This window comes from Carcharodon carcharias, chromosome 21 (genome assembly GCF_017639515.1).
Source record: "Carcharodon carcharias isolate sCarCar2 chromosome 21, sCarCar2.pri, whole genome shotgun sequence".
Classification (NCBI taxonomy): Eukaryota; Metazoa; Chordata; class Chondrichthyes; order Lamniformes; family Lamnidae; genus Carcharodon; species Carcharodon carcharias.
In genome coordinates this window covers 86,149,840-86,291,188 of record NC_054487.1, presented here as the reverse complement: position 1 = coordinate 86,291,188, position 141,349 = coordinate 86,149,840, and the positions used below count along the sequence as shown (strand labels likewise).

At 43.4% G+C, this 141,349-nt stretch overlaps 3 protein-coding genes across 3 annotated transcripts; 2 read left to right on the top strand and 1 right to left on the bottom strand.

Annotated features, from left to right (window-relative positions):
- The first annotated feature begins 7,319 nt into the window (after positions 1–7,319).
- Positions 7,320–20,515, top strand: igf1 (insulin-like growth factor 1). The gene is made up of 4 exons (XM_041215922.1): positions 7,320–7,491; positions 9,339–9,495; positions 19,149–19,315; positions 20,251–20,515. The coding sequence occupies exons 1-4, from the start codon at positions 7,405–7,407 to the stop codon at positions 20,314–20,316; spliced, it is 477 nt and encodes a 158-aa protein (XP_041071856.1). The 5' UTR covers positions 7,320–7,404; the 3' UTR covers positions 20,317–20,515.
- Positions 20,516–50,109: 29,594 nt separating this feature from the next.
- LOC121293225 (PARP1 binding protein) lies at positions 50,110–95,282 on the bottom strand. Its single transcript, XM_041216072.1, has 11 exons — positions 95,248–95,282; positions 89,006–89,163; positions 86,252–86,485; positions 83,314–83,418; positions 78,892–79,062; positions 75,610–75,764; positions 60,894–61,077; positions 59,487–59,668; positions 54,048–54,132; positions 52,525–52,690; positions 50,110–50,500 (listed from the first exon to the last, which is right to left on the bottom strand). The coding sequence occupies exons 1-11, from the start codon at positions 95,273–95,275 to the stop codon at positions 50,184–50,186; spliced, it is 1,785 nt and encodes a 594-aa protein (XP_041072006.1). The 5' UTR covers positions 95,276–95,282; the 3' UTR covers positions 50,110–50,183.
- Positions 95,283–95,363: 81 nt separating this feature from the next.
- Positions 95,364–133,807, top strand: nup37 (nucleoporin 37). The gene is made up of 9 exons (XM_041216058.1): positions 95,364–95,662; positions 103,846–103,970; positions 108,657–108,729; positions 111,920–112,014; positions 124,722–124,812; positions 129,261–129,442; positions 130,897–130,947; positions 132,113–132,206; positions 133,546–133,807. Exons 1-9 carry the CDS (start codon positions 95,498–95,500, stop codon positions 133,657–133,659), a joined length of 990 nt encoding a protein of 329 aa, XP_041071992.1. The 5' UTR covers positions 95,364–95,497; the 3' UTR covers positions 133,660–133,807.
- The last annotated feature ends 7,542 nt before the right edge of the window (positions 133,808–141,349 follow it).

Below are 141,349 nucleotides of genomic sequence, written 5' to 3'. Positions count from 1 at the left end.
CAGATAGACAGATAGATAGCTAAATCGACAATCAGATAGATAGATAGATAGATAGGCAGGCAGACAGACAGATAGACATCTAAAAAGACAAACAGATATACAGACAAACAGATAGATAGATAGATAGATAGATAGATAGACAGACAGACAGACAGACAGACAGACAGACAGATGGACGGACAGGCAGACAGATGGATAGATGGATAGATAGACAGATAGAAATTAGACAGATAGATAGGCAGACAGACAGACAGACAGATAGTCAGGCAGACAGACTGACAGATAGATATTCAGACAGGTTAATAGATGAACAGTCAGACAGACAGAAAGATAGACAGATAGGCAGATAGATAGATAGACAGACAGACAGGTACACAGAGATATATAGAGGCAGAAAGCCAGAAAGATAAATAGATAGATGGATAGATAGATAGATAGATAGATAGATAGATAGATAGATCAATAAACAGACAAACAGAACACAGACAGGAAGATAGACAGACAGACAGGCAGATAGGTAGCCAGCCAGACAGATAGACAGACAGATAGATAGGTAGATAGAGACAAACATACAGATACACAGAGATACATAGTGACAGATAGCCAGAAAGATAAGTAGACAGATAGATAGACAGATAGCTAGCTAAACACACAGATAGATAGATAGATAGATAGATAGTTGGATAGATAGATAGGCAGGCAGACAGACAGATAGGCAGATAGACAGATACACAGAGAGATATAGAGACAGATAGCCAAAAAGGTAAATAGACAGATAGACAGATAGATAACTAAACCGACAATTAGATAGATAGATAGATAGATGGATAGATAGATAGGTATTTGGATAGATAGATAGGCAGGCAGACAGACAGATAGGCGGATAGACAGATACACAGAGAGATATAGAGACATATAGCCAGAAAGGTAAATAGACAGATAGACAGATAGATAGCTAAACCGACAATTAGATAGATAGATAGATGGATAGATAGATAGATAGGTATTTGGATAGATAGATAGGCAGGCAGACAGACAGATAGGTGGATAGACAGATACACAGATAGATATATAGACAGATAGCCAGAAAGATAAATAGACATATAGACAGATAGATAGCTAAACCAACAATTGGATAGATAGATAGATAGATAGATAGATAGGCAGATAGACAGATAGAAATCTAAAAAGACAAACAGTTAGACAGACAGACAGACAGATAGATAGACAGATAGATAGATAGACAGACAGATAGATAGACAGATAGATAAATAGATAGATAGATAGATAGATAGATAGATATATAGATAGACAGACAGACAGACAGATGGACGGACAGGTAGATAGATGGATAGATAGATAGGCAGACAGACAGACAGACAGATAGTCAGGCAGACAGACTGACAGATAGATATTCAGACAGGTTAATAGATAAACAGTCAGACAGACACGAAGACAGACAGATAGGAAGATAGATAGACAGACAGGTACACAGAGATGTATAGAGACAGATAGCCAGAAAGATAGATAGATAGATAGACAGACAGGTAGAGAGATAGACAGACAGATAGACAGACAGATAGATAGGTAGATAGATAGACAGACAGGTAGAGAGATAGACAGACAGATAGACAGATAGATAGGTAGATAGATAGATAGATAGATAGATAGATAGGCAGATAGACAGATAGAAATCTAAAAAGACAAACAGTTAGACAGACAGACAGACAGATAGATAGATAGACAGATAGATAGATAGATAGATAGATAGATAGATAGATAGATAGATAGACAGACAGACAGACAGACAGACAGTCAGATGGACGGACAGGTAGATAGATGGATAGATGGACAGATAGATAGGCAGACAGAAAGTCAAAGAGATAGTCAGGCAGACAGACTGACAGATAGATATTCAGACAGGTAGATAGATAAACAGTCAGACAGACAGACAGAAAGATAGACAGACAGGCAGATAGATAAACAGCAGACTGCTTGACAGATATATAGGCAGACAGACAGGCAGATAGATAGACAGACAGTCAGAAGACAGACAGAAAGATAGACTGACAGGCAGATAGGTAGACAGACAGCTAGACAGATAGATAGACAGACAGACAGATAGGCAAGTAGATAGATGGACAGACAGGCCAATGCACAGAGAGATGGACAGCCAGATAGACAGCTAGACAGACGAACAGATAGACAGATGGATGGACGGACAGACAGACAGAGACAGACATATAGGTAGACAGATAGATAGACAGAAAGACAGACAGGAAGACAGATAGAAGTTAGACAGATAGCTAGCCAGACAGGGAGATAGGCAGACAGATAGATGGACAGACAGATAGGCAGATGGTTACATAGACAGACAGACAGATAGATAGATACACAGGTATGTAGACAGATAGACAGACAGGCAGATAGATAGACAGATAGATAGACTGATAGGCAAACAGACAGATGGACAAATAGACAGACATTTAGGCAGACAGACAGATAGATTGATACACAGGCAGGCAGATAGATGATAGACAGATAGAATGACAGATAGATAGACAGGCAGTTAGAGAGACAGACAGATAGATAGACCGACAGATAGATAGACAGATAGACAGACAGACAAATAGGCAGGTGGATAAATAGACAGGCAGATTGATAGATAGACAGGTAGATAGAGAGAGAGCCAGGGAGACAGATAGACAGACAAATACATAGGCAGAAGATAGACAATCAGACAGATGGCAGCCAGATAGATAGACGGACTGACAGACAGGCAGATAGATAGACAGACAGGCAGATAGAGTGATAGACAGATAGATAGATAGATGGATGAATGGATGGATGGATAGATAGATAGATAGATAGATAGATAGATAGATAGATAGATAGATAGATAGATAGATGGATAGATAGATAGATAGATGGATATATAGATAGATAGATAGATAGACAGACAGATAGGCAGATAGTTACATAGACAGAAAGACAGACAGATAGACAGGCAGATAGATAGACTGATAGGCAAACAGACAGATGGACAAATGGACAGACATTTAGGCAGACAGACAGATAGATTGATACACAGTCAGGCAGATAGATGATAGACAGATAGGCAGATAGATAGATAGATAGACAGGCAGATAGAGAGACAGACAGGTAGATAGACCAACAGATAGATAGACAGATAGACAGACAGCAGATGGATAGATAGACAGATAAATAGATAGATAGACAGATTGACAAATAGACAGAGAGACAGATAGACAGGTGGATAAATAGTCAGGCAGGCAGATAGACAGACAGACAAATAGCAGGCAGATAGATAGACGGACAGACAGATAGAGCGATAGACAGATAGATAGATAAATGGATGAATGGATGGATGGATGGATAGATAGATAGATAGATAGATAGATAGATAGATAGATGGATAGATGGGTAGATAGATAGATAGATGGGTAGATAGATGGATAGAGAGACAGATAGGCAGATAGTTACATAGACAGATAGATAGATACACAGGTACATAAACAGAAAGACAGACAGACAGATAGACAGGCAGATAGATAGACAGATAGATAGACTGATAGGCAAACAGACAGATGGACAAATGGACAGACATTTAGGCAGACAGACAGATAGATTGATACACAGGCAGGCAGATAGATGATAGACAGATAGGCAGATAGATAGATAGATAGATAGACAGGCAGATAGAGAGACAGACAGATAGATAGACCAACAGATAGATAGACAGATAGACAGACAGCAGATGGATAGATAGACAGATAGATAGATAGAGAGACAGGTGGATAGCTGCCCAGATAGATAGACAGACAGAAAGATTGACAGATAGACAGACAGACAGATAAGCAGGTGGATAAATAGTCAGGCAGACATGTAGGCAGACAAATACATAGGTAGAAGATAGACAGACAGACAAATAGCAGGCAGATAGATGATAGACAGATAGAATGACAGACAGGCAGATAGAGAGGCAGACAGATAGATAGACCGGCAGATAGATAGGCAGATAGACAGACAGACAGATAAGCAGGTGGATAAATAGACAGGCAGACTGATAGATAGACAGGTAGATAGAGAGAGAGCAAGGCAGACAGATAGACAGACAAGTACATAGGCAGAAGATAGACAGACAGATGGCAGCCAGATAGATCGACAGACTGACAGGCAGACAGATAGATAGACAGACAGACAGGCAGATAGATAGATAGACAGGCAGATAGAGCGATAGACAGATAGATAGATAGATACATGGATGAATGGATGGATGGATGGATGGATAGATAGATAGATGGATAGATAGATAGATAGATGGATAGATAGATAGATGGATAGATAGATAGATGGATAGATTGATGGATAGATAGATAGATGGATAGATAGATAGATAGATAGATAGATAGATAGATAGATAGATGGATAGATAGATAGATAGATAGGCAGACAGAGACATAGGTAGACAGAGAGATAGACAGACAGATAGGCAGATAGTTACATAGACAGATAGGCAGACAGACAGATAGACAGGCAGATAGATAGACTGATAGGCAAACAGACAGATGGACAAATGGACAGACATTTAGGCAGACAGATAGATTGATACACAGGCAGGCAGATAGATGATAGACAGATAGGCAGATAGATAGATAGACAGGCAGATAGAGAGACAGATAGATAGACAGATAGACAGACAGCAAATGGATAGATAGACAGATAGATAGGTAGATAGATAGACAGACAGACAGATGGATAGCTGCCCAGATAGATAGACAGACAGACAGATTGACAGATAGACAGACAGACAGATAGGCAGGTGGATAAATAGTCAGGCAGACAGATAGGCAGACAAATACATAGGAAGAAGATAGACAGACAGACAAATAGCAGGCAGATAGATGATAGACAGATAGAATGACAGACAGGCAGATAGAGAGGCAGACAGATAGATAGACCGGCAGATAGATAGACAGATAGACAGACAGACAGATAGGCAGGTGGATAAATAGACAGGTAGACAAATAGACAGACTGATAGGTAGACAAGTAGATAGAGAGAGAGCAAGGCAGACAGATAGACAGACAAATACATAGGCAGAAGATAGACAGACAGATGGCAGCCAGATAGATCGACGGACTGACAGGCAGACGGATAGATAGACAGACAGACAGACAGCAGATGGATAGATAGACAGATAGATAGATAGATAGATAGACAGATAGATAGATAGGTAGACAGACAGATGGATAGCTGCCCAGATAGATAGACAGACAGACAGATTGACAGATAGACAGACAGACAGATAGGCAGGTGGATAAATAGTCAGGCAGACAGATAGGCAGACAAATACATAGGTAGAAGATAGACAGACAGACAAATAGCAGGCAGATAGATGATAGACAGATAGAATGACAGACAGGCAGATAGAGAGGCAGACAGATAGATAGACCGGCAGATAGATAGACAGATAGACAGACAGACAGATAGGCAGGTGGATAAATAGACAGGCAGACTGATAGATAGACAGGTAGATAGAGAGAGAGCAAGGCAGACAGATAGACAGACAAATACATAGGCAGAAGATAGACAGACAGATGGCAGCCAGATAGATCGATGGACTGACAGGCAGACAGATAGATAGACAGACAGACAGGCAGATAGATAGATAGACAGGCAGATAGAGCGATAGACAGACAGATAGATAGATAGATAGATAGATAGATAGATAGATACATGGATGAATGGATGGATGGATGGATGGAAAGATAGATAGATAGATAGATGGATGGATAGATAGATGGATAGATAGATAGATAGATAGATAGATAGATAGATAGATAGATAGATAGATAGATAGATAGGCAGACAGAGAGATAGACAGACAGATAGGCAGATAGTTACATAGACAGATAGACAGACAGACAGATAGACAGGCAGATAGATAGACAGATAGATAGACTGATAGGCAAACAGACAGATGGACAAACGGACAGACATTTAGGCAGACAGACAGATAGATTGATACACAGACAGGCAGATAGATGATAGACAGATAGGCAGATAGATAGATAGATAGACAGGCAGATAGAGAGACAGACAGATAGATAGACCAACAGATAGATAGACAGATAGACAGACAGCAGATGGATAGATAGACAGATACATAGATAGATAGACAGACAGACAGATTGACAAATAGACAGAGAGACAGATAGGCAGGTGGATAAATAGTCAGGCAGACAGATAGACAGACAGACAAATAGCAGGCAGATAGATAGACGGACAGACAGATAGATAGACAGACAGACAGGTAGACAGACAGATAGGTAGACAGGCATATAGACAGATATGCAGATAGTTGCAAAAGTAGATATATAATACTAAGAGCTCTCTGGCTCCCTCTAGCCTCCACTGCGGTACTCTCTGATTCCAATGAGCTGCTGTGAATGAATCAAGGATCGGGGTCTGGTACTTTTTTGCAGTTTGTGGTGGCTTGGGGACAGGATGAGATGTTGAAAGAAGTCCCGTGTGGCGGCGACTGGAGTTTACAATCGTGGCGTGCGGTTGGGTGGCGGTAGCAACTGTGCGGATCCCAGGTTTTGCTGCAATTGTTGTGTGGCAGGGCGAGAATGTCAGGACAGATTGTAACTCACGGGGAGGGAGAATCAGTTAGAAACTGTCCGTCCGGGGGCTGCCCGTGATCATCCCATCCTCCCCCTCAAACTCACTACACTGAGCATTAGCAGGTGTGATCTGGAACTCGCAGAGAGACTCTGCACAGACTGCAAACAAGTCACCAGTTTTGAATATTCAGTCTTCCCCACTACAGTCTCATCCGGTGAACTCAACCACACACAATTTGTAAAAAAAAAATAAATAAATGCATTAGCAAAGGTTAGACTGTTTTGTATATAAACCCCTGATTTGTAAATATGGACTGAAGTTTAAGCTGTATTTTAACTAATGTTAAGCTCCCGAAATTCAAAACGTTTTAATTTGTTATTTTACTCTTTGACATTTACCAACTGGTGAGTTTCTGTTCCATCAGCGGCTCCTGGTGTGTTTTTTTTAAACAAATTCTCAACGTGCCTGGAACAGGACACAACTCAACTTGAAAAAAAACCTCACTTCTTCAAAGTATTTTCATTTTGCAATCTCAGCTTTAAGTGCAAGTTCCCGCTGCTGTTTCCTGTCTGTGTCTTGGGGAAATCTCTTTAACTGGAATCCCACTGTCCTTGAAATGGGATCAGATAAGAAATGTGCGCAATCGATCAACCTTCCGCACCCCCGCCCCGCTCTTAGTGTGAAACAGCCAGCAATGTAACTCCAGCTCCGGAACTAAACTTGTCTCTGCATCTCTCGGGCTAGCGGAGCACGATGGGGAGCTCATCAGATCTACAGATGATGGAGGAGCCCGAGAAACTAGCAGAACTGTCTAAATGCTGCCTCTCAGAAGTCTTTGAGGTGACTTTTCTCTCATGTTTGGGTCTGTGTTTGAGTTCCCACCGAGTAGGTGAAGCTAAGACAAAACCTAGTGTGTGTGTGTGTTCATAAGGGGAGAATGTTGCACAAATAACCCTTGAATTTCAAGGACGGAAACATCAAGGAAATGTTCGAAGTGAAGGTAGCATTTAATCAATTGCATGCATGCAGTGATCTGAAAGTCCAGCAGTTGATGCAAAGACACAGTTAATGGTGTATTATTTAATAATGTTAATACTGCAGTCAGTTTTATGCAGCTTTTTGGCATCAGTTCCTACTCCAGCTAACATTCACAAGTCAGCTGTGAGAGTTCATGTACTGTAAATTGAAACTATTTCATATTTTAAAATGTTATTAGTTTTCATCACTTATTTTTAAATGTACTGGGCCAGATTTTGCTCTGAAAATAACAGTGAGGTTAATTTGCTTGCACTGGCATTTTTGGATAAATGGTACAGCCATGAGCAAATGTGTGGTTAAATAGAAATTGCAGAAGTTATTGCCCAAATTGTGTCATTCTGCCATTAGGTTCACAAAAATGGCATTGAGCTTCTGCCTTGCCATTGAAATGCATTGAATGGTGTGAAGTTGGTGTATTTGTGCAGAAGATACCAACTTACCTCACCACAGAAAGTTGTCTTCTCATTACATGTCCAAGTATCTTTTTAGTAATGTGACAACTGTCAATTACTGACAATCAACCTCTTTGGCACTGAAAATTAACTACACAAGTGTGGAGCCTCATTCATTCAAATTTATTGTTGTTGGAGTTTTTGAAGTGTAATTTTTATTTCCTTTCTGTCTTTTTTTTTCGCTCACTCTTAATCCAAGCTTTCTTTCTCTCTCTTTATGTCACTTCCTGTATCTGATTTCACTCTGATTCACCAGCCCTCACTTAACACTTCTTTCTCAGTCCTTGCACTGTTTATTTACCAATCCTTCAATCTGATTGGTTAAGGAGATACCTTGTTGGCTGTCCTCTGCACTCATTCAGGTCTCAGTTGACCCACCCCACTCGCTGTGATTTGATTGTCTCATAATTCTAGTGACATATCACACAAAATATGTAAAAAATCTAACTGTGCAGTGAGCAAGGTTAACAATTGGCAGCTGCCATTAGATGTCCTGCTAAAGCAAACTCTGGGTCATTAATGTACTTTACTGAGGTAATTGTGACACAATGCAACCAGGTAAGTCCTTTCTAAACTTTACCAAATAGACGAGCTTTCTGAGAGTGTTGAGCTCTTTAATTTTGATTGTAGCCTTTGTCCTGTATGCTACTAGTTTTTAGAGAGTTGGACAGGTCTAAGTTTGGGATTCACATCAGATGGACTTTGCGTTGTTTGCCTTTAACACTGACGTCTTTTGTATGAAACCGATTGATGAATGTGAAAGGATGAGAAGTACCTGGACTGACAGTGGGCTAGTATTAAGTGGCAGAAGGCAATGGTTACTCTCTCCTTATGGGAATCTGATATAGCCAGTCTCTTGTTGCAAAACCCTAACATGTTGGGGAGTCCTCAGCAGGGTCAGGGTTGCCAAGTCTTTTGAGTGATAGCCTAGATTTTGTGCTCAAGCCTCTGCTGTGGGACTTGAACCTACAAACTTCTGGGACGATGGTGCAAGTGCTACCCACTGAGCCATGGCTGACTCCTAATTAGAGTACTAGGGAAGTGAGTGGTCAGAGTGGGGAGAAAAGCTAAACTGGGACGCTAAGCCCCAAGTACCTTTGTTAGACTTGAACTCTATTGACAGTAGCCTGCATTAACCAAGCATCAGTGACTTGTTGGTCTGGATTTCAATGCCAGTTGTCTTCATTCTCTCCACAGTTTGTTAGGATTTGTCTTGTCTCCTACCCTCATCTCTTCTACCTGATGCTGTGCGTGCTAACACTGAGTGGGGTGAATGCCAGTCCAGAGACTCTCTGCGGGGCAGAGTTGGTGGATGCTCTCCAGTTTGTGTGTGGGGACCGAGGCTTCTATTTCAGTAGGTTTATCTCTTTCATTCATTGGGGTTAATAGTCAGTCACTTTCTGTCAAAGTGTGAGTAAATGGTTCAGACTGCAAGTATACAACAAATGGGATCCTCACAACAGCTTTGGGATTTTTTTTGTGAAGCATTCATGAATGTAGCCACTGATTGTGCTTAAAGATTTAATGATAAGGAACAGGTGATTTTGGACCAATGATTCCCAAATCTCTCCATCACTGGGAGTTTTCCTCACCTCATGTTTGGGTCTGTTGTAGACTCATTGATAGATTTTAATCACTGTGATTGGTCAACAACTTCATCATTGTTAATATTGCGTGACTGCCAGGATGGTATAAGATGAAGGAGGTGGACCCGAGTCTTTTATCATTCATAGATTATCATTGAATCATGCTCAGCAGGAGGCCATTCAGCACTTCACATCTGTGCTATCTCTTTGAAAGAACTATCCAATTAGTCTCACTCCTTGCTCTTTCCTCCATAGCCCTGCACTTTTTTATTTTTAAAGAATATATCCAATTTCCTTTTTAAAGTTACTCCTGAACTTACTTCCACGTTCCATTCAGGTAGTGCATTCCAAATTGTAACAACTCGCTGCATCACCAAAGAAATGCACTTCATTGCCAGCATGTAGGAGTAGGAGGAGATCAAGGGTAGATGCACGGTGGACAGCAGAGGTAACATTGTGGGAATGCTGTTATGGACAGGGGAGGGATGGGAGGATGGTTCCCCCTTTTTTACCAACTCTCAACCAACTGCAACAAGATATGTTTTAAGGAGTACTCTAACACCTATGAGTGATGTAGCTCTCAAGAACTGATACAGGACAGGTTTTCTTGTACGTTTGAAAAAAGAAAGAATAATCATTTATTACTCACCACCCAAAATGTAATCGCAACAGCAGCCACACACTCATTCACACAAGACACACACATACATGCAAAGGTGATTACAAAAGAGATAGCATGCACTTAGTGTTGTAAAGAATCCAGAAAGTCACTCTACTATTGTCTTTTGAGATGGAAGCTGGAAACATTGCAGGCCTGATATTTTCTTCTTGGTTCACTGAGGAAAATGGAGATTGGAAGTTTCTGGTGATGAAGTGGCTTACTCCTTGCAACAGTAGGTTTTTGGCTTTGCTCCAGTTAGAGTTGCAGTCAAGCCCCAAAGTATGGCTTGGTTCTGTAAATCTGCAGGTAAAATGATAGCCTCACATCTCTGCCTGTTAGTGAGATTCTAGGCGGCGCCCTTCCTTTGCTGGGCACAATCTCTTCCCTTTGAGTCTCTGTCTCCCAGATAGACTGACATGAAACTGCTGCACACAGATGTGGGTTAATAAACGTTTCTTTTCAAAAGCTGGTTTCTGTCAAGTGGCCATAATATTGGTGTTCTCATTGTCCACATGAATGGTTCCTGATGACGTTAGCACTAACATACAATGAGGTTTGAATCTCGGCCATTTGCACCTTCTTATGATAGCGTGTGTTTCCTTTATACCCCTCCTGTGGAATTTCATTCGGCCACCAGTAGGTCTGTATGGCCATTGTACATCAGTTTCTGTAGACATTTAGACAATGGTCACTATTAACTGCACAAGAGAGATCTGTTGCATTTTTAATGTCTCTTCAATGGAATGTCCCAAAATAATTGTTTATATTTAATGTCCTGTTCAGACAAGCAGGTTACTTTCAGTCTTGAGCAGTTTCATGTATATTTTCAGACAAGGATGAAATGTCATCTGGCCCCCTTTACTCCATCTTGTTTTAACGCAGATTTTTCATTCTCCATGTTATATTTTCTAAAAAGTAGTGTCCATTTTTCCATGCTTTTGTGGGCATAACTATGTGGGGCATGACCACAGGCAGAGAAATCACTGCAAATGTTTCTCTGGCTTCGACTGGATAGATAATAACGGAAGCAAGTGTGTTAACAATCAGCTAACATGGAGACTAGGCTAGGAAGTTAGGTGGTCAGCAGTTTAGTGGGAATAGAGTCAAGGGAGCAGGAATTGGGTCTCATGGACAAGTTGAGCACAGAGAGGGCAAGAGGGAAGAAGGGAAAGAAACTAGAGAAAGATGTGAGTTCAGGTTGGGGGCGATGAAGCACCTTAGAGGACGTTTGGCCCATTAGGATGGGGAAAGGGAAGGATGGAGCAGAGGCTTCTGATTGGATGGTCCTAATCTTAGTGACAAAGAAGTCCATGAGTTCCTTTCACTTACTGTTGGAAATGAGAGTGAGAGGACAAAAGCGAGAGGGATCTAAGCAGGCAATTTGCAGTAAAGGATTATCTTTGCACTCCAGCAGTGAATAGTTATGCCAGTGGAGAGCAGGGCCTGCTCATATTTATTGTGGTCCAGCCAAACCTGGCAGTGAGTGGCTAAACCAGTTGTCCACCATATCATTTATCCCTCTTCTAACAGTGGAAGAACCATCATATCTGAAACCTTGACGAAAGCACACATTTCCTTTCCAAAATTAGGTTTTGTACAACACAGCATTTCTTCTGCCAAATGTATTGTTTTTTGGCACTGATCACTCTCCTTGGGACTTCAAACCCATGGCTTCTGGCAAGGTTCTCAGCCTATGTCTCATGGCCAGGGTCTCAGATGATGCATCAAATCATAGGAGTTGTTGGGTTTCCAACTGTCAGCTGGTCAGAGGTACTTTCTTTTCTAGATGTAAGAATATATTTATAACATAGAAATACATAGCACAGAAACAGGCCATTCAGCCCAACTGGCCTGTACTAGTGTCAATGTTCCACACAAGCCTCCTCCCACCTTCTTCATCTCACCCCATCAACATTTCATTTGATTCCCTTCTCCCTCATACATTTACCCAGCTTCCTGTTAAATACATCTAGGCTATTCCCGTCAACTATGAGGAGGAAGTTCCACATTCTCCCCACTCTCTGGGTAAAGAGGTAGTTCCTGAATGCCAGACTGGATTTATCAGTGACTATCTTACATTTATGGACTCTTAGCTTCGGATTTCTTCACAAGTAGAAACATTATTCCTATGTCTACACTATTGAACCAGTACATAATTTTAAAGATATCAATCAAGTCATCCCTCAGGTCTTTTCTTTTCTATAGGAAAGTACCCCAACCTGTTCAGCCTTTCATGATAAATATTTAAGCTTTCTATTTTGTATTGCTGCAAAAAGAGACAGGCTATTTACGCTTTCTGTCTTGCATTCATCAAGAAAGCTCACAAGAAATGATCAGACTATAATGGGGGAAACAACAATTTATACTGCATGAAAAGAGAGTGCTGATTGGTTGACAAGTGGACTCTGGTTGGTGGTGGCGTTGCTGTGGAGAATGCAGCATGGAGCAGTTAGCTTCCAACTTTGTTCAAATTCAAACCGAGCGGGTTGACTCTGATTGGTCAAGGTATTGCCCTAGGGAATGAACCAGGGAATGACTGTTCCTGAAACTTTTGTTTAGATGAAAAAGTTGTGAAGTGTGCACATGCTCCTTCTGTATGCGAAGCACAGGGCCCAGTGTGTGTGTATATATATATATATATATAGCATCTAGCATGTGTGAATGAGCCACACTGTGAGCCTGACTGACAGTTTTAAAATTGGTTTTCAGTGTAATATTAGCACAACCAGGATTGTTTAGCAAGTGTTGTCCAATTGTGGTATCACATCTAATGGTGGACACTGCGTTTTGAGTTTTGGAAGCACGGGCAGGTTGGTTTTTTAAAATTGATTCATGGGATGTGGGCGTTGCTGGCGAGGCCAGCATTTATTGCCCATCCCTAGTTGCCCCTTGAGAAGGTGGTGGTGAACTGCCTTCTTAAACCGCTGCAGTCCCTGTGGTGTAGGTACACCCACAGTGCTGTTAGGGAGGCTGTTCCAGGATTTTGATCCAGTGACAGTGAAGGAACGGCGATAGATTTCTAAGTCCGGATGATGAGTGACTTGGAGGGAAACTTCCAGGTGGTGGTGTTCCCATGTGTCTGCTGCCCTTGTCCTTCTAGATGGTAGCAGTCGTGGGTTTGGAAAGTGCTGTCTAAGGAGCCTTGGTGAATTCCTGCAATGCATCTTGTAGATGGTTCACACGGCTGCTACTGTGCATAGGTAGTGGAGAGTGAGTGTTCATGGATGGGGTGCCAATCAAACGGGCTGCTTTGTCCTGGATGGTGTCAAGCTTCTTCAGTGTTGTGGGAGCTGCACTCATCCAGGCAAGTGGGGAATATTCCATCACACTCCTGACCTGTGCCTTGTAGATAGTGGACAGGCTTTGGGGGAGTCAAGAGATGAGTTACTTGGCGCAGCATTACTAGCCTCTGACCTGCTCTTTAGCCACAGTATTTATATGGCTAGTCCAATTCTGTTTCTGGTCAATGGTAACCCCCAGGATGTTGATAGTGGGGGATTCAATGATGGCAATGTCATTGAATGTCAAGGGGTGATGGTTAGATTCTCCCTTGTTGGAGATGGTCATTGCCTGACACTTGTGTGGTGTGAATGTTACTTGCCACTTGTCAGCCCAAGCCTGGATATTGTCCAGGTCTTGCTGCATTTGGACATGGACTGCTTCAGTATCTGAGGAGTCGTGAATGATGCTGAACATTATGCAATCATCAGCGAACATCCCAATTCTGACCTTATGATGGAAAGAAGGTCATTGATGAAGCAGCTGAAGATGGTTGGGCCGAGGACACTACCCTGAGGAACTCCTGCAGTGATGTCCTAGAACTGAGATGATTGACCTCCAACAACCACAACCATCTTCCTTCATGCTAGGTATGACTCCAACCAGTGGAGAGATTTCCCCCTGATTCCCATTGACTCCAGTTTTGCTGGGGATCCTTGATGCCACACTCAGTCAAATGCTGCCTTGATGTCAAGGGCAGTCACTCTCATCTCACCTCATGAGTTCAGCTTTTTTGTCCATGTTTGAACCAAGGCTGTAACGAGGTCAGGAGCTGAGTGGCCCTGGTGAAACCCAAACTGAGTGTCAGTGAGCAGGTTATTGCTAAGCTAGTGCCGCTTGATAGTACTGTCGATGACCTCTTCCATTACTTTACTAATGGAGACTAGACTGATCGGGTGGTAATTGGCCAGGTTGGATTTGTCCTGTTTTTTGTGTACAGGACACACCTGGGCAATTTTCCACATAGCTGGGTAGATGCCAGGGCTGCAGCTGTACTGGAACAGCTTGACTAGAGGTGTGGCAAGCTCTGGAGCATAAGTCTTCAGTACTATTGTCGGAATGTCGTCAGGGCCATAGCCTTTGCAGTATCCAGTGCCTTCAGCCGTTTCTTGGTATCGCTTGGAGTGAATCGAATTGGCTGAAGACTGGCATCTGTGATACTGGGGACCTCCAGAGGAGACCAAGATGGATCATTCACTTGGCAGTTCTGGTTGAAGATTGTTGCAAATGTTTCAGCCTTGACTTTTGCACTGATGTGCTAGGCTCCTCAATCACTGAATAAGGGGATATTTGTGGAGCCCCCTCCAGTGAGTTGTTTAATTGTCTATCACCATTCACGACTGGATGTGGCAAGACTTCAGAGCCTAGACCTCATCCATTGGTTGTGGAATCACTTAGCTCTGTCTATCACTTGCTGCTTTCGCTGTTAGCCACTGTTTGCAAGTAGTCCTGTCACAGAATCACAGAATTGTTATGATGTAGGAAGCAGCCATTCAGCCCATCGTGTCTGCATTGACTCTCTGAGCATTCTAACTTACTGCCAATCTCCTGTCTTTTCCCCGTAACCCTGAATATTGTTTCTGTTTAAATAATCATCCAATGCCCTCTTGAATGCTTCAGTTGCACCTGCCCTCACCACATTTCCAGGCAGTGCATTCCAGATCCTAACTACTCACGGTGAGAAAAATCTTTTTCACACATCGCATTTGCTTCTTTTGGAAAACACTTTAAAACTGCCCTTTGGTTCCTTTTGGTTCTCAATCTGTTTATGAGCGAGAACAGTTTCTCCCTCTCTACTCTGTCCAAACCCCTCATGATTTTGAAAACTTCTATCAAGTCTCTTCTTAGCCTTCTCCACTCCAAGGAAAACAGTCCCAACTTCACTGATCTTTCCTCATAACTGAAGTTTCTCATCCCTGGAACCATTCTCGTAAACCTCTTCTGCACTCTCTCTAATGCGTTCACATCCTTCCTATAGTGTGGCACCCAGAACTATACACAATATTCCAGCTGAGGTCTAACCAGTTAACCTCCCTGCTCTTGTGCTCTATGCTCCTATTAATGAAGCCTAGAATATTGTATGCTTTAGTAACAGCTCTCTCTACCTGCTTTGCCACCTTTAATGACTTATGTGCATATACACCCAGGTCTCTCTGCTCCTGCACTCCGTTAGAATAGTATCCTTTATTTTATAATGTCTCTCCATGTTCTTTGTACAAAATGCATCACCTCACACTTCTCCGCATTGAACTTCATCTGCCACCTATCTGCCCACTCCATCAAAGAGTCAATGTCCTTCTGAAGTTCTACACTGTCCTCTGCAGAGTTTACAATTCTTCCAAGTTTTGTGTCATCTGTAAATTTTGAAGTTGTCCCCTGCACACCAAGACCTAGATCATTTATACATATCAGGAAAAGCAAGGGTCCCAATACCAACCCCTGGGAAACTCCACTACAAACCTTCTTCCAGCCCGAAAAAAACCCTTAAACAATACTTTCTGTTTCCTATCCCTCAGCCAATTTTGTATCCACGTTGCTACTGTCCTTTAATCCATGGCCTATAACTTTCCTCATAAGTCTGTTGTGTGGCACTGTATCGAACGCCAATTGAAAGTCCATATACACCACATCAATGGCCTTGTCCTCGTCAACCACCTCTGTTACCTCATCAAAAAATCTCCAGCAAGTTAGTCAGACACAATTTTCCTTTAACAAATGCGTGCTAACTCTTCCAAATCATTCCACATTTTTCCATGTGACTATTAATTCTATCCCGAATAATTGTTTCTAGAAGTTTCCCCACATCTGAAGTTAAACTGACTGGTCTGTAATTGCAGGGCAGATCTTTGCAACCTTTTTTGAACAATGGCATAACATTTCCAATTCTCCTCTGTTGTAGCTTCACCAGGTTGACACCTCATTTTTAGGTATGCCTGGTGCTGCTCCTAACATGCCCTTCTACACTCTTCATTGAACCAGGGTTGATCCCCTGGCTTCTTGGTAATGGTAGAGCAAGGGATATACCAGGCCATGAAGTTACAGATTATGATTGAATACAGTTCTGCTGCTGCTGATAGCTGACAGCACCTCAAGGTTGCCCAGTCTTGAGTTGCTAGATGTCCCATTTAGCATGGTGGTAGTGCCACACAACACGATGGAAGGTATCCTCATTGTGAAGGCGGGACTTCATCTCCACAATGACTGTGTGGTGGCCACTCTGCCAATACTGTCATGGAGAGATGCATCTGCAGAAGGCAAGTTGGTGAGGATGAGGTCAAGTATGTTTTTCCCTCTTGTTGGTTCCCTCATCACTTGCTGCAGACCCAGTCTAGCAGCTATGTCCTTTAGGACTTGGCCAGCTCGGGCAGTGGTGGTGCTACCTAACCACTCTTGGTGATGGACATCGAAGTCCCCCACCTTGAATCATACTCACACATAATGTCCCAGACACCATCACCATCCCTAGGTATGTCCTGTCCCATTGGCAGGGCAGAGGTGGCAGCACAGTGATATACAGTCGGGAGGGAGTTGCCGTGGGAGTCCTCAACATCGACTCCCGACCCCATGAAGTCTCATGGGATCAAGTCTAACATGGGCAAGGAACCATTCTGCGCTCTTGCCACCGTCAGTACTTCCCCATGTTGAACACCACTTAGGGTGAGGTGGTGGCATAGTGGTATTGTCACTGACTGGTATTCTAGAGGCCCAGGGTAATGCCCTGAGGGCCTGGGCTGGAATCCCACCACGGCAGATGGTGAAATTTGAATTCTATAAAAATCTGGAATTAAACGACCATATTGTAAAAACCCATCTGCTTCACTAATGTCATTTAGGGAAGGAAATCTGCCCTTAACTGGTCTGGCTCCAAGCCTGTGGTTGACTCTTAAATGCCCTCTGGACAAGGGCAATCCTACGAACTAATTTTTTTTAAAAAAAGCACTGATTCATCAGCTGAAGAGGGTGATACATGGTAATTAGCGGGGGATTTCCTTGCCCACGTTAGTCTTGATATCTTGAGACTTAATGGGGTCTGGAGTCAATGTTGAGGACTCCCAGGGCAACTCCGCCACCCTCCCCCCCTCCCCCGACCATATACCTCTGTGCCGCCACCTCTGCAGGTTCTGCCCTGCCAGTGGGACAGGACATACCCAGGGACGGGGATGGTGTCTGGGACATTATATGTGAGTATGATTCTGAAAAGTATGACTATATCAAGCTGTTGCTTGACTAGTCTGTGAGACAGCTCTCCCAATTTTGGCCCGCAGATGTTAGTAAGGTGGACTTTGCAGGGTCAACAGAGCTGAGTTTGCTGATATCGTTTTCGATGCCTAGGTCAATGCCAGCTGGTTCATCCGATTCCATTCCTTTTGGTCAGTACTGGGATGTACAGCTTCCATACTTGGCATCACACTGACACTGAAATTCATATACCACACTGCTAATGTGTGTGATAGGCAGGACATAGTTTTGGCTTAACGGCAGCAACCTGTTAGAGGCGAACATCACTCATGTTGCTGCTGCGCGGTAACAGCGTGAAACAGTTAGCTTCACCTGCTGCTCAAATTTTTGAGATACCCTGCCCTTCCAGGGTAATCTGAGGTAAACTGGGCCCTTTTCAGGGCCAAAGGTGGCAGCCTTAGGCCCGTTCAGGAGTTTGCGCATTATAAAGTGAGTGATGATCTGATCAGGGTAACCATTATCTTGTAGGATGGCTTTGATGCCCCTATTTCAGCATCGCGCTTGCATGGTGAGCAAATGGCTCAGGCTCTATGAGGTTGTGATAAGACCAATCCTATAGTACATAGTGCATGGAACTGTAAGCACCCCAATGCATATATTGACCAGTCAAGGCAGGCTTGCGGTAGACCGGAGTAGAAAACCCACTGGCAGATTTCCGAACTAGCCACATCAATGAAAAGGATCTCATTTGACTGCTCCATTTCAAAGGTGAATTTGAGCTCAGGATGGAGCCCATTAAGGCATGTAAAAGTTCTAACATGCAGCTGTGGATTGCAGACAGAAGGAACATGTGCACACTTCACACCTATTACATCTAAACAAAAGCTTCAGGAACAGCCATTCCCAGGTTCATTCCCCAGGGCAGTACCTTGACAATCAGTCAACCTGATTGGTTTGAATTTGAACAAAGCTGGGCAGTTAACTGTTCCATGCTGCATTCCCGATATCAACGCCTCCACCAATCAGAGTCCATTTGCCAAACAATCAGCACTCTCTTCTCATGCAGTATAAATTGTTGTTCCCCTTATTGTTGGTTTATCTTGAGTTGCTATCCTGATGAGTGCAAGATGAAAAGTTTTGATAATATGTCTCTTTTTTCAGAAATACTCAAGTTCTGCACTACTAAAAGACTTTCTGTTCTACTATAATTTTTGTGAATCTGTTATGTGCCTTCTACAGGTCTCTATCTCCTGTTTATAGTATGGAGACCAAAATTATATAAATGTATTTTTGCCCAAACAGACAAACCCACAGGTTACAGGTCGAGCGTGAGGCGACCACACAGAGGGATTGTGAATGAGTGCTGCTTCCAGAGCTGCGACCTCAAGTTGCTCGAGATGTACTGTGCAAAACCACAGCGAGCAGATGATCCTGTACGCATCCAACGTCACACAGAGAAAGGACAGAGGGTAAGGAGCAGTCATATCCCACCCCAACCCCTCCCCCTGTCACTGCAGTCCTCAAAGAGCCCCCGCAACTCCATTGGCTCAAACTTAAGAAAACCTTGCCTTTAGCCTAATCGATTCCAACCCCTTTCCTAGCGACTGTCTCAGACTGTTTGCAAACTTTGAGTCTTATCTGAGCCAGATCTGAAATTCTGCCCCGTATCTTCTCCATCCCAAAGATCAAGTTCTCCACCTCCAATATATCTCCAGAATCTGCCCCTACCTCAGGCTCATCTGATCTGGAAACCTTCATCCATGCACCTGTCACCTCCAGACTTGACTGTTCAATACTGCCATCTTCCACCCTGTATATGCTTGAGCTCATCTAAAATTCTGTTGCCTGTATCTTAGTTTGCAACAAAGCCCCATTCAGCACCGCCTCACATCTCCACTGTGCTTGTTGACCTAAATTGGCTCCTGATCCACCAACTCTTTGAATTTAAAATTCTCATCTTCCTATTCAAATCCCTCCATGACCTTGCCCCTGTCTATCTCTGTAACCTCCTCCAGACCCAGAATCTTCCGAGAACTCTGTTCTTCCAATTTTTACCTCTTGCACACCTGCTACTTCCTTCAGTTCATCATTGGTAGCTGCCTTCAACCCTAAACTCTGGAATTACTTCCCTAAACCTCTCCACCTCACTACCTCTTTCTCCTCTTTTAAGATGCTCCTGAAAATTGATCTTTTTTGACCAAGTTTTGTCCCAATAATTCCTTCCTTCACACCCCTTTTTCATTGCTTATGCTCCCTTGAAGCACCTTGGGGCATTTTTACTACATTAGAGGTGCTACAGAAATGCGAGTTGTTGTTGTTGTCATTGTTAACCTTCAAATAAATGTGTATCTCTGTAATTACAGTTTAATTTCCACCGCTTCATGTAATTCTTTTGGGGTTACAGGAGAATGTCTGGAGAAACCCCAATCGAGCCAACACCAGCAGTGTCAACCGGAATTATCGAATCTGAGACATGTGAAAATGAACAAGGGATCGCTGGCAAACCTGGTCTAATATAACCCTGGTGTGGGCTTACTAAAAAAAAACCTGCCAATTGTCCACAGTCGGAGTCACAAACTAGTCGCAAGTTATCAAACGAGACCTGTTAGGTGAACTCATTTTCTGAAAAGTATGAATTTTCCCCACCTTATCATCATTCCTGGGTTTTTGTGGTGGGTGCTTGGGCGGTGTGGTTTGTGGGGGGGGGGGGGGTGGGGGGGGGTGGGGCGGGGGGGGTGTGGGTGTGGGGTGGTGGGGGGGTGGGAAGGGGGTGGGGGTGGGTGTGATGAGCAAGTGGGTTTGAATGGATTCTGCCACAAGAGAAAAATTGCCTTTCCAAGCAGGAGTTTCATAGGGACGATGGCTCAATCGACTTGTGTGTGGACCAGTTAGAGGGCCAGCGACTAAGAAACAGATTTCATTTTAACTTACACCTGAAGATTTCAACATATTTCATTGTTAATAAGCTGATTGTAACCTCTGACAGTGCTGGAGCCATGTTTGATATTTTATGTAGCAAATTAATTTGCATATAAGCTGCAGGTTTGTAAAAAAAAATACATTCAATTTAAATTGGGGGTGCAGTTTATAAGCAAATTAATACTTATATTTCCTCCCAGGATAGGACATGATGTGAGTGGAGGAGGGCAGGTGGTGGAGATGGGTTAAGTCTCTGGCTTGCAGTTCAGCCTATGTGCAGTTATGGCATGCATGCCTGCCAATGTGGTAATTAAACTGTGCACCAAAAACGCAAGTCAGATTACAGGTATTTTCAATATTTGCACACTCGCGTGTTGACTTTTGTAACTACAGATACCATAAGACTACAGGTCACAATCTGATACGATTTCACCATTAACCCTGGATTTCAATCAGTACAGTAAGACCACTGATCCTCAGTATTTCATTGTTAAGAGGCTGTAATTCTTTAAAGTTTGCATAGGGAGCATATTTTTCTAAATCAATCCTTAAGCTCTACTTTTATAGCTCTATCTCTGACCTGTGCAGCCTTAAGACTCCACATTAAGAGCAGAACTTCACACAATGACTATAATAAAAGCAAAATACTGCAGGTGCTGGAAATCTGAAAAATAAACAGAAAATGCTGGAAACACTCAGCTGGTCTGACAGCATCTGGGGAGAGAGAAACAGAGTTAACGTTTAGAGTCTGTATCACCCTTCAGAGCTAAAGAGAGGTAGAAATGTAATGAAATTTATACTGCTTAAGGGAAGTGGAATAGATGAAGCTGGATAGAAGGCCAGCGATTGGTGGGGGCTAAGGAGAGATCGACAAAAATGTCATGAGCAAAAAGACAAAGGGAGTGTTAATGGTGGTGGTAAGGGCTGAAGAAGGTATTGATAGTTGCATAAAGGCAAGAAAGCAGAATGTGATAACAGCAGAACAAGGGTAAGCACTCTGTGAAAGCCTGTTTGCCCTTGTTCTGCTATTAACACACTCTGCTTTCTTACTTTTATGGCACTACCAGCAGCTCCTTTGGCTCTTATCATTACCGTTAACACTCCCTTTGTCTTTTTTGTCCATGACATCTTGGTCAATTTCTCCTTAGCCCCCACCTATCGCTGGCCTTCTATCCAGCTTCACAGGCACCACCCACCTTTAAACAATATAAATTCCGTCACATTTCTACCTCCCTTTAGCTCTGAAGAAGGGTCATACGGACTCGAGGTGTTAACTCTGTTTCTCTCTCCACAGATGCTGTCAGACCTGCTGAGCTTTTCTAGCATTTTCTGTTCACACAGTTACTCTTTTGTGAATGTGACATAGTTTAAATGAAGCCTCACCTTCTTCTTCCATCTTTTTTTCTGAAGAATAGAATTTCCAGCGCGCAATCAGGGCATTCAGCCCAACCAGTCCATGCTGGTGTTTATACTCCACACAAGCCTCCTCATGCCCCACCTCGTAGCAAATCCTTCTATTGCTTTCTCCCTCATGTGTTTGTCCATCTTCCCCTTAAAGGCATCAATACTAATCACCCAACCACACCCTGTGGTAGCAAATTCCACATTGTCACCATTCTCTAGGTAAAGAAGTTTCTCCTGAGTTCCTGCTTGGGTTTATTAGGGACCATCTTATGTTGCTCACCTCTAGTCTTGCTCTCCCCCATGAGTGGAAACATCTTCTGTAAGTCAACTCTTTCCGCAGTCAAGAACAAAAGGACATAATCTTAAAATTAGAGCGAGGGTCATCTAAGGATAATATCAGGAAGCACTTCTTCACGCAAAGGATTGTGGTAACCTGCAATTCTTATTCCAAATGGCTATGGATACTCAGGGAAAATTGCAGCTCTCAAGCCTGAAATTAATAGGCTTTTTCCTGGGTAAATCTCATGGAATTTGGAGCTAAGTTGGATAAATGGAGTTGAGGTGCAGTTAAGATGTCATCTAATTGTATAGCTGAGCAGGCTCGAGTGGCTGACGGGCCTCCTCCTGTTCCTAATGTTACGCTGTTGACTGAGTTGATGCTGCTTCTTAACCCCTCCTTCCACACACAACCAGGACCACCTTAAACCAGCTTATATTTCACCCCTTTCTTGGATTCACTCAAGTTCTGTCGAAGGGTCATGAGGACTCGAAACGTCAACTCTTTTCTTCTCCACCGATGCTGCCAGACCTGCTGAGTTTTTCCAGGTAATTCTGTTTTTGTTCAGGAGCATGAACTCTGATTTCTGTTTGACCATAATGTACTAGTCCATTCTGTAAGGAAAACATTACTCCAACTGTTCTCTTTAAAGATGCTGTTGTGTCTGTGTTTTTTTCTCAATTTCAGTTTATCTGTCTTTAAAAGGCTGAGTCAAGTAGATTTTAAAACCCCCTCAATCTCCTTTTAATGATCAAGCATCACCAAGCGTTTGTCAAGTTAGTACTGCTTCAGGAAAGCTTGAACTGTGCAGTAACCAACTTGCTTAACCCAATAAGCTGTTAGGGAGGGAAAATCTGCCATCCTTACCTGGCCTGGTCTGTATGTGGCCCAAGACCCACAGCAATGTGGTTGACTCTTAACTGCCCTCTGAAATGTTCAGTTCAAGGGCAATTAAGGATGGCAAAAATTGTTGGCTTTGTCAGTGGCATCTACATCCCATAAAAGAATAAAGAAGAAAGTTATAAATGCAACTGAACATTGTGCAAACATCCCCACTTCTGGTCTTAAGATGGAGGGAAGGTCATTGATGAAGCAGCTGAAGGTGGTTGGGCCTAGGACACTACCCTGAGGAACTCCTGCAGTGATGTCCTGCAACTGAGATGATTGGCCTCCAACAACCACAACCATCTTCCTTTGTGCTAGGTATGACTCCAACTAGCGGAGAGTTTTCCCCCTGATTCCCATTGACTCCAGTTTTGCTAGGGCTCCTTGATGTCACACTCGGTCAAATGCTGCCTTGATGTCAAGGGCAGTCATTCTCACCTCACCTAAGGAGTTCAGCTCTTTTGTCCATATTTGGACCAAGGCTGTAATGAGGTCAGGGGCCATAGATACCTTCCATCACTTTGCTGATGATCAAGGGTAAATTGATGGGGCAGTAATTGGCCGGGTTGGATTTGTCCTGCTTTTTGTGTACAGGACATACCTGGGCTATTTTCCACATAGCCGGGTAGATGCCAGTGTTGTGGCTGTACTGGAACAGCTTGGCTAGGGGCGCGGCAAGTTCTGGAGCACAAGCCTTCAGTACTATTGCCGGAATATTGTCAGGGCCCATAGCCTTTGCAGTATCCAGTGCCTTCAGCTGTTTCTTGATATCACGTGGAGCGAATCAAATTGGCTGAAAACTGGCATCTGTGATACTGGGATCCTCAGGAAAAGGGCAAGCTGGAGCATCCACTTGGCTGGGCTCCCCTCAGCATTGAGGAGGGGATGTTTGTAGAGCATCCTTCTCCCTGTTAGTTGTTTCATTGTCGGCTGCCATTCATAATTGAATGATCAGTACTGCAGAGCTTTGTTGGTTGTGGGATTGCTTAGCACTGTCTCTAGCGTGTTGCTTTTGCTGTTTGAAATGCCTGGTGTCCTGTGTTATAGCTTAACCAGGTTGGCACCTCATATTGACGTGCTCTTCTATAGGATTGATCCTCTAGCTTGATGGTGATGGTAGAGTGGGGATTATGCTGGGCCATGAGTTTACAGATTGTGGTTGAATATAGTCCTAGCGTTGCTGATGACTGACAGCACCTCATGGGTGCCCAGTTCTGAGCTGTTGGACCTGACCTGAACCTATTCCATTTAACACAGTGGTAGTGCCACAGAACACGATGGAGGGTACCCTCAGTGTGAAGCCAAGACCCTAGGAGGAATTTTCCCAGAATTACACTAAGTGCGGTAGCGGGCGGGTGAAATGGAATCCTGCCCGCCGATGAAAATGGCAGGTTTTCACGCCGTATCTTCCCGAACCCACCTCATTATATATTCACACCCGCAAAACACACCGTTCCCATGGTGGGGGGGGCTCTCATTCGCCCGCTCACCATCTCCCCGCTGTTGCATCACGCCGGCCGCCATCTTTAAAAGGCAGCCGCCAGCAAAGCGCTCATCGCCACCAGCTCACCACCACTGCCTGGGAGACATGGCCAGCAAAGGGAAAAAGACTGCAGCCCCCCCCCCCCCCACTTCAACAACCGGTCCCTCGAGTGACTGCTGGATGTCATGGGGGCCGCCAGGATATGCTCCACCCTCGCTCTGGCCGCAGGATGGGCAGCAATGTCACCATCCTGGCCTGGGAGGCAGTGGTCAGCACAGATGCCCTGTAGAAGACGACAGCCACCCCATGCTGCAAAAGGTTGAATGATCTCCTCCAGGGCAAGTCACTCTTTTCATCACTTCCAAATCTCTCGCTCACAAACCCAGCACACACCCACAGGGCCCTCACTCACTGCCAGTTCAAGGGACATCACCATTCACTCTCTCTCACACACACTCATTTCCTCATCCCATCCATGGGACCACTCACCACCCACACAGGCCAGGTATACTTATCATCTGGCCCGGCAGGAGTCCTGATACACTCTCCGCTTCTCTATCCATGCAGGACAAACTGGCTCACAACAGGAGGGAAAGGTCGCAGACAGGTGGAGGGATGCTGGAAACCAAAATTCAGACAGAATTCAAAAACAGAGCCATCCAGCTGGCCGGCAATGACCGGGGCCGGTCCTGTGCTGACGGTGAGATCGGTGCTGCTTTACCAAGTGAGGATCCAGCAGCGCAGCATCCATCAGATAACCATGCTGTGAGTGATGTGTCCTCTTTCACAGGCCACTGCCAGGCACTGATTATCTCTCCTCGCTTTCACAGGTACACCTGCCAAACAGCCGACAGAGTCCATGACCCAGGGCCTCCAATCCAGCTCCGAAGAAACCTCTGAAGAGGAATCTGGAGGCTCCCTCCCTGAAGTCCTGTCACAGCCTCACCCACATCCTCCACCAGCGCAGAGACACACCTTGGTGGGACCTAGCTTTAGAGTAGCCTCAGGATCACAATCTGGTGAGTACATCGCACTGTCTGATCCACAGTAGGTAGAGGCAGGGACTTCCCAGGTCCCCGGCACTCGGAGGATGCTGGAGGCCAGAACGTTGCTGAGTCCGAATCAGATGATGAGTCTCTGGACTCGGTCATGTCACAGTTGCTGGAACTGCAAAGGCAAGCTCGGGAACATCGGAAGGGATGTCCACTGCACTCCTCAGATTGCAAGGCACAATGGAGGAGTCCGTCCATCTTCAGGCTGAGGTGATAGCGCCGGCATTGCAACGCACCGAGGTCAACACTGGCAGGATGGCAGTCGCCATGGAGACCTTGGTCCAGGATGTCACTCCTGCGCTGCTGCACGGGCTGAACTCCATCCACAACAGTGTGTACATGAGATGGTGCTGGGCAGCTCGATCTCATTCCAGCCATGTCTCCTTCCTCTCACAGAGTCAGCCAGGGGCCCTCAGGCACCCAGAGGGAGGAGGATCAGCAGGTGCACACTCCGGGGCCATCCACCCAGGTGACTCCGGGAGTGACCGGCCCATCTGACTCCCCTCTTCCTGTGACCTCTGCAGATCCAGCTTCAGAAGCCGAGGAGGGTGCCACTGCCGCACAGCAGGACCCCGAAAGCAGGCCGGGGCCCTCCACGTCTCTGCCCTCCAGAGGACGCCCGCCAAAGTCACCATAGACAGGGTGTCACAGTCAGCAGGCTGCCCCCACCTCCACTGTGGATGTCCGGGGAGCACCAAGACATAGTGGCAGAGTTAGGAAAGTTAAGGAGAATTAGTTGCACAGCCTGGGCACAGGTGTTAATCACTTGTACATACTGTTCACTATTGTCAATAAACTCCTAAGAATGTCTCCCTGCCTGTGGCTCCTTGTTCTGATGAGCAGTGTTCTTGTCACTCAGATGTGAAACCTTTCTGCACAAGATAAAGGCAGGTGTCTCAGTCCAGGGCCTCTTCCCTGTGTCTGTGCAGCCTTCAGTGATGGTCCAGCCTCACACTCCCTGGACACATTACTGATGCCTGCACCTCAGTGGTGCTGGTCATTGCTGCCAGAATGTAGTGGGCAGGTGTCACAGAGTTCCCTCATTCTCACTGTGTGCTCTCAGCAGCTTTAAGGTGGGGCTGACCCCCATCACACCAGCATCTGTGACCAGTGATGCTGTGCACCAGCTCCTGAAGGGCTGAGGTGCTGAAGGTGGACACAGCATCAGATGCGTCTAAAGTTTCCTGGCTGCGTCTCTGCGATGGCCCTGACCATGGGAGCGCAAGGGAGCTGCCCTCGACCAGACAGGAGTCAGACATTCTCAGAGGCTGTGTGAAGATCTATGGAGTGTCCTCACTGCATGTTCTCATCACCCTCCTGCGATCAAGTGACTATTAGGGCCTCCACTGCGTCTCCATAACAGGAGCAGTCTCACAGAGTGTACTGGCGCTGTGATAAGCCAGACTGGAGTCAAACGTTCACAACTGCGATGTGAGGATCTATGGAGACACCTCACTGCATGTCGTCATCATCCTCCACAAATCTGGCAGCTATGAGGACCTCCTGAGTGTGTCTGCCTTGTCGAGCTACTGCAAGAGCCTCATCCCCATCATCATCACCAACGAGGACCCCCTCACCCTCATCCCCATCGGCATGCTCCTCATCGAAGGAGACATGCAGCTTCTCCATCTCCTCCTCAGCCAGCTCCTCACCCTGTTGCAGCACCAGGTTGTAAAGGGTGCAGCAGACGATGATGATGGATGACACCCTCTGTGGACTGTATTGCAGGGCTCCACCAGACCGGTCCAGGCACCGGAACCTCATCTTCAGCATCCCAATGGGCTGCTCCACCAAGTTGCGAATTGCAGCATGAGCCTCATTATAGCGTTGCTCTGCTGCAGTCTGAGGCTGCTGCATGGGTGTCATCAGCCACGGCCTCTGTGGGTAGCCCTTGTCCCCGAGGAGCCATCCCTGGAGCCTCTGCGGACCCTGGAAGACTGCAGGGGTCTGTGAGTGACTCAGGATGTAGACATCATGCACAGACCCTGGAAACCATGTGCATACCTGCAGAATGTGTTTCTGGTGGTTGTGTACCAGCTGCACGTTCAGTGAGTGGAAGCCCTTGTGGTTGATGAAGTCCAATGAGTGTAGCGATGGAGACCTGAGCACCACATGAGTGCAGTCGATCACACCCTGTACCTGTGGGAATCCCGAGATCAGGGCGAATCCAATGGCCCTGGTATCCTGGCTGTCCCGGTCCCGGGCGAAACGCACAAAGTTGTTGCCATGGAGAAGATGGTATCTGTGACCTCATAGATGCATTTGTGGGTAGCGGATTGTGAAATCCCACAGAGGTCGCCTGTGGAGCCCTGAAAGGAGCCACTGGCAGAGAAATTGTCACTTTCACAGCCACTGGCAGTGGATGCCCTCCATGTCCCCTTGACACCAAGTCCTTCAGTAAGTGGCAGATGTGAGCCACCAGCTCCCTAGACTGAGCAGTCATCAGCGACTCAGGTTCTCAGTCATCTGCAGGAATGGTAGGCGGCGTCTATAGACCCTGGGTATCGCTAGGCACTGACCAGTCACGGCTCACTGACGCTCCTGGGCAGTGTGTGTGGGAGTCCCTGCTGCCTCTTCTCCATGAGGTTGCTGCTCCTGCCTTTACACAGCTACCAGGAGCCTCAGTCTCTCTCTCCTCCGTCTTCCACAGTCTCTGCAGGCATCAGGCACACAGCTAGGACACCAGGATCCATGATCCTGATGTGGTCCTCCTGCAGCATGAAACAGAGAGAGAGACATGGTTATCATGGCTGCACTTATCACCTTTCCTGGCCCTGTGTGACTGCCCATTAATGCTTCCTGGAGAGCGCTGGTCACCCCTCGGATGGCCAGAGATGAATGTGCTGCATGGCTGCCCTGTCAACCTGTAACATGGGGGACACTGGTCTAAACCAGGATGCTGAGATTGCAAAGGGCTGTGAGCCTCCAGCAGTGACTGCTCCATGGCCAGTGTTGGTGAGGAGATTGTATAACGTGTGCAGTCCAACTGCTCCGTGGTCCAATAAAGTGGTGGCAGACTCGAAATTTGTGTCAGGGGTGTGGGGGTGGGGTGGGGGGTGGTGTGTGGGGGTGGGGGGGTGGGTGGGGTAAGATATGGAGCGCTTGGTGACCCTTTGGTGACTCCGCGTTGCTTGCTTGGGTGGGCAGGCTAGGAGCCTGACCCCAATCATATCACTGTGGCTGCGCCTGATCTGTCTTAGCTGCAGAGGCCTGGTCAGTTTATACAGGTGTCCCTAATGCATGGCCATTTCCCTCACTTACCCTGCCCCCCACCTCGATTGCCTGTGTGTGGGATGCAGCGCCAGGGCAGCAGTTGACCCCCCCCCCAACCCCCTCAGCAGTCGCTTGCGAGGCCAGGTATCAGTTTCTCTGAGCACAAGCGCCTCTGAGGCCTGTAAACAATGTGTGAGCTGTGGAGAACGCTGCTGCTCACTCACCTCCGTTCCCCCAAAGTGAAGGCCACCAAGTGCACGTTGCCTACATGCTCTTGTGAAACACGTCGACGTGCTTTCTCGCCAATGTGGACGGACGATACAGCGGGGGTTCCAAGAGCCTGGCAGGATGGCTTTTAATTATATGCTAATGTATTACAATTAGCTCCCCACTGACCGATGGCGAGAAACGGGGCCCACCGTCAGCGGGCTGAGCGGAAGATCGTGACCTGTCTTCACACTGACGTGAAGTGGGTCCCGCCATATTTTTCATCTATCATGCCCGCTGCCAGTGAGCTCGGAAAATTCCACCCTCTGTTTCTATAAGGGCTGTGCGGTAGTCACTACTACCAGCACTGTTATGGACAGATGCATCTTTGACAGGTTGATCAGTGAGGATGAGGTCAAGTAGGCTTTTCCTTCTTGTTGATTCCTTCACCACCTGCCGCAGGCCCAATCTGTCAGATTTGTCCTTCTGACTGAGCTGGCTGAGTCCTGTAGCGGCACTACCAACATACTCCTGATCATGGACATTGAAGTCCCCCACCCAGAGTACATTCTGTGCCTCAAAGCTTCCTCCATGTGGCATTGAACATGCAGGAGCACTGATCATCAGCTGAGTGGAGGACAGTGGGGTGTGTGGTAATCAGCACAAAGTTTCCTGGCCCATGTTTGACCTGATACCATAAGAATTCTGGAGTCAATGTTGAGAATTCCCAGGACAACTTCCTCCCAAACTTATACCCTTGTGTCATCACCTCTGTTGGGTCTGTCTTGCCAGTGGGATAGGACATACCCAGGGATGGTGATGGTGGTGTCTAAGACATTGGCAATAAGGCATGACTCGGTGTATGACTATGTCTGGTTGTTGATTGACTAGTCCGTGGGACCTGGCACAAGTCACTAGATGTTAGCAGGTTTGACTGGACAGGCTGTACCTTGTTCATTTTCAGTCCTTGTGTTGATGCCAAGTGGTACCTCTGGTTATATTCTTCTTATTTCTTGCAACAGTTTCATGTAACTGAGTGTCTTGCTAGGCCATTTCAGAGGGCAGTTAAGAGTCAACCACATTGATGTGGGTCTGGAGTCACATATAGGTCAGACCGGGTAAGGACGGCAGTGAACCAGATGGAATTTTACAGCAATCGATGATAGTTTCATGGTCACCATTACTGAGACTAGCTTTCACTTCCAGATTCATTTAATCAGTTGAATTTTAATTTCTCAGCTGCTGTACTGAATGTGCTGTGCCACTGGATTAATATGCCTGGCCTCTGGATTAGCAGTCCAGTGACGCTATGACCCATGTCAGGATTATCATGACTTGGATGAGTGTCATGATGAGTGTCCAGTTTTATGTTTGGATATAAAGACGTTGAGTGGGTGGGGGCGAAATTGGCTTTCCTAGATAGCAAGCTGGCAACCCAGCCTTTTACACCATGTCCAGTTTCCTTTTCCACATAGAAATGATTTGTTGGCTCATTGCAATCCCACTTCACATTACTGAGTGAACATCGCTTTCACCCTCAGTACCCTCCTTATTATCTCATTTTGAACAAGTTTCTCACAATGTATTGGTTGCACTGCAAGCTCTGTGGTCACCACCATTTATAGCAGGTGCCAATGGAGTGTGTAACTGTGGATCACATGCTACTGTATTTTGTTCATGCAACATATCTCATGCTTCAGTGCAGGAGACATCTTAAAGAGGTTGTCTTTCCAGGTTTTTATGATAATTATAGTTCTTGGCACAGTAAACAAGTATGATCTGGTAGGGAACACAAGTTTCTGGATGAAATAGATTAAGACATCACAACCAGCAATTTTGAAATTTAAGTTACTGTAAATGTTTAATGGTTTTCACTCAGTGGCCAGTATAAGTGACTGCCAATTTTAATCGTCAGCGTTTTAAGTGGTGGGGACTGTACTTTATTCACAAGGGATTATTTACATAATATGTTCAGTACAGTGTCATTTGTTTGTGCAAGTACTTGACCTTAAGAGCAATAAGTTTTGTGTAACAAACCAGCCAACTTCTTCAAAGAACACATGTAGGAAATGTAGGTTTCAGGTTTAATCATTTTTAACAATGTTGTCTATTACCTGAATCCTACACCCAGGCAGAACGACAGAGAACAATAAGCTTCTATATTATCTCAAAAACCTTAATTAAAGCTGTAACTATTCTGATCTGGATCTTACCCTAAGAAGGCAATTCTTCCCTCATCTGCAGCATTCCTAGAAACTGTGACAATCTGCTTAGGTGTGATGCACAGAAGCAAAGGTATTATTTTTCCGTACTTGCTTTAGGCAATAAGGTTGTTAGAACTGTAATTCAGTGGGGGCATTCAATAAAAAGGCTAGCCAGGCAACGAATCATCCTGTGAATCCTCACATTATTCCCGAGGGATAGTGTGAAGATACAACAATAACTGGATCCACTGTGTCTCCATGACCCGCAGGTACCCACCTGTGCAGGAATCCAATGGCATCACTCCTCTACGCCCAGCATGCCAGTACACTTTGAACATTTGTCAATGACATCACCATGCACATACACCATCTGCCTGTTTCTGTGCCGGCTCTGGGAATAAAAAGATTTTTATTCATTCACAGGATGGGGTTATGTAGTCATTTCTCGTAATTAGCTCTGCATTTACATGCAGCAGTGATCTTTTTCGTGCTATTTGACCTGGATGCACTTCACCCTTCCTTGAGGCAGCTATGTCCTGTATGGAAATGAGTTCCGCAGGTCAGGAGCAGCTCCCTGCCAGCTACTCAAATGTTTAAGATGAATTTGTAAATGGAATGAATGAATTCAGTTACAGAGATAGCCAGTCAAAAATAAAAAAGAACCAAGGCCAATGAGATATACCAAGCCACTTAAAATGCAGCCGTGATCATCTGAGCAGCGCTATCTTTGCTCCTGGTGGCTACCTACTCTATTGCTCATAATGGGGAGGCAGTGGCATAGTGGAATGGTTACTGGGCTGTAATCCAGAGACCCAGGGTAATGCTCTGGGGACATGGGATTGAATCCCACCATGGCAGATGGTGAAATTTGAATTCAATAAAAATCTGGAATTGGCTTATATTGGAATCCAGACCCACAGCAATGTGGCTGGCTCTTAAATGGCCTCTGAACAGGTGCAATTAGGGATGGATGATAAATACTGGCCTACCAGTGACACCCACATGCCAGGAACAGATATAAAAAAAATGACATCATAAAGTAAAATGGAACAAGTGTGCATGCACAGCATTGGTAGCAACACAGCCTAACTGGATTACCATCCATTCAGGAACGATAAAGATCCATCTTATTCTGTCCTGGCCTCTTTGCTATACAATGGCGTTTGAATGGAATTGTGAGTACTGACCAAAACTGTTGTCTTGGTATACCAAGGCAGCTTCTTTATTGGGTTTGCTCAACTAAAACCTGTTTAGTTGGAAATCTAACATTCACCCTCAGTATAGGTTAGTATAGATTCAGCAGTGGGAAGAAAATGAATGTGAAAAATTATTTGGGGTTTGAAATTACTCCTTCCAAAATACATCATTGTGTTGCCCATTGAAATTGACTTCAATGAATTGGGTAACCTGTAGGATGACGACAGAGATAAATTTGAGTGTTAAAAGGTATTGGATTGTCATTAGATCCCAAAGGATTCACTGTTTTGCTTCAGGGAAGGGGACTATCTACCCTTTACTGATTGTCTTACATGTGTCTCCAGTCTCTTGCTATATGGTTGATTCTCTATACTCTCTGAAAATGATGTCACAAGCCACTAAATCAATAAGCATACCCACCACCACCTTAGGACAATTGCAGTGGGCAAGGAACATAGCAGTGCCACCCACATCCTGAGAAAATTTAAAGAACAGAACCCTTAACATAAATACTCCAATTTTTGCCTACCATTTGAGACCGCAGTTTCTGAATGAGACATTGACTTGCGTTGTCTGCAGTCCATAACTGTCGCCTCTGTGAGGTTGACTAAATAAAGCTTTTCAAACAATGATCAAAATGGTGTGCACCAGTGTCTTGTTTTACATTCATATGGGTGAACAAATCAGCTCTGTTTCTGCACAGCAAGATCCCACAAACAACAATGAGATGGATAACTAGCTAATCTGTTTTTGTTGATGTTGGTTGAGGGAGGAATGTTGGATCAGGACAGTGGGAGAAACCCTTGCTCTTCTTTGAACAGTATCCTCTAATCATTAATTCAATGCACTCAAAAGGCAGCCTAGATCATACACTCATGTCTCTGAATGGAGCCACATCTACAAAATACAACCCACAGCCTTCTGATTCTGAGACTGGAGTGCTACTGACTGAGTCAGACACATGCTACCGCTCAATATACAGGAGCTAAACCCTTGATATAACTGAACTCACAGCCTGTGACGCTATATTACTAATCAGATGTTTCAATGCCATTGTTTACTGCACATGCTGGTAACACACCAATTAACTTTTACAAAAACAGAATAAAGGGTTTTTATTGCTGAGCGTCTCCAGCTACAGAGGAATGCTGAGGTTAGTTTCAAAGCAGTTAAATCTTACTGTTGAGATGATTAGATTCTGTTGCAAGGAAAAAACCTGTGAAAATCAATTAATTTACAACGTTTGGTGAAATATTAATCTTCCATAAACTTAAATTGTTGGTGACGTGTTATGGGCAGGAAGGCATTTAATTTAAACAGCCTTGGTTTCTCCTGTTGCCAGCAACAGAAAGGCGTTTTGATTTGCATCTTCCTTTTCCCCCATAGTTCCCAACCCCTCGGTTTTGGCGTGATCCAATTTCTATTAATAACCTCACAGCAAACTCATGATAGGCTAAAATCAAAGTGTTAGATGTGCATACTCAAATAGTTGGAGGGGGCGGAGGTGGGTGTCACCACAACCCCCTCTGTAACTCATACAGTAAAAAAGGGAAAGAGAAAAGAAATATTTACAGGGAAAAGACCATAGAGAAAAGAATAAAAGCAAAATACTGCAGATGCTGGAAATCTGAAACAAAAACAAACACAAACACAAACCAGGTATTTTTGTTTTTGTTGTGATAGAGAAAAGAATTATTGTTTCATGAGAGTCGAAAGTCCAGAATCAAAATCCAATGAGGTATTCCTTCACAGAGGTCAGCAGGCTGAACACCAATGCTGTATAATTCACTTTTTCGGTAGAGTTGACTTCCGCAGTGAGATAGGCACACAGAAATGAATCAGTCTTGTAGGCGATAGTCCAGAAGTTCCAACAGAAACAGTATAGATGGGTCAGGTATTCAATCTGGGCCAAGTCCCTTTTTCTGTGTTGCCACTCGCAGATGGTAAAATGGTAGAATGAGGTTTTTTTCAGTACAGCAAGAAAATATTACTGGTTACACAAGCTAAGGAATTCCATGTCACATGACTCCCACCTCTTCACAGTGTCCTTGACAAAGGATGTGTATCACCTGTCTGGGTTCCCAAGATGGTTCCATGTTCCAACCGTTAGGATTTGAAAGGAAGGTTGTAGGGTCATTTGCCCAACCAGATAGATAGGCCTCAGTTGGCCAGGCCTGGCTTATGAAATGGAGGTGACTTTGGTATAGTTCTCTTTGAATTTGGTCTCTGCAGCCCACAGGGGCTGGTTAGGGTCTCTTCAGAGATAATGAAGTGCAAGTTTCTATGATACTGTATGATAGCTCATTTTGTTCAAAGGTCATGGACAGATATAGCTTCAGCTTTTTTAAAAAGGCCTTTGTCCAGTTTTAAAATTTTTTAGAAATTAACCTTGACAATATCTATATACACTTTATAAAAATCTAGACCATGAGGCCTTAGGCCCCTGACATATGACACCTTATCATATTTATATGAGAGGATAGACAAAAACCAGAGGTAGAACACCATTAAAGCCAATAGTACATTCTCCTCTGAACAAACCCCAAAATTTTGGCATCATTCTATGTTCAACAGCATTCATATGTGCTCATTTGCTATCATCTGCGTTTAGAAGCAATCATCTTGTCATTTGACATCAAATAATGATCAAATGGCATCATTGGTGATCACATGACATGAAATTAAATCATACAAAGCTCAAACAACATCATTTGTGATCATCCAGCTTCATTTAAGTGCTCAGAAGGCACTCAACTGTCATCAAAAGCAATCAAGGATCTTGCTCGTGAGAAAAACCATCAAGTTCTAGTGATCATGGCACAATTGACTAAGTTTCAGACTAAGTCCCAGCAGATGCAGTATATGTGAGTAGTGTATAGATTGCTTAACACAAGGTCACTGCAAAAATCACTATAGTGATTACTATAGTGGGCGTTCAAGGATCTGGAGGAACTGTGCATTGAACAAATTCAGGCAAATTTTCCAAACACAATTTCAAATGGTCTCTTAGTGTATGGATTCATGATCCATTATACATCTTAAGATTATCAGCCAACTTTCATCCCCGGTCTCCACCCTCCCAACCCCACACCACCTAACCTTTGTTTACTATGATAAAAGCAAAATACTGCGGATGCTGGAAATCTGAAACAAAAACAAAAATAGCTGGAAAAACTCAGCAGGTCTGACAGCATCTGCGGAGAGGAACACAGTTAACGTTTCGAGTCCATATGACTCTTCAACAGAACAGTTCTGATGAAGAGTGATACGGACTCGAAACGTTAACTGTATTCCTCTCCGCAGATGCTGTCAGACCTGCTGAGTTTTATATGGTCTCTTCTCGTGATTGAACGTGTTCTCTTAATGAAAACCCATTTGAGGGGCACGTTCATTCAGTCATTTTTTAAAAAAATTTCTTTTAAACGAGGGGTGGAATTTTCTGTGGCCATTGGCTTAGGGCGTGTTCAATGCCATGAACAGACGATAGACTGAGAAGGCCAAAAATCTGTTTCATGATGTCATGAAACCAGTGTGCGATCGTCTGGTCAGCCCGTCAATGGTGGGCCACATTTCCCGCCATTGGGCATTGGGAACCTCATTGTAATACATCTGCATATCATTATAAGTACAGCCCACCAGAATCATCCCCTGTTGCTGGATCGTATACCCACATCAGGAGGAAATTACCCTAGCACAGAACATGTCTTGACAACTGTGACGAAGTCAGGACTTTACCGCCAAGCCCTTACTCACATCGCGGACATCTGAGGAGCAGAAGACGCTGGAGCCTGACAGCAATGGCACACTAGAGGGACATCCATGGGATGCTGGGTGGATTCTCGTGGACATAGCTCCACTGTGAAGCTGCTCACGGAAGGTGGAAAGTCATCGCTGAGGGTCTGCTCACAACGGATGATGTTTGATAGGGTGGAGAGGAAGGTCCAGCTATGTTCGGGAGAGGAGGATGTACCAGGGGGTGAGAGAAGAAGGTCTAGCATTGACTGGGAGAGGAAGAGGTGGCGGGGGGGGTGTGAAGTTGAGATGGGGGGGAACAAAGATGTCGGGGGGGGAGGCTGGGGACGGGAAGGAAGGTGTCGGGGAGTGAGGTTGGGAGGTGGGGAATGAAGGTGCCGGGTGGAGTTTGCGAGATGGGGAACAAAGGGGAGGTTGGGAGAGGGAAGGGACTATGGGAGGAGGAGGGTGTAGCATGGGAGAAACCGGGGAGGTAGGTTTACAGGGGGCAAAATTGTAAGGGAAGGAGTTTGGAGGGGAGGGAGTGTGGAGAGGGGAAAGAGTCCAGGGGTAGGCAGGACTCCGGGGTGAGGAAGGAGTGCAGAGAGGGGAGGGAGTAAAGGTGGAAGAAGGAGTAAGGGTAGAAGGAGGGGTTGAGAAGGGGGAAAGGGTAAGGCTTGAGGAAGAAGTAAGGCTTTCTGAAGAAGTCAGGAAGGGGTAAGGACTGAGGGTGGGACGTGAGTCTTGGGGAATGAGTCTGGGGGGCGGTGAAGGGCTAAGGGATGGGGCCAGAGTCTGTGGGGGGGGGGCCAGAAGGGGTTCCAAGGTGGGAAGGGGTTCCAAGGGGAGGAAGGAGCCTGGAGGGGGAAGGATTACAGGTGGGGGGAATGTCCAGGTGCATGTGCGAGGATGGGCTCTGATGAGTCTACGACTGCCTCCTGCGGAGTGGGCGTGGTACGAGGGTGAGCGTGGTGTGAGGGTGGGCATGATACGAGGGAGTGGTGAGAATGACCGAGGGCAGAGTGAGGTAGGAGGATGGGAGGGTGAGGGTTCGACGGTGTTGGTAGAACGGATGGTGAGGGTGGTTGATGGGGTCTCGGAGACAATCATGGGCACTGGAGGTGGGAGGAAGGAGGTCAGGGAGGTGAATGTGGATATGGGTGGGATTTGTGGGAAGGAAGGGAATGTGCACGTTTACCTGGACATCCCCAAAAGAAAAGGGTTGTGGCTGGAAAGTCATGGAGGGCAGGTGGAAGGTGATGCCGGGGGTGCTGACAGTGATGGGGGAGAGGGAATGGGCGACTGGAAGAGGGGAAAGGACAGGGGAGTGAAAGAAAAACTAATATTACCAAGCTGGCTAAATCGAAAGTGAAATGAGAGTGGTGGCGGGCGAGATCAGGTGCTGCACGGGAGTGTGATCAGTGTGTGGGCAGCGATGCTCAGATGGACAACTGAAAATACTCAGGACATTGAGATGAGCGCGACGGAGGAAGGATCCATGTGTGTGGGTAGGTGCTTTTACGAGGATCCAAAAGGCCCTGCCGCACGCGCGCACACACACACACACACACACACACACACTGGCCTCCACAACCACAGTGGGCCGGCTGCATGTCCCTGATCTCACGAGCAAGATCCTTGATTGCTTTTGATGACAGTTGAGTGCCTTCTGAGCACTTAAATGGTGCTGGATGATCACAAATGATGTTGTTTGAGCTTTGTATGATTTAATTTCATGTCATGTGATCACCAATGATGCCATTTGATCACTACTTGATGTCAAATGACAAGATGATTGCTTCAATACGCAGATGATAGCAAATGAGCACATATGAATGCTGTTGAACATAGAACGATGCCAAAATTTTTGGGTTTGTTCCAACATGGATGTTGACAACTGGATCCCTCCCCTCCCACTCCAAGTTCCTCTCCAGCCCTGAGGAGATGCCCTTAACCCTGGCACCGGGCAGGCAACACAGCCTTCAGGACTCATGCTCACGGCTGCAGAGAACAGTATCTATCCCCCTAATTTATTGTCCTACCACTACTACATTAAAAGTTTTTAGAAATTAACCTTGACAATATCTATAAACACTTTATAAAAATCTAAACCATGAGGCCTTAGGCCCCTGACATATGACACCTTATCATATTTATATGAGAGGATAGACAAAAACCAGAGGTAGAACACCATTAAAGCCAATAGTACATTCTCCTCTGAACAAACCCATGTTGGTACCAACGACATTGATAGGACTAGAAAGGAGATTCTGCTGAAAGAATTTGAACAGTTAGGAGCTAAATTAAAAAGCAGAACCTCCGAGGTCATAATCTCGGGATTACTACCTGAGCCATGAGAAAACTGGCATAAGGTAAATAAAAAGTCAAGGAGTTAAATGCGTGGCTCAGAGGTTGGTGTGGGAGGAATGGGTTTCAGTTGATGGGGCACTGGCACCAGTACTGGGGTAGAAGGGAGCTGTTCCACTGGGACGGGCTTCACTTGAACCACCTGTGTCCTGACGAATCGAATAACTAGGGCTGTAGAGAGAGCTTTAAACTAAATAGGGAGAGGAGGGTTCTGGAAAGGAGATTCGTAAGCTTACAAAGCAAAAGGATATGGCAAGCTTGCAGAGCAGCTATTTAGGTAATGGTACACAGAGCGTGAGAGGAAGGGACAGGGTGTACAAACGTAAAAAAAAGCAGCAAATAGGGTCAAAAGGGGAATACTCCCCATTTGCCTGGATGAGTGCAGCTCCTACAACACTGAAGAAGCTGGACACTGTTCAGGACAAAGCACCCCATCCACAAACATTCACTCCCCCCACCACCGGTGCACAGCAGCAGCAGTGTGTACCATCTACAAGATGCATATTGGGAATTCACCAAGGCTCCTCAGACAGTACCTTCCAAACCCATGACCACTGCCATCTAGAAGGACAAGGGCAGCAGATAGGTGGGAACACCACCACCCGGAGGTTCCCCTCCAAGTCACTCACCATCCTAACTTGGAAATATATCGCTGTTCCTTCATTGTCACTGGGTCAAAATCCTGGAACTCCCTCCCTAACAGCACTGTGGGTGTACCTACACCACATGGACTGCAGTGGCTCAAGAAGGCAGCTCACCACCACCTTCTCAAGGGCAACTAGGGATGGGCAATAAATGCTGGGCCCAGCTATCGAAGCCCACATCCCATGAATTAATTTTTAAAAAACAACAGGGACAGTGGATGCGCTGGTAGCAATCTACCGAGAATCCTTAGATTCTGGAAAAGTCCCAGAGGATTGGAGAACGACCAATGTAACACCCTTATTCAAAAAGGGAGGGAGACAAAAAACAGGTAACTATAGGCCAGTTAGCTTAACATCCGTTATTGGGAAAATGTTACAGTCTATTATAAAAGATGTAATAGCAGAGCATTTAGAAATACATAATCTAATCAAGTAGAGTCTGCATGGCTTCATGAAGGGGAAATCATGCTTAACAAATTTATTAGAATTCTTTAAGGAGGTAACAAGCAGGATAGATAAAGGGGGACCAGTAGACATAATATATTTGGATTTCCAAAAGGCTTTCGATAAGGTACCACACATAAGGCTTCTTAATAAGATAAGAGCCCATGGTGTTGAGGGTAGTATATTAGTTTGGATAGAGGACTGGCTAACTAATAGAAGACAGAGAGTTGGGATAAGGGGGGCATTTTCAGGATGGCAACCTGTAACTAGTGGAGTGCCACAGGGATCAGTGCTGGGGCCACAATTATTTACAATATATATTAATGACTTAGATGAGGGAAGTGAATGTACTATCGCCAAATTTGCAGATGACACAAAGTAGGTAGGAAAGCAAGTGGTGAGGATGACACAAGGGGCAGAATAATGAGCTCGGCTGGAGGTGGGGGGGGCACGTGCCCAACCTGGCTAAGCATAAAATGATGTGCGATTATGTCATCTCGTAGTCCCGCAATATTTCGTTCAGTGAGCGCGCACTATAGTCAGCACTGTACCCGCTGACAATTAAGCCATTAAAGCCATTAAAAAGGTCATTCATTTCACATTTACACTGCCCATTCAACCTTACGGCGAAAATGCCAAACAGCCTTTGTGCTTTTCAGGGAACCTCATCCACGGGCAGGATGAGGTTTCCTAAAGCAAATAAAAATAAAATAAAAATTTCACACCTGAATTAAAAACATGTCCATGCTCATGTGACAGATTCACAGGAGGGGACATGTTCAACGATATTTTTAATTCTCTTCAATATTTTTTTAAACAGCGCTTCATCTCCCTGAGGAGGCTCTGTGCCTCAGGGAGATTGAAGCACACCTATAAGCGCATGCACGATATTCACGCTAGGCCCGCTCATCCTCCTCCCCCACCCACACAGGCAGCGCTCAGCACTGCCACTCGCATTCCAAGCTGGGCGGGCCTTAATTGCCCCGCCTGCGTAAGATTGCTTCTCGACCGCCCCCTGCCAAACCCTGCCAAGGGCAAAATTCTGCCCAAAGAGTCTACACAGGGATATAGACAGGCTAAGTGGGCGGACAAAAACTTGGCAGTTGGAATATAATGCGGGAAAATGTGAGGTTATGCATTTTGGCAGGAAGAATAGAGGAGCTGAATATTATTTAAACGGAGAAAGGCTGCAGAAAGCTACAGCACAGAGGGATTTGGGAGTCCTCGTGCATGAATCCCAAAAAGCTAACATCCAAGTTCAGCAGGTAATAGGAAGGCAAATGGAATGTTGGCCTTTATTTCAAATGGAGTATAAAAATAGGGAAGTTTTGCTAAAACTATACAAGGCATTAGTTAGACCACACCTAGAATACTGTGAACAGTTTTGGTCCCCTTATCTAAGGAAAGATACACGGGCATTGGAGCAACCCGGAGAAGGTTCACTAAGTTGATCCTAGTGATGGAGGGATTTTCTTATGAGGAGAGGTTGAGTAGGTTAGGCCTGTACACATTGGAGTTTAGAAGAATGAGAGGCGACCCTATTGAAATATATAAGATTCTTAAAGAGCTTGACAGGCTAGATGCTGAGGGGTTGTTTCCCCTTGTGGGAGAGTCTAGGACCAGAGGACATAATCTTAGAGTAAGGAGTCACCCATTTAAAACAGAGATGAGGAGGAATTTCTTCTCTCTGAGGGTAGTTAATCTGTGGAATTCTTTACCTCAGAGGGCTGTAGAGGCTGGGTCATTAAGTATATTCAAGGCTGAATAGACAGATTTTTAATCAGTAAGGGAATTGAGGGTTATGGAGAAAAGGCAGGGAAGTGGAGCTGAGGGTTATCAGGTCAGCCATGATCTCATTGAATGAAGGAGCAGAATCGATGGGCCAAATAACCTACTTCTGCTCCTACATCTTATGATCCTATGGTCACTTCAAAAGTTTGTCATTTGCTGTAAAGTACTTTGGAACATCCTAAGGTCGTGAAAGGTGCTATAAAATGCAAGTATTTTCCTTTTAACAAATTGGGCTGTGGGAACCTGGAGCTGTGTCTCCTCCTGCTCCTGGAGAGGAGGAATGGGTAGTTGGATACATCAAGCAAAATCCATCATGTTTTCTAATGAGTGAGAGAGAAAGAGAGAGAGAGAGAAAGAGAGAGAAGGAATGTGAATTGCCACTGCAGCTGACTTCTATTATTGGCACTGGCGTTATTAAATACACTCAGTTCTATTTACATTATCATGTTTGGAGACTTCCCTGTCATCTAATGTTTACACTGATCACTATGTTGGACTCCTAATAAATACAGATGGGACCTTGAACAGTCCCATTCCTACATTTAGCAAGAATATTCATATCTGAAAATGTCATTGAATCACAAAGCACAGAAGGAAGCAATTTAACCCACTATATCTGTGTTGATTCTGAAAGAGCTATTCAAATACTCCCCACTCCCCTGCTCTTTTCTGTAACTTTTTTTTTCTTTTTAAGTGTTTATTCAATTCCCCCTTTTAAAGTTATTATTGAATCTGCTCCCACTGCCCTTTCAGGCAGCAACTTCCTCATCTTAACAATTCACTGCATAAAATATTCTCCTCATCTCTCCTTTTTTTAACCAATTATCTTAAATGTATGTCCTCTGTTACCACCCCTCCTGCCAGTGGACACAGTTTTCCTTATTTACTCCATCAACATCCCTCATGATTTTGAACACCTCTATTAAATTTCCCCTCAGCCACCTCTGCCCTGAGAACAAACCCATTTCTCCAGCCTTCCCACATAACTGAAGCCCTTCATCCCTGGCGAATCTCATCTTCACTCTCTTTAGGTCCTTAACATCCTTCCTGATGTGATGTGCCCAGAAATGATTACGGTGAATAGTCAACAACTTAATTATTATTCTATCCAGCATGGTGCAATATGAATTAGATGAACTTTGATCTTTTATCATCTTTGAATTCCTGTTTCGCCAGGCTGACTTGCTAGAATTCATAAAGTTTTGAATGTCTCATTTCTCCACTAATGTTCTTTGAAGGCATTGACCTAACATTAAATCCAGCATGGAGGCAGGCCGCTTGGCTCAATTCAATTAATTTAACTCCTTCTGCATCATAGGAAGATATTTGACACCTAGTGAAACATTAACTAATCTGAAATGGACAAAAGGAGAATAATCGAGTAATGAGTAGGGCATCTCACTCTGTTTCTCTTTATTCTCCAGCTCAAAATTGTTGTGTAGTGTAACCAGTTGGGAGAGCAAGTTGATAACAGTGGGACAAGGGCAACAGAATATCTGGGACTTCAGTGAACAATGGTTCAAGCAGTCTATCCCCTTAAACAATGAGATTTAAGGGGCGAGAAAGAAACTGATAAACAACGGTGAGGGAACTTGGGTGAATTAGAGACAAATCAGGTACAGAAAGAGAAATAAAGAGAGGGAAAGAAAGATTGAATTAAGAGACTGCCACAGACGAAATGTATTTGTTCTCTTGCTGTTCAGAGTCAATATGTTTTGTATGGAAAGAAATCTGATTTTTTTTACCCTTGGACTGTGTATTCTAATTAAGTAATCAGCAGCAAGCTTTCATGATTTTAAAATAAAGAGGGTTATTTATTCTCACACACTTACCCCAAATTAATGCAATGTCACTCAGTCTCACATACGCACAAATACACACAAAGATTAGAAGCTGATAAAGATAGCGCACTTTTACAGATTACAGTTAATTCAGTCTCTGATTTACAATTTCCAGTCTCCCACGTGGCAGGCCTGTGATTATTGAATGGGTTTGATGATTTAAAGTTAAAGTGAGGGTCTTATAAAGTGAAGGGTTCACAGTAGGTTACGAGGTTTCCTGAAGTCAAATATCGAGGAGCTTGATTCTCAGTGAACTTTGAAACTGGAACAGGTTAAATTCTTTGGCTGCTTGATGATTTGCACTAGTTTCATAGCCTGATTGTCAGACAGGCTGGTGACTGATGGTTCCTATGGATCCACTGGGCGGTTACTAAAGCGTAAAGTATCCTGGACTTTATTAATAGGGGCATAGAGTACAAAAGCAGGGAGGCTATGATAAGCTTGTATAAGACACTAGTTAGACCTCAGCTGGAGTTTTGTGTACAATTCTGGGTGCCATACCATAGGAAGGATGTGAAAACATTGGTGAGAGTGCAGAAGAGGTTTATGAGAATGGTTCCAAGGATGAGAAGCTTGAGTTATAGAGATGGATTGGAGAGGTTGGGATGTTCTCCTTGGAGAGGAGAAAGCTAAAAGAAGATTTGATAGAGGTGTTCAAAATCATGAGGGGGCTGGATGGAGTAGAGAGGGAAAAAATGTTCCTGTCCATAAAAGGATCGAGTATGAGAGGGCAAAGATTTAACGTGATTTGCAAGAAAAGCAAATGTGATGTGAGAAAATACTTTTTCACACAGCGAATGGTTCAGGTCTGGAATGAACTGCCTGGAAGTGTGGTAGAGGCAGGTTCAACCAAGGCAAGAGGGCACTAGATGATTATTTAAATAGAAACAATGTGTGGAGTTATGGGGGAAAGCCAGAAGAATGGCACTAAGTCATAATGCTCATTTGGAGAGCTAGTGCAGACATGATGGGCCGAATGGCCTCTTTCTGCATCGTAACAATTCTGTGATTCTGTAATAAGGGCGCAGTCCCTGAAACTAGATTCAATCACGTGACCACAGGTCCACCTGATCTAGTTTGGCTGGGAGAGGCCATCGCGATACAACGACGATTGATAGTGGCCATCGAGATTCAATCCTCCCTTTTGTCCGGTAAGAAACATGGAGGCAGGCAGTTTGGAAACTCCATAATCTTTAGGTCTTGGCCCATCCTTAAACAATGAGGTGAGTGAATTCCACAAATTGCTTTAACAACTTAGATTACACGTCACCCTCACTGGTCCATATTTAATTAGGCTTTCACTGGAGACTTGATACAGTCTGTAGTCCAAATGCCAAAAGTCACATGATTTACTGCAACCATGTTAGCAGCTTGTTTGTGTTTGATTTTTAAAAATATTGACTGAAAGTTCATTACATGGCATGCCTGTACTGGGCATTTTTTTTATTCATGGTGCATTGCTGGCTAAGCCAGCATTTATTGCCCATCCCTAATTGCCCTTGTTAAGAGGGCATTTTTAAGAGTCAACCACATTGCTGTGGGTCCGGAGTCACATGTAGGCCAGACCAGGTAAGGACAGCAGATTTCCTTCCTTAAAGGGCATAAGTGAACCAGGTGGGTTTTTACAACAATCAACATCATTAGACTTTTAATTCCAGAAACTTATTGAATTCAATTCCACCACCACCAGGTGGGATTCGAACCCAAATTCCCAGAGCATTACCCTGGGTCTCTGGATTCTCAGTCCAGAGACTCAGTCTCAGTGACAAAATCATTATACCACTGCCTCCTCCTATGGCAAAACAGAGACAAAAGGAGACAGGGTGAATAAAAAAATTGTCATTTTTAGAATCTCCAATAATTTATGACATGAAGGAATGAAATTGAACAGTTCAAATTGTTATAAAAACAGAAAATGATAGAAACACTAAGCAGGTGTGACAGGAGCTGTCAGAGAGAAACTGGGTGAACATTCCAGGTCTGTGATTTTACATCAGACAGTAAATTTAAAGTAAATTAAATTGTTCTGTTTCCACACAGAGTACTTTTTGGTTATTTCAGTGAATATTAACATATTCCAACAAGGTAATTACACTGTTAAGTTCCAGCCCTAACTTTCTGTGACAAGTTTAATAGGAAACTAATGTGCAAATCCGGCAAATTCTTAAAAATAACAGGAAAGCTCAGGGCAAGATATTGTTTTTGCAAAGCAAATGGAGGAATGGCATAAATCAACCAGCAAGTTCTGGAGATTTGCAGCTCACAGGGTGTCTCCTGAAAGCATTGGGCAATTTGTAAAATAATAACGTGTGTCATTATTACGCTGTTAGATTTCCAGAAAGATTTGGCTATATCTCTTTTATTTGTTTACCGGATGCCCCATTACATATTTAAACACAGAGCAAAAAAGTCAATCAAAATTCTATTTCTTTATGATTAAACTGATGCAAATAAATACATTGCAGATTAACTGTTGCCTCTAAATAATTATCCTGTAAATACAAAAGCAATATGACACTAAATAATTTCTGATCGCACCTCTGCAAAATGCCTTGAGAAATTTTTCTGTTAAAGTTGCACTGTAAATACATTTGTCAATGTTTAATGTTCGCGGGTGCTTCCAATATTTAAGTAGTGCAATCTCTTAGATAAATGCTTTTTTTTTAATCAAAGTTTGGAATTTTGAAGTATTATTAAGCTCTCGGGCCTTTCAATGCATAAAAAATACTTCTCCAAAACAGGAAAGCTTCTGCACTCAAAATAAATCTTTCAGGGATTAGCAAGATCTCATTATGAAACTCACCTTCTTTGTCCAATTTATGAAGTATATGCTATTCATTTTCATTCAAGGCTAAAGGGAATAGGATGGGTGTTTTGAAGGATCTCTCAAAGCTTAATATTGCGAATTAGGTATGTTAATGTGTCATCCTTTGAACAAAAGAGTAATCTTTTTTGATGGATCCTTTCTTCGTTTCATAGAGGAAACAGCTCATTAAGACTGCCACTGTTTTGGATATCGCAAGGTTGCAATAGAAATAAGCCCATCCAATTTGGAAGGAAGAAGATGATCACATTGCCTCTTGGTGTGATGAACTAGACTTCCATTCTTTCAGACATGACAGTTAGGTTTCTGCAGGAGGTCTGTTAATGATGTTAAGGGATATAAAGTCAGGTGTACAACTATCCCACCTGCTTCAGATTAGACTTCTCTCATTGGCTTTGGGTTTCTATGCAAACCACCTTTGGCGCTTGAGGTGGAACCAGTGCAAGAATGATCCTTTCTGTTCACACTGCTCTCTTCATTTCTGTGCTGTTCTCTGCACCATTCTCCATTTCGTCTGCCGTGGGACAGTTGGAAGGAAGCAGGATGCCACAGGATGATTTTAACCAAGAAATGTTGGCAGGTCTCGGTCTGCCAGAGAAACCGAGGTTTTCTGGCTCATTCAACCCTTATCAACTTCTGCAGCCGGACAAAGTAAGTCTAATTTATCACAGTAAATTCTCTCTTAAAATGTGTAACTGATCCTTTGATTTCCGAAAAAAAAACCTGTTCGTTCAGCCTTAAAATATGTAATCTAAGTTGTTTAAATTGATTTGCATTATCAGCAGTAGTAACTTGCAAGATGATCGTGTCTAGGGGAGAATCAGCACCTTGCTCTCTTTCTATGAGGGGTGTTCAGTGGAGTAAATAAGTAAAAACTGTTTCCATTGGCAGAAGGGCCATTCACCCATCATGTCTATGCTGTTTCTATCCAATTGACCTAACTGCCCGGCTCTTTCCCCACTGCCCCTGCAAATTTCTCCATTTCAAGTATTTATCCAATTTACTTTTTAAAGCTCCTGTTGAATCTGCTCCCACTGACCTTACAGGCAGCACTTTCCAGATTAGAACAACTCACTGCAGATTTTTTTTTTCTCCTCAACTTCCCCACTGGTCCTTTAACTATCTGTGCCCTCTGGTTACTAACCCTCCTAGAAACAGTTTCGCCTAATTTACTCTATGAAAATCAATGTAACTTTGAACATTACTATTAATTTACCTCTTAACTTCCTCTGCTAGAAGGAAAACAAATCATTTCTCTAGCCTCGCCACATAACTGAAGTCCCTCTTATCAACCTTTATAAATCCACCTCTACCCCAGAACTCCCCATTCTCTCTTTGCCATTAAGACATTGCTTAAAACCAACTTCTTTGACCAAGCATTTGGCCGCCTATTGTAATATCTCCATCTTTGTTTCAATGTTGATTTGTGTCCTTTTTATGTTCCCGTGAAGCAGCCTCGGGATGGTTTACTATGTAAAGTTTGCTACAAAATTGCAATTTGTTGTGGTAAACATCCACTCTCATTTTCTGTTTAGGATTTAGGATGGACCCCAAAACCCTTCAACGTCCTTTTATATCTGATAGCCAGAGGCTATTCAAACTACCCTTGACCTTGAATGAGCCAATGAAAGAGCCACTGTACTTCTCAGCTAAGAGGACTGATGCACCTCAAGAATCCAACCAACTGGAACAGCTTGAGGTGACAGAGGCACATCAAGCCACTAATGAGGGAGAAAATGGAGCTGTACTTCCTGTGGGCAGGAGAGATTTTGACAGTAAGTCATTGCCATTTTGAAATGGTTGTTGAGTTGTGATATGCAATTATGGAGGGGAGACAGGCAAGTTGTGGGGTGATATTTATTGAGAAGTCTGTGTCAACTTTTAATTTTCTTCCCTTTGCAAGACTTAAGCTATAGCCCACCCAAGGCCTGTGGGTAAGCTATTCAGTAGTTTTATCTCACCCGTGGCTCACAGGAGTGACCGGCTCCAGAATGTCACTTTTCTAGACAACTCCTGCTATCCATATCGCTGAATTTCCAGAACTACTCAGACTTTGCCGCTGCCTAGAACAATTTGCTAAAGTCGATAACATCACTTAGTACATTCTTGGCATCCATGCCAGAAGACGGTGAGCTCAAGACCCCACGGTTGAACTTGAACCCATAATTTTTGTCGATGGGACAATGCAGTACTGAGGGAGTGTTGCATAGTCGGATGTGTCACCTTTTGAATGAGGTATTAAAAACTGAAGCCCTGCATGTGTGTGTCCTCGTCAAAGTTCTTAATTGGCTGTATGTCACATCCTCACTTGGAGAATATAGCTGCCAGTAAATTGGCTTCCACATTTGACTGCATAACAATGGAGAATGAGCTACAAGATAAATTACTGATGAAGTGTGTTCTGACAATTCTGAGATAGGTGATGAAAGTAAGAAATGAAAGAACTCGCATTTCCACAGCTTTTTCACACTCTCATGGCATTCCCAAAGCAACACATGTTACTATTGTTGTAACATAAAATCATGGCAGCCAACATATGCTCAGCAATGTCCCACAGCAGTAATAGGGTAACATACAGATAATCTGTTTCAGTCATGTTGGCTGAGGAATAGATGTTGGCCAGGACACCAGGCAGAACTCCCTGTTCTTTTTCAAAATAGTGCCGTAGGATCTTTTATATCTTTTACATCTGAGAGGGACCTTAATTTAATGTCTCATCTGAAAGACAGCACCTCCAAAAAAAAAGGAACACAGGAATAGGGGGCCATTCAGCCCCTCAAGCCGGTTCCGCCATTCAATTTGATTGTGGCTGATCTATATCTCAAATCCATCTACCCATTTTAGTAACTTTTATACCCAACAAAAAATTATGAATCTTGGTTTTCAAAATTTCAATTGAGCCCCAGTCTCACGGTTTTTTTTGGGGGTGGGGGTGTGGGGGACAGTGTCCTAGATTTCCACTCCCATTTGTGTGAAGAAACGTTTCCCGATGTCACCCTTGAACAGCCTAACCCCAATTTTAAGGTCATGCCCTTTTGTACTGGACTCCCCCCACTAGGGGAAACATTCTCTCCCTATAAACCCTTTAATCATCTTAAAACACCTCAAAAAGCTCACTCCTTAATCTTCTAAATTCGAGGCAATACAAATGCATTATTATGGCCTCATAATTTAGCCCTTTTAGACTTGCCATCATTCTGGTGAATCTAAATGCAGCTCTGCCCCAATACTGCACTGGATATCAACCTTGAGCTTTACCAAGGTGTCACAGCTTTAGTTCATTGAGTACATTCTTGCCTCAGAGTCAGAAAAACATGGGTTCAATTCCCAATCAAATCTTCAAAAAGAATGCAGCACCTTCTTATCTAGGATGTTTGGAAAAGATTCTGATTCTAGAATTAATTATATTTTCCTTTCTTTACCTCAGTGCTGCGATGCATGTTTGGAAGAGTGTACTGACCCTGCTGGCAAAACCGACCATCTCCTATCAGCTACTAGATTCTTGGTGAAACTTTAACGCCCCGGTATCTGATTAGTGCATCTGTGCATGCATAGGTGATTGAAACCATGCACTTGATCCTTCGTGTGATTTACTCTTCGTAGCTTGAACAGCGAATTCTTTAGTAACTGTTAATAGTTAGCAACTGTTCATTACTGAGATTGTGACAGTCATTGTATTTAAAAAAACTGATGAGAGTAGTGAACATTCTGCACTCGCAACTGTGAGAAATTTGCATGTGCGCTGCATTTTGAAAATAAATTCACACAAACTGGTTGTGTATAATCAATGGATTTAACATTTGAAACATACATCTTGTCCAGTTTTGAAAAAATAAAACAAACAAAAAAAAAATTAAACCCTAAAGAAATTTGTCAGCTTCATTTGCCCAGGAATGAGCTTATTCTTGGCCTTAGATTTGACAACTTTTAAAGCCTTCCCCACTTTCTTCTGGGGTGTGATGGTTGTCACATCAGCACACTTAGGTGGTTCATTCTCATAGTCCAGATTGGTGTCCAATTCCCTGCGTTTCCGCTTTGCCAGCTTCCTGCTGCCTTTCCGATTCCCAGTTTCATCATTCCCAGCTGTCGGGAGAATTGCTCCTGGTCCTTGTTTGCTTTTGGCTTCCGGCTGTCCTGTGGGTTGGGGTGCTAATGTTTGGCTGGATTCACCTCGGTGAACGGGATGGAAAAAGAGGAGACAAGCTTAGACGTAGATCACACTGGACAAATTCCAATTTTAAATTATAAAAAGGTCTTTTTGGAATATATTACACTTCCTTAGTCTGATTTCTTCAAGAGATTGAGGCACTTTCACCACCTCGCGAAATTGGAAAAAAGCAGTCAGCAGTGAAATATTTGGCACACTAGACCTCAGTCACCCAACGTTTAGATTTAGCCTTGCAAATGTTTCCTTTAAGTTTCTACGTAACTCCAGTTTTTGGAATTCAGAATTCCAGATTATAACAATCGCTGCATAAAAAAACAAGTTTTCTCACCACCCACATCTCCTTCCCCCCACCTCCCTGGCTTTGTTCTCCTAAGCTCTGGAATTCCCTCCCTAAACCTCTCCACCTCTCCCCTCCTTTAAGATGGTCCTTAAAATCCACCTCTTTGTCCAAGCATTTGGTCACTTGCCCTAATATCTGCTCCGGTGACTGGGTGTCAGTTTTTTTTCAGATAACGCTTCAAACTATCTTGGGATGTGTCACTAAGTTAAGGCACTGTATAAATACAAGTTATTGTTGTTGTATCCTCTGGTTACTGACCATCCTACCAGTGGAAACAGTTTCTGAGCAGCTAGTCGGATACCTGTACCTCGAGTTTGTGCTCTAGGACCACACCTAGAACAGCATTTCCAGGGATTAATTACTCATGTGTGAAGAAGTGCTTCCTAGCATCAGGTCTCAGCTGGCTTTTCACCAGCTTGTTCCCCATATTCCCTTGTATAACAGCGGTAGTTTAACCATTTCAATTTTACTATTTCATACACCTGTAGAGGGTGAACTCTCGTCTGCTGCCTTCAAATCAGCAGAGTCTGAGGGTTTTGACCCTTCCTCAAAGCTCTAACATGACCCATCTCCACACCACTTTGACATTTCCCTATTGTTGGGAAAATAGGACCCAAATATCACCAAAAAAACCACCAAAAATGCTGCATATATAATAGGGTTAGTTAGTTAGCTAGCTCTTGCCTCATACTAGGATATACAGGATGAGCTGGAAGGGATGGTGGGAGTTGAGGAGCAATTTGAGAATTCACCATCCACTCGGAAGACCCAGTCACAGTCTTTTTTCCCCAGTGACAAGTCCACAGAATCAGCACAGGAACAAGCCAAGCAGCCCAATGCTGTTTTTTGCTCCGTGTGAGCCTCTCCTAACCCTACTTTATCTAAATCAATCAATATATCTTCCAGTCATTTCTCCCTTATGTGTTTATCCAGCTTCCCCTTAAATATATCTACACTATTCACCTCCACCACTCCCTGTAGTAGCGAGTCCCACATTCCCACCATTCTCTGGTATGAAGAAGTTTTGCCTGCATTCCGTACTGGATTTATTAGCAGTAGATAATAAAGTACAGCAACACTAAAGTGCCAGTCAAAAGTCTTCAAGTGACTGAAAGGCAAACTACTAGTAACAAGAAATGTTCCCTTTAAAAGCTAATTGTGTGTACAGCCAGTTTTTCTAATGTGTTTAAATTTTTTGCAAGCTATTTATCATGGAACAAGGCCAGTGCGGTGTCCTCCAGGCTGCTGCATAGACACACACTTAGCAAGAATATTTCCGATTTATAATTATTATTCAAAACCTATTTATATTCTCTTTCACTTTGCATCACATTTCAAGGTCTGCATATTTATAACGCGTCAGCAATATTGGTACTGCAAAACATACAGATTTTACTTTACACTTTGCATGGTGCTGTCCACAGGCAATTGATGAATAACTTGTTTTAGATATTCAAATTGGTGACAAGAGAAATTTACTCTACAGAGCTTCCTAGTGGTCAGAATTTGCAACTATACTGTGACAATTGGCAAAGCAAAATTGAAAGGGAGGTGTTGACATAGCAACTTATAATGGTCAATATTGACATGAAGAGGTGACAAGAGGAAGCAAGATTTGTGGTTAGGAAGTGTTCTATTGTTGAAAGATTTCTAAGAAGAGATAAGTTTTTCTTGATTTCCTTTTACCTTCAGTAGGTGCATCATCACAGAAGATGGTTAGAACTGGTTTTGATCCAGGTTGCACACAAGTTGGAGTCTGGCTGAGGCTGTGATAATTGGGAGATTTGTAGTTTGCTACAGAATCCACTTTGTATGTACAAGAGAACTGTGACTTGATTAAAGTGTGCTTCACCTGGGAAAATGGATGTTGAAATTAAATCTCATTAGTGGCAATAAAGACATAACTGATGTGTTCCAACATAAATTTTGTTAAAAATATTTTTGAAATCAACAGTGCAAATTAAATCCTGCATTCGTTTGGTGAACTAAAACTGGTCAGAAAATACATGACGGGTGCTGTTTTGCACCTAATTTATGATTTAATAGGAAATAGTTTAAATCAGTTTAAAATAAAATTAGTTCACCTCCTGTAACATTGTACATTCCAAGTCCAGTAAGGCCCACGCTGGAGGCCACACTTGGAATACCATGTGCAGTATTAGGCTTCACATTCTCTCTCTCTTCAGGTACCACACCCTGAAAGGATATTGGCACCCATGGGCTTCTGTGTTGGCCCATAATAATGCTTGGCAAGGTATTGCAGTGGTTTGCCATTGCCTTCTGCAGACAGCTGACCAGGGGTCCCTCCCATTCTTACCACCTACCATTGGCATATGTTAGAACGATTTACAAGTTGCTACTGGCATACTGCCTGAACAAGGAAGTACAAATATAAAGACAAGCTTGAAATATTAAGGGTCTTTCTGTTAGAACAAGAGAGCAATTGAAAGAAAAGTATTTTAAAATGATGAAGTAATAGAACAAGGTTAATAGGAGCATCTAGGAAAGGAATGAAGAGGATCATAAATGATCAGTCAGCATGGTTGCATCTACTTGAGCAGGCAGATGTGGTATGGTTTAAAATTACATCTAGAAGATTGCACTTCCGACAGCGCAGCCCTCCTTCAGCACTGACCCTCCGACAGCGCGGCGCTCCCTCAGTACTGACCCTCTGACGGTGCAGCGCTCCTTCAGCACCGACCCTCTGACAGCGCGGCGCTCCTTCAGTGCCAGCCTAATTTAAGTGCTAAAATCTCTGGAGTGGGACTTGAACCCATAGTCTTCTGAACCAAGCTGATTGACAGGTTGAAGAAGACAAAGAAGGATAATATATCAAAGTAACAGTCACAAAGGATATCAATGGTGGTTGACTAGGGCAGTCTTAGCAGTGGTGATAATGACCTACTCACTTTGGCAGTACACTAAGCATTCAGCAAAGTAAAGCCAAGTAGCATATCTGACCAAAATAAATCTTCCATAAAGTATGGTAGGATACACCCAAGGACTGCTGGCCAATAGCAGTAAAACCATGAAAATTCTCTCTGCATACAGACAGGATTAATAAACTTCCCAGAAATACTTCTATTTTCTTCCAAAAAGAAAGGCGAAAGCATCAGTCAACCTTGAGATGAAAATCAGCAAAGTGCACAGCAGAACTTCCCTCAACGTAAATAGCTGTACAATCTTAACACAGCAGAATTTAACCTTACCTTAGCGAGGTTATCTTCCTGAATTTTTTTCTGAATGCGATGGCGTAAGGGTTTTGGAGATAAGCCGCTTGATTGCTGTGGAGATCTAGAATTGAAATGATTTGAAAGGTTTAACTGCAAAAAGGTCAGCAAGATTGCACCTCTGATGCTGCCAGGATGTATGGCCAGTCTCCCATCGAGGTGCCAACCATCAGTTGCATTGCAATGAGAGAAGCCAAATGGGCTGTTTTCTCACATAAGGCCACAAGGCATAGGAGCAGAAGTAGGCTATTTGACCCATCAAATCTGCTCTGCCATTCAATGAGATCATGGCTGATCTGATTAACCTCAACTCCACTTTCATGCCTTGTCTCCATAACCCTTGATTCCCTTACTGATAAAAAATCTATCACAGCCTTGAATATACTTAATGACCCAGCCTCTACAGTCCTCTATGGTAAAGAATTCCACAGATTCACTACCCTCAGGGAAGAAGTTCCTCCTTATCTGTCTTTACTAGGCAACCCCTTACTCTGAGATTATGCCCTCTGGTCCTAGACTTTCTCACAAGGGGAAACAATCTCTCAACTTCTACCCTGTCAAGCCCCCTAAGAATCTTATATGTTTCAATAAACTCCAATGAGCACAGGCCCAACCTACTCAACCTCTGCTCATAATAAAATCCCTCCATACCCGGGGTCAACCTAGTGAACCTTCTCTATACTGCCTCCAATGCCAGTATATCTTTCCTTATGTAAGGGGACAAAACCAGCATTCTAGGTGTGGTCTAACTAGTGCCTTGTATAGTTTTAGCAAGACTTCCCTATTTTTATTCTCCATTCCCTTTGAAATAAAATCCAACATTCCATTTGCCTTCCCTATTACCTGCTGAGCTTGTATGTTAGCTTTTTGGGATTCATGCACGAGGACCCCCAAATCCCTCTGTGCTGTAGCTTTCTGCAGTCTTTCTCCATTTAAATAATATTCAGCTCCTCTATTCTTCCTGGCAAAGTGCATAACCTTACACTTTTCTACATTATATTCCAATTGCCAAGTTTTTGCTCACTCACTTAATCTGTCTATATCCCCCTGTAGACTCTGTGTCATTCTCACCATTTGCCTTCCCACCTCTTTTGTGTTATTTGCAAACTTGGTGATAATACATTCATTTCCCTCATCTAAGTCATTTATATATATTATAAATAATTGTGGCCCCAGCACTGATCCCTGTGGCATTCCACTGGTTACAGGTAGCTCTCCTGAAAATGCTCCCCTTATCCCGATTCTCTGTCTTCTATTCATTAGCCAACCCTCTATCCATGCTAATATACTACCCCCCAACACCATGGCTCTTATCTTATTAAGTAACCTTATGTGTGGTACCTTATTGAAAGCCTTTTGGAAATTCAAATATATTACATCTATTGGTTCTCCTTTATCTATCCTGCTTGTTAACCCTACAAGGAGCTCTAATAAATTTGTTAGGCATAATTTCCCTTTCATGAAGCCATGCTGACTCTGCTTGATTAGATTATGCATTTCTAAATACTCTGCTATTACACCCTTTATAATAGATGCTAACATTTTCCCAATAACGGATGTTAAGCTAACTGGCCTATAGCTACCTGTTTTTTGACTCCTCTTTTTGAATAAGGGCATTACATTGACAGTTTACCAATCTTTTGGGACTTTTCCAGAATCGAAGGATTCTTGGAAGATTACTACCAGTCCATCCACTATCTCTCTAGCTACTTCCTTTAATATCCTAGGATGCAACCCATCAGGTCCAGGGGACTTATCGGCCTTTAGCCCCATTAGTTCCCTAATATTTTTTCTCTAGTGATATTTATTGTATTTATTTCCTCCACTCCTTTTGCCCCTTAATAATTTAGTATTTTGGGAATGCTATTAGTATCTTCTACCGTGAAGACTGATGCAAAGTATTTATTCAGCTCCTCTGCCATTTCCTTGCTCCCCATCATAATTTCCCTAGCCTCGTTCTCTAATGGGCTTGTGTTCGCTTTGGCCTCTCTCTTCATTTTTATATATTTAAAGAAGCTCTCACTCTCCATTTTATTACTTGCTAGTTTACCTTCATTTTATTTTCTCCCTTTTAATTATTTTTTGTCATCTTTTGTTAGTTTATAAAACTTTCCCAATCCTCTGGGTTACCACTAATCTTTGCCACATTGTATGTTTTTCTTTCAATTTGATACTATCCTTAACTTCCTTGGTTAACCATGGTTGGCTTATCCCCCTCCTAGAAACTTTCTTTCTCGCTGGGATATATCTGTTTTCTTAAACGTCTGCCATTATTCATCAACCATCTTTTCTGCTAAACTCCTTTCCCAGCCCATTCCAGCCAACTCTGCCCTCATTCCTTTGTAATTACCCTTAATTAAGTTTAGCACAGCTGTTTCTAGCCCAAGTTTTTCACTCTCAAGCTGAATGCTAAATTCATGGTTACTATTTCCTAGGGGATCTTTTACTCTGAAGGGATGGGGATAGGGGAGTGTTGGGGGAAAGGAAGGATCAAAGGGTGAAATCATCACTGAGTTGTGCTGGTCTATGTCTGGACATCATGCCTCCCCCACCTCAGTATCCTTAACACTTTGCCAGGATTTTAGAGACAATCTCACAAATGTCATCATTGATGATAACAACTTGCCTTTTTGTAGCACCATACAAGTAGCAAACCATCCCAAGGTGCTTCACACAAACGTAAGGCAGACAAGCAATGTCAAAGTGGAGATATCAGAGCAGGCGACCGAAAGGTTAGTTAAAGGGGTAAGTCTTAAGGAGTGTCTCAAAGGAGAACAGAAAGATGGAGAGGTTTAGGGAGGAAATTCAAGAACTTAAGGCCCAGGTAGCTGAAGGCATGGCCACCAATGGTGGAACGTGGAAAGTGGGAGATGTGCAAGAGGCCGGAATTGGAGAAGTCATAGAGGCCAACAGCACAGAAGAAGGCCCTTCGGCCCATCGAGTCTGCTCCGGTCAAACGAGTACCTAACTATTCTAATCCCATTTTCCAGCACTAGGCCTTGTATGTCATGGCATCGCAAGCGCACATCCAAATAATTCTTAAGTTATTAAAGGAGTGCTAAGATCTTGGAGGGTTGAGGGGCTGGAGCTGGTTGCAGAACTAGGGAGGGCTTGAAAACAAGGATGGACCAGTGCATGCCAGCAAGCATAGGGGTGATGGGTGAATAGGATTTGGTGCGAGTTAGATTATGGGCAGCAGGATTTTGGACAAGCTAAAGTTTACAGAGAGAGCAAGGTGGAAAGTCAGCCTAGAGAGCATTGGAATAGTCAATTCTAGAGGTACCAAAGGCATGGGCAGCTTCAGCTGAGAGACTAGCACCAGCACAGGTGAAGGGCTGAATGGACTGTTCAATTACAGCGCAAAGTATTTTCCCGTGGTACTTCCATTATTCTCAGTGAAATGACAAATCATGCAATGTCCCAACACAGAATTCGTAAAGGTAATTTTTATTTCACAAGTTACCAGGTCTAATGCTACTCCTTCCTCCTACCCTTTAATAATCCTCTCTCTCTCACTCTCTTTCAAACAAAAACATTTTTGCACTGCTTCAAAAAACGTACAGCAAAAAATTCAAACCGTATTCTGCACAAAGAATTACAAACCTAAAGTCAGCCACACCTTGCTCTTGTGCCAAGCTTCGCCCAGTGGGTATTCTAAGGCTGATTCTGCACACCCATTAAGGACAGCACTACGCTGGGAGCACAGCATTCCTGCACTGATCCAGTAACATTCTCATCTCATGAGAAGCTATCATGGCTCCAAATAACAAGTGGCTCAGAATGGCTGTATGTTATATGTTAAATACTTTTCTATTCTTCATTAGACTATGAACCATGGCACAGTCACCTCAGAGTTATGAAAGCTTTGGGTTCAAATCCAACTCCAGAGACATGGGGCTGGGTTTTAAGAGGTGGAGTGGGGGTGGGGGGTGTGGGGCAGTCGTTTGCTCCCTCCCCCGTTACAAAAGTGGTGCACTGACCAATTTAAAAAAAGGCCACCCCACGGTGATAACATGCTGCTGGTAGCCTAAACAAGCAGAGATTGGGACTTCCACCCCTTAGGGACAGGGTGTCCCGCCCTCAAAAGCTGCCGCCAATCTGATTGGCTGGCAGCTCCAGCAGTACCAGAGCTCAGTAGGGGGCGCTGCCAGGGCTGCAAGCAATAGAGGGAGCCATGGATCCCAGAGGACCCAGACTCAGGTAAGTCCGGGGATTTTGGATGGGGAGGGATGGAGCATCTTAAGTGGGAGAGTGTGGGGGTGGTTGGGGGTGTTGGAGGCCAGGCAGGGAGGCACAAAGTGGGGGTAATCATCTGGGGAGAGGGGGCTACCCTTGGTGCGCACAGGGCATCCCCAAAAGGACAGCCCTCCTTCCCACTTTTTCACACTAAATGGTGAAAAACTGTCACCCGACTAACCCATGCCAAGCGCATTATGGTGTGGGCAGAGTAATATTTGGGTCAATTGGCTTGTTTACAAGCTCAACTATCTCTAATATTTTTTTTAAATGGCAAGTGGGTTGCCGACTTCAGCACCTGTCCAACTACCATATCAGGGGAGGTGATGGCGAAGTGGTATTGTCACTGGGCTAGTAATCCAGAGACCCAGGGTAATGCTCTGGGGACCCCGGCTGGAATCCCACCGAGACAAATGGTGGAATTTGAATTCAATAAAAATCTGGAATGAAATGTCTAATGGTGACCATTGTCGAGTATCGTGAAAACTCATTTGGTTCACCAATGTCCTTTAGGGAAGGAAGTCTGCTGCCCTTTCCTGGTCTGGACTACGTATGATTCCAGGCCCACAGCAAGGTGGTTGACTCTAAAATGCCCTCTGAAATGGCCTAACAAGCCACTCAGTTGCATCAAATCACCACAAAATTGACTGCAGTGGTTCAGGAAGGTCAGCACCACCTTCTCAAGGGCAATTAAGGATGGGCAAAAAATGCTGGCCCAGAAAGCGATGCCCACATCCTGTGAAGGAATTTTTTAAAATGATGAGAAACTGGCGCCTCAGCATGGCAGAAGTCCCAATTTGCGGATGTGAAATCCAGACCATGAGTACTCCCGGTTAACTCTGTCAGTGAGGGAATGCTGCCCACCTTTCAGATGAGGCCAAGAACAGTCTGTTCTCCAAGTTGGATGTAAAAGATCCCATGGCACTATTTTGACAAGTGGGGAAGTCTCTATGGTATCCTGGCCAATCCTTGTCAAGACTATTAAAACAAATTATCTGGTCATTATCACATTACTGTTTGTAGGAGCTTGCTGTCTGCAGATTGGTCAATGTAGTTCCATGTTTCCTATATAACAACTGTATAACAGTGAGAACACTTCAGAAATAGGCTGTAAAATGCTATGAGACATATTGTTCTTTCTTTATTAATAAAACTTTGACTGAAATATATTTCACTTCATACCTGAACAGGGTCAGCATGCATGGTATTCCAATTATGTCTGCATGTTGTTCAGCCCCATAGAGCAGCTCAGCCTTGCCTTTGCTGGGAGGTTTAGCTGCCTCTTCATCAAGTAGGGATATGAAAGCTTTCACAGTGCTCCTACCACCATATGCTGTGGCATGGTTGATAGCATAAACTTTGGGCTAACAATTTAAAAAAAAACACAAAGTATTCATCAAAAGAAATAACAAGACTAATCGTAGAATGACATTGCACAAAAAGGGATCGTTCAGCCTATCAGGTTTGTGCTGGTTCTATACTAGAGCTTTCTAATCAGTTGCCCTCCCCTACCCCCACTTGCTCTTTCCCCAAAGCCCTGCAAATGTTTCCTGTAAAATAATTTTATCAATTCTCTTCACTATTGAAACCAGTTCCACAGCCCTCTCAAGCAGAGCATTCCAGATCATAACTCACTGCATTTAAAAAAAAACTCTCATCTCCCCTCTGGTTCTCTTGTCAATTATCTGAGGATCCAATGAATGTTTCATGCGGCTTTCATTGTATCTGATATTTACATTTATTTAAAACTTCATTGTGGCAAAAAGCAGGTCACCTAATAAATTACTTCTGAAGTTCGGGGATTGTTACCTCAGTGAATTAAGCAGCTATTCTGGTCCTGCACAACGTCTCAAAAGCAGGGGTTTTGAATTGTGAAGAGATGCGGCAGGACAGTGTAGATGAAAATTGCCCTTTAATAGTGGACCAGGGGTCTAGAATGAAGGCAATTATGTTTAAGATTAAATATAAAAGATTTAGGAGAGAACAAGAGACAGCTTCACTCAACACACTCTGAAACCTTCTACCTAAAACAATCCCACGCCCTTCCCCAATTTACACACCCAAATCATTATTCTTTCCATTGACTGCAATAAAATCCCACCAATATTGCGTTGGGTCTGGGGGGTGGGGGGCAGGCTAGATTAAAATGAATCACATCACTCTGCTTTGCCCTCGATCGCTAACTTCACAGAATTACAATTGAAATTGTAAATACTTAAACAAAAAAACCCAAACTGACACAAACAGAAATCAGTTTGAACACCCAATATATGTTTTGTTGTTAATTTAAAGTGAGTAAATTTTTCAGGTAGTGACAGTGAAGTCTCCTACGGAAAATTTGAAAGTCAATGATGCAGCATATATATAGAACAAGAGCTGTTGCTAAGTGACTTTAAAGATCTTTCCGAGTCATTTGGCTTATCTTTTCTTGCATAAATAGCAAATACATTTATCCAAAAAAAATCAGGCTGTGTCACTAATCAGGGGATTAACTCTAATCCCTGGGTTATATGTGTCATGTGTTAAAGAAAAGGGAAGTGATGACTTTGAAGCAAAGCAATGGGAGGTTTAAGCAGAAAGGATCATTACCCGCGCAGGACTGATGTCATTTGTAATTTGATCCGTGGACTCGTGCTGAGAGTTGACGACATTATTAATCCTCGCCATTAGTTCTTGTGAGACCTCCTCGGCAGCTAAACAGAATGGACTCTCACTGCTTCGACCCTTCAACAGTCGTCTTTTGATGGTGGACAGGATCTGACACCCTGCGACACTGAAAACAAAAACAGTCATCCTCTGGTTGTTCTTCCACAGCATTTCTGGCCAGACCTCCACCCCACATTCTACCCTCTGAAAACCGGAACTCATCCAAAACTCTGCTGCCCCTGATTTAACTCACACCAGGTCCCATTCACCCATCATCCCAATGCTTGCTGGCCTACATTGGCTCCTGGTTAATAAATGCCCTGATTTTAAAATTCAAATCCTGGTTTTCAAACCCCTCCATGACTTCACCCTTCCCTATCTCTGTAATATCAGCCATCCCTATAAGACTCTGAGATTGCTGTTTTCCTCCAACTCTGTCCTCTTAAGCATTCCTGATTTGAATCATTCCACCACTCTACATGAACAGTGACAATGTTACTGGATTAATGATCTGGAGACACGAGTTCAAATCCCACCAGGGTAGCTGTGGAATGTAATTAAATCAATTCATTAAATGGAGAATAAAAAGCTTGTGTTAGTAATGGTGACATTAACAACTGGATTCTCATTTAAAAAAAAACCCATCTGGTTCACCAATGCTCCACTGGGAGGGGAAATCTGCCACCCTTACCCGGTTAGGCCTATATGCAACTCCAGACCTACAGTAAAGTGGTTTACTCTGAACTGCCCTCTGAAATGGTCTAGCAAGCCACTCAATTTTATCAAACTGCTCCAGAAAAGAAAGAAAAAAAGAATAAAATCAGTTAATCCACCCAGGTACTGGAAACAACGAGGCCACATCCTGCCCAGTCAACCCAGAAAAGCCTTCCTCACTAACATCTTGGAGCTTGTTTCAAACTTGGCAGAGCTGGTCCACAACCTAGTTAAGCAACAGCCTGACTTAATCATACTCACAACGTCATACCTTACAGGCTACATCCCAGACACCACCATCACCATCCCTGGGTGCGTCCTGTCCCACTGGCACAGCGGTATACAGTCAGGAGGGAGTTGCCCTGGGAGTCTTCAACATCGACTCCGGACCCCATGAAATCTAATAGCATCAGTTCAAACATGGACAAGGAAACCTCCTGCTGATTACCACATACCGCCTTCCCTTAGCTGATAGAGAGAGGGCGAGAGAGAGAGAGATATATGTGGAGAGGTTTAGGGATGGAATTCCAGAGCTTAGGGCTCCAGGCAGCTGAAGGCATGGCCGCCAATGGTGGAGCGATGGAAATTGGAGATGTTCAAGAGGTCAGACTTGTAAGATTGAGCAAAGGGATGCAAATGTACATAAATCGTTGAAGGTGGCAAGCTGGAATTGGAGGAGTGCAGAGATCTCGGAGGGTTGTGAGGCTGGAGGAGGTTATGGGAGGGGGGGGTGGGGGGGTGAGGCCCTGTTAGGATTTGAAAACAAGGTGTTGCTGGACTGGGAACCAGTGTAGGTCAGTCAACACAATGGGGCAATGGGTGAATGGGCCTGGTGGGGGTTAGGACACAGGGCAGCAGAATTTTGGATGAGCTTAAGTTTACAGGGGGTTTACTTGGAGGAAGCAATGAGCATGGCAAAGCACAGAATGTACTCTGGTGGAGAACTTCAATGTCCATCAGCAAGAGTGGCTCGGTTGCACTGACTGAGCTGGCTGAGTCCTGAAAGATGTACCTGCCAGACTGGGTCTGGGGCTGGTGGTGAGGGAACTGACATGAGGGAAAAACCTACTTGATCTCGCTCTCACTAATCTACCTGTCGCAAATGCATCTGCCCATTAGTGTTGGTGAGAGTGATCACAACGCCCTTGTGAAGAGGATGTCCCATCTTTGGACTGAGCATACCTGCCATTGCTTCATGTGACACTACCACCATACTAAATGAGATAGATTCAGAACAGAAAACTCAAAACTGGGCATCCATGAGGCTCTGTGAGTCATCAGCAACAGCAGAATCCTACACACCCACAATCTGTAACCTCGTGGCCCGGCACATCCCCCACTCCACCATTACCACCAAGGCTGGGGATCAACCCTGGTTCAATGAAGAGTGTAGGAGGGCATGTCAGCAGCAGCACCAGGTATAGCTGTAAATGAGATGTCAACCTGGTGAATCTATAACACAGGACTTCATGCTAAACAGCGGAAACAGCATGCAATAGACAGAGCTACGTGATCCCACAACCAACAGATCAGATCAAAATTTGACTTGCAACACCCAGAATGTTGAAGGTGAAGGGGTTATTTGATTGAGGTTTATTCAGATTTTGAAAGGAATTGCTAGGGTAAATAGAAAAAGCTTTTCCCGCTGATAGTGGGCAAGTCTAGGACAAGGGGACATAACAGGAGAATCAGACCAGGCCATTCAGAAAAGAAGTTTAGGAACAATTCATGCAGAGTAGTGGAACTCTCTCCCATAAAACACAGATGTTAGCTTAATTAATAATTCACAATCTGAAATGGATAGATTTTTGTTACACAAGAGTATAAAAGGTTATGAAGCCAATGCTGATGGATGGAGTTTGGATAAAAATCAGCCATGACTTCACTGAATATCAGGAGGGGCCCGAGGGGCTGAATGGCCTCCAATGTTCCAAAACTTGTGCTTTGATCATTTCTTTCTGGCTTCAGTTAAATTTATTCTCATTTATATCATTTCCTTCCTTTATGAATCCTAACCTGCTGGTGCTTTTCTGGAACTGGCAAGAGAAATAGAGGGAGGGAGACAGAGAGAGGTACAACAAGAGGGAGAGAGAGAGAGAGAGAGAGAGAGAGAGAGAGAGAGGTACAACGAGAGGGAGAGAGAGAGAGAGGTACAACGAGACGGAGAGAGAGAGAGAGAGAGTTACAATGAGAGGGGAGAGAGAGAGGAACAACGAGAGGGGGACAGAGAGAGACAGAGAGGTACAATGAAAGGGAGAGAGAGAGAGATACAATGAGAGGGAGGAAGAGAGAGAGAGAGGTACAACAAGAGGGAGGGAGAGAGAGAGAGGTACAATGAGAGGGGGAGAGAGAGAGAGAGAAGTACAACGAGATGGAGGGAGAGAGAGAGAGAGGTACAGCGAGAGGGGGAGAGAGAGAGAGATGTACGACAAGAGAGAGAAATACGAGAGGGAGGAAGAGAGAGAGAGAGGTACAAAGAGAGGGAGGGAGAGAGATACAACAAGAGGGAGGGGGAGAGAGAGAAAGAGGTACAACGAGAGGGGAGAGAGAGAGAGAGGTACAACGAGACGGGGAGAGAGAGAGGTACAACAAGAGAGAGGGAGAGAGAGAGAGAGAGAGAGAAAGAGAGAGGTACAACGAGAGAGAGAGAGGTACAACGAGAGATAGAGATACAACGAGAGGGAGGGAGAGAGATACAACGAGAAGGAGGGAGAGAGATACAACGAGAGGGAGGGAGAGAGAGAAAGAGGTACAATGAAAGGGAAAGAGAGATACAACGAGAGGGGGAGAGAGAGAAAGAGGTATAACGAGAGGGAGAGAGGGAGAGAGAGAGAGAGAGGTACAACGAGAGAGAGAGAGAGGTACAACGAGAGAGAGAGAGGTACAACGAGAGAGAGATAGAGAGAGATACAACGAGAGAGAGATAGAGAGAGATACAACGAGAGAGAGATAGAGAAAGATACAAAGAGAGAGAGATAGAGAGGGAGGGGCACGTACGGAGAGAGGGAGGGGCACGTACGGAGAGAGGGAGGGGCACGTACGGAGAGAGGGAAAGATGCGGAGAGAATTGCAATAGACACACCCTGACCAAGGATCTGTCAAGTTTCATTTCTCCCTTCCTGCTGAGTTGGGATTGTGAATTTGCTATGTATGGAATCAGGTGTAAACCAATATCCGAGCTTTGTCACTGGGTTTCAACTTCACTCCAGATTCAGTCTCTTTAAAATATCTTTACATTGTCCATGTGACCTTGGCAGTGCGATATCAGTTCTCATTACCAAGTGAAGGTGGAACAAGAATAACATCGCAATAACCAAATTACAATTTACAGATGCCTTTAAGAGGAGGAGTACAGAACCTGCTCCGGCTGTTACTGGGTTAGCAATTCAGGGGCCTGGACTAATGATTCAGGGAATGAGAGTTCAAATCCCAACACAACAATTGCAGCATTTCAACTGAGTTTTAAAAATCTGGAAAAGCAGCATAATCACCACGGTGACCGTCACGCCGTCGCCACGGTGACCGTCTCGCTGTCACGCCATCGCCACGGTGACCGTCTCGCTGTCACGCCGTCGGCACGGTGACCGTCTCGCTGTCACGCCGTCGCCACGGTGACTGTCACGCCGTCGGCACGGCGACCGTCACGCTGTCAGATTCTAAAGACCTAACCAGTTCACTAACCCAGAAACAGGAAACAGGCCATTCAGTTTAGAACCAGACCCACACCAACATGGTTGGCTCTTGACTGCCTCAGTTTATGAAAGCAGCCCGCCACCACCTCCTCAGGTCAACAAGGGGTAAATAGGGCATTAGTTCTAGACTCTCCAGCCAGGAGAATCAGCCTTTCAGTAGACACCTAACCAAACCTTGAGAATTTTCAGCGCTTCAGTGAGATCACTTTAAGCTCCAGAGAATGTCAACTATTCTACTCATTTCAGTAATTAAAACAGATTATCTGGTCATTGTCACATGGTCGTTTGTGGGAGTTTGTTGCGCACAAATTGGCTGCCTACATTACCACAGTGACAGCAATTTAAAAGCACTTCATTGACTGTAAAGTACTTTGGGACAACCAGAGGTCATGAACGGTGCTATACAAATGGAAACCTTTCTGTGTAAGCAACGAAGGGAATGGTCTAAAGAGCAGAGGCACCCACTGGTTTGCAAATGTATATAAGACATATAGACGCACACAGACAGATGCATGCAGTTGTACGCACACCTGCCTGTCATAATGTAGCCTAAATGTGGCAGAGAAAATTTTGATAAAGTCATAATTGTGCTTAACAGACAAGACATAAAAAAAATAAAATAATGACTATTAGCGTAATTAAAAAACCTGTTGCTTTGCAGAAAGGAAACCCTGAAAGTAAAGGTTGGATTGGGAAAGGACATTAAGCTACAGCCAGATAGGGCTGGACCCTGACCTCATAACTGTGAAGATATTTGGCCAATTCCAAATTGTGTAATAATTGACAGCTTATAAAAATAAACCAAATGTAAGGCTCGCTAACAATTCTGCTGATGTCGCTCAGCATTACTGGGAATTCAGGGCAATGCCACAGTTCTGATCGTTTAAAGAGAAATGCAGATATAACAAACAAATTTGCCAAACAAAACAGTGTTGGTGAAGATGGTCCAACCATTGCACCATGAGGATTGAAGACCTCAACACTTAACACATTCCAGCTTCCCAAGTTGCCTTTATTGGACACATGGAACTAGCCATTTGCCATTAGAGTGCTGCTTATAAAAAGAATTACATTTATATAGCACATTTTGCAATCTCAAGTTGTTACAGAGTGCTTTACAGCTAATATATTACTTTCGAAGTGTCGACACTGCTATAACGTAGAGCCAATTTGCACACAGCAAGCTCCCACAAACAGCAAATTTATAATAATGACTGATATTTCTATTTGTGTAGCGATTTTAGTCGAAGAATAAATATTAGGCAGGACACCAGGGAGAACCCCCATCCCTGTTTTCCTCAAATACTGTAGTGGGATCTTTTATGTCCACCTAAGAAGACCGAAGAATTTAATGTCTCATCATAAAGACAGTGTCTCAGTGTCAGGGAGCTCCCTCAGTGCTTCACCACAGTGCCAGCCCTGATTCTATGTTCAAGTTTCTGCTGTGGGGCTTGACTTCAATCCACAGCCATCCGAATAAGAGGACAAAATTCAGGGGTCAGCAAGAGTGCACATTTAGCAGTATGCTTCCTGTCCCCACAGCAGCCCCTGGAGGCAGCCTGAGCACACCCATAACTAAAGGTCGCGGACCAAGAACTTCCAAGTGTCAGGGAAGCCATTGCCTCATTTTACAAGTTGAAAGTGGGCTTCCCACACTGTTCCTGCTCTCCTATACTGTTTAAATAAAGCTGAAGGAAGAGCACCTCACTTTTTGATTAGGCAGTTATCAGGCTCAACATTGAATTCAATAAATTCAGGTCCTAATCTCTGCTTCCATTTTTTTCAGACAGCAGCTTTTGCTAGTGATTCTGCTGTTGTTATTTACACCTCCTCTAGGCCCAGCTTTTGTTTCTTTACTTGTTCCATTACCACTCCTCTTCGAACTTGAACCATCTTTTTTTGTCATTTAATTTCTCCTGCCTTCCATCGTACATTGACATCCACACCCACCCCGCCCTTCCCCACCTCTGTTCTTGCTTAAATCGGTTACATCTCCAACTTTTCCAATTCTGAAGAAAGGTCATTGACCCAAAATATTGGGTAAGAAATTGAATAGTTTTCTTTTAGGTGCAGGAATCGTGATTCATGACCTGCCCTTGCCCATTCAGATTAAGGTAGGTAAGACAAACCTGGTATAACCCACCTCATCTACACCATTGTAGCATAGAGCTGAGTGGCTCCCGTGCTACTGTCTGCACACCCAAGCTATTGGCTGCCCCTGTGTTCAGCTTGAGGTGTAGCAGCCTTGCTTGCAGACCAGGTGGTACGGGCAGTCTACTCTTGAAGGCAGGCTGCACCTTAAAGGAAAGCTGCATAAACACATTACTGCAATGTAAATTATTGCAAAGTGAACACGGAGGGAGAGAGAGGGTTCCATAGTGGGGTTGGGGGGGGTGGTGGGGGGAACACTATGTACATTCATGGTGCAGATGGGCAGGAAGGAAAATGCCAAGATTCTACATGGCACCAGGGACCACCCTTAGAAGACATTGGGTGCAGGGGACTAGAATATCAACTCCAAGAATCTGGACCTTTCATTCCCAGGAATGAAAGGCTTAACATATGAGGAACGTTTGAGGACTCTGGGTCTATACTCGATGGAGTTTAGAAGGGTGAGGGGGAATCTGATTGAAACTTACAGAATACTGAAAGGCCTGGATAGAGTGGATGTGGGGAAGATGTTTCCATTAGTAGGAGAGACTAGGACCCGAGGGCACAGCCTCAGAGTAAAGGGAAGACCTTTTAGAACAGAGATGAGGAGAAACTTCTTTAGCCAGAGAGTGGTGAATCTATGGAATTCATTGCCACAGAAGGCTGTGGAGGCCGGGTCATTGAGTGTATTTAAGACCGAAATAGATAGGTTCTTGATTGGTAAGGGGATCAAAGGTTACAGGGAGAAGGCGGGAGAATGGGGTTGAGAAACTTATCAGCCATGATTGAATGGTGGAGCAGACTCGATGGGCCGAATGGCCTAATTCCTGCTCCTACGTCTTATGGTCTTATGGACCTGAGGTCCTGGCAGCAATGTCACAAGAAATCTACTGACTTCATTCAGGTGGCCAATGTCTTGTGAAGGCACATTCACTGACAGTTCCCACACACCACATCGGAACACTCACCCAGCAGCGAGCCCAAACACCCAGATTCTCCACCTCACACACCGACTAATACTGCCAGCCTCACACCCACCCCCCAGTACAGTTTCTTATTCATTCATGGGATGTAGGTGTCGCTGGCAAGGCCAGCATTTCGTGCCCATCCCTAATTGCCCTTGCTGTGGGTCTGCAGATACATGTAGCAGACTGGGTAAGGATGGCAGGTTTCCTTCCCTAAATGACGTCAATCAACCAGATCGGTTTTTATCATAATCGACAACAGTTTCATGGTCACCATTACTGAGACTAACTTTCAATTCCAGATTTATTAATTTGAATTTAAATCCCTCCAACTGCCGTGGTGGGATTTGAACTCATGACATTAGGCTCTGGATTACTAGTGCAGTTGACATTACCATGACACCGCCATCTCCACTGGCTTCCACATTCCTTCAGCTATTCGGCTATGGCAGGCACATCACCCAAGCATGAGGCAACACAATCACTGGCATTCCGCCCAGTCTCTTGCAGGACACAACAGAATGGGGCAGAGCAGAGCAGGACTGGCAGAGGTTGCCTGCATCTTCTGAGGCTATGGGACAGAAGCTGGCCACATCTTTGCAACAAGCTGCGACAGAGACTGTGGCATCCAATCACTGAGCAGATTGAGGAATCACAGAATTGTTACAGCACAGGAGGCCATTCAACCCATTGTGTCTGCACCAGCTCGCCAAATGAGCATTTATAGATAGGTTCTTGATTGGTAAGGGGATCAAAGGTTACAGGGAGAAGGCGGGAGAATGAGGTTGAGAAACCTATCAGCCATGATTGAATGGTGGAGCAGACTCAATGGGCCGAATGGCCTAATTCCTGCTCCTATGTCTTATGGTCTTATTTCACCTAGTGTCATTCTCCTGCCTTCTCTCCATAACCCTGCAGATTGTTTCCTTTCAACTAATCATCGAATTCTCCCCTAATAGCCTGGATTTAATCTGTTTCCACCAGACTCAGACAACGCATTCCAGTGAGTCTTTGGAACTCTCTTCCTGAAAAGCTGGTGGAAGCAGAGTCTTTGAATATTTTTTAAGGCAGAGGTGGATAGATTCTTGGTAAGCAAGGGGGTGGTAGGTCATCGGGGGTGGTAGGTCATCGGGGGTAGATTTCAGGTTACTATCAAATCTTATTAAATGGTGGAGCAGGCTCGAGGGGCTGAATGGCCTCCTCCTGCTCTTTGTCTGTATGTTATGTTTCTGCCTTATCCTCCTTCTCACCTCCAAGTGCAGCCTCATCCTGCTATTGGACATAATGAGATGGCTGATGATGGTGTCGCCATGAACCTCTTGCTTCCTGCCCCAAATCCCTCTCCTTACTCCAACTCTCCTCTTCCAATTTCCTCCTTCCAGGTCCCTTAGGTCTGTTGCCTGCCACAGTCTCAGGGTGAAGAAAGGCACAGCACCCACAAAAAGACGGCGTCACTTCATCTCACACAGATCGGTCGTCCGAAATCCGGCACATTCGAGAGCGAGACAATGCCAGGCTTCGGATTTTCCCGGATCTTGGACGATAAAAATCAGGTGGCCTAGCCCAGGCCCATTTCAATGAATATGTGATACATGAATGTTCTAGCCCTGGAGAGGGTCCAGAGGAGGTTCACGAGAATGATCCCAGGAATGAAAGGCTTAACGTATGAGGAACGTTTGAGGACTCTGGGTCTATACTCGATGGAGTTTAGAAGGATGAGGGGGGATCTGACTGAAACTTACAGAATACTGAAAGGCTTGGATAGAGTGGACATGGGGAAGATGTTTCCATTAGTAGGAGAGACTAGGACCCGAGGGCACAGCCTCAGAGTAAAGGGAAGACCTTTTAGAACAGAGATGAGGAGAAACTTCTTTAGCCAGAGAGTGGTGAATCTATGGAATTCATTGCCACAGGAGGCTGTGGAGGCCAGGTCATTGAGTGTATTTAAGACCCAGATAGATAGGTTCTTGATTGGTAAGGGGATCAAAGGTTACGGGGAGAAGGCGGGAGAATGGGGTTGAGAAACTTATCAGCCATGATTGAACGGCGGAGCAGACTCGATGGGCCGAATGGCCTAATTTCTGCTCCTATGTCTTATGGTCTTATGAAATAAAGTGTGATTTGTGATATAGTCTATGAAACATACAAAGTATACAATGGAGGTAGCTGCTGACCTCTTATTCATGATTGCGATGGCAAAAGCACAGGCAAACACAATAAGCCCCCTAGCACCCATATGTTATGAGAACCACAACAGCACCAACAGCAGGCGGGCAGAGGTCGAGTGGTTCAGGCCAGGTCAGGCCAAGAGTCAGTCGGGTCAACTTGTGGCGTGTGAGCTAGACCAGCATGTCACTGTAAACAAGGCAGCAAAGCCAATAAGCTGGAATGAGTGGGTTGTCTTATGAGGAAAGTTTGGACAGACTGGGCTTGTTTCCATTGGAGTTTAGAAGAGTGAGGGCTGATTTGATTGAAGTTTATAAGATACTGAACGGCCTTGACAAGGTGGATGTGGAAAGGATGTTTCCTCTTGTGGGTGAGTCCAGAACTAGGGGGCACTGTTTTAAGATTAGGGCTCGCCCTTTTAGGACAGAGATAAGGAGAATTTTTTCTCTGAGGGTTATGTGACTTTGGAATTCTCTGCCTCAGAAGGCGGTGGAGGCGGAGTCATTGAATAGTTTTGAGGCGGAGGTTTATAGATTCCCTTGCTTAACAAGAATCTAAAGTTATCAGGGTTAAATGGGAATGTGGAATTCAAAACACAAAAAGATCAGCCATGATCTTATTGAGTGGTGGAGCAGGCTCGAGGGGCTGGATGGCCTCCTCCTGTTCCTATTTATGTTCTTATGATAACGAGTCTGGTGTACCATTGAGAACTAGCGCCAAACTGAATTGTCCTGGTATTTGGATAATAAGTCCGAACTTCATTTAACTGAATATCAAACGGAACATTTTCAAAAATGTCCAATTTTGGGTAGCTGGATTTTGGATGTCCAACCTGTATTTGCAGTCACCAGCTCAGATACTTGGCATTGCACATAGCTTGGAGGTGAGTAGAGAGTTGGGATCACGAGTAGAGAGTTGGATGCGTGGTGAGTTATCCAGGCATGAGTGGGCTGCAAATAGGCCTTGGGGAAAAGCTGGTTTGTTTGCCAACTCATCAGAAGGCGAGGTCACAGGCAAGTTCTGTTGCAGAGGGCTCAGTTGAGGACCTCAGCGGGGTGGAATACAGGAGAATGCTGGGTACATTGGCTGCTGGACATCTGCCTCCATCCCAGCATCCTGCAGTAGACCCTGAGGCACAGACACCACGGCCCCCATACCTGTTGCAGCCCGTGCTTGGACAGGTCACATACGCCTCTGGCCACCTCTGTGAGGACACAGCAACACTCTCCAGAAAATCCAGCAAGTCACCAACAAAAGACCTCAGGTTACTTTCAGACACTTTGCAATAGAATATATTCCAAAGGGATTAATTATCGGCAAGTTGGGTGTCAGACCCTTTAAAAAACACTAGCGCAGGCTCATGCTCATAGTTCATCAAGAGAACAGCGGAGAGGTTGACCACGTGTACATTGACCAAAAAGGAAACCTAGCGTCACACGAGCCAGCTGGGGAACATCAGGATGGCATCCATTCAAGGTCCTCTGGAACACAAAAGGGGGCACCTGTTTGTGCCAGTCTTATCCAGTAACGCTGAATGGATCGTGCAGGTTTGCAGCAGGCAGCCCAAGGTAGACAGGTAGACCTACACAAGGTAGCAACCCTACTTGAGGCAACTTCACTCCCATCAGCAGTCTTACTCTCCTCTCTCCGTTGCCTGACCTGCTGAGCAGTTCTATGCATTCGTATTTTTTTTTTTTATTATTATTTCAGGTTTCCAACATCCCTGGGTATTTTGCTTTTGTGAAAAGATGCTCTGTCCTTTTTCCCTGTCTATCAGCTCCTATGTTTGAACCAGCCCAGATACTCACATTAAAAAAGCTGGGGCCCAGTGAGTGTGCAGGTCACAGCCAAGTCTGTGGCTGTTCTGGCAGACTGCAGGCCAACATACAGCTGTAGGCCACTGCAACAGCTGGGGAGCGTTTAGGCCCTCCCTAGGATTTGGTCAGATGTACATACACAAATTTTATGACGCAAATTAAAAAAAAGGGCAACAGAACAGAGTTACATAATAGAGTCTGTGTAAAGAACACCACTTAATGTAACTCAATTAGTTTCAATTATTTCCATGTTAGCTGTCTGTGTGCTGTAATCATGACACAGCTGATTGATTAAACACATGGATTCTTACGATTTTTAGGGACTAAATGGAGGTGGATTAACTTCAACAGCTGCTCAGTGCTCATTCCAAGAATGAAACACAATTTGATTTTCCAGTCAATGCAAACTCAGCATTTTTCACTTTGGCATTCAGTATATAAAATCTGACAAGCCATTTTGTCTCTCTCCTGGTTCTTTATTTCAAGTTTATTTTCAAGTCAAGCCTTGCTTTAAACAGTAAATCAGCTATTTCTGATTTGAAAAGCAGTGCTTTGCTTTCAGCTGGAGTCATACAGCACAGAAGGAGGCCATTTGGCCCCTCAAGTCTGTGCTGGCTCTTTGAAAGAGGTACAAGTTACACTTTTTGGCCTTCCCTAAATTGAGAATAATCACTGCTTCATGTTACAGCTCTCTCTTTGCAAAACTTTCCGTGTATGGAAAATCTACATTCGTATATTGCATAAGGGGTTATAAAAATCAAAGCATTTACTTTGTAAAGGAACACAGTTCTATTCAACTGTTTATAAGCCCGAATTTAACTGGACTGCAAGGGTAACACTTCCCTTGTGCCTCTTGAGCCAAAGCAATTGTGTTTCTCTGCTGCAAGGTTTTTGCTCTGTTCATTAACAGGCCACTTACCTCCCATCTCCAACCTGCAACCCCCACAGGAGCCAGCAACAGGCCCACGTTGCCTCGTTTCCAGGAGGCCTGTCGAACCACGTGCCAATCAGGCAGTGCCAAGGCCAGCAGCGGGCCTACTCCTGGAATCGAGAACCCAGAGGCTGGGGTCTTGCCTACCAAGAGCTGCCAGCCAATCAGAGGGCCTCAGTTGGCTGAAGGGCAGGAAGGTTGACTCCTGCCCAGAAGTTAACACTGGCAGAGGTGGGGAGGTGGCAGGGTTCTGGCAATGTCACCATCGTGCCTCATTACGTCTCCTTCCCACCTCCAAGCTCGCCATCAGAGAGAGTAGTGGAATCCACCCCCAGTTTCATTTTTGTCCTTATCCAATCAGTGAAACATAAAGTAATTTTGTAACAATGGCTCAGTTAGCCTCGACTGTTAATGCTTACTCTTAATATGAAGCTTCAAATTGAATTTCTAAAGCAGAGATTGAATAAACAAAAATGCATGGTTTATTTCATTCTTGGAAAGTGGCAACACTGGTGAGGCAGCATTTATTGCCCACCCAAGTTGCTCTGAGACATTAGGGATCAGCCAGGGTGTGAGACTGGAGTCACCTGTAGCCCTAGAGCAGGTAGGGCTGGCAGTTTCCCTTCACTGATGAACCAGTTGTGTTTTTTGCTGGTGACAGTCCAGAAACTGTCAGAAATATTGAAATTCAAAAGCTGCCTTGGTGGGATTTGAGCTCCCGACATGTGGGTTTCGAGTCTAGTTGGGCCTAGGGTAGTGTACTCGGCACAACCATCTTCAGCTGCTTCATCAATCCCCTTCGCCCCATCATAAGGTCAGAAGTGGGGATGTTCACTGATGATTGCACAATGTTCAGCACCATTTGTGACTCCTCAGATACTGAAGCAGTCCTTGTCCAAATGCAGCAAGTCCTGGACAATATCCAGACTTGAGTTGACAAGTGGCAAGTAACATATGTGCCATACAAGTGTCAGGCATTGACCATTTCCAACAAGAGAGAATCTAGCCATCACCCATGACATTCAATGGCATTACCATCACTGAATACCCAATTATCAATATCCTGGGGGAGTTGCCATTGATCAGAAACTGAACTGGACCAGCCATATAAATACTGTGGCTACAAGAGCCAGTCAGAGGCCAGGAATCCTGCGGCGAGTAACTCACCTCCTGACTCCCCAAAGCCTGTTCACTATTTACAAGGCACAAGTCAGGAGTGTGATAGAATACTCTCCACTTGCCTGGATGGGTACAACTCCCACAACATTCAAGAAGCTTGACACCATCCAAGAAAAGTAGCCTGCTTGATTGGCACCAAATCCACAAACATTCACTCCCTCCACCACCAACACACAGTGGCAGTAAAAAAAAACCAACAAGCCTGCCATATCCTATATTCAAGTGTTAAGTGAAAACAGGAAACATTGGTGATGCACAGTGAGTCCATCAACAACTACAAAAAAGGATCAGTTCATGTGCAGATCCGTCAGCAGAATTGGAACTAGAAATCTTGTTTGTCTTCCAGCTTCGAGGAAGGTTCTACAGCTGAAATCTTTCCCACTATCAACATGCCTGGTGTGCACTGTTGGAGCATCATGTCCAATTCTGGACACCACAGTTTAGGAAAGATATCAAAGTCTTGGGAAAGATCAGAGATGAGTTAATAGAATGGTGCCAGAGATGAGCGACATGTGTGGAGACACAGGAGATGTTGGGGCTGCTGATCATGAAACAGAGAAGGTTAAAGGGAGATTTAATAGGTTCAAAATCATGAGGTTATTTTCTGTTTCTAATGATGGAAGGTTCAGTAACCAAGGGCAGAGAGTTTAAAAAGATAATTGACAAAATGTGAGATGTGGATTTTTACAAAAAGACACAGCAGGTATTATAATCTGGAATGCACTGTCTGAAAGGCTGGTGGAAGCAGATTTATGAGTTATATTCATAAGGAAATTAGATAAATATATGAAAGGGAGAACATTTACATGACTATGAGGAAAAAGAACAGACAAATTGGATTAATTGTATACCTCTGTCAAAGAGCCAGAACAGGAACAATGGGCTGAATGGCCTCCTTCTGAGCTGTAAGGTTGGATGAAGTCAATGTTGTGGTAAATATAAAGGCTGTTTGTCCATCATTAAACTTACCCCAGTGTCTTTGTGATTATTATAAAAGCGCATCATGTCTCATTCAATTCATAAGCTGCTGAGATGTTTGATTACCTGGAGTCTGATGTTTCTCCCATTATTTCTTGCAACTTGTCTATGAAATGCACAAAGTCTAGAAGTCCATTGACGTGCTGCATCAGCGGATCTTTATCTGAAGGAGCATAACTTCTTCCTCCAAGTTCCAAACATCTAACAAAGGATGTTGCAGCCTTGAGGTGGGGAAGAGGGAAAAGTAAACACACTGTTATATTACATACAAGCAAGTTGGATATAAACATGAGCTGCTGTACTCCCAGAGCAGTGGTGCAAGGCAATAAATGAGCTTTGGCAATCTCTTTACCCAGTTCACATGCCTGGCACTGTCAGTAGTCGAGGACATGTTCTAGGTTATAGTTTTAGTGGCAGAGGCACTAATTTTTAAAAATCCTTTCACAGGATGTGGACATCACTGGCTACACCAGCATTTTTATTGCTTGCCCTTATTAAGGTGGGGGTGAGCTGCCTTTTTCAGCCGCTGCAGTCCATGTGGTGTAGGTACACCCATAGTGCTGTTGGGGAGGGAGTTACAGAATTTTGACCCAGTGATAGTGAAGGAACGGTGATATATTTCCAAGTCAGGATGGTGAGTGACTTGGAGGGGAACTTCCAGGTTGTGGTGTTTCCATCTATCTGCTGCCCTTGTCTTTCTAGATGGTCGTGGTCACAGGTTTGGAAGGTGCTGTCGAAGGAGCCTTGGTGAGTTCCTGAAGTGCATCTTGTAGATGGTACACACTGCTGTCACTGTGCGTTGGTGATGGAGGAGCTGGATGTCGAAGGTGGTGGATGGAGGGTCAAGTGGGCTGCTTTGTCTTGGATAGTGTCAAGCTTATTGAGTGTTGTGGGAGCTGCACTCATCCAGGCAAGTGGGGAGTATTCCACACATTCCTGACTTGTGCCTTGTAGATGGTGGACAGGCTTTGGGGAGTCAGGAGGTGAGTTACTCGTCACAGGACTCCTAGCCTCTGACCTGCACTTGTGTTTATATAGCTAGTCCAGTTCAGCTTCTGGTCAATGGTAACCCCCAGGATGTTGATAGTGGGGGGATTCAGTGATGGTAATGCCATTGAATGTCAAGGGGCGATGGTTAGATTCTCTATTGTTGGAGATGGTCATTGCCTGGCACTTATGTGGCGTGAATGTTACTTGCCACTTGTCAGCCCAAGCCTGGATATTGTCCAGGTCTTGCTGCATTTGGATACAGATTGCTTCCAAGTAAGGATAGCAACAAGAACTTGTATTTGTGTAGTGCCTTTACCATTGTAACACATCCTAAGGCATGTCACAGGATGGTATTCAACAAATTGTACACAACAACATGCAAGGAAATATTAGGAAAAGTGACCAAAAAGTTGCTCAAGGACGTAGGTTTTATGGAGAGTCTTAAGAAGTAGAAAGTAAGAAGGAAATTCCAGGGCTTAATGCCTCGACACCTGTAGGCATGGCTAATATTGGTGGAGCAGTTAAAATGGGGATTCAATGGAGGCCAGAATTAGATGAGTGCAGATATCTAGGAGGGTTGTAGGACCAGAGGAGATTACAGAGGTAGCAAGGGGCAAGGCCATGGAAGGACTTGAAAACAAGGATAAGAATTTTAACCAGGAGCCAATGAAGGTCAGAAAGCAGGGCAGTAATGGGGCTTGGCATGAGAGTTTGGATAAAGGCAGCAGGGGTTTGAATGGCTTTTATGTTTATTTGAAAGATGGGGGCCAGTCAGAAGTGTGTTGCAATAATCTAGAGATATCAAAGGATGAAGGATGATTGTGGAGAAGGCTCAAAGTGCTGAACGGCCTCCTCCAACTCCTATAATGTCCTTAATTCCTCCATAGCTGTTAATGTAAGTGCAGGAGATGGATAGCACTGTGGCAGCTATTTAGTTAAAAGCATAAGTGAGATTTTGTTGCAGTTTTTTTCACTGTAAATTAACACCAAGTGAATACTTTGTGACAAATTATGGCTTTTGTTTAGCAGGTGTTGACAAGCTAAAGATAGGCACTATGTAAATGCAAGCTCTTTCTTGGCCTCAGGATGTACCAATGTGCTTTGCAGCCAATGAAGTACTTTTGAAGTGTTGTAACTATAGAATTATAGCATAATGCAGCAGAGGAGGCCATTCAACCCACTGTATTTGTGCCAGCTCTTTGAAAAAGCTATCCAATTACCCCTAAACCCCTGCACATTTTTCTCCAATTACCTTTTAAATGTTATTATTGAATCTGCCCTTTCAGGCGGTGCCTTCCAGACCTTAACACATTACAGCGGAAAAAAAAAACTCATTGCTCTCCTGCCAGTGGAAACAATTTCTTTTTATTTACTTTATCAAAATCCTTCATGACTTTGAACACCTTGGCTAAATCTCCACTTAACCTGTGTGCCAATTTGCACTCAGCAAACTCAAACAAACAGCATTGAAGTAAATGACCAGATAATCTGTTTAAGTGATGCTGGTTGAGGATTGAACATAGGTCCAGGGCAGCAGGGAGAATTTCCTGCTCTTAGACTAATATCACATGATCTTTTACATCCACCTGAGGGGGCAGATGGGGGCTTGATTTAAGTTTGCATCCAAAGCATGGCACCTCTGACAGTGCAGCATCCTGTCAATATTGCAGCATATGCTCAAGTCTCTGGGCTGGCGTCTGGTCACAGAATCCTCTGACTCTGAGATGAGAGTGCTACCATTGAGTCACAATTGAAATTTTCTCCTGAAAAACAGGTCAATGGTTATCGGTTTTCTTAAATGTATTACATGCCAAATGTGATACTATCTGTATATTTCACGATTGGCCAGTTAATGTGCTCTCATCAATTCCATTTTACCTATCTCCCCTGTACTCAATGATCTACATCAAGCCACGGTCCGGCAAGACCTCGATTTAAAAATTCTCGTCCTTGTGTTCAGTTCCCTCACCCCTTCCTATTTCCTCCAGTCCTACAACTCTGTTAAAGCCTGCATCCCATCAATTCTGGCACATCCACCAGTGGAGATTTTATCTTTAGCTGCCTCAGCCCTAATCCAGGTAATTCCCTCCCTGAAGCTCATTGCAAATCTTAAAACCTACCTCTTTAACCATGCTTCTGGCCACCTTTCCTACTCTCTCCAAATGGCCTCTTTTGTGCTATAAAATTGTATGATTCAATATCTCAGTGTCAATTTTGATCTGATAGTAAAATGCACTAAGGTCCTTCACAGAAGCACTATGTTAAATGCAATATATAAACATGATTTGCTGTTGATCAAGGAACACGTCAACTTGAATAAGATTGAAAACATTGTCTTAGATTGATTTTTTTTTTTACCAGATACAGTGATGTTTGCTTGCTGCATGCAGTGTGCCTCAGGTCAGTGAAGGCAGCTCTTCCCAGGCCTCGCTCAGGGATATTGAAGATACATGCCAGAGCAAGGTCGCTCTTTGAGTTCACCAGCAAGTTCAAATAATCACAAAGGAGCTTCCTCAAGGCCGGTGCCAACTGCAGCAGAAATATAACACAGCAGTACAAAAACATTAACAGCAGTTACATAATCAGACAACTTACTTTGTCTCCAGATAAAATGAGTGCCAGATTACACTTCCCAATAAATTATAAATCTAACAGAACATTAGAATATCTTTTTAAAACTTGGATGAAGACTGAAAATAGCTGCATTAAGAAGGTCGATAGTCTTTTTGTTGTGTCAGCTGTGGCTCAGTGGGTAGCACTCTCTCCTGAGTCTGAATGTTCTAGCTTCAAATCCCACTCAGAGACTTCAGCACAAAACCTAGGCTGACACTCCCAGTGCAACATCGTGGGACTAACACAATGCAAGGGAAAAGGGGTTGGAATAGATCGAAGAGCGTAAAGTGAAATCAAAAGTAAACAGAGGGGGAAAGAAAAGGCATATCAGCGATAGGCATTTAAGTTCGCTTTGTACTTGTGCAAGAAACTCTGTGTTAAACGTTGAAGAGGTCAGGTTTGAAGTTACAGCGAGAAAGCTGCTCGTGACATTTAAAATATTTTACCATGAACATTCAGCATTATTCGCAAGGGTCTGTTTGAACTGAAAATATAAAAAATTGGCTGAGAGAGTAAGAAGGAACTCAAGGGCTGTCAGGAGTCTAAGCACTCGCCTACACATCAGTAGATACTCTTTAATCTCTGCTTGAACAGCTTTTCAATTAATGAAGATTAAACCAACTGAAGTGGTTTGCTGCTTTCTTAAAAGAAAAACCATTATCGGGCTCAATTTTTTTTTTTAAACAGAACATTTCTCCCTTGAACTCTCCCTCACAGACATAGCATTAGGTCTCTAGTAATTACCCTCACTTGGAGATTTTCAGAACCATTACCCAACCTACTTAAATCTTCCCATTTATTTGCCAGGAACATAGGAAAAAGTGGAGCACATTCAGCCCCTCAAGTATTATGATCCAGAAAGTTAGTGAAGGATAGAGCTGGAGCCTATCTTACACATGTTCATAAGCTTTTATTTCCAGAGTTGCACATTACATGCATACACCTCCTAACCCAACAACCACAGTTTCGTTCTGTGTCTATAATTAGATCTAGTCATCCTGAACCAGTGTAACTCTTTCGAGTACAAACACGTTTCCATCTGTTTCAGATGAAGTTACATTGTTTCGTAATTTGCCATGGTGAGAAGTTCTGTGTCTATATGAGAGCACAAGTAAATCCCCAGTTAATGCTCAGCACCTGCAGACAATGAAACACAATTTACATACAATTAATATCAAGGCCTGTTCCACCATTTACCCTCCTTGGTTCCATAAATCTTAATACCTTTAGCCTAACAAATATCTAGCAATCTCAGTTTTGAAATGTTCAATTGACCCTCAGCCTCAACAGCTTTCTTGGGGAGAGAGTTCCAGATTTCTACTATCCTTTGGGTGAAGAAGAGCTTCCTGACATCACCACTGAATGGACTAGCTCTGATTTTAAAGTTACGGTCCTCTGTCTGGACTCCCCTCCTCCCACCACCTCAACAGAGGAAATAGTTTTTCTCTATCTACTCTATCAAATAATTTAATCATCTTAAACACCTCAATTAAATCACTTATACTCAATGGAAATCAAGCCTAGTTTATGCAACCTTCATAATTTTACCTTTTAGCCCTAGTACATTCAGGTGAATCTGTGCTGCACTCACTTCAAGGCCAATATACCCTTCCTGAGGTGCAATGCCCACAACTGAATACACTTACTCCAGATGGTGTCTGACCAAAGCTGTGTACAACTGTACCATCACTTCCAACTCCTTCATATCCTGACATATCTTTCTTTTGAGGAAGAGGGACTTTTGATGACTACCAATTATTTATCCTCATGGGAACTATCTTTAGAACTACAGTTTTGCATTTTCTTTCATTTGCCTTTTCATCAAATGCACTATAGCACCAAGAGAAGGTATTTGTATTTGTAGAGACTCTCAGTGCATCCTCAGGATTTCTCAAAATGTTTCACAACCAATGGTTGGTTATGTAGAAAGATGTACGACCATACGAATTAGAAGCAGGAGGAGGACATTCGGCCCCTTGAACCTGCTCAGCCATTTGATAAGGCAATGGTTAATCTGATTCTGGTCTCCATTCCACTTTTCTTCCTACCCCCAATAGCCTTTGACTCCCTTGTCAATCAAGAATCTATCTACCTCTGCCTTAAAAATATTCAAAGACCCTGCCTCTACTACTGTCTGGGGGAAGAGTGTTCCAGAAACACATGACCCTCTGAAAGAAAAATTTCTCCTCATCTCTGTCTTAAATGAGAGACCCTTTAAGCCTAGTCTAGTCTCTCCCACAAAGGGAAATATCCTTTCAGCATCCACCCTGTCAAGTCCCCTCAAGATCTTATATGTTTCAATAAGATCATTCTTCTCAACTCCATTGGATACAGGACCGACCTGTCCAATATTTCCTCATAGGATATACCCCACCACCCCATCCCAGTCGAGTGAACCTACTCTGAACTGCTTCTAGTGCAATTATGTCCTTTCTTAAGGAGACCAAAACTGTGCACAGTAGTCCAGATGTGGTCTCACCAATACTCTATACAACTGTAACAAAACATCCCTACCTTTTTCATAAAAATATAATAATTTGCATAATATTATTGTGACTTACTGTAAAGGTAGGGTAATAGTGAGGTTTGGATTAGTTTCTCTGTGTGAGGTTGTGTGTGTGTGGGGTGGGGGGGGGGTTTAATTGAATTGCAGACAGCTAGTCTGGAGCATTTGAGATTTCAAAAGAGAAGGTAGGTTTGAAATGCTAAATATTTAAACATGGCTGAAGCTTTAGAATGTGAGGTGTGAGGGACATTTGCATTTTTAGATAAACCAGAGTTGTAAATTTCAAAGAGATAGTCTTATAAGGGACTAAGCCTAACAGTGTGTTTATTTTTCCCAAAGATTACAGATAATATGAATACTATGGAAGATTTATATTATGGAAAAAGTAATGTTGCAAAGGCATATTGAGACAATGGAATTTACATCAAAAAGGAGAAACCTGTAGAAAGGAGATGCGGTGTAAGGTGAAGAACTTAGTTCTAAGTCTAACAAGCGTGAAAAGCCTCCAGCTTCTATGCACCAAGCTGTTGTCTACAGGAACTGAAGCTAAGAAAACTCATTGTGAATATCCCTGTCCAGGATATGGCCTGGGTCTGTTGAAATCTATCTTTCTTTACTGTTGCTTTATTGAAGGTGTAACTGGGAGCTAGATTAATTAGAGGGTTTAGGAGTTATTATGGTAGTAATTTGTAGACCTATGTATGTGCTTAAAATCTTTTCTTCTATTAATAAACATTTAATTTAGTTTTGTAAAAAAAAACCTCTAAGACTCTGTGGTCTTATTACTACTGAATTCAAGGCACGCACCTCGAAATAAAAATACAAATTGCAATACAGTTGTGGCAGCTGTTTCAAGTTTCCCTTTGGGATTTGAGCAGTTAGGCATTTACCACTTACTGTGTCAAAACACAGTTATATTCTATTCCATGTGGTAATGAATTATTCACAAATAAAGTCATCAAATTGAAAGAGGTGGGGCAGGATTTTACAGCCTTTCCCGCCAGTGGGATTTTTCGATCCCGCTGAACTCAATGGACTTTTGAATGGCTTGCTGCATTTTCAGGCCTTGCCCCTGCTGTGGCAGGGCTGTAAAATTCCGCTCACGGCATTGGCCGAGGGATGATGTCGGCCAGAATACTTAAACTCCCTGCTCTTCTTGCAATAGCATTGTGGGGCTTTCTACGTCTGCCAAGAAGGCAAACGGGGCATCAGTTTAATGACTCACCCAAGAAACAACTTGCGACCATCCTGCAGTCCTCAAGTGTCAACCTAGATTATAGTGTTTCTGACTGAGAGGTGAGAGTGCTACCAACTGAGCCATGTAGACATTCAGGCCATCAAGGCTGAATTTCTTCTTGTATCCCTCACTAACATATTGTGCCTTGAATATTCCCAAATCTGCCTGACAATTGTTTCCCACCCCATTCACCCTTGGGCCTCAGAGTCACAGAACTGATACAACACGGAAGGAGGCCACTCAGCCCATCGTGTCTGCACCAGCTCTCTGAATGAGTAATTCACCTACTGCCACTCCCCCAGTGATTTTCATCCTTGTTTATCTTGCCTCGTTCCCACGATTGTGACAAAATTCCTTGCCCAAAAGATGGCCGAGAACTTAAAATAAAGCATAAACAATTGTTTCCCAGACGTCTTAGTATCACCTTAGAAATGGCTTGACGATTCTCATTGGCTGGAGAAGTGGGAATTGGAGAAAAGGAATCTTCCAATATTTTCGAAGTGCCCAGAAGGAAATCCAACAGTTCCACCTGAAAGAATTTGCAATTAATTACGTTCCCCATACACATCTTAGCAGCACATCAAAAATACATTACATCAGATAAAACAGATGGCGGAGTTTAAAATGATGCCATCCAGCTGGCTCCCTGAAGGAACCATTCGATTAGTCCCACACCCCAGGTCTTTTCCCAATAACCCAGCAAGTATTTACCTAATTCTCTCTTGAACGTTATTATCGACTCGGCTTCCTCCACCTTTGCGTTCTAGATCATAACAACTCACCGTGTTAAAAAGTAGAATTCTCACCTCTTCTTTTACTATTCATTTTAAGTTAATGTCCTCTGGTTGCCAGTGGAAATAGTTTCATCCTATCGACTATCACCAAGGTTATTTGCCTGAAATATTCTCTGACAGCAAGTTCCACTTTCACGTTACACTCTACCAAAAGATATTTCTCTTCAGTTCGTCGTCAGCAGATTTTTAGTGGCATTGCTCAACCATTTTGCCCAGACACAAGTGTATTTTAATATTTTGATGCTAAGGTTAGAACCGTTAAGGCCACAGGGCCCAATTGCTGTTAAGCAAACACAGCCTTGGATCGAAAACTGAAAATACTGTAAAAACTCAGCAGGCCTGGCAGCATCTGTGGAGAGCGAAACAGAGTCAATGTCTTGAGGCCATATGACCCCTAAGAAGAAGGGTCATATGGACTCGAAACGTTAACTGTGTTTATCTCTCCACAGATGCTGCCAGACATGAGTTTTTCCAGCTTTTTTGGTTTTTGTTTCAGATTTCCAGCATCCTCAGTATTTTGCTTTTATCACAGCCTTGGATCAATCGGTGTTCCATTGTTGCTGAGTGAGAGAGCAGTGCAGGTGTATAAATACTTATAATTTCAGGCTGCAGCTCATGGATAAATGAAATGAATGAAGGAAGGGAGACAAGAGAGACAAACAGGCAGGGAGAGGCCTGGATTTTACATTAGTAATAACGATGAGGGGCTACCAGTACTCACCATGATTGAGTAAATCAGATAGCAACTTCTGGAATACGCACATGTGCAGTTAAAAACAAAAACTTGAAAGTTGTGATCTGAGTATCTCTGTGTCATTCAGAACCTTGCCAAAGGAATCAGCATGGAAAGAATTGCAATGGCATGAAGTTGGAGTATTTATCCACTAAACACACTTGGAAAAAAAAAGGACTGGTGCATTCAGATATAAGTGAATTTTAACATTGTGATAGATCATAATTATAGCCAAAAATCATCTCCAGCTCTGAAAATCAACTTTACAAGTGTGGAGTATCATGCCTTCAGAATTCAATTATCATGGGGAAGTTTTTTATTTTAAAAATTAAAGCACTTTCTTTTTTATTTTTATGTCTGTTTCTTATCTGTCTTAATTCCATCTTTCTTTACCAATCTTCATTTTGGTTTCTGTACAAGGTTTAATCTAATTTATACACATTGGTTTAGGTTCTATGCACTTCAGTGAGGATTCTTCAATCTGATTGGTTGAAGAGCTTGCTATTGCTTGTCATCCTCACAGGCATCACACTGTGCTGGGACAGACACTGGATTAGAGCAAAAGTTCACTAAAAACCTGCTAAATCTCTGTGGGCAACAGTCATAAGGTGAACAGTGAGTGCTATTCTTTAGACACTGACTTCAAAATCCGGACCAGAGAGACGCAAGCTCAGGCATTTATATAGCACCTTCCATGTCCTAAGATATCACATAGTGCTTTACTGCCAAAGTACCCACAAACAGTAATTTCACAATGACCAGATAATCTGATTTTACTGATGTTGGTCGAGAGATAACCATTAACCAGGGCAATTGTCCTCCTTAGAATGAGATGTTAAACTGAGGCTCCAACTGCCCTAATAGACAGATGTGAAAGATCCTATGGCACTATACTGAAGAAGAACAGGGAGTTCTTCCTACTGTATGATGTATGTGCCTGCATGCCATTGTAATGTAAAGGTGCTTAGCAGAGTAAGGGTTAGTGTGAGGCTGGAGAATAGCACTGCTCATGGTATGATGCATAGAGTCACATGGTAATAGACTGAGAGAACAGTTTAGAGAGAACGCTCTAGAAGCAGCCTAGCCTGTATGGTGAGCAGCATCATATGGGAACTGTGGGTTAAATAAATCTCTGTATTTAATAGGGAAACATGTTGATGGTTTCTGTCAGGAGTATGAGGAAGGATTCCTGCAATTGGTGGAGCATGTTTTATTACACTGTACTAAGTTTGCAGCTGAAAGGGGAACTATGCCGTCTAATTTACATCAGAAGGGTATACAGTGTGATACAGTGGCTAGTGTTTTAGCAGTTAAATTTGGGTATTGGGATATTTATTAAGTTGTGCTGTGTTTTTTATATTTCACATGATTAGCGCATAGAGTTCAGGTTTTTTTTATTGCACTGCACCTCTTCCTCCAACACAGTAGGTGGCAGTAATACACCAAAGCGGTGTTAATTTGCAGAAACCGGAAAAAAAGAAAAGAAAGAGCAGCACAATGCAAGATAGTAACCTGGGATCTGTAAATAGTTAAAGGTTAACAATAAACGGTTCATGTTTAAATATACAAGTTTCAAGACCTTTTCATCAATGAGCCACAACAGATGATACCATATTACAACACTCCTTGGTATGGTCAATATTTATTCCTCAGCCAACAAAAAAAAAATGCATAATTTACATAGTATTCAAAGCAGAGAAACAGGCCATTTGGCCAGCGTTAATGTTCCACACAAACCTCCTCCTAACTTACTCTGTCTCACTCTATCAGCATATGCTGTTATTTCTTTTTCCCTCATATACTTATCTATCTACCCCTTGAGTCACACAGCTTACCTTAGACAATATTGCCGCAGGATCGCTTTCAGGTTTTAATTTGGCACAAATCTTGTACACATCTATCAGGTCCACAGAGTTACTCCTGCTCAGAAAAGCCTGGTATGCTTTTTGGACCTTGTTGTATCCATCTGGCACCTCTTCAAATTCACTCAGCAACTCCAGCTTCTCCAGAAGTAAATGTTTCCATGACAGGAGCAGTTCACTCAAGGCTACGTTGAATTCTCCACAGGACTAAGGATTAAATGCAAAACAGTGTCCAACCAGAAATCCCATCAAGGTGTTAAAAACAGGAAAAAAATGATTTAAAGAAAGTTAGAAATTGCAAAAGTATTTCATAAACTGTTATGGCTTAATTCCAATCAATCTATCAATCACAGCATGAGGTGTAGATTGCAGCAAAGTTTAATGTTAAATCATGAATTGCATGCGGCCCCAATTGACCTGTTCTTAGCTGTCAACTGTGGCTCAGTGGGTAGCACGTTCCTCTGTGAATAATCCAGGATCCTTTTCTTGATGGTTGGTTTATTGACAGAACAAAGCATTACATATGTCTGCCTCTTACCTACCAACAACCAGTGACCCAGCAGTCCCATAATCCAGACTGATGCTCCACTGTGGCACTGAGGGAGTGCTGCCCAGCCAAAGGTGCCTACTTTTGGATGAGATGTTAAATCGCCCACCCTCTTGAGCAGATATAAAAGAGCCCACAGCACTACCTGAAAACGAGGGGGAGTTCTCTCCAGTGTCTGGTCAATATTTATCCCTCAACAAACATCGTTTTTAAAAAAATTGCTGTCTGTGGGATCTTGCCATGTACAAATTGGCTGCATCATGTCCTACATTTTGAAGTGTCACTGCTGTTGTGAAGTATTTAATTGGTTGTAAAGCTGTCCGGCCTGCTGTCGGGTTGTGAAAGATCCTATATAAATGCACATTCTGCCTTTAAATGTGACCTAGACGTGTCCATAGACTTGGGCAAAAGGAGAGAAACAAAGTAAACAGGAAGCAGGAAGCTGAATTCTATAGGGTGTAAGTCAGAAGGTGTCATGCTGAAACTGTACAGCCTCCTCTGGGCAAACACACCAGTGAAAATGGTGGCTAGTTTAGTCCAATGAAATACATGAGCCACAAAACTGACCCCTGGTCTCAAAGGTCTGAGCAATGATAAAAGACCTTTCAGCTTTGTTAGGAACTGAGAGGGATTCAGAAATATTTAAAACAGCATAGAATTATAGAACAGTACAGTGCCATAAGGGGACATTCAGCCCATTATGCCTATGCTGGCCCTTCAAAAGGGTAACCCAATTAGTCTCACTCCCCAGGTCTTCCCTAATAACCATGCAAAGCTTTCTTTTTCAAATATATATCCAATTCTCCTTTGAAAATTCACATAACTGAAGTCCCTCATCCCTGATACCATTCTAATAAATCTTCCCTGTGACCTCTCCAAGGTCTTGACAACCTTCTTTCGAATTCTGTTATGATCCAAAATGCGCTTAGTGCAAGGGGGGTGGGAGCAGATTCAGTAGTGACTTTCAGAAAGGAATTTGCTTTCTATTTATGAAGAAAACATTTGCAGGGCTATGGCTTTACAATCCACCTGGACCCATAATCCTATACCCCTCAGTCACCCACTCCATCAAATGTTGATCCAATTCTCTTAAATTTTCCTACTCCACCTGCCTTTCTCAACATTCAATTCAACATATTCACCACACTGTGTGAGATATTTCAATCTAAACTGTCTGTGCACCTCCTTTAGCTCTTGAATCTAGGCCAATCTCAAACAATTATTCATGGAATACAGAATGGGTTATTTGATTGAGGATTTTAGGACTTTGAAAGGGGTAGATAGGGTAGATAGCTCATTTTTTTCCACCAATTGGAGAGTCTAGGATGAGGTGACAAAGCCTTAAAATCAGGATTATGCTATTCAGAAGAGAAGTTAGGATATGCTTATTCATGCAAAAGGTGGTAGAAGTGTGTTAAATGGATCCCAAGTCAGATGGTGAAGTATGAAACTAGACAAGGATCCTTTTCTTGATAAAAACAAAAAAAAAACTGCAGATGCTGGAAATCCAAAACAAAAACAGAATTACCTGGAAAAACTCAGCAGGTCTGGCAGCATCGGCGGAGAAGAAAAGAGTTGACGTTTCGAGTCCTCCTTCTGTCGAAGGGTCATGAGGACTCGAAACATCAACTCTTTTCTTCTCCGCCGATGCTGCCAGACCTGCTGAGTTTTTCCAGGTAATTCTGTTTTTGTTTTCCTTTTCTTGATAGTTGGTTTATTAACAGACGAAGTATTACATATGTCTGCCTCTTACCTACTAACAACCAGTGACCCAGCAGTCCCATTTTTATACTCTTTTGAATAAACCAATGGAACAAAAATAAATAAATCAACAAATTAACCAATTAAATTGACATAAAGAGGCAGTCCCTTTTTTATATGTGCTCATGATACGTAGTCAATCAATACTCTCCACCTGTTTATCCTTAACATTAACATAAGTGTGGAGTTCTCTCCCATAAAAAGCAACAGATGCTAACTCAATTAATACTTTTGAATCTGGGAGTGACACGTTTTTGCTAAGCATATGTATAAAAGGATATGGAGCCAAGGTAGATGGATGGAGTTAGGAATGCAGATCAGCCATGACCACAGTGTGGCAAGACAGGCTTGAGGAGCTAAATGGCCTCCTCCTGTTCCTGTGTTATCCAAGTTCGATTCCACTGACGATCTCAACTTACCCCTTTATTTATCTCAGCCATAGCAAGCTGCAAAACCATCAGCATGTTATCTGCACCACATACGGTGGTTCTCTCACGCTCGGGTAACTGGCACCATCCTTTCCGAAACCTCGTTATCAACTGTAACACCCTCTGCTGAAGAGAATCCATGTCCCTGACTGACAGTGAAGAAATACCACAATAAGTTGTATAAGCATCTATAAATTCAAGATGCATGTCCGTAGGTAGGTTATTTAAGACATTGAATTGAGGAATGAACGTTATAGCAGCTATATCTCAGAGGCTCTTTCGTGGAATGCACTACTTATCCTTTGTTCAGAATATTGTGACCTTTTGTGGAATGAGGTTCTTTTCTAGAATGGGTTTGTTGATGCATCAAAGCGAAAAGAAACTGAATCTGCATTTAACCAATACGAAAGCTTGCACAAGATCTCCATCAAATAAACACTGGAAACAACAACTTGCATTTATATAGCACACTTAATGTAATAAAAGTAAGACAGTATGTAAATCTTATTAGATAAATACAGATAGTCACCTAGTCAGGATCAATACATTTCTCTCATTAATTAGCAAGGGAGAGATTTCAGAAGGTGGTGTGGTGATAATATCACTGGACTAGTAATCCAGGGACCCAGGCTAATGCTCTGGGAAGATGGATTCAAATCCCACCACGGATATTGTAAAAATCCATCTGGTTCACTAAAGTCCTTTAGGGAAGGAAATCTACCATCTTACTTGGTCTGGCCTACATGTGACTCCAGACCTACAGCAATGTGGTTGATTCCTAACTATCCTCTGAAATGCCCGAGCAAGCCACTCAGATCAAGAACAATTAGGGTTGGGAAACAAATGCTGGCCTTGCCTGTGATGACCGCTTCCCATGGGAAAAAAAGATTAGCACAAGTTGAGATTTTAATGTTACATACAGGCTAGCTGAACTCCCATTGCTCAAGGTTGAGATTGCTGCATCCTGGATCCACACTCAGAGCCGTGTGCCGCCATATGAAACACACTCGACCTCTCCCTCCAGCAGCACCGACTCGTCTCATCTCAAAGCTGTCCCCAGTTTTATTCTTCGTCTCATCCGACGCCTTAACAGGTGTTAAGGAATGTAAACTCCAACAACTTATTGATACCAATGTCCATCCAGGACCCTCCACCCCTTCCCTTCCTCTAACCCTATCCCTTCTTCCAATCCCAGCCCGTGCCGTGTATTCACCATACCCTCTGACCTTCCACTCTGAGACTGAACGTTCAGTGCTCAGCAAAGGATTCAGTTTCATACCCTGACACCCTCACCTCAATGAATTCTGGACTCGGCTCCATGCTAAGCTCTTCTTCCACCACCTTGGTCTCCATGCTCGCTTCTTTGGACAGGAGTCCTCCTCCCATTCCATGGATCCTTTCACCCACCTCCAGTATTCTCCCTCTACCTGGACCCCTCCCTCTGGCCCTTTACCTGCTCTTGATCATTTCATCAAGAACTGTCGGTGTGACATCGACTATCTTAATTTCTCTGCACCTCTCACCCCCTCTAACCTGTCTCCTTCTGAACTTGCCACATTCCGTTCTCTCAGGTGCAACTCTGACTTTATCAAACCCTCTGACAAGGGTGGTGCTGTTGTTGTCTGCTGCACTGACCTCTACCTCACAGAGGCTGAGCGTCAACTCGCAGACACTTCCTCCTACCTCCCCCTGGACCATGACCCCACCACCGAACATCAAGCCATTGTTTCCAGGACAGTCACTGACCTCATCTCCTCTGGAGATCTTCCCTCCACAGCTTCCAACCTCATAGTCTCCCAACCTCAGACAGCCCGCTTCTACCTCCTACCCAAAATCCACAAACAGGACTGTCCCGGTAAACCCATTGTGTCAGCCTGTTCCTGCCCCACAGGACTCATTTCTTCCTATCTTGACTCCGCTCTCTCTCCCCTTGTCCAGTCTCTTCTCACCTACATCCACAATTCCTCTGATGTCTTATGTAACATCAACATTTTCCAGTTTCCTGTCCCTAACAGCCTCCTGTTCGCTATGGATGTCCAATCCCTCTACACCTCCATCCCCCACCAGGATAGTCTGAAGGCTCTCCACTTCTTCCTTGAACAGAGGCCTGAACAATCCCCATCCACCACCACTCTCCATCTGGCTGAAATTGGTCTCTCACTGAACAATTTCTCCTTAAACTCGTCTCACTTCCTCTAAATAAAAGGTGTGGCAATGGGCACCCACATGGGCCCCAGTTATGCCTGTCTCTTTATGGGGTACGTGGAACATTCCTTGTTCCAGTCCTACTCCGGCCCCCTCCCACAACTCTTTCTCCAGTACATCAATAACTGTCTGGACCTGGAAAAATGTATTGATTTTGCTTCCAATTTCCATCCTTCTATCACTTACACATGGTCCATCTCCAACACTTCCCTTCCCTTCCTTGACCTCTGTCTCCATTTCTGGTGAAGACTGTCTACCAATATTCATTAAAAGCCCACCGACTCCCACAACTACCTCGACTACAACTCCTCACACCCCGCTTCCTGTAAGGACTCAGTCCCATTCTCTCAGTTCCTTTGCCTCCGTCGTATTTGTTCTGATGATGCCACTTTCAAAAACAATGCTTCTGACATGTCTTCTTTCTTCCTTAACCGAGGTTTCCCACCCACTGTGGTTGACAGGGCCCTTAAGTGTGTCCGACCCATCTCCTGCAACTCTGCTCTCACCTCTTCTCCTCCCTCCCAAAACCATGATAGGAAAAATCGAAACATTTTTCCAGGCCCATACAGACCCCCTTGTCTTCACTTTTCACCCCACCAGCCTCTGCATTCAAAGGATCATCCTCTGCCACTTCCGCCAACTCCAGCATGAAGACACCACCAAACACATCTTCCCCTCACCCCCTCTGTCAGCATTCCATGGGGAACATTCCCTCCAGAACACCCTGGTCCACTCCTCCATCATCCCCAACACCTCAACCCTCTCCCACGGCACCTTCCCATTAAATTGCAGAGGTTGCAACACTTATCCCTTTACCTCATCCGTCCTCACTAACCAAGGCCCAAACATTCAATTCAGGTGAAGCAGTGTTTCATTTGCACCTCCTTCAATTTAGTCGACTGCATTCGCTGCTCTCAATGTGGTTTCTGCTACATTGGAGAGACCAAACGCAGACTGGGTGACTGCTTTGTGGAACACCTTCAGTCTGTCTGCAAGAATGACCCAGAACTCCCTGTCACTTGCCATTTTAACACTCCACTCTGCTCTCTTGCCCACATGTCCGTCCTTGGCCTGCTGCAATGTTCCAGTGAAGCTCAACACAAACTGGAGGAACAGCACCTCAACTTCCGACTAGGCACTTTACAGCCTTCCGGAGTTCAACAATTTCAGACCATGAACTCTCTCATCTATCTTTACCCCAAATTTTAGTCATGTTTTCAATTTTTATTTTTTATTTATTTATTCGTCTATTTTATTTTATTTATCCTATTTCCCCAGCCACCCTGCCCCCTTCAAACAAGGCCATCTATCATTTGTTTCTATGTTGTGCTTTCACAGAGCACTGGCCCTTGTTCTACCATAAACACATTCTGCTTTCTTACCTTTATGTTACTATCAGCACCTTTAGTCTTTAACACTCCCTTTGTCTTGTGTCCATGACATCTTTGTCAATCTGTCCTGAGCTCCCACCAATCCCTGACCTTCTATTTTGCTCCACCCGCTCTACCCCCACCCCTCCCTTAAACAGCATAAAATCTATCACATTTCTACTTCTTTTTAACTCTGAAGAAAAGTTATAGTCTCGAAATGTTAACTCTGTTTCGCTCTCCACAATTGCTGCCAGACCTGCTGAATTTTTCCAGTATTTTCTCTGCTTTTATTTCAGATTTCCATGATCTACAGTATTTTGCTTTTATATTACAACAGTTTTCATGGTCATTTTCCTGGTGTCAGCCCATAAATTGTCAGATTTATTGAATTCAATTTTTCAATTTACCATGCTGGGAATTTGAACCTTTATATTGCAGGTCCAATATGATAATTACTAGATTAGCATATCCCGTGTAGCACTGTGTATATCTGATAAAATAAAAGTTTCACACCTAGGACCTGGTCATTGTTGACGGCACCAAACACAACTATTGCACATTAAACTGTTTGTGATCTTGACATAGGAAAATAGAACTTAGGGGCAGGAGTAGGCCATTCAGCCCTTCGAGCCTGCTCCGCCATTCAATAAGATCATGGCTGATCTGATTGTGGTCTCAATTCCACTTTGCTGTCTGCCCCCCCATAACCTTCGACTCCCTTGTCTATCAAAAATTTGTCTAACTCAGCCTTGAATAAGTTCAATGACCCAGCCTCCACTGCTTTTTGGGGAAGAGAATTCCACAGACTAATGACCCTTTAAGAGAAAAAAATTCTCATCTCCATCTTAAATGGTAGACCTTTTATTCTTAAACTGTGTCCTCTGGTTCTAGTCTCTCCCACAAGTGGAAACATCCTCTTGGTATCTACCCGATCAAATCCCCACAGAATCTTATACGTTTCAATAAGACTATAATATAATAATAATTCTTATGAATTAGTATCAAATTAAGACATAATAACTCCACCTGTTTTATTGAGTTTGTGATTTGTTAATTATTTAATGAACTGCCTGAAAGGGTGATGGAAGTAGTTTTAAAAATAACTTTCAAAGGGGAATTGGATTACATACCACCACTGACGCACAAGTAGCAGCAGTGTGTGTACCATCTACAAGATGCATTCCAGCAACTCACCAAAGCTCATTCGACAACACCTTCCAAACCCATGATCTCTACCACCTGGAAGGACAAGGGGAGCAGATGCATGGGAACACCACCACCTGCATGCTTCCATCCAAGCCTCTCACCATCCTGACTTGAACTATATCACTGTTTGGTCACTGGGTCAAAATCCTGGAATTCTCACAGCGGGAGTACCTACTCCACATGGACTGCAGTGCTTCAAGGCAAATTCACCACCACTTTCTCAAGGGCAATTAGGAATGGGCAAGTTTGGTCTTGCCAGCCATGCTTGAATCTAGAACTAAGGGTCACTATTTAAAAATAAGGGGGTCGCCCATTTATAACAGAAATGAGGTGAAATTTTTTCCCTGTGGGGCATGACTCATTGGAACTCTCTTACTGAAATGGTGGTGGAAGCAGGCTCTTTGAGTCTATTTAAGGCAGAGGTGGATAGAGTCTTGGTAAGCAAGGGGTTGATAGGCTATTGGGGGTAGGTGGGATGCAGATTTCAGGTAATCAGATCAGCCATGATCTTATTAAATGGCAGAGCAAGCTTGAGGGGCCAAATGGCCTACTCCTGCATTATGTTCGTATGAAAAGGGAATATTTTCAGGGCTTGGGAATAGAGAAGGAAGAGTGGAACTAATTGATAAATCTTTCAGAGAGCTGGCATAAATACAATGGGCTGAATGGCCTCCTTCTCTGCTGTATGATTCTATGATAACATTTCATTATAAACCTGTAGTGTTCAAATAGTGTACTGGCACACTCTCATTGGCCCCATACAAATGCTGATACATTACTGGCCTGGGAACACTAGCAATTATCAATACATTCCCAGGGAATCTCTGTCCTAGATAATAGGCTAGATGTCAACAGGTACACAAAAACAAACAAATCCGATGGACTCAAGGACCCCAATGGTTCAGTGACCCCAGTTTCAAAAGCTAAGCATTGGAGACCAATAATGCAATGGACAGCAACTGTAGAAAAACGATTATCTCGACCACGCTGAATTTAGTTAATTAGAACTTCTTCAGGTTACTGGAAGCAACGACACTTTTCCCACTGGATGAAAAACCTCCCAGGATCAGCAGTTTAAAAAAAAGTCATGGGGTGTGGGCTTCCAAAATATAGCCCGAAAGCGCTGGAAAAGCAACAATATCTGGGGGAAACAACGAGCGCTTTGCCATTTTAGCAAAGGAGACTCTAAACCAAATGTATTTTTATTTAAAATAAAAGCGGCTGCTTTGCAGTTGCAGCATTGGTCAATCAGCAGTCAGTTGGGAGGCTTAAACTCACCAACTGTCACTTGAGTAAAGCTATTTGCAATCTCCACAGCCACCCCTTACAGCACCCGAAATACCTCCCTGCCTGAAGAAGGTAGCACGGAAAGGGCACGTTAATGTGATAAACAAAGCCCCCTGCCCCCCGGTTTTGGGGGCTGCCCTGGGTAAGGGAAGGTCCCGTCCATACCTGTCAACTCCAGGTGCCTCTGGGTCATTTTTAAAAGTCCCGGGCCGGAGCTGCTGGAACCAATCAGAACCGCAGCGCTACAATGTTGCCCTTTCCACTCGGAAGGGAAGCGGCCGCGTCCAATCAGCGGCCAGCTGGGGAGTCTGAACGTTCCATTGAGGGAATCCCCGGGCACTATCCAGTCTGAACGTTCCACCGGGGATTCCCTATCCACTCAGAGCCGGGGTGGCTGGGGTAGAGGCCGCTCCTCATGATGATGGTGGGCGAGGCGGCGGCGCGGGGCGCCAGCCACACGGTACCGAGCGAGGAGACGGTGCACGTGGTGGAGTTTAACCCTTTCGAGAGCGGCGGCCTCGGTACCCTGATCGCCTACGGAGGCGACAACTACATCGTGGTGGGGAGCTGCCGTTTCCAGGTGGGCTGGCTGGGGAACCCCTTCCCCTCTTCAGGTCCTGAAAGGAAACTGTGGTGGTGGTGGTGGTGTTGGTTGGGGGGTTGGGGTGTAGAGTGTAGGAACAGTCCCATCAGGTGTCTCAGGGAAAAGTTTTCACCTGCAAGAGGGAGAAATGTAACTGAGTCTGCATTGCATTGGGTGCATACGCTACAAAGTTGGAGTTCGGTGAGGGATGGAGATGATCCTTTCTCTTTATTTATTGGACTTAGCTGGCTGGGCCAACATTTATTGCCCATCCCTAATTGCCCTTGAGAAGGTGGTGGTGAGCCTTTTTGAACCGCTGCAGTCCATGTGGTGTAGGTACACCCACACTGCTGTTAGGGAGGGAGTTCCAGGATTTTGACCCAGCGACAGTGAAGGAATGGCGAAATATTTCCAAGTCAGGCTGGTGAGTGACTTGGGGAGTTTCCAGGTAGTGGTGTTCCCATCTATCTGCTGCCCTTGTCCTTCTAGCTGATAGTGGTCGTCGGTTTGGAAGGTGCTGTCCAAGGAGCCTTGGTGAATTCCTGCAGCACATCTTGTAGATGGTACACACTGCTGTTACTGTGCATCAGTGGTGGAGGGAGTGAATGTTTGTGGATGTGGTGCCAATTAAGCGGGTTGCTTTGACCTGGATGGTGTTGAGCTTCTTCAGTGTTGTAGCAGCTACACTCATCCAGACAAGTGGGAAGTATTCCATCACACTCCTGACTTGTACCTTGTAGATGGTGGACAGGCTTTGGGGAGTCAGGAGGTGAGTTACTCATCACAGGACTCCTAGCGTCTGACCTGCACTTGTAGCCAGTGTTTATATAGCTAGTCCAGTTCAGTTTCTGGTCAATGGTCACCCCCAGGATGTTGATAGTGGGGGATTCAGTGATGGTATTGAAGGTCAAGGAGCGATGGTTAGGTTTTATCTTGTTGGAGATGGGCATTGCCTGGCATTTTTGTGGCGTGAATGTTAATTGCCACTTGGTAGCCCAAGCCTGAATATTATCCAGGTCTTGCTGCATTTGGACATGGACTGCTTTAGTATCTGAGGAGTCACAAATGGTGCTGAACATCATGCAATCATCAGCGAACGTCCCCATTTCTGACCTTATGATGGAGGGAAGATGATTGATGAGGCAGCTGAAGATGGTTGGGCCGAGGACACTACCCTGAGGAACTCCTGCAGTGATGTCCTGGAGCTGAGATGACTGACCACCAACAACCACAACCATCTTCCTTAGTGCTAGGTATGACTCCAACCAGTGGAGAGGTTTCCCCCTGATTCCCATTGGTTCCAGTTTAGCTCGGGCTCCTTGATGCCACAATTGGTCAGATGCTGCCTTAATGTTAAGGTCAGCCACTCTCGCCCTGCCTCAGGAGTTGAGCTCTTTTGTCTACATTCTTCCAGCTTTCAGTAGCTAGCTGTTACTTTGGTATGGGTGAAGAAGCTGATTGGTAATTGGTAATAAATAGTTTTTAAAGTTACAGTGTGTCAGGACAGCTCGGTCAAGTGGAATGTACATCATGTGGCACGTGGGAAGTCATGGACGCACCATGTGTCCTAGAGAAACACATCTGCAGCAAGTGTCACTGGCTGCAGCAGATTGAGCTCCAGGTTTCGGAACTTGAATGGTAGCTAGAGTCACTGTTGTGCATCCACGATGCAGAGAACTACCTGCATGGGTGACCACCAGACAGTCTAAGAGAACCAGGCAGGTAATGCAGGAGTCCTCTGAGTTGATCTTGCACGCTAATTGTTTTGCGTTTTGGATACAGTGAGGGTGATGGCTCCTCAGAGGAGTACACCAGAGCCAAGTCCAGGGCACCATTCGAGGCTCAGCTGCACAGAAGGGGAGGAAGAAGAAGAGTGGGGGACCAATGTGACTCTATGATAGGGGATTCGATGGTTGGGATCAGACAGGCATTTCTGCGGCAGTAAACGTGACTCCAGGATGGTGTGTTGCCTCTCTAGTGCCAGGGTCAGAGATGTCACAGAATGGCTGAGGGGGATCAGCCAGAGGTCGTGATCCACATTGGCACCAGTCACGTAAGTAGGAAGGGGTTGAGGCCCTGAAAGCAGACTTTAGGGAGTTAAGAAGGAAATTAAAATGCAGGACATCAAGAGCAGAAGTCTCAGGATTACTTCCAGTGCCAAGTGCTAGTGAGCATAGGAATAGGAGGATTAAGCGATTGGCCATGTGGCTGGAGAATTGGTGTAGGAGGGAAAGCATTGGATTTCTGAGGCACATTGGGATAGGTTCTGGGGCAGGTAGGACCTGTACAAGCTGGACGGGTTACATCTTAATGGGACAGGGACTAATCCTCGCAGGGAGATTTGCTGGTGCTGTTGGGGAGGGTTTAAATTAGCTTGTCAGGGGGATGGAAACCCAAGGGGTGGCTTAAATTAGAAGGAAATAAAGCTGGTAACAGGAAGTAGGAAAGTAGCAAGCGAAATTAGAAGGCAGGCGAAGTAATGGCGAGCATTAACTAAGCTTAGATTGTGGGATAAGGTCAAAAAGACAAAGTAAACCTGTGCACACAGCATTCACAATGAGGTAGGTGATTTAAAGGCACAAATAGAAGTAAATGGGTATGATTTAATTTTTTTTATTCATTTATGGGATGTGAGCTTCACTGGCTGGGCCCAGCATTTATTGTCCATCCCTAGTTGCCCTTGAGAAGGTGGTGCTGAGCTGCCTTCTTGAACCGCTGCAGTCCATGTGGTGTAGGTACACCCACAGTGCTGTTAGGAAGGGAGTTCCAGGATTTTGACCCAGCGGCAGTGAAGGAACGGTGATATATTTCCACACCATTATGGAAATGTGGCTGCAGGGTAACCAAGACTGGGAACTGAATGTCCAGGGATATTCTACCTTTAGGAAGGACAGGCAAAAAGGAAAAGGAGGTGGTGTTGCGCTGATAATAAGGGATGGGATCAGAACATTAGTAAGGGAGGATCTCGGATCAGAAGAACAAAATGTGGAATCTGTTTGGGTGGAGCCAAGAAATAACAAGGGACAACAAACATTGATAGGAGTTGTTTATAGACCACCAAACAGTAGCGGTAGTGTGGGGTATGGTATTAATCAGGAGATTAGAGAAGCATGTAGCATGGGTAATACATTAACGTAATACAGTAATCATGGGTGACTTCAATCTGCATATAGACTGGGTAAACCTAATGAACACTAATGCTGTGGAGGATGGTTTCTGAAGTGTGTTAGGGATGGTTTTCTAGAGCAGTGTGTTGAGGAGCCGACTAGAGGACTGGCTATTTTAGATCTAATATTATGTAATGAAAAAGGGCTAATTAATAACCCTGTGGTAAAAGAACCTTTAGAGATGAGTGACCATAATATGATAGAATTTTATATGATGTTTGAAAATGAGGTAGTTCAGTCAAGCCAGGGTGTTAAATTTGAACAAAGGAAATTTTGAAGGTATGAGGGGCAAATTGGCTGAGGTGGATTGGGAAAATACATCAAAAGGTCTGACTGTATATAGGCAATGGATGGTCTTTAAAGAATTATTACAGCAATTATACATTCCTTCAAGGCACAAAAACCCAAAAAGATAAGTAAGTCAACCATGGCTAACAAAGGGAGTTAAGGATAGTATAGGGTTAAAAGAAAAGGCCTATAAAGCTGCCAGAAATAGTATTAAACCTGAGGATTGGGAAGATTTTAGAGTACAGCAAAGGAGGACCAAGAAACTGATAAAGGGAAAATAGAATATTAATGTAAACTAGCAAAAAAACATAAAAATGGACTGTATAAGCTTCTATAGGTATGTAAAAAGGAAACATTTGGCTAAGTCAAATGTGGGTCCACTATAGACAGTCAGGAGAAGTTTAAAATGGGGAACAGAGAAACAGGCAGAGAAGCTAAATGATTACTTTGTGTCTGTCTTCACTGAGGAAGATGCAGGAAATCTCCCAGATTTAGAGATCCACGGGACTAGGGAAGATGAGGAGTTGAAGGAAATTAGTATTCATAAGTTTGTATTGGAGAGATTGATGGGACTGAGGTTGTTAAGTCCCCGGGACCCGATATTCTGCATCACAGAGTGTTGAAAGATGTAGCTGTGGAGATAGTGGATGCATTGGTGATCATCTTCCAAAATTCTATGGATTCTGGAGTGATTCCTGCAGATTGGAAGGTAGCAAGTGTCACCCTACTATTTGCGAATGGAGGGAGAGAGAAAAGGGGGAACTGCAGACATGTTAGCCTGACATCAGTAGTAGGGAAAATGCTAGAATCTATTATAAAGGATGTGATAACTGGACACTTAGATAATAATGGTCTGATTGGGCAGAGTCAACATGGATTTATGAATGGGAAATCATGTTTGACAAACCTGTTGGAGTTTTTTGAGGACATTACTAATAGAATTGGTGAAGGGGAGTCAGTGGATGTAGTGTACTGGGATTTTCAGAAGGCTTTTGATAAAATCCCCCACAGGAATTTGATTAGCAAAATTAAAGCAAATGGGACAGGAGGTAATATACTGGCATGGATTAAGGATTGGCTAACAGGCAGAAAACAGAGAGCAGGAATAAAAGGGTCATTCTCGCTTTGGCAAGCTGTGATTAGTGGGGCACCACAGGGATCAATACGTGGGCCCCAGCTGTTCACAATATATATCAATGATTTGGATGTGGGCACCAAATGTAATATTTCTAAATTTGCGGATCACACAAAGCTAAGTAGGAATGTATGTTGTGAGGAAGATGCAAATTGGCTTCAAGAGGATTTGGACAGACATAGTGAGTGAGCAAGAACATCGCAGATAGAATATAATGTGGAAAAATGTGACGTTATCCACTTTGGTAGGAGGAACAGATGCGCAGAGTATTTCTTAAATGGTAAAGAATTAGAAAGTGTAGATGTACAAAGGGACCTGGGTATTCTTGTCCATAAGTCACTGAAAGCTAACATGTAGGTGCAGCAGGGAATTAGGAAGAATAATGGAATGTTAGCCTTTGTCGCAAGAGGATTTGGGTAGAGAACTGGAAAGTCTTGCTTCAATTGTATAGAAGCTTGGTTAGACCACACCTGGAGTACGGTGTGCAGTTTTGGTCCCCTTACCTCAGAAAGGATATTGTTGCCATAGAGGGAGTGCAGTGAAGGTTCACCAGACTTGTTCCCAGGATGGTGGGACTGTCCTGTGAAGAGAGGTTGGGGAAACTGGGCCTGAATTCTCCAGAGTTTCGAAGAATGAGAGATGATCTCATCAAAAGCTACAAAATACTTAAAGGGATAGACAGGCTAGATGCAGGTAAGATGTTTCCCCTGGTTAGAGAGTCTGGAACCAGGGAGCGCAATTTCAAAATAAGAGGGAAGCCACTTAGAACTGAGATGAGGAGAATTTTTTTTTACTCCAAGGGTTGTGAATCTTTGGAATTCTCTACCCCGGAGGGCTGTGGAAGCTCAATCGTTGAGTATGTTTAAAGCAGAGATTGACAGATTTCTAAATGCCAGTGACATAAAGGAATATGGGGATAGTGTGGGGGAAAAGGCATTGAAGAGGATGATCAGCCATGATCGTATTGAATGACGGAGCAGGCACGATGGGCTGAATGGTCTACTGCTCCTTTGTTCCTGAAAGTCAGGTAATGCAGCAGCCTTTCTTTGTATGCACAGCAAGATCCAATGAACAGCAATAGAGAAAATTGAAAAAATACAGAGCTTCATTTATGACCTCAGCATATCCCAAAGCACTTTTTTAAAACTATTTTTGAAGTGTTCCACTATTGTGAAATAGGAAAGGCAAGGGCCACTTTGCACACAGAACGATCCCACAACTCGCAATGAGAAAATGACTGGATAATTTGTCTTTTTTTAATTAAATGATGTTGCTTGAGGGATGAATACTGCTGACCACCAGGGAGGTCTCTGTGCACATTTCTTCAAATTAGTGTCTTGGGATCTTTCATGCCAAGAGGGCAGATGTGACCTCAATTTAACATCTTGACAGTACTGGGAGGGTCAGCCTGGATTTTGTGCTCAAGTATCTGGAATGGGACTTGGACTCATGACCTTCGCCTACTGAGAATGCTGACAGCTGAGCCAAGTAATGTCGTCTTGGGCAGTTAAAAGTTTGGCTTCAAGAGGATTTGGATAGACTTAGTGAGTGGGCAAGAACATGGCAGATGGAATATAATGTGGAAATGATCAAATAAGGCATCGTGAGGGCATATTTCAATTGCTGACCGTCTGATTTTTGGTCAACATGTGGTTGATACGATTTTCAGGCAGATCCATCGCCTCATCTGGTTTGGGCACAGTGTTGAAAAATGCAAATTGAGATCCTGCACTGATTATAGAACTCCAGGAACAATTTTCAGGTACAGGAAGTGTGGAAAGGGTGTAGTGCAAGCTCCGCTCATCTGCATCAGGCGGTAAGGGGCCACTGAAGGAAAGGTCCAGACTTTGTTAGGAAGGATTTTTGGAGGCAAGATAACTTTCTCTGGCTCATAAAAGTACCACAGGCTACAGCTGTCCTCGCCTTAACCTCCTGACACCCTCCAGGATCAGCTCTACCTCCAGAGTGTAGGTACTCCCACTAATGGTGAGCTATTGCCCGTTTCACCTATGAAAATAGCAGGCAGCTTTCGAGTGAGACCCCAGAACCTGAATAGAAACTAGGAGCAGGAGTAGGCCATTTGGCCCTTCGAGCTGCTCCACCATTCAATATGTTCATGACCTATCTCAACGCCATACTCCCGCTTTCTCTCCATGCCCCTTGATGCCCCTAATATCCACAAATTTATCAAGCTCTTTCTTGAATATACTCAGTGACTTGGCCTCCACAGCCTCTGTGGTAGAGAATTCCACAGGTTGACCACCCTCTGAGTGAAGACATTTTTCCTCATCTCAGTCCTAAATGGCCTGCCCCACATCCTGAGACTGTGGCCCCTGGTTCTAGACACCCCAGCCAGGGGAAACATCCTCCCTGCATCCAATCTGTCTGGTCCTGTTAGAATTTTATACATTTCAATCAGATCCCCTCTCATTCTTCTAAACTCTAGTGAATACAGGCCCAGCTGAACCAATCGCTCCTCATACAACAGTCCTGCCATCCCCAGTATCAGCCTAGTGAACCTTCGATGCACTCCCTCTATGGCAACTATGTCCTTTCTTAGGTAGGGAGACCAAAACTGCACACAATACTCCAGGTGTGGTCTCACCAAGGCCCTGTATAACTGCAGTAAGACATCCCTACTTCTGAACTCAATAACTCTTGCAATGAAGGCCAACATACCATTTGCCTTCCTAACTGCTTGCTGCACCTGCCTGTTTACTTTCATTGACTGGTGTACAAGGACACCCAGATCCCTTTGTACATCCACATTTCCCGATATATCACCATTTAAATAATACTCTGCCTCTCTGTTTTTCCCACTGAAGCATATAACGTCACATTTATCCACATTATGGATAATGGAATGCATCTACCATTCGTTTGCCCACACACACACTCAACTTGTCTAAATTGTCCTGAATTGTTTGAGCCTCCCAATACCAGCTTCTGGTGGGCAGCCCGATCACTCCCCTGATTTCAAGTCCAATCTGAGCAGAAGATGAACCCTCCCCACACCCATCTTTTTACATTATCTTTGTTCTCTTTTCACTGAAGGATTAATCAGTTTAAAATAAAATGAACTGATTAAGGCCTCCTCTTAAAACAGCAAACATGAGAAATTGATGTGCACCCTCTGTGCATACATCCAATAAAATTGCATTTCCATGTTTAGGGAGGGAGAGACATCCAGAAGGGAAAGAAAGAAGTAAGAAAGAATTGCCTTTCTGTGTTGCCTTTCACACCTTCAGGATGTCTCCTCACGCCAGTTAAATACTTTCTGAAGCGTAGCCACTGTTGTAGAATATGAGACAGTAAATTTGCTCTCAGCAGGATCTCTAAAACAACAATGAGAAAATGAGCAGGCAATTGGTTCGTCATGTTGGTTGAGGGACCTATTACCTCCACCTGACATGCAAGTGAGGTCTTGGCTTTAACATCTCACTTCCTCAGTCATCCTGGATTATGTGCAGGGGTCTGTGGAGTAGGACTCGAGCCCAATAACTTAGGACTCAGAAACCAGAGTGCTACGCGCTAGGATAGTATTGTTTCATGAATATTATGAATCTCCCTTCTGTTGTGATATCTTTTAGGAAGAAGATGCAGAACTTAAAGGTATGGAATACAAGACCCTCCAGACTTTTCACCAAGGTATTCGAGTGGATTCTATTGCTTGGAGCCCAGAAACTAAGATGGACACACTGACGCAACTGATCCGGTAAGAGAGAATTATTACTTTTTACTTCTTTCTAGGAATGTAGGTGCCACTGGCAAGGATGGTATTGATTGCCTTTAAGAAGGTGGTGGTGGCACATCAGTCTGCAGCCTGTCTGCTGATTCTTTCCAATGGGTTTGACACAACGGAGTGTCTCGCTAAGTCACTCCCGTGGGCGGTTAAAAGTCAGCCATGCTGGTGTTGATCTGGGGTCACACATTGCCCAGACCTGGTAAGGACAGCAGGTTTCGTTCCCTAAAGGTCCAGTTGTTTTTTTTTATGACACTCCAACATCTTCAAGATCACTCTTCCTAATAACAGCACTTTATTTTATTTTGCTGATTTTTTTGTGAACTGATTCAATTTCAGACTACCATGGTGGGATTTCAACTCATGTTCTCTGGATTATTATTCTTGATCTTTTGGATTAAAGCTCGGGACATAGGCACTGCATTCCTGTTCCCTTTGATTTTTATTGAAGACCGGGCCCTGCTTCTTTTAAAGATCACTGGATTACAGAATGGTTACAGCACAGGGAGGCTATCTGGCCTTTCCAGTCCGTGCCAGCTCTCTGCAAGAGCAACCCACCTGGTCCCACTGTCCTGCCCTTTCCCTCTAGCCCTACAATTTTTTTTCTTCAGGTAATTAATTATCCAGTTTCCCCTTTGAAAGCCTTGATTGAATCTGCCTCCACCACCCTCTCCAGCAATGTATTCCAGATCCTAACCACTCTCTACCTAAAGACATTGTTCCTTGTGTCACCTTTGCTTTTTTTTATCCAAAATTGGTGCCCTCTGGTTCCTGACCCTCCCTCCGATGGGAACAATTTCTCCCTGTCTACTTTGTCTCAACTCCTCGTGATTTTGAGCACTTCCATCAAATGGTGGTATTAGGAAATGTATTTGAGTTTCTGTTCAAGTTTGCAAGTTATGGTTGGTAGGTATTAAATCAGTAAAACTCTATTTAATATAGGAGAGTTATAACATTTATTGCGCAAGATATATATGTCCATTTCAAAAGCCTTAATTGTTGCTAAGCAAACACAGGCTGAGGTCAGTTAGAGCTAAATTATTTGAAACTTAGCAGACTGGAATGTGCTCGTCAGTTTCAGGCTGCAGGTGAGAGGCATCCCCCAGCATTTCAAGTTTTTTTTTGCATGGTTAACAAAACCTATTTAGAATTTGTATTTCTAATTAAGAGACAATTTCAGCTAAAGTGTTGGTTTAGAGTTGTGCATGTTAACCAGAGCTCAGTGGGTAGCACTCATGTTTCTGAGCCAGAAGGTCATGGATCCAAGTCCCATTCCAGAGACTTGAGCACAAAATCTAGGCTGACATCGCCAGTGCAGGACTGAGGGAGTCCTGAACTTCCGGAGGTGCTGTTTTTTTTGGATGAGATGTTAAACTGAGGCCCTGGTCTTCCTTCTCAGGTGGACATAAAGGATCAATGGCCATTAGTTAGAGTAGAGTGGGGGAGTTCCAATGCCCTAGCCAACATCTATTCTTCAATCAATATCACCAACACAGATTATTTGGTCATTATCACATTGCTATATACAAATTAGCTGCTACTTTTCCAACATTATAGGTGGTGGCATTCCCATGCGCATGTTGCCCTTGTCCTTTCTAGATGGTGGAAGTTGGGAGTTGGGATGTGCTGTCAAAGAAGCCTTGGCGAGTTGCTGCATTGCATCCAGTGAATAGTACAGACTCCATCAATGGTGAAAGCAGGGGTGGGGGCTGTGGATGTTTAAGTTTGTGCAGAAAATTCTGATCTTGAAGTCTTAAGGCAAATATGAATATAACCAAAACCACTGAACAGTTCAATTAGCTGTTGTAACATATCATGAACTCCCCATTCTGTGCCTCGAGCCTTGCCCTAACCTATCTGTCTCATGTGCTGAAGTCTCTGGATTAAACCCATGACCTTCTGATTCATACATGCAGGTGTTACCCATTGAGTCATGGCCTACAGTTGGGTATAGCTGTTGTTTATTTTTGAAGAGGTCACTTTTCTTTTCACAGATTGGTCAAATGTTCCAACACCTGTAATCCATGTGGACTGACTGTATTACACATATGTATGGCAACATGTACCCCTGTGTATGTGGGGTTTCTGGAAGTACTGCAGTATCTGGCAGTCTAGCCAGCACTGACTACCGATTAAAGCCTTACTGATTTTTCTTAATACAGTGGGTTGTTAAGATCTGAAGTATACTACCTGAAAGGGTGGTGGAAATTGATTCAACAGTAACTTTCGAAAGAAAGACCTGCCTTTATATAATACCCATAATACTAGAATCTATTATTAAGGAGATTATAACAGGGCACTTAGAAATCTTAATGCAATTAGACAGAGTAAACATGGTTTTGTGAAAGGGAAATCATGATTGACTAATTTTATTAAGAGTTCCTTGAGGAAGTAACAAGTTACATGGATAAAGGAGAACCTGTAGATGTGGTGCACTTGGATTTCCAAAATGCAATTAAGAAAGTACCACATCAAAGATTACTACACAAGATAAGAGTTCATGGTGTAGGGTGTAACATATTATCATGGATAGAGGATTGGTTAGCTAACAGGAAGCAGAGAATAGGGATAAATGGGTCATTTTTGGTTTGGTAAGCTGTGACAGTGGAGTGCCACAGAGATCAGTGCTGGGGTCTCAACTATTTACAATCTATATCAATGACTTGGATGAAGGGACCGAATGTATGGCATCCAAATTTGCTGATGACAGAAAGATAGGTAGGAAAGTAAATTGTGAGGAGGACATCAAGATTCTACGAAGGGATATGGATAAGTTAAGTCAGTGGGCAAAAAATTGGCAGATGGAATATAGTATGGGAAAATGTGAATTGTTGGCAGAAACAGTAGAAGACAGTACATTATTTAAATGGAAAAAGATGGCAAAACTGTGCAATACAGAGGGATCAGGGTGTCTGATACATGAATCTCAAAAAGTTTAGTATGGAGGTACAGCAAGAGATTAGGAATGTTATCATTTATTGCAGGGAAACGGAATATAAATCTAGGGAGTTTTGTGACAGTTGTATAGGGCATTGGGGAGACCTTTTCTGGAGTACTGTGTATAGTTTTGGTCTCCTTACTTGAGAAAAGATATAATTGCCCTCGTAGAAGTTCAGAGAAAGTTCATTCGACTGATTCCTCGGAAGGAGGGATTATCTTATGAGGAAAGGTTGGATAGGCTGGGCCTGAATCCATTGGAGTTTAGAAGAATGATAGATGATCTTACTGAAACATATAGGATCCTGAGGGGAATTGACAGGGTGGATGCTGAAAGGGTGTTTTCCCATTGGGGAAAGATTAGAACTAGGGCAAACCCTTTAAAAATAAGGGATCTGTTGTTTTAAGATGTGGAGAAATGTTTTCTCTGAGGGTCATAGGTCTGTGGACTTCTCTTCCCAGAAAGGAGTGGAGGCAGATCATTGAATGTTTTTTTAAGGCTAAGTTATTTAGATTTTTTTTTCTTTTCATTAATGTTTTATTTATTTTATCTCTTTTTTTAATCCTTTTTCCCCAACACCACCCCCCCCCCCCACCTCCTCTGCCCCTCCACAGAGCCGCCTGTCATGTTTTTCTCTGGGCTTTCACAGAGTCCCGACCCTTGTTCGACTATTAATACATTAAGCTATCTTACCTTTAAGCCACTATCAGCACCTCCTTTAGTCTTTAACACTCCCTTTGTCTTGTGTCCATGACATCTTTGTCAGTCTTTCCTGAGTTCCCACCAATCCCTGACCTCGTTTTTTGATCCACCTGCTCCTTGCAACCCCCCCCTTAAACAGTATTAAATCCATCACATCTCTACTTCACTTTAGCCCAGAAGAGTCATATGCACTCGAAACATTAACTCTGTTTCTCTCTCCACAGATGCTGCCAGACCTGCTGAGTTTTTCCAGCATTTTTTCTTTTTATTTCAGATTTCCAGCATCAGCAGTATTTTGCTTTTATCTTAGATTCTTGACTGACAAGGGGAGTCAAAAGTTCTGTGAGGCTGGGGGGAGGGTAGACAGGAAAGTGGAATTGAAGTCACAATTAGATCAGCCATGATCTTATCAAATTGTGGAGAAGCTTGAATGCCCAAATGGCCCACGCCTCCCAATTTATATGTTCGTACAAAGTCAGGACATCCCAGAGTGCTTTACAGCCACTAGGATGTCCTGAAGGACCGAGCCGAATGCTAAATGATACAGCTGCGAGTTTGGGTCTGCGGCAGCTGGTGAGGGAACAAACAAGAGTAACTGTACTTGAGATAGAAGCAAAAAACTGTGGATGCTGGAAATCCAAAACAGAAACAGAAATACCTGAAAAAACTCAGCAGGTCTGGCAGCATCGGCGGAGAAGAGCACAGTTGACGTTTCGAGTCCTCATGACCCTTCAACAGAACTAAGTAAAAATAGGAAAGGGGTGAAATATAAACTGAAATATAAGCTTATATTTCACCCCTTTCCTATTTTTACTTAGTTCTGTTGAAGGGTCATGAGGACTCGAAACGTCAACTCTTTTCTTCTCCGCCGATGCTGCCAGACCTGCTGAGTTTTTCCAGGTAATTCTGTTTCTGTTTTTGTTAACTGTACTTGACTTTGATATCATTTATTTTTCAATTCAATTAACAATAAATAGGTTTCCATTTACTTCTTTTAAATTGACTTTTAATTTTTGCAGGCTTTGTACAGCAGACGCTGACAGAAAGTTGAGACTGCTCACATCTGATCTCAAAGAAAACACCAGATGGCAGGTACATCTTCCACTTCTGCAACAGTGACTGTGCTTCCAAAAATAATTCATTGGCTCTGAACCACTTTGGGGATGTGCAGAGTCTTGAAAGGTGCTATAGAAATGCAAGTTTGGTCTTCCTGACTTGTTAATCTAATGAAAAGAATGAACAAAGTTGCATTCATATAACACCTTTCACATCCCAAAGTGCTTTACAACCAATGAAGCGTCGTCACTACTGTAATGTAGGAAACATGACAGGTAATTTGCACACAGCAAGATCCCACAAACAGTAATGTGATATTGATCTGGATTGAGGGATAAAACATTGACCTGACCAAATCGAGAGTTTGAGTTCAGCTTGCTTCGTGCCTTGAGTCTCTGTGACAATGGATAAATTTACACCACAATGGCAGGAAGGAAACAGTGTTTGAAATGTGATTTGAGCTAAAAGAAAGGCAGTCCTGAATTTGTGAACACAGTGACTATTAACCTCATTTTGAACTGTTTTGGGGAGGCAATGGCGTAGTGGTATTGTCACTGGAATAATAATCCAGAGACCCTGGGTAATGCTCTGGGGACCTGGCTTCGAATCCCACCACAGCAAATGGTGGAATTTGTATTCAATAAAAATCTGGATGACCATGAAACTATTGTCGATTGTTGTAAAAACCCATCTGGTTCACTAATGTGCTTTAGGGAAGGAAATCTGCTGTCCTTACCTGGTCTGGCCTACAGGTGACTCCAGACCCACAGCAACGTGGTTGACTCTTAAATGTCCTCTGAACAAAGGCAATTAGGGATGGGCAATAAATGTTGGCCTAGCTAGCAACGTCCACATCCCATGAATGAATATAAAAAAAACCCCACAAATCTCCCTCGATCAGAAGAAACGGGAGCAGGCTATTTGGATCATCGAGCCTGCTCCATTCCAGAAGATCATGGCTGATCTGATTAGGGCCTTAACTCCGCCTTCCTGTCTGCCCCCCATAACCTTGACTCTGCTATCAATCAACAATCAGTCTAACTCAGCCTTGAATATATTCAATGACTTTTCAATGGAAGAGAATTCCAAAGCTTAACTAACCTCCCAGAGAAGAAGTTTCTCCATCTTATCTTTAAACCATGTGCCCAATTGTAGTTTCACCACGAGGGGAAACGTTCCCTCAAAATCTTAAGTGTTTCAATAAGATCACCTCTCATTTTTATAAACTCTGCCGGCCCAAACTGCCTTTCCTCATGAGACAACCCTTTCAGCCCAGGAATCAGCATAGTGAACTTTCTCTGACCTGCTTCCAGTGCAAGTATATCCTTAAGTGAGGAGGCCAAAACTGTACACAGTACTCCATGTGTGCTCTCAAGTGTGGTCTCACCAATGCCCTGAACAGCTGTAACAAGACTTCCCTACTTTTATACTCAGTCCCCCCTTGCAATAAAGGCTAACATTCCACTATTCTTCCTAACTACTTACTGTACTTGCATGCTAACCTTTTGTGATTCATTGTCAAGGACACCCAGATCCCTCTGTACTGCAACATTCTACAGTCTCTCCATTTAAATGATATTCTACTTTTCCATTCTTCCTGCCAAAGTGGACAAGCTCATGTTTTCTCTCATTATACTCTATCTGCCAGTTTTTTGCCCACTTATATAACCTATCTATATCCCTTTGCAGAGCCTTTGCATCCTCCTCACAACTTGCTTTCTACCTCCTTTCGGACTGAGGCCCGGTCTGCCCTCTGAGGTGGATTATAAAAGATCCTAGGTTACACTGTTGAAGAAGAGCAGGGGAGTTCTCCCTGGTGTCCTGGTCGGTAGTTATCTTTCAACCAACATCACCAAGACAAATTACCTGGGCGTTATCACACTGCTGTTTTTGGGAGGTTGCTCTGCACAAATTGACTGCCATGTTCCTCCACATTGCAAAAGTGACTGCACTTCAGAAAGTACTTTGTTGACTGTAAAGTGTGCTGGGAAAACTTAAGGATGTGACGAGCGTTGTATCAATGCAAGTTCTTTCTTTCATTAAAAAAAAATAAAATTCCCCAGTGTCTCAACACCTGAGCTATACAGAATGGAAAAGTCCTGGGCATAAACCCCTGAGGCATGAAGGTAGCAGAACCCACTTGAGGTGAGGAGCAAGAGGGAGGGAGAGGTTCCGATCGGTCAAGATGCCCTTGAGTGAGAAGTTCTCCTTTCCATTAGCTCTCTGGATATTGGATGAGCACAGGTGTCAGTTCAGCTCTGCAGTGCCCCCTTTGTTGACACTCGGTCAGACCCACACTGGAATAAAGATTTCCTATGTCCGAGGAAACGTGTCTCTGCAAGAGATTCGTTCATTCAGGAGAGAAAAAAAACAGGAATACCATGAAAATAAAATATAAACGGAACCTGCTGGAAATTCTCCACTCAGCTTCTGGAAAGATAGTGACACTGTTGTGACGTTCTGTTTGTGTATCATCGAATCTGACAGCACAGGTATGGACCACTCGGCCCATTATGCTTGTACTGGCTCCCAACTGTCTACACCCATTTGGCTCTGTTCTTCCCCATAGCCTTTTGAGGGATTTTTCCAATTCCCTTTTGAAAGCTCCTATTGAATCTGCTTCCACTGCCCTTTCAGGCAGCGCCTGAGATCGCAACTCGCAGAGTTAAAAAGAATTTCTCTTCATCTCAAACTGCTCCTAGCTGTCTTGCCAATTATCTTAAATTTGTTTTCTCTGGTTACTGGCTTTCCTGCTAGTAGAAACAATGTTTCCTGTTTTACTCTATCATAGCCGTTAATAATTTTGAACGCCTCAATTAAATCTCTCCTTAACCTTCTCTACTCTGTGGAGAAAATCCCAGTTTCTCCAGTCTCCTAACATAACTCAATGTCTCTCATCCCAGGTACTATTTTAGCAAATCCCCTCTGCACCCTCTCCAAGGTTTTAATGTGAACATGACAAGAGTGCAAGTAACCAGTTCACAATTAAAACACTCAACTTGTTACTGCCTGTGTGTCACTCTGTAGCAGCAGTAAGTTAGTCATTTTGCACTGCTCTCACCATTCAGCTCATGTGTTGTGCTGAACTTAAGTGAACTGTCTGCATCAGTTAGTTCCAAGTACCGAAACATTAATGAAATGTGACATCAACCAGCTGAGTTTGAAATAAGGCCATTGTTCAAATTTAGATTTCCACTGAAGTGTCCTGGTTTATTATTCCATGTAGGTAATAGAAGGTCACACTGATTACATCAACGATCTAGTATTTGACCCCAACACTGGGAAGCAGATTGCAAGTGTTAGTGATGATCACACATGTCGGTAGGTACAGTGCTTGTTATCAACATATATTTTTAGCTTTAGGCTATAAAACTTATTGGCCTGCAAACAAACTCTTGTGTGGGAAGGGGGAAAAATGCTTTGTCTCTGTTACAGTTAATATAAGGGAAAAATTGGTCAACTCTGCCTTTGTCCATTAATTTTCTTTTTTTGCTGCTACTCGTTGCCAGGTTAAATAAACTGTTGCCAAGTCAAATTTTGATATTTTGATTTCTTGACGTACTGAACTGGCAGAGATGACATTGGATGGTGTTGTTGGAGGCACAAGAGGCACAGTTGCCTTTGCTTAGCAAAAAAAAAACATTAGCCTTGTGCATTATTGCCAGTTTGGAAGTTGCTGGTTACTGAGGGTTAAGTGCTCCTTTATTTCAGGCTGAAGTAGCTGTGATTGCTCAGTAGGTCGTATAGTGACAAAAAAAAATCATTATTAATCTGTTTTTCTGATGAGCCGTTAAACTGAGGCCCTGTCTGCCCCCTCCGGTGGACTTAAAACATCCAGGACACTTACTTCAAAGGAGAACAGGGAATTCTACCCCAGCTTCCTGGTTCCATTTATCCCTCAACCAACATCACTAATAGGTTATCTGATCATTAGCACATTTCTGTTTGCGAGAGCTTGCTATGCACGATTTGGCTGGCTCGTTTCCTACATTACAACAGTGACTGCACTTCAAAAATTACCTCGTTGACTGTAAAGCACTTTGAGATGCCCTCAGATTGTGAACGGCGCTATATTAATGTAGGTTCGTCTTTTTTTTTCTGCTTCCCCTGTTTCACTATGAGCTGTCCCTTTTTTTGTGATTCACTGGTAAATTCTCAAAGCATTGATAGGTGCTCCAGCATTTGAATACATATTTAATAGGTGTTTGTGTAACTTAAAACATGTTGCACTGTCTTTCAATGAGCTGATTCCTGTGGTGCTACAAACACACATTCTGGATTAAGAGATTCAAATCAAAGGATCCTATTTCAGTTCTTGTTTATCATACATTTTAAATCAGCAATGTAGGAACCTTTTTAGAAGTCTAAATATTCAATAATAATTTCGGCTGCAAGAATGTTAAAATTGTGAAATGGTCAAATTGCCTCAATGCAAGTATTAGCAGCCAAGTTTAAAGTCAGCTGCCAATCATGTTATCTAAACCATTCACTGGCCAATCATTTCAGCCCGTCTTTCTGTAATATAGATACGTATCCAAGCTGTGGTTTGGTTGGTAGCTCACTCGCCTTTGAGTCAAAAGTCTTGGGTTCAAGTCCCCTCCCAGGCCTTGAGCACAAAAATCTAGGTTGTGTTATGACACAGCAGATGGTAAATGCTGAGCTGTTCAAATCCCAGAGGGAAACGTGAAACAACTGTCAAAACTAATTTTCAGTTTGTAAGTTTCGAGATACGGGCTTTCAATTCAGTAATAATAAAACCAAATGTTAGGAGGTTTTATAAAACTAAATTAAACATTTATTAATAAAAGATTGTAAGCACATACATATGTCTACAAATTACTGCTACAATAATTTTTAAATTCCCTAGTTAATCTGATTCCCAGTTACACCTTTGTTATGGCAACAGCAAAACACACAGATTTTGAAAGACCCAGGCAAAATAAATGATACCCTGAACAGTGAGTTCTCTTAATTTTAGTCCATGAAGGCAGCAGTTTGAGGCATAGATGCTGAAGGCTTTTCACACTTGTTGAATCTTAGACTGCCTACTCTTACACACAGCCTACGCTCCTTTATACATATTTTGCCCTTTGAATGCAAAGACCCATTATGCCTTTGGACTTTATCTTTCTGATGATAAAAATCTCTCATCAATAGGTTTTACCAGTAATCTTTGGAAAAATAAACACACTCTTTCTAAAATAATAATAAAAACAGAAAACTGCGGATGCTGGAAATCCAAAACAAAAACAGAATTACCTGGAAAAACTCAGCAGGTCTGGCAGCATCGGCGGAGAAGAAAAGAGTTGACGTTTCCGAGTCCTCATGACCCTTCAACAGAACGCACATTCTTTCTAAACCTCACCTGGCTAGGTGACACATTTCACTCCCTCTTTTGAAAAAATCTAGTTTGGTTTATTTCAAAACACACACAGATGCGCACACAATTTTACAATAGATTCCAATAACATGAGAATTATATCTCCCTAACAGCTGACACCCCAGTGCCAGTACTGGGGAAGTGCTGTACTGTCGGAGGTGCTGTCTTTCAGATGAGATGTTGCACCGAGGCTCCACATTCCTGCTAGGCTGGATGCTGGATTTAAAAGATTCCATAGTACCATTTCGATGAAGAGAGGGGAAATTCTCCCTGGTAACCTGGCCTATATTTATATCTCAACAAACGTCACATTGTCACATCAGTATTTGTGGGAGTTTGCTGTGCACAAATTGGCTGTTGCATTTCCTACATTACAACAGTGACCACACTCGAAAAGTACTTCATTGGCTGTGGTGAAAGGCGCTGTATAAATGCAAGTCTTTTAACTGATGTGTGTGTGTGTGTTTAGTGATCATGCCTAAGTAGTTTGGTGAAGAGTACAGAAGCACGGTGGATGTGTTACTGGACTAATAATCCAAAGGCTCGGACTAATGGCTGTACTGGAGACCTGAGTTCAAATCCTACCAGGGCAGCTAGGGAATTTAAATTCAGTTAATTAATTAAATAAATCTGAAATGGAAAGCTAATATCATTATTGGTGACCATGAAACTGGAATGTTGTAAAAACCTATGTGGTTCACTAATGTCTTTTAGGGAAGGAAATCTACCATCCCACCTGGTCTGGCCTATATGTGACTCTGAACTTAATAGTTGGGGGCAAGGGATCATATGAGAGATGTGATAAATCAAGGGGAAACGATGAGTAATAGAGCAGGGTAGCAAATTGGGTAATGATAACCAGAGTATAACAGGGAGAATCAGAGCAAATGCACTGCTAGATAAGGCCAGAGATCGCAAAAATAGTAAAAAGACAGAGTTAAAGGTTCTGTCTCTGCATGCAGCATTCGTAACAAAATGTCTGAATTGTTCGCACAGAGAGAAATAAATATGTATGAACTTGTAGCCATTACAGAGACATGGCTGCTGGGTGACCAAGGCTGGGACCTGAATAATGATGTGTACTTGACACTTTGAAAAGATAGGAAACTAGGAAAAGGTTGGGGGGTGGTGGTGCTTGGCTCTATTAAATAAGGATGTCATTAGTACAATATTGAGAGATGACAATTAGCTTGAAAGAGCAAGATATCGAATCAGTTTGGGTAGAGATAAGAAATAAGAAAGGTCAGAGGTCACTTGTGGGAGTAGTTTATAGGCCCCCTAACAGTAGTTACACTGTAGGACAGAGTTTCCAGGAAGAAATAAATGAGGCATGTAAGGAAGGTACTGCAATAATCATGGGCAACTTTAACCTATATGTAGATTGGGTGAATCAAATAGACAAAGGAGAGTAGTGGTAATGTCACTGGACTATTAATCCAGAGGCATGAGCGAATTCTCTGGGGACATTGGTTCAAATCCCAAAAGGGCAGCTGGAGTAATTTGAATTCAATTGATAAATCTGGGCGATAAAGCTATTCTCAGTAATAGTGACCATAAAACCATCATCAATGGTTGTAAAAACCCATCTGATTCACTAACCTCCCTTAGGGAAGGAAATCTGGCCTTGCCTGGTCTGGCCTGCATGTGACTCCAGACACGCAGCAATGTGGTTGACTCTTAACTGCCCTCTGAAATGGCTGAGAAAGACTCTCAGTCAAGGGCAATTAGGGATGGGCAACAAATGCTGACTTTGTTAACGATGCCCACATTGCACGAAAGAATAAATTTTTTAAAAAGACTAGAAAATGAGTCCATAAAATTTATCTGGGACAATTTCTTAAAGCAGTACCTTCTAGAGTCAACCAGGGAGCCAGCTATTCTAGACCTGGTCACGTGCAATGAGACAGGATTAAACAATATGGTAAAAGGAGCCTCTAGGCAACAGCGATTGCAACATGTTAAAATTTCAATTTAGTTTGAAGAGGAAAAGTAAGGGTCTAAAACTACTGTTTTAAACCTAAATAAAGGTATGAAGGCAGAGCTGGCTAAGGTGAACTGGGAAACTAGGTTAAAAAGTAGGAAGTGTAGGGATGTAGTGGCAGACTTTTAAGGAGATATTTAATAAATCTCAGCCAAGTTTCATCCCAATGAGAAAGAAAGAGACTCTTTGAGAAGGATGCATCATCTGTGGCTAAATAAGGATGTTAATGATTGTACCACTCCAAATCTGCAAAGATTAATGGTAGGTCAGAAGATTGGACAGATTTTAAAAGCCAGCAAAGAATGACTAAAAAAATAGAGGGAGAACGTAGAGTATGAGGAAAAAAAACTAGCTAGTAGATGGTAAGAGAAGAGTTTCTACAAGTATTTTAGAGGAAAAGAGTAACTAAAGCTAGTGTCGGTCCCCTAGAGTGAGTCTAGGGAATTGATGATGGAAAGCAAGGAAATGGTGGGGGTGTTGAACAGATATTTTTTTTCTGTCTTCACTGTAGAAAACTTAGAAAACTTCTCAAAGGTACTTGAAAATCAAGAGGTGAAAGGGAGGGATGAACTTAAAATGATCACCATCACCAGAGAAAGCCAATTAGATGTAAAAGCTGACAAGTCCCCAGGACCTGATGGCCTGCACCCTTGGGTCTTAAGAGGAGTGGCTACAGAAATAGTAAAGGCATTAATTATAATCTCCCAAAGTTCCTTAGATTCTGGAAGGGTCCCAGTGGATTAGAAAATAGCTAATGTAATACCTTTATTCAAGAAAGGAGGGAGACAGAAAGCGGGAAACTATAAGTCTAACATCTGTAATAGGGAAATTGTTAGAATCCATTAATAAGGAGATTATAGCAGGATACTTAGAAAATCATAACGGGATCAGGCAGAGTCAACATGGTTTTGTGAAAGAAAAATCATGTTTAACTAATTTATCAGTCTTTTGAGGAAGTAACAAGAAAGGGGTATATGTAGATGTGGTGTACTTGGATTTCCAGAAGGCATTTGATAAGGTGCCACATCAAAGGTTACTACACAAGATAAGAGCACATGGTGTAGTGTGGGGGGGTTGGGGGGGGGGGGTGGGGGGTAACATATTAGCATGGATAAAGGATTGGTTAGCTAACAGGTAGCAAAGAGTGGGGTTTTTCGGATTGGCAAACTGTAACTAGTGGAGTGCCACAGGGATCCGTGCTGGGGCCTCAAATATTTACAATCTATGTCAAAGACTTGGATGGATGTATTGTAGCTAAATTTGCCAATGAAACCAAGATAGATAGGAAAGTGATCTGTGAAGAGGACCTAGAGAGTCTACAAAGGGATTATAGTTGGTTAAGTGAGTGGGCAAAAATCTAGCAGATGGACTATAATGTAGGAAAATGTGAACTTGTCCACTTTGGCAAGAAGAATAGAAAGCAGCATCTTATTTAAATGGAGAGAGATTGCAGAGATACAGAGGGATTTTGTGCATAAATCACAAAAGGTTAATATTCAGGGACAGCAAGTAATTAGGAAGGCAAATGGGATGTTGGTGTTTATTGCAAGGGGAATTGAATATAAAAGTAGGGAAGTTTTACTGCAGCTGTACAGGGTCTTGGGTGAAACCACATCTGGAATACTGTGTACAGCGTTGATCGTCTTATTTGAAAAAGGGTATAACTGCATTAGGAGCAGTTCAGAGAAGATTCACTTGTCTCATTCCTGGGGTGAAGGGCTTATCTAATGAAGAAAGATTGAACAGATTGGGCCGGTATCCTTTGGAGTTTAGAAGAATGAGAGATGATCTTATTAAAACATATAAGATCTTGAGGGAACTGTATAGGGTGGATACTGGGAGGATGTTTCCTCTTGTGGGGGAGACTAGAACTAGAACAGTTTAAGACTAAGAGGTCTCCCTTTTTTGACAGAGATGAGGGTCTTCATATGTGGAATTCTCATCCCCAAAAAGCAGCGGAGGCTGGATCATTGAATTTATTCAAGGCTGAGTTAGATGGATTTTTGATTAACAAGGGAGTCGAGGGTTATGGGGAACAGACAGGAAAGTGAAGTTGAGACCACAGCCAGATTAGCCTTGAATGTATTGAATGGCAGAGCAGGCTAAAAAAAGCTAAATGACTTATTCCTGCTCCTAAGTCCTTAAGTCATAGGACTTAACCAACCCACAGCAATGGTTGGTTTACCCATGAAATGGCCTAGGATACCATGCAGTCGTATCGAAAACAGCTACAAAAATCTATAAGAATAAACACAAATGGAGCACCCATCATTGACCTAGGCACTGGATTTGGACACAACAAAGGTGCATCCTGCCCAGCGGACGTTGAAAGGTCCTCCTCACTAACATTTGAGGACTTGTGCCAAAATTTGCAACAGCCTGATCGAGTCATACTCATAGAATTCTACCTTTCAACCAACATCCCAGACTCTTCCATCACCATCCCTGGGTGGATCGTGTCCCACCAGCAGGACAGTCACTCAGAGGTGGTGATACAGTTGGGATGGACGTGGGAGTTCTCAACATTGACTCTGGACCCCATGAAGTCTCGTGGCATCAGGTGAAATATGGGCAAGGAAACCTCCTGCTGGGTACCAGCCACCGCACCCCCCCACGACCTCCCCCCACCTCAGCTGATAAATCAGTACAGCTCAATATTGAACACCAATTGGAAGAAGCACTGCGAGTCTCAAGGGCACAGAATGAGGGGCTCAATTGCTTTCTCCCACTCTCCTCCTAGGGAGCTATTAAGGTCTAGAAAAGACTGTCTGAAAGGATGCCGAAATCATATTCCGTAGGAGCTTCCAAAAGGTAATTGGAGATGCATTTGAAGAGGCTTCGTTTGCAGCATTACTGGAGGCATGCAGAAAGTTGGGGTGGGTGAATAAATTGGGCAGCTCTTTCAAAGAGCCAGTACTGGCAAAGTGTGATTACTTTTAGAGAAATTAAACCTCTGCCTGCACTCCCTGATATACACACGCTAACTGATTGCTCTTCTGTTTTCTCTGTCTCTCTGGACCCCTGTTGCTAGGCAACAGCACAGTTTTTTTTTTAACTTCACTAAACTACTAACCCCCTTGGTAACCCATCTCTTCACTTCAAGAATTGTAAAACCTTATTAAAAATGCATGTAGACAAACAGGGCCCACACTTCCCGGCAGCCAGTTCACAAAAAAACCTCTAAATGAATCTAAAACCAGGCTTTACCTTTCTTAACAGCCAAATACAAAATATAAATTAAACTTAAAACTATACATTGTTCCTAATACTGCATAAAAAAAGTTGATCCTCAGGTTGCTGTTGGTTCTTTTGCCAATCGCCTTAAATCAGTGTCTAGCCCCCTCAAGATTTGGAACAATCTTCGTCTCAACTTTCTCTTCTCTAAGGAGAACAATCCTAGCTACTCCAATCTCTCCACTTAACTCTTCCTCATCCCTGGAACCATTCTTGTAAGTATTTTCTGCAGCATCTTCTAAAGCCTTTGCATCCTTCCTAAAGTGTGGTGCCCAGAATTGGACACACTACTCCGGTTGAAGCCGAACCAATGTTTTATAAAGGTTCATCATAACTTTCTTGCTTTTGTACTCGATGTCTCAAGATCCCTTATGTCTTTTTAACCAATTTCTCAACCTTAAGTGATTTATACACATATACCCAAAGGACTCTCTGTTCCTGTCCCCTATAGAAGTGTATTCTTTATTTCATATTGTCTTACCTCGCTCTGCAGTGGCTTCACTTCCTGCTACTCTACCGTTACCCTTGGTGTTCCCCAAGGATCTATCCTGGGCCCCTACTGTATATCTTCTATACGCAGCGATGTCATCCAGAAACACAGTATCAGTTTCCATATGCACACTGAAGACATCCAGCTCTACGCCACCATCACCATCGGCTCCAGTCTCTAAACTGTTAGGTTGCTTCTCTGACGTCCAGTCTAAAATGGGCAAAAATTTCCTCCAACTAAATATTGAAAAGCCATTGTCTTCAGCACCTGCTATATGTTTTTCACAAGCTACTGACTGAAACTCCCCTCCCTGGTAACTGTGTGAGGCTGAAACTAGACTGTTGACAACCTTGATACCATGTTTGACCCCAAGGTGAGCTGCCAGCCACATAATTGCACTGGCACTAAGACCACCTACTTCTACCCGTGTAACATAAGACAGGGTTAAAGTTGGCTCAGCTCAACTGCTGGTGAAATTCTCATCCATGCCTTTGTTACCTCTAGACTTGACTATTCCAACACACTGCTGGCTGGTCTCCCATGTTCTAACCTCTGTAAACTTGAGGTCCTCCAAAACGCTGCTGCCCATGTCCCAACTTGCACCAAGCTTCACCACCCTTGTGCTTGCTGACTTACATTGATTCCCGGTTAAACATCTCGGCCTCGAATTTAAAATTTTCATCCTTATTTTCAAACCCACCATGGCCTCACCCCTACCTAAACCTGTAACCTCCTCCAGCCCCACAGCCCTCCAAGATCTCTCTGCTCTGCCAATTCAGGTCCTCTTGATAATCTCTGATTTTAATCACTGCACCAATGCTGGCCATGCTTTCAACTACATGGCTCTAGGCTCCTTTAAACCTCTCCACCTCTCTCTATTTTCAAGACAATCCTTAAATCCTACTTATTTAACCAAACTTTTTGTCACCTGACCAGATTGCTATATAGCTCGGTGTCAATTTTGTTATAAAATGTCCTGTGAAGCTCCTTGATGCAAAGTTTTAAGTGAAAGCCACTATATAAATACAAGCCCAACATTGAAGAAGGGCAGGAGAGTTCTCCATGGTGCCTTGGCCAGTATTTATCCCTCTTGTCAACACTGCTGAAAAAGATTGGTCGTTATTATGTTGCTGTTTGTGGGAGCTTGCTGTGCACACATTTGGCTGCTATATTTGCTACATTCTCTCTTCCTTTTTCTCCTTCTCTGTGGAGTGTTGTCAAACACCAGACTAAAATCAAACTACAAAAAGTTCTCTTTATTTTTTACAAAACATGAAACCATCTGTTTAGGTGGGTGGGAAAGATCCCAAGGCACCATTTGAAGAGTAGGGACTTCTCCTGATATCCTGGCCAAATGCTTTCTTTTCATCCAACACCACCAAAGTTGATGAGATTGGCCAGCCATCTCTTTTGCTGCTTGTGGAATCTTGCTGTGCATGTAATTGAGCCTTTCAACACAATGGCAACTGGACTTGTGAGAACGAATTATCTGGATGAGGCATCTTGGGAATCTCCTGAGGATGTGAACGTGAGATATAAACCTGACCTCTTTCTTCCTCTTCTTTTGAGGCAGCTGCCTTGAATATATTTAGCCTTTTTTTGACCTATTTCTCTCTCTCTCTCTATCTCTCTCTGTAGCCAGCTTAATTTGGCACCAGTTTACGAAGGCTTTCAGTCCAATGTACTAACCCCAAACTAACCCCCATCAGTAAGCACCACCAAACCCTAAGGTAATCCTTTTCATTTCTTTTGTTGGCTCTGAAAATGAGAATCCTTCGTTCCTCCAAGGAGATGTGAGTGGGCGAAGAAGACGAGAGTTCATTGTGTGGGAGGCATTGAATATTTGAAAACCACTGGATTTGCCTACGTTTTGTGAAATTCTGGTGCATTTGCATTGTGACTTTAACTGATTATTCTTGCCAGTCTGTGCTCTTTTTGTAAGGGAACTGCAGATGGATACAGCAGTTTTATTATTTTTTATTGCCTCTTCACTTATATGCCAATAGCTGAAATCAATACCTTTCTTATTCAGGGAACTCCTCTTGATTCCAAGAAACATGTAGATTTATTTTTTCTGAAGTTTTCCATATAATTCTCCATAATTGTGTGACAGTGAAATCTCACAAAAACAAATTACATATTTTGAATTTACATTGTGCAATTTTGGTACATTCAACTAGCTTTACTTGTCCGTGTAACCTTTTGGAAGATTTGATAAAATGCATCTGCTCGTCAGGAAGCCTTTCACTCCTAGTTGTGCTTGAACAAGACCCTTTGCACAGCTTTTGTGTACTCAGGACTTGTACTGTGTTCAACCATGGCTCAGTGAGTAGCGCACTCACCTCTAAGAAAGAAAGTTGTGAGTACAAGTCCAACTCCAGAGATTTGAGTGCACAATTTAGACTGACACTCCAGTGCAGTACTGAGGGAGTGCTGCACTGTCAGTGGTCCTGTCTTTTGGAGAAGACATTAAATCGAGGCCCTTCCTGTCCTCTAAAGTGGACGTTAAAGATCCCATCCCTTATTTGAATAAAAGCAAGGAAGATCTTGCTGGTTTCCTAGCCACCATAAATCCCTCAACCAGTATTGCTAAAACAGATTATTTAGTCATTAACTCATGTGGGACCTTACTATGTGCAAATTGACTGCTCTATTTCCTATATTACAACAGTGACTGGAAATTAGGTAGGTAGGTCAGGTGTTTCTCACGTGTTGGTGCAGACTCGATGGGCTGAAGGGCCTCTTCTGCACTGTGATTCTGGGATTCGATAAAAGTACTTCAATGACTGTAAAGTGCTTTGTGAAAGGCACGATAGAAATGTAAGTTTGTTCTTTTATCATTACGTGGTGTTGGCATGCATGTATGTTCACACACACTCCTCCCCCCAGCTGACATAGAGTATACAAAGGAGCTACAATGTGTAAAGTTAAAAACAAAACAATACTGATCCTATATTCCTGAAGGTTTGTACAATCTCAGCATGATTAACCTGAATAAAGTTGTGAATGGTCACAGTGGACAATTTCAATATTTGCCTATCATATGCTTAAACTTTAGGATTCTCCTCTTATGGGTGAGCATTCCCACTTTTTATTTTACTCCTTCCCCTGCTCCAGATCGTTTCAGTTTTGCATCATACAGGTTGCAGGTGCCATCCTGCTCCTCATTCTTTGCACAAACAATGCAATGATGTCTCAGCGAAACTTTTCCCTTCAGCCTCAGTGGTTTTACCTTTATTCTGGAGGCTGAATTTGTAGCTGGGACTTTACAGAATGAACAAAACTCTAGCATATGTGATAATATAGAACAAGAGCAGTGGTCAAAGAATGGTGTGTTGAATGAGAAGAACCTGCCTATCCTTACCTCCTTTTCATGTCTTACCTTGACCTCCCCTAAGCAGATCGCAAACACAAGAAATAGAAGCAGGAGTGGCTCACTGGCCCCTGAACACACTCGACTATTCTGTACGATCTCAACTCCACTTTCCTGCCCACTTCCCCGTAAAACCTTGATTCCCTTAAAGTCCAAAAACCTCTAGACGTCAGTCTGAACGTACTCAATGATGAAGCATCTACAGCTCTTATAGTCGCTTGGTAGAATTTGGGTATTGCTGCAAAAAGAGACATGCTGTCGAAGGTTTTCATCTTGTACTCATTAGGACAGATTTGCCAAAATAACAAATCTAAAGGGAAGAACAGTTTATACTGCATAAGAAGCAGTTGCTGATTAGTAGAGGTGTTGCTGTGGAGAATACATGAGGGAACTGTTAACTTGGGGGACATCATTGCCCATGGCAATGCCTTGACCAGTCACAGTCAACCAGCTTGGTTTGTATTTAAACAAAAGCTTGGCAGTTAACTGTTCCCTGTTGCATTCACCATGGTAACTCCACTCCCAATTAGAGTCCTCTGGCCAACCAATTAACACCCGCTTCTCATGCAGCATAAATTGTTGTTCCTTTAGATTTGGTATTCTTGCAAATCTGTCCTGATGAGTGCAAGATGAAAAACTTTGACAGCATGTTTTTCTTTTCACCAATCTACTCCTGCCTTGGATAGAGAATTTCAAAGATTTGCAATCCTCTGAGTGAATAAATTTCTCCTCATTTCAGTCCAACATAGCCGTCCCTTTAACCTGAGACTATGCTCTCTAGTGCTAGACTCTCCAAATCTATTGACTCTACACAACCCAATTATTTATTTTATAGAACTTAATTAATAACTGGATTGCTGGGTTTTTTTCAACACATCTGTTTCATTGCTTGATTATTGTGGTCTATATTGAAATATTTCTCTGACCACTGGGAACACAACAAGAAGTATGCCGTTTGATCCATCGACTGTGCTCTGCAATTTTGTTAGCTCTTTTTAATCTTAAATCCCTGCTTTAATTCAGATTGCTTGGCTTTCTACATATCCTGGAATATCTTTCCTGTCCAGACAACTGTCAAGTTCCCTGTGGCCTCCAAACAGTCCATTTAAGTCTGGCCAACCCTTTGTTGGAGAGTTGACAAGAATGTTGAATGCACTAAAAAAAGTGGTTCTTTAGAAGTCCTTCCCTCAACACCCCTGCCTTAACCCTTCCTGAGAAACTTCCTCTTCAACCATGCTTTAACCCCATTCTGAGCTTTCCCTACTCCCCACATCAGCCTGCTCTTTATCCACTCTTGTATTGGATGCTCTCAGATGTTGCTTTATACCTTAAGCAAGTTTTAAAGAAGACATGTTCCCTTTAGTTATCTTTAACCATTTCCACCAAATATATAATTATTTATGGGATCTTGCATCAGCAAAATGCTGCTACATGAGTCACTGTAGATTAATTAACTGCATTCTGAGGGAAGAGGTAATGGGTTTATAAGCACATCTTTGTATATGGCATTCTAAGAGGATTAACTAGCCATCATTTAGAATTATGCGTCTTGTTCTGAAATGTTTTGCAGTATCTGGGACCTTGATGGAAACCAAAAGACATCGTTCCTCCTTCAGTCTCCAGGAATGAGCCTGTGTTGGCATCCCGAGGAGATGTACAAGGTTAGCCTGAAAGGTTTTTCTCTGTCGTATTTCTGCTTGCTGCTGTCGCCTTGAGATATAAAGAGATAGCATTAAACTGCAGCAGAAATTGGAAACATTGGGAGCATTAGCTCATTGGAATACTGAAATATAACACATTGGAACGCCAACACATCAGAACATAACGCTTTAAACAGGAGCTGAACAAGGCCATTTAGCCCATTGATCCTGCTGCAGAGTTCTATAACGAACATGGCTAATCCTTCACAACTGCACTTCCCTGCACTATCCCCATATCACTTGGTTCACCCCATATCCAAAGATCCATCAGCCTGTCTTGATTATACTCAATGACTGAGTATCCACAACCATCTGGGCTAGATAATTCCAAAAATTCACAACCCTATGAGTGAATAAATTTCTCTTCATCCCAGTCCTAAAAAAGCATCCCCGTATCCTGAAACTGTGACCCTGTGTTGTAGATTCCCTAGCCAGGGAAAACATTTTCTCAGCATCTATCCTGTCAAACTCCTTAAAAAGTTTTGTAAGTTTCAATGAGATTACCTCTCATACTTCTAAACGCCAGGGAATGTAGGTCTAGTCTACTCAATCTCTCCTCGGCTGGCAATTATTATATCCCAGAAACTGGTCTAGCAAATTTTCATTGCAATCCACTTTATCTTTCCTGGGTAAGGAGACCAAAACTGCACAGTATCCGAGGTGTGGTCTCACCAATGCCCTGTACCATTGCAGTAAGACTTCTTCATTCTTAAACTCCAATCCCTTTGTAACAAAAGCTAACATATCACGGGATGTGGGCGTCACTGCCCAGGCCAGCATTTATTGCCCATCCCTAATTGCCCTTGAGAAGGTGGTGGTGAGCTCCCGCCTTGAGCCGCTGCAGTCCATGTGGTGTAGGTACATCCACAGTGCTGTTAGGGAGGGAGTTCCAGGATTTTGAGCCAGCGACAGTGAAGGAACGGGCGATACATTTCCAAGTCAGGGATGGTGTGTGACTTGGAGCAGAATTTGCAGGTAGTGGTGTTCCCATGCATCTGCCGCTCTTGTCCTAAGATCGTGGATTTTGAAGCTGCTGTCGAAGGAGCCTTGGTGAGTTGCTGCACTGCATCTTGTAGATGGTACATTCATTTAACTTACTCATTCACAGGATGTGGATGTCGCTGGCTAGGCCAGCATTTATTGCTGCTGTCACTGTGCTTCGGTGGTAAAGGAAATGAATGTTGAAAATGGTGGATAGTATGCCAATCATCCAGGCTGCTTTGTCCTGAATAGCGTCGAGCTTTGTGAGTATTATTGGAGCTGCACTCATCCGGGCTAGTGGAGATTACTCCATCACACTTCTGACTTGTGCCTTCTGGATTGTGGAAAGGCTTTGGGGAGTCAGGAGGTGAGTTAATCACTGCAGAGTTCCAAGCCTCTGACCTTTTTTTTTTGTAGTCATAGTATTTATATGGCTAGTCCAGTTCAGTTTCTGGTTAATGGTAACTCCCAGAATGTTGATTGTGGGGGATTCAGTGATGGTAATGTCATTGTATGTCAAGGGAAGATGGCTTGATTCTCCCTTAGTGGAGATGGCCATTGTCAGGCACTTGTGTGGTGCGAATGTTACTTGTGAATTATCAGCCCAAGCCTGAATGTTCAGGTCTGGTTCATAAGCACACAGACTGCTTCAGTTTCTGAGGAGTTGCGAATGGTGCTGAACATTGTGCAATCATCAGTGAATATCCCCACTCCAGACCTTATAATGGAGGCAAGGTCATTGATGAAGATGGTTGGGCCTAGGACACCACCGTGAGAAATTCCTGCAGTGATATCCTGGGACTGAGATGATTGACATCCAACAACCACAACCATCTTCCTTTGTGCTAGGTATAACTCCCAACTGATTCCCATTGACTCCAGTTTTGCGAGGGCTTCTTGATCTCACACCCGATCAAGTGCTGCTTTGATGTCAAGGGCAGCCACTCTCACCTCACCTCTGGAGTTCAGCTCTTTTGTCCATGTTTGGACCGAGGTTGTAATGAGGTCAGGAGCTGAGTGGACCTGGTGGAACCCAAACTGAGCATCAGTGAGGTTACTGCAGTAAGTGTCGCTTGATAGCACCGTCGATTACCTCTTCTATCACTTTGCCGATGATCGAGAGTAGACTGATGGGGTGACAATTGGCCAGTTGGATTTGTCTTCCTCTTTGTGGACAGGACACACCTGGGCAATTTTCCACATAGCCAGGTAGATAGATGCCAATGTTGTATCTATACAGGAGCAGCTTGGCTAGGGGCATGGCAAGTTCTGGAGCACATCTTCACTATTTCCGGGATGTTGTCAGGACCCGTAGCCTTTGTAGTATCCGCTGCCTTCAGCTGTTTCATGATTTCACATGGAGTGTATCGAATTGGCTGAAGGCTGGCATCTACTGATGCTGGGGACCTCCGGAGGAGGCTGAGATGGATCGCTCACTCGGCACTTCTGGCTGAAGATGGTTGCAAATGTTTCCGCTTTGTCTTTTGCACTGATGTGCTAGACTCCCCCATCATTGAGAGTGGAGATATCTGTGAAGTCTCCTCCTCTAGTGAGTTGTTTTAATTGTCCACCACCATTCACAATTGGATGTGGCAGCGCTGCAGGGCTCACATTTGATCTGTTGATTGCAGAATTGCTTAGCTCTGTCTATCACTAGCTGCTTCTGCTGTTTGGCATGCAAGTAGTCCTGTGTTATAGCTTCACCAGGTTGACACCTCATTTTTATGTATGCCTAGTGCTGCTCCTGGCATGTCCTCCTGCACTCTTCATTGAACCCTAGCTTGACTGTAATTGTAGAGCCCTCCTGATTGCTTGCTTTGCCTGTAAGTTAACTTCCTGTGCTTCATGTACAAGGACATCTAGGTCCCTATGAATGCAAACATTTCACTTTCTCTATTCAAAAACTATTCTGTTATTTTAATTTTTCCTACTAAAATATATAATTTCACATTTGCCACATTGTATTCAATTTGCCATATTCATAGGCCCAACCATCTTCAGCTGCTTCATCAATGACTATCCCTCCATCATAAGGTCAGAAGTGGGGATGTTTGCTGATGATTGCACAATGTTCAGCAACCATTCAAAACTCCTTAGGTACTGAAGCAGTCCCTGTCCATATGCAGCGAGACCTGGACAACATTCAGGCTTGGGCCGATGTTTGGCGCAAATGTTACTTGTCACCTAAGTGGCAGGCAATGACCATCTCCAACAAGAGCGAATCCAACCATCTGCCCTAGTCATTCAATGGCATTACCATTGCTGTATCCCCCACTATCAACATCCTGGGGATTACCATTGACCAGAAACTGAACTGGACTGGCCATATAAATACTGTGGCTACAAGAGCAGATCGGAAGCTGGGAATCCTGTGGCGAGTAACTCCCCTTCTGACTCCCCTAAGCCTGTCCACCATCTACAAGGCACAAGTCAGGAGTGTGATGGAATACTCCCCACTTGCCTGGATGAGTGCAGTTGCAACAACACTCAAGAAGCTCAACACCATCCAGGACAAAGCAGCCTGTTTGATTGGCATCCCATCCACCACCTTCAACATTTCACTCTCTCCACCACCGACACACAGTAGCAGCAGTGTGTACCATCTACAAGATCCAGCGCTGCAACTCAGCAAGGATCCTTTGACAGCACCTTCCAAACACGTGATGTCTACCAGCTAGAAGGACAAGGGCAGCAGATGCATGGGAACACTGCCACTTTCAAGTTCCCTCCAAGTCGCATACAATCCTGATTTGGAAATATATCACCGTTTATTCACTGTCACTGGGTCCAAATCCTGGAAATCCCCCCTCCAACAGCACTGTGGGTGTACCTACACCACATGGACTGCAGCGGTTCAAGAAGGCAGCTCACCATCACCTTCTCGAGGCCAATTAGGGATGGGCAATAAATGTTGGCCCAGCCAGCGAAGCCCACATCCTGGGAACAATTTAAAAAAAAAATAGCACATTGGAACACCCATAAGAAAAATTCAATAAATGAGAGCAGTTTTGTTTGACTCTGTAGCCATTTATCCCCTTGAACCTGTCTGCCTTGCAATGAGATCATGGTTAATCAGTGACCTATCTCAATTTAAGCATGACTCCCTAAATTATACCTTCATGCACTCATTCTGAAACTCTCTCTGATGGCCTTCACTTTGCAAGTCCTCTTCAATTACCACACCTAACCTTTCTCCCATAGCTGCTCAGTCAGCCCCAGTATGGGACGTGCCAGCTGTAGTTTGATTTGTCCTGACCAATTCGATGTTACTGTGAGCATTTGTTGCATTGATTTGAGCACCAAACCTCACAATGATGCAACACAGAAGGAGGCTATTCACCCCCAGCCCATCATGTAAATACTGGCATGCTTTCAGTGTATCTTTGGTTTAGTGATGTGCAGTTGACTGTTTGCTTTTGTCTTTGTAGCTGATGGTAGCGGAGAAGAATGGAATCATTCGGTTTTATGACCTGGTCACTCTGCAGGCCATCCTGTCTCTGGACTGCGGCCAGATGCCGCTGCTGTCCGCAGATTGGTGTCTGAGCAACACCATCAAAGTCGGTGCCGTTGCGGGGAATGATTGGCTGATCTGGGACATCACTCGCTCCAGGTATCCTGCTGGAGGTTTTGGGAAGGTTGGGGGAGGGGCAGTGGGAATTAGTCGAAGAGCCCCTTGACCCAATTCTTGAAACTCTCACAGGCCAATTGACACTATGCATTTAGCTGTGTAAAACAGAGGGAGTTAAATATCTGCTTGGGAATGGGATTAAGGGTTATAGGGGCATGTGCATTTCTACTCGCCATAAGATTTACTAAAATGACACCATAACTGAGAGGGTATAACCAGTGGAAGGACTGTACAGTTTATGGTTCCTTTTCTCAGAAAACAGATAGGAATAAATGCAGCATTTTCATTTGGCAGACTGTAACTTGCAGGGCACCACAAGGATCAGTATTTGGACCTTGGCTATTTACAGTCTAATGACTTAGTTGATGGGACCGCATGTGGCATATCCATGTTTGCTGACCTTACAAAGTTAGGTGGGAAAGTGCATGGTGAGGCAGATACAAAGAGGCTGCAGAGGGATATAGACAGGTTGGGCGAGTGGGCAAGAATACGGTAGATGAAATACAATGTGGCAAAGTGTGTATCCACTTAGTAAATAAAAAAGTAGAATTCTTTTATGGGAAATATTTGTATTTAGATTGAGACACTTTGGTGTCCTTGTACATTTTGTACATGAATCAAAAGTTAGCATGCAGGTACAGCAAGCAATTAGGAAGACAAATGGTATGTTAGGTTTTGTTACAAAGGGATTCGGGTATAAGAATAAAGAGGTATTACTACAATTATGCAGGGAATTTGTAAGGACACATCTGAAGTACTGCATGCAGTTTTGGTGATCTTATCTAAGGAAGGATATGCTTTCCCTAGCATGAGTATTCACTAGATTGGTTCCTGGGATGTGAGGATTGTCCTATGAGGAGAGATTGAGTAGACTAGGCCTATATTCCCTTGAAGTTAGGAGAATGAGAGGTGATCTCATTGAAACATGTAAAATTTTTAAGGCGTTTGACAAAGTTGATGCTGAGAACATGTTTCCCCTAGTTGGAAAATCTGGAATACAGGGTCATAGATACATGTTAAGGCGTCAGCCATTCAGGACATAGATGAGGAGAAATTTTTCACTCTGAGTTCTGAAACTTTGGAAAGAGCTGTGCATACTCTGTCATTGAGTCTATTTGAGGTTGATAGATTTTTGGGTCCTAAAGGAATTGAGGGATATGGGGTAGTAGAAGAAGTAGGATTTGACGTAGAAGATCAGGCATGATTGTATTCAATGGCAGAGCAGGCTCCAGGAGCCAAATGGCCTACCCAAGCTCCTATTTCTTATGCTCTTATATATTCTGATAAAAGTTTATAGACCTGAAACATTAACTCTGTTTCTCTCCATGTATGCTGCCAGACTGCTGACCAGTTCCTGCATTTTCAGTTTTTATTTAAGATTTCCGGCATCTGCAGATATTTGCTTTTGACTTGTGTTCTTATTTTCTGTCTTGTAGTTACCCCCAAGAGAAGAGACCATCACACTTGGATGGAGCACGACAATTCCGGTAACTCAGAATTTATTCACTGATGTGATCCCAGTTCCTTTTATACAGATATAGAGTATCTCCTTCACAGTGATATCCACAGTGGTTTAATTTTATCAGCTACTGAACCAATTCTCTCCGTTATTGAGAGGGGGGTAAAAACCAAATGGCTACATTTGCAATGCTGGAGTTGTGTAAATACCTGACACTTTCTACAGTGTAGAGTTGGCCAGCTTCAAACAGCGGAACTGAGTGGCTGAGATAAAACAACACCAACTGCATCAGACAGGTTAAAGTTTATCAAGAGATTTCACTAGGTTAGTTATTGGGGGGTTGTTGCAGATTCGTTCATGGAATCATGCAGCACAAAAGAAGGCCATTCAGGCCATCATGCCTGTGCTGGTTCTTTAAGAGAGCAATCCAATTAGTCACACTCCTCTGCTGTTTCCCTGTAGCCTTGCAATTTTGCGATCTTTGTTGTGTTCAGGCAGTGCATTCCAAATCCTAACCACTCATTGCATTAGTGTTTCCTTGCATCACCTGTGGGTTTTTTTTGCCAATCACCTTAAATCTGTGCCCTCTCATTTTCAGCACTTAAGCCAGTGGAAACAGTTTCTTTTTTCTATTTGTTTATAGGATGTGAGCATCACTAGCAAGACCAACATTTATTGCCCATCCCTACTTGCCCTTCAGAAGGATACCTTCTTGAACTGCTGCAATCCAACTAGTATAGGTACACCCACAGTACAGTTAGGAAAGGAACTTCGGGATTCTGACCTAGTGGCAGTGAAGGAACGGTGATATGATTCCAAGTCAGCACGGTGCCCGACTTGAGAGGGGAACTTGCAGGTGGTGATGTTCCCCTGTGTCTGCTGCCCTTGTCTTTTAGGTGGTAGAGGCTGCGGGTTTGGAAGGAGCCTTGGTGAGTTGCTGCAGTGTAGCTTGTAGATGGAACCCACTGCTGCCACTGAGCATCAGTGGTGGTGGGGGTGAATGTTTAAGATGGTGGATGGGGTTCCAAACAAGCGGGCTACTTTGTCCTGGATGGTGTTGAACTTGAGTGTTGTTGGAACTGCACTCATCCAGGCAAGTGGAAAGTATTGCATCATACTCCTGACTTGTGCCTTGAAGATGGTGGACAAGCTTTATTTACTCCAGCTAAATTCTTCTACTTTTGATTACCTAGATGGTCAAAAGCCAATGAAAATCTTTTTGCGACGACTGGCTACCCAGGCAAGATGAACAGCCAATTACTCGTTCATCATTTGGGTCACCCCCAGGTAAGGTACAAATATGCAACAGCGAAGTTTCTCAGTAATTGTTAATCAGTTAAAAAGAAATTGTAATTCCTTTGAACCTTTCATGATCTCAGGACATCTCAAAGCACTTTGCAGTCGATTTTTTTTCTGAAGTGTAGTTACTGTTATAATATAGGAAACCTGGCAGCCAATTTTGTGCACAGAAAGCTCCCACAAACAGTACTGTTATAATGACTAGATAGTCTGTTATTAGGTGGTAATTGAGGGATAAACATTGGTCAGGACACTGGAAATAAACTCCCCTCCTCTTCTGCGAAATAGCACTGTAGGATCTTTTACATTCACCTTTTGAGGGCTGATGGGGTCTCAGTTTAACTGCAATTCCAACAGTGCAGCACTTCCTCAGTACTGGCACTGAAACTATCAGCCTGGATTCTGGAGTGGGACTTGAACCCACAGCCTCCTAACTTAGAGATGAGAGACAGTGCTACTAACTGAACCACAGCTGACACTCAATTTGGGTGTCAACCTGTATCAGCTACACAGTGCCTGCCAAACTGTCAGATCTGACAGCTTCTCCTCAACCTTGCAGTGGAAAGGTTGGGGAAGGGGGTCATGTGATAGAAGAAATGTTTTCAGCAAAGGCTTGTGGAATACATAACCACAAGTGACTGCTAAAACCATGTCATGTCACAGCATATGACAGGGAGTTAGATAAAGAAGCAAACAGAAATAGAGTGTTACAGGGAAATGTAAGGAAACTAGAGTAGGGTCGGTTGCTATCTGTATAGTGATCTATTCTCTATTGGTGTCACAGACACAAGGGGCTGAAAATGCCATCTCCAAAAGTTACATTTAGCAGATTTGCATTTTCATTTATTATACAGAAACTTTAAGCAACATTGTGTATTGATCATTCTCTCAAATAATAACATGGTCATTCGATTTCTCAGCTACTGTAAATGCTTTCAGAATCCCTCTTTTCTTGCCACCCCCGGACATACACATCCCATGCATCTACACATGTCACCATGAGCATATTTTATGCGCGCGTGCACACACACACACACACACACACACACACACACACACTCTAACTCTCTGTCTAGAAAATGAATGTCCTGAAATAAGTCATATTTTATGAAGTATTTTCACTGTTATAGAGAAAACTTAACAGCCAATTTGTGCACAGCAAGTTCTTGCAAATAGCAAATTGGATGATGTTGTAGGTGGAGAAATAAATGTTGGCCAGGACAGCAAGATTGCACCTCTGCACCTCCCACCCTAAATTGTTAACAATAGCAGCAGTAGCATCTGTGCAAAAAAAACAAATTTTCAAATTCTTCTCTTCTTTCTGCAGGCCATTATGCTCGGCTCTGCACCCGTGGCTTCAGGACTGAGCTGGCATCGGACACTCCCGCTATGTGCGATTGGTGGCGATCGCAAGGTTTTGTTTTGGATGACTGAGATGTAGAAGAAAATCTTTTGGTGGTTCTTTGGTTTTCAGGTTGGGTTCTGGGTTAACTTGTGTGAAATGGGTTGATGTGAATACTGACTATGTCCATGGCGATAAAACATCGGGAAGTGAGTTAAAGCTGAAAATTAAAGATTTCTCCATTGTACTTTTGATTTTGTCTCTTGCTTACTTACAACAACTACTTGCATTAATAGAGCATCTTTAACATGTCCCGAGGTGCTTCACAGGGGCATTATCACATGGTATTTACAGCACAGCAACAAACCATGCAGGAACATGCTGGTGTATATGCACCAAACAAGCCCCCCGCACAACTTCATCTCACCCTTTTGACATATCCTTCTATTCTGATTTCCCTCCTTGGTTTATCAAAATTCCCCTTAAATGTATCTATATTATTCACCTTAATTACTCCCGGTGGTTGCAAGTTCCACATTCTCTTGAAATTTCTCCTAAATTTCCTATTGAATTTATCAGCGATTATCTTATATTTATGATTTCAATTTCGCAGCTAGGAAAATGTCTTCTCTATATCCACCCTATCAAATCCTTTAAAGATCCATATCAGGTGACCGCTCAGCATCTTAAAGAAGGGAGAGGCTGAGAGGTTTAGGGAGGGAATTCCAGAACTTATGGCTATGACCATAAGGATATCGGGACACATCGGAGGAAAGGGCAGGAAAGTTGGTCAACTATGTCGAATGATGCAGCGTAGGTAACCAAGGGACCTGCTTATTTAGTGGAGTTAAAGAGGAATTTCCTACCATTGTATTCCTAACTGTTCAGAAGAAAGCAGTACCAACAATTGGGCAAGGTGTACATGAGGCCACCATGGTGGGAGCACAATATCAAATAAGAACCACACAGTAAAAGCTGGTGGTCCACCATCATCTTTTCAGTCACCTCAGATTGAAGAACAAAATAATTGATATTCCAAATGTACCGGCAGCACATCTCTGTTATAACATCATCAAGGTCTCTACAAATCAAGTATAACTGGATTGTTTTAAGCCAGTGAGTGCACAGCATTTAAATTGAGGAAAAATATAAAAAGGATGCAGGGAAGTGGTTTTAGAAAGCTACAGATGAGAAGCTATCAATGGGCTGAATGGCTTCCTTCTGTGAAACTTGCATTCATGTAAAGTCCTTCATATCCTCAGGATGTCTCAAAGTATTTTACAACCAAAGAATCACATTATGTGTAGTCACTGTTGTAGGAAACAGAGAAGTCAATTTACACACAGCAAAGAGATAAAAAAAACAATCTATTTTAGTGACAATGGTTGAGTGGTTAAAAATTGGCCCAGGATTCCCTTCAAAGATAATGGCCTGGGATCTTTTACATCTACTTGAAAAGGCTGATGGAGTCCTGTTTAATGTCTCATTTTACATCACTTCCATCAATGCAGTGGTTGGAGTCATACCTAGCACAAAGGAAGATGGTTGTGGTTGCTGGTCATCTCAGCTGCAGGAGTTCCTCAGGGTAGTGTCCTAGGCGCAACCATCTTCAGCTGCTTCGTCAAAGACCTTCTTTCCATCATAAGGTCAAATGTGGGGATGTTCACTGATGTACATGTTCAGCACCATTTGTGGCTTCTTAAGATACTGAAGCAGTCCATGTCCAAATGTAGCAAGACCTCGACAATATCCAGGCTTGGGCTGACAAGTGGAAAGTAACATTTGTGCCACAAGTACCAGGCAAAGACCATCTCCAACGAGAGAATCTAACCATCACTCCTTGACATTCAATGGCATTACCATTGCTGAATCCCCACTATCTCAACATCTTGGGGGTTAGCATTGACTAGAAACTGAACTGGACTAGCCACATAAACACTGGCTTCAAGGGCAGGTCACAGGCTAGGAATCCTGCGGCAAGTAACACACCTCCCGACTCTCCAAAGCCTGTCTGCCATCTACAAGGCACAAGTCAGGGGTGTGAGGGAATACTCTCCACTTGCCTGGATGAATGCACCTCCAACAACACTCAAGAAGCTTGACACCATCCAGGACAAAGCAGCCTGCTTGACTGGCACCCCATCCACAAACATTCACTCCCTCTGCCATTGACACACAGTAGCAGCAGTGTGTACCATTTACAAGATGCACTGCAGCAAATCACCAAGGCTCCATAGACAGCACCTTCCAAAACCATGACAGCTACCACTAGAAGGACACGGAACACCACCACCTGGAAGTTCCCCTCCAAGCCATTCACCATCATGATTTAGAAATATAGCACCGTTCCTTCACTGTCGCTGGGTTAAAATCCTGGAACTCCCTCCTTAACAGCACTGCGGGTGTACCTACACCACATGGACTGCAGCGGTTCAAGAAGGCAGCTCACCACCACCTTCTCAAGGGCAACTAGGGATGGACAATAAATGCTGGCCTAACCAGCACATCCCATGAATAAATAAAAAAAGCATTCCATTTGTATTGGCACTCAGTTTAGATTATGTGTTCAAGTCTTTGAAGTGGGGCCTGAACCCATATTCTTCAGACTCAAAGAGCAACATTCTTACCCATTAAGGCACAGCTGACACTGACCAGCCAGGATTCACCCTGATACCATTTGTGAATCCAATTGTGTTTGTAATGTCATCATTGTTTAGTTATTCAGTCAAGTTTATCATTAGTTTTTTTTAAAAATTTGTTCATGAAATGTGGCCTTCAGTGGCAAGGATTCTGACCCAGTGGCAGCGAAGGAATGGTGATATGGTTCCAAGTCAGGATGGTGAGTGGTTTGGAGGGAAACTTGCAGGTGGTGGTGTTTCCATGTGCCGGCAGCCCCTGTTCTTTTAGGTGGCAAAGTTAACAGGTTTGCAAAGTGTTGTGGAAGGAATCTTGGCAAGTTGCTGCAGTGCATGTTGTTGACAGTACACACTGCTGCCACTGTGTGCCAACGATGGAGGGAGTGAATGTTTGAGGTGTTGGATGGAGGGCCAATCAAGCAGGCTGCTTTGTCCTGGATGGTGTCAAGCTTCTTGAGTGTTGTTGGTCCTGCACTCATCCAGGCAATTGGGGAGTATTCCATCACACTCCTGACATGTGCCTTGCGGACAGGCTTTGGGGCGTCAGGAGTGGAGTTACTCACCGCAGAATTCCCAGCCTCTGACTTGATCTTGTAGCCACAGTAGAAAGGTAAATCACCAGATGAGGATTCATCTAATGAGGAAATGATTTGGTATTCTGGATCCCTGAGTATGTGTTAATATGAGTTTATTTGGAGTCTGCTCAGTCTTCAGATGAAGTGGAACATTTAACACAAGTTATGAGATGATTATTAGATGTTTGGAGCATTTAATTCCCAATGAATACATAGTTGCATTCTTTCAGGAATTTTCCAACAAACGTCTCCAATAGTTGTTAACATGATGGTAACATCACTTTAAAAAAAATCCAAAGAAAAACTGGAACAAGGATGTGAGAATTTAACGGGAAACCTCCCACAAAGAGTGATTTGTATTGCTGGATCTGTTCTGGTACCAAACATGGTGATGGAAAAAGTTTCATGCTATATCCCTACAAGAGCCATCAGCTGCTCTGTTTCTGAGATCACACGGGTCCAATTAGATTACCAAAGGCCTGGGGATCACTTAGATTCTGTAGGATGATGGTTAATTATATTTAGGTCAGATTGTTAATCTTTCCAGATGCAGTCTGATGTGATCCAACCATAACATCTCTCAGCCAGAGTTGTGTGATTATCAATGCTAAAGATTGCACTCGCAATTGTAACTGGCATGTGTTTCCATTTGTTTTAACTATTAAACTGTTACCAAAGACTAAATGCTGCAAAAATATTATAGCTCAGTTACAATTAAGGAATGAATATTTTTCCAATCCTTTTCACACATACATCGGTGCCCAGTTGCATCAGATCAGAATGAATATCAAATGTTATGTACTATCAATACTTTTTGCTTAATGAAGATATTGAAATGGTAGAGAATTTATATCAATTATATCTCCAGGATTCTCACGGGTCCTGATTTTCCACCCTAAATGTGACAGAAAATCGAGAGGAAAATCCTGGGTAGATACATAAACGGAGTTTCCGCTGAATTGCCAACAAAGTTACGAAGGGAAATCGGAAGAACTTATGAGGAAATTCTGGTATGTTTATATTTAATGGCTCCCTTAGGAAGGATATATTGACCTTGGGAGGAATGCTGTGCAGTCATCAGAATGTTACCTGGGCTCCATGGGTTAATTAAGAGCAAAGATTACATAAACTAGACTTCTAACCTCCAGAATTTAGAAGGTTTAAGGATGATTTGATTAAGTTTATACTGAATGGAATTGATACGAGTAGGTAAGAGTGAAACTTATTCTGCTGGCTGGGGTGTTTAGGATAAGGGAACATTAACCTTGAAATCAGAACAGCCAGGCCACGAAGACATTAAGAGACACTTCATGCGGAGTGGTGCAAGTGTGAAACACTCTCCCACAAAAAGCAGTAGGTGGAAGATTAATTCATAATTTGGTATCTAAGATTGATATATTTTTGCTAGGCAAAGATATTCAGAAATATGGAACCCCAGTCAGCTGGATGGAGTTAGGCTACAGATCAGCCAAGCTCTCAAAAAGGCAGAACAGATTCAAGGGGATGAATGGCCTCCTCCCCATTCCCATGTTCCCTTAGTCTCGTGTGATCTGCAACCAGCTTGAAAAGGCTTGAAATTCTGATTCTAATGGTCTATTTCTTTACATTTATTGGGCACTCAATGGTAGAATTTCTGTTTAGGGGCCGTACTGTTTTTTTTTTTCCCAGTGCAGTTCACCCAAAATCGACCAAACCTGCTGAGGAATTTCAAGCGCATGTTACGTCCAGCCCCAAATCAAGATTCCATGACCTTTAAGCTGGTTTTAAAAAACATTGCGCTGGAAGCCAGTCCCCGGCCACAGAACTGGCCGCACCCCCAGATTAAAATAATGAGTGTGGCAAGTTTTTGCTTATTGCAGCCATTTGCAATCTTCAAGAAAGCTCTTCAAATTAAGTGGTTTTTTTCCAGGCATATTGAGTATTATTAGGCACCTTTTAAAAGTTTTAAAACATTAACAAAATCCATAACTTACTAAAGAAAGTGACTAGTGTACACTTTTAAAAATCATTTTCAGTGATTTTAAATCAGGTTACTCATAGATAACGCTTATTACAAATGTTTATTTTTGGTAATTAACCCATTTTCAGCTATATTAATAAAGCTGCACCAGGTTACCACTCATAACTACTTCAAGGATTTTTTTTAATGTAAGGTGGAATAACCAATTATATTCTATTACACTCCCCCATTGCACTGGTTTATGGAAGATTTTTCATTTGTGATTATTCAAGGAGTGAACCATGATACACCTTTTCAAAGATTAACAAAATTTCAGGTGTAATCTACACAGAGATTGCCATCTGTGGCCAGAATAGATATTCTACTCCCACCATCTTGGAGCTAGCGTTATAGATGGAGAGCTACAGAGAGAGAAACACACAGAGAAATTGATAATTATTACAAGTCTTGCATATAGTGCACAGTTCCTGTAAGGGTCACACTTACTTCTGTAACACTTTCCCTGTCATGACTTTTTATGCTACTGGACCTATTAATAAGATCATAAGAAATAGAAGGAATAGGCCATTCAGCCCCTCAGGCCTACACCAAACATGGCTGATCTGATTGTGGCCCTAACTCCACATTCCTGTCGACATCCCCCCCCCCCACCCCCCACCCCCACAATAACCCTCGACTTCCTTGTTGATCAAAAATCTGTCTATTTCAGCCTTGAATATATTCAATGACCCTGCCTCCACTGCTCTCTGCAGAAGAGAATTCCACAGACTAATGCCCCTCTTGAGAAGAAATTCCTCCTCATCACAGTCTTAAAAGAGATAGTCCTTATTTTTAAACTGTGCCCCTTAGTTTTAGACTCCCACACAAGGGGAAACATCCTCCCAACATCCACTCTGTCAAGTCCCTTCAGGAACTTATATGTTTCAATAAGATCACCTCTCATTCTTCTAAACACCAATTTATTACAGGCCCAACCTGTCCAAACTTTCCTCACAAGATACCACCTTCAATCCAGGAATCAGTTGAGTGAACCTTCTCTAAACTGCTTCTAATTCAATTATATCCTTTCTTAAGACCAAAATTGGACACGGTACACCAGATGTGTTCTCACTAAGGCCTTGTACAGCTATAGCAACACAAATCTCTACTTTTACACTTATTCCCTTTGCAAAAAACACCAATGTTTTGATCTAGGATGCCTCTATGTGGTTTTGTATTTGAACTTCAGGCGGAAGAGGGTGATTGTTATAATGATGCCAGGCTGAGTACACTTGGAGGACACCATTTGTATCAGCTTTTCCCACCCCATTTTCCCCAATCCAGACATCAGAGTCACAGCCAACCCTGGAATTAAAGTCCCCTAGAAGGATGATCTTTTCCTCTTCTGGGATGGCAGTGAGAACTTCCTCTAGGTCAGAATAGGACTTTTCCTTAAAATCTACATTGGAGTCAAGGGTCGAAGCATAAACACTGATGATGGAGCCATTCTTAGTTACGGCTGAGCTGTAGGTGAAGGGTCATGAGCCTTACAATTGGAGAATTCTGGAAATGCACTCAAGATCCTATTCCAGGCAAAACTAACTCCATGGACACGAGTCAGCCTTTCCTATCCAGTAGAAGGTGTATACCCCTGCTTGTTCCTTTAGCTGCCCCTCCCCACCAAGGCGAGTCTCAATGAGGGTGATGAGGTAAATTTGGAGTCTTGATAGCTCACGTGATACAATCACAGTTCTTCTTTCCGGATGGTCACTCACAAGATTATCTGTGAGTGTTCTAACACTCCACATTCCAATATTTCTTTCTTTAACCACAAAGTTGATCTCGCAGGGTGTGGTTCCCGGGCCAGGAGAAAATGGGACAACCAATTTTAGAGCATTTTTCTAGGCCCCCACCCCCCCCAAATTTGGGGTGAGTAAAGGGTATCCTGTTCAGTCACAGATGGTGCTGCCCAAAGACATCTCTGTCCCAACTCAGGTGTCCAGTGACCTTCATGCATCTGTCTCCTAGAGACTCCGAGGTTCACAGTCCTGTCCCCATCGCCAATTCTCCAACAACACAGGACGTGACAAATGGACACTGGCAGAAGCCTGTGCATGACTCTATTTAATGCGGGAGCCTTGGGGCACCGTCACTGTCCTTGCCATTTTGACGGTTTGGTGATCAAATTTCAGTGACACATTGAACCACAATGATCGGAATTGCAGCCTTTTTCTGCCTTTGCAGCAGATGAGATGCCCAGTGATCCTTCACTTGTTCTGTCGTTGAGAACTTTTTGGGCTGCACTTTGTCTGGCACCTCCCTGTCCCCAACCTTGCTGCCACGGGCAGCCCCCACCAAGAAGCAAGCATCTCCCAACAGTATCACTGAAGGAATCATTGCAGCACACAAACATCACCGCTACGTCAAGGTAGCAATCCACAGAGGGTCTCCCCTAATAATTGTCTTTGGTAAATGCTTAAAAAGAAGCCTTTGTTTATCTTTAATGAGGCTGCATCTTTAACCGTTGACATTGCAAACCATGTGTTGACCTCTGTGCTCTAGATGGGCCTGGGAAACCTATAAGGAATTCACAGAAATGAACAAGATATTTTTGCCATTAACTGAGACTATGATCAGAA

Bases quoted from the DNA above. Each gene is read 5' to 3' on its own strand.
- igf1 (XM_041215922.1), top strand. From the start codon at position 7,405: ATGGGGAGCTCATCAGATCTACAGATGATGGAGGAGCCCGAGAAACTA. The intron at 7,492-9,338 runs GTGACTTTTCTC...TTCTCTCCACAG, and splicing joins GCCTCTCAGAAGTCTTTGAG to TTTGTTAGGATTTGTCTTGT. The intron at 9,496-19,148 runs GTAGGTTTATCT...TTGCCCAAACAG, and splicing joins GGACCGAGGCTTCTATTTCA to ACAAACCCACAGGTTACAGG.
- LOC121293225 (XM_041216072.1), bottom strand. From the start codon at position 95,275: ATGACCCAGAGGCACCTGGAGTTGACAG. The intron at 89,164-95,247 runs GTATGGACGGGA...CTTCACTGTCAG, and splicing joins GAGGCACCTGGAGTTGACAG to TCAGGGACATGGATTCTCTT. The intron at 79,063-83,313 runs GTGATACTAAGA...TTTCTGCTGCAG, and splicing joins ATCGTCAAGCCATTTCTAAG to TTGGCACCGGCCTTGAGGAA.
- nup37 (XM_041216058.1), top strand. From the start codon at position 95,498: ATGATGATGGTGGGCGAGGCGGCGGCGCGGGGCGCCAGCCACACGGTA. The intron at 95,663-103,845 runs GTGGGCTGGCTG...GATATCTTTTAG, and splicing joins TGGGGAGCTGCCGTTTCCAG to GAAGAAGATGCAGAACTTAA. The intron at 132,207-133,545 runs GTAAGGTACAAA...TTCTTTCTGCAG, and splicing joins ATCATTTGGGTCACCCCCAG to GCCATTATGCTCGGCTCTGC.